The following is a 138107-nucleotide window of genomic DNA, read 5'->3' on the forward strand; positions in this document are numbered from 1 at the left end:
GTTGAATAGTGATGTGCAAATTGGCAAATACAAGTGCCAGCTTGGGTATTTACTGAAGGGATTAAGTGTTCTTTTACCTCCTCTTTTGGTTCCTCCTGTCCCATTGCCTGGTATGACTCTAAGCTCCTTCTGCCTGCTTAATGGGTGCTGTCCTGCCCCTCCTGCAGGAGCTGGGCTTTGAACCTGAAAGCTGTGGGAGGTGGGAGGAAGCTCCTGCCTGATTCCAGCAGGATTTGTTCAGTTACCATCAGTGTCTTCGAGTATCTCTGAATCCTGCTGCCTGTAATAGGATCTAGCCAAGGGGAGGATGTCCTGACCCAGAAGCAGAGCACACGTTCCTCCAAAAAGCACCATCCTTTCTCTTGTCTATTTCTGTCCTCCAGTGCCCTTTAATCTCACTTCCAGAGAGGATGCTGCTTTTTCTCTTTCCCTTTCTTCTTGCTGTTAAGTAAGTATTTACTTTAAGTGAGAAGAGGGGGTGAGCAGCAAGGTTAAATTAGTGACTCTTACCTAGTGAGAGAACCATTCCCTGCCCACATCAGGAAGCATATTGTTTTGGCAGTTGATTTCAGGTTGCTTCTCTTCCTCATTCCCTTTGGGGATCTGACAATATTATTAGACGTTGGTTTGTAGATTATTCTGCACGGCTTCCCCCGGTGCCTGTCTCAAAAGGTCCTTTGTAGCTCCCAGCTGCAGGGTGACAGGAGAGGCTGTGCACCGTGCTGTGACAGGGACCGGTGGGCACTGAGTCACCACTCCAGGCCCTTGCTGCTGCTTTCTGCCCCTCTGATGTGGGCAAATGCAGGATCTCCCCCCTCAAAGCACCCCTCCTGTGCATGAGCTTCATTTTTTTGGGGGGTGGCTGTGACTGCTGGCAGTGTTTGCGGGAAATAATTGTGGGGAGAGGGACAAGTGACAGAATACAAGAGAGTTTGGAGTGCTAATCTTAGGGTCAGTTTTGGTGTATCTCAGGGTCCTGCTCATTCAAGCCCTGGCACCAGTGCTGCCCCACAAGAAGCTCAGGAGGAGAAGATGGCATCTCTGCAATGATCTGAAGGCCTCTCCTTGGAGCTGACCCTACAGCTGCTTGTGGGGTACCTGAGGCTTGTTCCAGCTCCTGGCTGGGCTGTGGGGTGACAGGGTTCCTTGCTGGGGACAGAATCCCTTGGGAGCTGGCTGATAGCCTTGCCCTGTCCTGTCTTATGAAGGTAAGGAAAGGCCACCTCCATGCTGTGACTGTGCTCAGTCTTCATCCTTCCAGGGATTGAGACACTTAGCTCTGAAGCTCCTGTGATGTGGCCTGTGGATTCAGGAAGCTATCCCTGGGCTGGAGCTTTCCTACCTTAGTGGTTCATGTCCCAAAGACCACTTGGGAGAGCACACTCCTGTGCTGACTTGTTCCTGCCCTACCGCTTCACTCAGGAGGCTATGGGAGGACCTGCATTTCTTAAGGCAAACTCCCCACACATTTGTAGGCAGTTTATTGCTGACAGGCTGTCTGGTCTGAGACTCCTCTGTGATTTTCTTCCCTGCGAACCCCTGCTGGGTGCTTTCCAGTACCTCCCCAGCTGACTCTATAATCAGATCAGCTCCCCGCAGGGATCCGCAGAGGGACACTCATTCTTGGTGTCTAACTGATTGGGTTTGTTTCAACACAGGCTGATTGTGAAGAGGTTTTCTCAGGACTGTGTGGTAGCTCTGCCTTTGGAAATGGAAATGCCCTGCTATTTCAGCAGTTAATCACTGCCTTTCGCTGATGAGCCCTGGCTGTGCTTTGTACAGAGGTTTCTCTTTGGAAGTGTTTTTCCAGGTGTATTTCTCCTGTTGGAGGCTGGCTGCAGGACAGAGTGAGAAGATGCAAGCATCTACCTGCAGCCAAATATCTAGGAGATATTTTCCTGTGCATCTGGTCAGAGTCCCCCCTTAGGCCAGTGTGCCCCTGGGGCTGACTTACTGCTGTCTTGGTTTGCATTTTGAAATGGCTCTGGCCTGGATCAGGACTGAGCAGCTCTTTTATGATCCTGGCACATGTTTCTTCAAGACTATATCCTCAATCGTCTGTAACCAGTTTCATTTACCTAGCTGCATCCTGATTCTGTTTCTCTGCACTTTCTATGACCAGTCACACCTCTGCCTGCTCAGCCAAAGGCATGAGATGGTGACAGCAGGGCTGAGCTGTGAGCCCAGGCTCTAGCTGGAAGCTTCCTGATGGGTGGTTGGGCTCAGGACCCTGTGGGTGGACATATCTTTGTTCACGGTTTAGTGGACCTCATCCTCCAGAAGGCCAAAAGCTTTCCAGTGCTGCAGACACTCAGCCTTCTCCTAAAAAGCAGGATGAGTTCATTAAAACACTGCGCTCCACGCTCAGTCCCCAGCCAGATGTATTCCCCCGATGGGCTTTCCTATTGTTTAAGCCAATAGAGCCCAGGCCTTCTCCCAGTGAGCTCAATCTCTTATCTGCTGTTTCTATAGCAACCTCTTATCCTAAAAGGAGCCTGAAATCCCTTTGTAAACACGGCTTGAGGGTATGCCCACAAACACACGTGGCAGGGAAGACAGCAGGTGCCCGGAGGGGTGCCTAATGGGAAGTCAGGAGTCATCTTGTACCTCTCTGGCTTTGCAGGATGGCTTGAGAGGCTTGTTTTTGCCAGCCCAGCTGGTGCTTTAATAACAATTCTGCTGTTCTGCACTTGGAGTGAAGGGGCCAGAAGACCCGCTGAGCCTGTAAGCAGCTCTGGCTTCATGGCCTGGGCCTGGTTTCCTCCCTGGCCCCCTGCTCTCGGCCTCCTGGCAGCTTTGCATCCAAGGAGGCCTTGATCCAGCATCCCTGGGTGACAATGGAGGGATTCATGTCAGCTTAAAAGGGATGTGTCATATATCAGCAGGGCCAAACTGCTTTTTCAGCAAGATAAGCTAAGCATGATGCACTATTAGGGTAGAAGCACTGAACGCAGATATAGTCTTGTATTTGTGATGGCCTGTAAATGTGGCTCTTGTGGTTAAATCCAGCATAGGCCACAATTCCTCTGAACACAGCTTAACAACAACACAGCTGTCCCCCAGGGACCCTGAAGTCCTTTCTCTGGCTGTGACACTGCACCGCTAGTGCATGCTGAGTGCATTTACCAATGTTTATTGTTCTTTATTTTGCTGATGGTAGTGCACACAGGCACCAAGGTTGGTGATCATATGAACAACTGGTCAGAGATGGGTCTGCCTTCAGGAATACAGAAACTTGAAACCTTTGGCAGTGTGTACCTGGTACCATCTGATGCATCTAAGCTCCTCAGAGGCTCTGTGGGACTCCGCTACACAAGAATATTTTTTTTTATGCTTGTCTGTGGATTCTGACGGGAAATTTCCCAGGGGAAATTTCACTGCAGAAAGAATACTTTCCTTCCTTATTCTTAGGGTGGATAAAGGGATGGAGGAAAGCCCACAAGAAAGCTCTGAAGAAATCTTTCTGGACCCTCATTATCACTATGACTAAGGAATGGATGGACACCCACAATATATTTCAGGCACTACTTTAGCAAGGTGGTGATCCCCCTCAGCACACAGGCACTCCAAATCAGCTGGAAGCTGAATTAAATGTTTGATGACAAGGTTTCCAGCACAGACCATAACAGCTCTTCGTAGCTGAATTGAGGACAGCTGAAAATATCAGGAAAGCACCTATACAGGTGTCAAACTGCTCTCTGCAAGCAGGCACAGCTGACCATGCATGAGGGAAGACTGATGGACTCATTGCAGAGCCACTATTTCACCTCAAACTTTTCCTGCAAGTCCTCAGCTGCTGATTGTGTTTGGCTTTAATGTGCTGATGGACTTGTGAGGGTGTGGTTCTGCCCATGCCTGTTGTGGAAGAGCTGTGTGGGTGATTTGGAGGACTCAGAAGATGTTTAAGCAGTTAATTGATTCTCTCAATGGGGCTGGAGGGCTTGTGGGAGGGTAGCCTCTGGTGTAGGAGCATTAAACAATTGGCAAAATATTATGCTGATTATTCATGTATTAATTGGCAGAAGAAAAAGCTCCGGGGGAGGCTCAGACTGCTAATTTCCATCCTGACACAGCACTGAAAGGTCTCCCCAAGCAAAATCTACTCCCTTGAGAGCTTTCCTTCAGCTTAGCTGTGACTCTAATAACACCCAGGAGACTCCTCCTGGGGTTAGCATCCCTGGTTAGACAGGGTGAAGTGGCAGTGTCCTTGTGTGCCTATTCCTTCTCTGCTGGGGTCCTTATGGGGCCCAGCGCTGCATTTATGACACTTGGGTGTCAGCCCAGACAAGGCCACCAGCTGCCCTGCCCTACAAAAGTGCCTCCTCTTCCTTGCAAAATGCAGCTGGGGACTTCCAGCTCTCAAATGCCTGTTGCTTAGTGAGAAGAAAGCCAGGAACCAGCACTGTTGTGGGTGAAGAGATCATCCCCTTGCTAAGCTGCTTGGTGGGAAGGTCTCTGCCAGCTGTGGAGAGGGTGGAAGGCAGAGGAGATGCAGTTGTTGCTTGGAGACAGGGAATGACAACAGATGAAGTGTTTTTTTTTCCCCTCACAAGCTTGTGACTGTCTGTACCTGTGAAAAATGGACTCCAAACGCCAATACACAGGGGAGCGAGGTGTGAAAACCCTGACCTTGGAGGCTCTGGGAGTGTGACTGTCGTGGTGCTTCATTTATTTTGCTGCAGTACTTCGAGGGGATGCTTCTGGCCAGAAGCTGAGCTCAGTTTCAAGCCTTTAGCATAGATTAATCTTGAGATCCCCTATTTTTATTTTAAATAGTTGCTTATTGCCAGTCTAAATAGTCTGGTGCTGGGCCATGCTCCATCCCAGGGGTGATATGGACATGTGGGTTTCTCATTGTAAGAAAGTTGGTCAATCTGTGAATATCATTGTTTTGCCACAACAAACAGTGTTTTGATGTGGGCCAGGGATTAAATTGCTGTATGGCATGAAATCATCCCTTCCTGCTGCCAGTGAGGGGACAAAGGCTAATTCATGGCAGTAATAAGCCTTCACCAGTGGAGGAACAGTTATGAAGTCTTATCTGCCTCACCCAGACCTTTATCAGGGCAACCCTGTTTCCAGCAAGAAACAAGTGAAGTAGGAAGAGCAACACCCCCTGCTTACTTACAGATATTTGCCTTTTTAATGAGAAGAAATGAGTAAGAACAAAGTGCTCCAGGCCTGATGCTTAGCTAAGCCTGTGTGTGCATTGGTAAATGTTCTTCCTGCAGGATCAAGCCTGGTCACAGCTGTGTGGGAATGGTCTGAACTGGAAGACTAAACTGTGTGAGCTCCAAGTGATCAATGGAGAGATTTCCTGGCTCCACAGCACGAGGAGAAATGGCTTGCACTGACTTCATCTTTCCGTGGGAAGCCTTCCTTGTGCTTGTCGGTCTGGCTGCTTGTCTGGGTTACTGCTGGGATGATGGATGATGGTTTGGATGCTATCCTGAAAAATGTAACCTTGGGCATGCAGCATTGCCTTTGGTTGTGTGCAAAGGACCATGCTCCCTTCTGGTCCCCTGGCAAAGGAGATGGATGGCCCTGACCTTCCCAGAGCAAAACTACCCTGCTTCTCTGAGCAACTCATGAGAAAATGAGAATTTATTGGGGGAAACTAACTGAAGAATATGGAGGGTTGAGGTGGAAAGCCTTCCAGAGCCAGTATCCAAGCAGGTCTAACTGGGAGCTGGGGTGTTAGCTGTGTGGCTCAGTTTTGTGTGGTTGGAAGAAAGATGCTGAAAATGTTTGGTATTTCAGCCCAGGACTGGGTCCCTGGGCAGGAAACTTGAGCTAGGGTTACCACTTATCCCTCTTCAGCCAATCTAGCCTGGAGGTCCTGAAAAGGTCCCTAGGAGTCTCTTTGAGAAATGACATCTCAAACGACAAAGCTGAAGCTTTGGGAGGTGCTTGATGCTGATACCTTGACAAGACAAACTGGGGAGAGGGCTCAGCCCCAGCCTGTCCTGTCTTGTAACTCCATGCTGGCTCCATCCTGGATGAGGAGCATTGGTGCTTTAAAAACAAAACAAAAACAAACAAAAAAATGGAATCCAACAACAAAATACTAGCTTTCTGTTTCTTTGGGGTCTAAAAATGTATAAAGTGGGGCTCTCCCAGAGTGATGTCAGGTCTCATCACAGCAGGGCTGTCACTGGGATTGTCCCATCCCTCTCTTCCAGTGGCACACGTGCAAACTGGCAGCTTCCAAGCCTCCAACTTTGGAGCTATTTGGGTTGAAATTGGTTGACCAGCTCCCAAGCTGAGCGTGAATTGACATGCAGGCGGTCCCACACGGCATGCTATTGTTTCTTTAGAAAACCTGGTTAATAACAGTAATAAACCCAGCAGCTTTATGGCTCCGGCGATGTATCAGCATGCTGTCACACTGATGGCAAAACACTTCAATTCCAGCAAGCAGAAAGTGATGGGCCTGCAGAGAGACATATGTTCCTGCTCTATTATTTTTATTGTTAATGGCAGGGTTTTTGAAAGCCTCCCATTTCCTGCTCACACCTGGAAGGGAGGAGAGCTGCTCCCACGGGGTGGGAGGGCAGGGGGGCTGGCAGGGACAGCTTCAGGGGGGCTGCTGCTGGCAGGGATTTGCTGCTGAGATTATGGTGCCCTGGGGCTGAATGTGTAGGTCCTGTCCTGACCCCCTGTGTAGGGAGAGCCCCTGGGTCCTGATCCAGCCCCATGGAGCCTGGAGGGTCCCTCCCGGCAGGGTCACACCAGGACCCAGCCCCTGGCCCTTGGGCTGTCGCCTACATGAGACACCAATTTGCTCTGTACTCAGAAATCCTCAGAAGCTGCTAAATCTGAGACCTTTGGAGAGGCACAGAGCAGCGCTCAGAGTTGTGGTGTGACAGCTGCTGTTCCCAAGCATTAGAGGGAAGTGTCACCCTGTAATGGCAGCAGAGAGTGCACCTGGGCCTGGGCTGGTGATGAATTGCAAATTACCGGTGTGTTTTGTAGCAGGGCAGCTTCTCACTCTTCCCTCCACCCCCAGGGAGGAGACATCTCTCCTGGAGATCAAAACAGGCTGGAGTTAGGGACCAGGGGAAGAAGCCTCTCCACCCAGGGAGCCTTGTAAGTGGCTTTGCATCTCCCTGGGGGGGTAGGGGGATGCACGTGGATCTGCTCTCCATTTCCAAAAAAAAACAGGGAGGGTTGGAGGCAGCGAGACAGAGTTCAGGAGGGAGCCGTGTGCGTGGGTGGAAGCGCTGACAAGTAGGAAAAACCTCTCATCTCAGAAAATGCAACCTGATGAATGCAGGCAGCGGAGGAGAGAGCTGGGGTTTCGGTGCCTGGCAGTCAGATTGGGGGGAGCTGATGAGAGCAGGAGGGCTCTGATCCAGCAGCACCTGTACACATCCTGGGGGCTTAAAACTGGGCTGGTGCTGAAGTGGTGGGGTAGGAAGGTCTGACTTGTAGGTGGGGGAGATGGCCCAGCCTCCCCCAGCAGTGATTTCCCCACACCAGGGCAAATTTGGTGCCTTTAATTTGGATGTGCTGGTGCAGGGGTCCCTGCAGCCAGGAGTCCAACTCCAGCATCACCTATGTGACCTCCCTGGCCTTAAGTGAGGGTAAAAGGGAGGAAACGACAGGAATCATCCCTGCAAATCCATGTGCTGGGATGGGCTCAGTGATCAAAGGTGACATCGGAGCAGCGCTGGGCGCGGAGCTGCTTCCAATAAATGGGTTTCATCTTAATTGCATCTCTCTAAAGCCAGGGTGGCTGCTGTGTGAGGAAACCTTTGAGCCAGAGCCTGATGGGCTGGAGGGACTCTGGGATGCTGAGGGAGGCAGAGGAGGAGCACAGTGGTGCCCACGGTTGGTGTAGGATCAGCCTGAGCTGAGTAACACTAATGAGCAGCTGATTAGTGTAATCACGGCTTCACCTGTGCGTCAGGGGAAGGGGGCATTTCCTAATCACCTGCTGGAGGGTCCCCAAGGTCAAGGAATAACTCAGAGGACGGAGCTGGCATCCTGCACCCCCTGGCCATGGGTACCGCGGTCCCATGGGTGCTGGCAGAGCTGCCGGGGGCAGGAGGTGGCTGTGCCCTGCCGGAGGAGGATGGGGACGGTTGCATAAGCCACGCACCCTCCTCCTGCATCGGCATTCATGCTGCGCAGCCCCTATTATTGGGCTTGCAAATGACACTAATTTCCCTTCCCGAGCCCTCCCTATAATTTAGCAGCAATGTCCTGTACTCAGATATTATTAGCTGCGTCTTACGTGAACAGTTGCCCTCTTTCTGTTGGTTGGGGGGAGATAATGAGTTTAATAGGGCCAGCAGACCCGGACCAAGCACCTCTGCCTTTGTTTTTTAATTGACCGGGCTGGCCGGGGTGGGAATGGCATCGCACAGGCTCTCACCCCTCCTTAGCTGTCACCAGCAGCTCAGAGGCGATCCCAAGATCTCTGCACTGCAGGAGCGGGGTGTCTTAGGAAGCCACCTGCAAAGATAGCAGTTGTAGGGCTCTCTGACCTCTGGTAGCTGTGATATTTCCAGGCCCGTTGCTCCTTCGGGCTCAAAGCCACCCAGCTCTTTTGCTGCGCCCCATTCCCTTAAGGTTTTATTGTGCTCGGCTGAACACAAGGTGACCTCGAACCCGAGGAACACACGTAGACCTGTGTGTGGTTTGTCAAGAACAGCAAGAAAAACAAACGGGTAGGAAACAATTCCCAGATACACTGCCCTGCCCCAGCCCCTTGTACCGTGACCAGCTCAGCCCGTGCCGCTCTGCCTTCCTGCCCCTACACATGCCAGTACAGCAACCTGTGCACCACTTCCAGCACAGGACAACGTGCAGGGGATGGAAACCCTTGGCCAGGAGTTGGATAACGGTGCTGGAAACACAGCTTTGTCTCCCAGGGCATTGGAGAGAGAATGTTTTCCTCCTCCTGTGTAGTCCTCAGGAGACTCTTACTGGTGATGGACAAAGAATTGATGCTCCCACTTTGTTAATTTTCTGTGCCTTCTTTTACTCAGCAGTGCCATGGGTTTGTGGAAGGGATTTCCTTCTGGCTAAGCAAACACATCAGCGATGCAGTCTGTACAGGAGGGCTGAGAAGATCATCTTCTGCTGACCCCTCTCTTCCTATTACCAGCCTTCCCCTGAGCAGGTGCTCAGCTCCACAGCAGGGACCACAGATGCTGGCTTTTTTCTGTCAGCTCGGTTTCTGCAAGAATGTAAAACTCCCGCTGGTAATTAAAGATAAAACGCAGGGCTTTGCTGCAGGCCATCTCCACTGGCAACCCAGGAACATAATCTGAACTTTAGCAAAGGTTTCACTAATTTCAAAGCGGGAAGGGCCACGGGGCTGGGCTCGGTAACAAAGGGAGGGAGGAACCCCTGGTGGATTGAGTCAGATCAGCTCGTGCTGCTGTCTCCTCTGGCTTTGATTCGGTTCTCCTGGGAAGGCACCCAGCCGGCCCTGCTCCTTCTCCCCGTCTCTGGAGGTTGCTCCACCAGCTGCCTTCAAAGCGCCCGAGTTTGGCAGAGATCTCTCTGAAATATCCCACGCTCACCTGAGAGTGCAGAAAAATAAAAGGGAGAGGAGGAAGAAAGCAAGGAGAAAAACTCCGTGGGCTTTTGGAAAGGCCTGATGGACGTGTCCCCAGCCAGCTCTGTGACGGATCAGCCCGCAGTACCTAGGACATCTCCTGCTGGAGAGCTCCCAGCATGGCCCAGTAAAGGGGCAGAGTTCACTGCAACGCTCACTGGTTTATGCTGGTGGTGCAGCAGATCTCCGTGCACACATCCCCACAGCAGCTCAGGCCAGGGATATCCCATCCTGCTGGGGTGCTGGCCTCCTGCTCAGAGCAGGTGCCAAGCCCGTGAGGCTGGGGAGGTTATCCAAGCTGGAGGTTTTGTTTCTCCCACCTACCCTGTGCTGTGCCCAGCCAAAACATCCCTTCCAGAAAAAAACAGATAAACAAAAAAAAAAATGCCTGAAAAAAAACCTGATCTGAAGCCACCAGAACCTGGAGACCTCACTGCTCTGCTGGGCGTCTCGTTCCAGTGGCTGAGCTGCAGCGGGGGAAATAAATAAACATCTGCTCACGTTATTTGCATTTCTCTGACTCCAAAAACAGCCCTGTCCCTGCTGGACCACAGAGCCTGGGGCAGGTGTCTGTGCAGGCCCCCTCCTTTTGCTCTTGGAGGGTAGGGGTTTGGTTGCAGGAGCTGAGCTCAGAGCAGGCCGAGTGACAGCAGGCAGGGTGCGATGCCAGGAGATGCAGCTGGGAGTTTCCCTGTATGCTATCGGAGCCGTCGATCTCCACAACGTCTGTCTGGAAGGATGTGGTGGTGGTGACAGCTTCTATTTCCTGGCCAAGATCCTCCTGTGGGCTGGATGAGTACCAGCTCCCCTGGCTCGGGGTGCGTTACAACCCCTCCAAAATAAACAAGTGAGCTAGTGGAGGAGGTGAGCTCAGAGCCGCTCGGTAATTGCAGAGTTTTTTGTTGGAGATGATGGGCTGCTCTTTGTCGCTGCTGGGATAAGGCATCGGGGTGTTTTGTCACAGGGGTGATGAAAAGAAGCAGGTTGGGGCTGGCAGGGAGGCAGCTGGAGCATGAGGGGTGAGGGTGGACTCCCTTCTCCCGTCTTCCTACCATAAAACAAACAAACACCCCCCAAAAAATGATAAATTGATATTTTTGATAGCTCTAAACTGGTTTTAATGCAGCTCCAGCCATTTGCACCAGAGGAGAGTCTGGCCTTCTGTGCCAAAAATGACCAAGCTTGCAAAGATGACTTTTTCTGTTTCCTTTGGGTGAAGAACACCTCCTCCTGAAGCAGTCAGCTCCTTTCTGCTGCCCAAAGCCGTGTTCGGGTCTTGCAGGCTGTCTTCTGATCTGCTGCTCCTAATCTCTCAGCAAATATTTGGAGAGTGAAAGCTAAGGAGAGGCCAACAGCATCAAACTGCAGGGGTGGGGTAGGTGAAAAGGGGCCGGGTGTGTGGTTGTGCTGATTCCCAAGCCTTGCTATCCCATCACCCTGCCAGGATTTCCTGCAGCTCGAAGCAGATTGCAGCCAGGAATGCTGCTAACGAGACAGCTGTGAGAGGTGTGAAGGATGGGAGCTGCTGCACGGTCCCCAGAGGGGGTCTGGGCTTCTGGAGATTGCACGGGTTGTGGGGAGACAGTCCTGGGGTGGAACGGGACTGGATCTCAGCCCCGCTCCTGTTAGCAAGAAGTTATCAGGAAAGGGTGAAAGAGCAGAGCAGGCGTTGTCTCTGGGTTGTCTCTGTGCCACTGTAGAAATCCATGAATCTTGAAGATGATGTGTTCTCATCCCCAGCCCCAAAGTCCTCATCTCCAAAGGCATGGCAGAACTGGGAGAGGCAGCAAGGACAGTCACTGGTGTGCAACATATTCATGCAAGGAACATGTGGGATGGGGCTGCTTTATCTGGGAGCGTTTGCTGCATGCGGTGGCTGCATCTTGGCTGCCCTTCGACCACCGTTCTCGATAGCCGTGCAGAGTCTGTGGTGTTATAATTGGAGGTGAGTAGAAGATTTTCACTGCAGGAGGTGGAAATGGCCACGAGTCAGACCAAACTGGCAGGTGAGACCTTATCACGGACCCTGTTTGAGGGAACAAAACTTGCAGCTTGGGGCAGCCGTTGTGGCACGTGGTGTGCTGTGAGCAGGAACACGCTTTAATGCATGCCTGTGATTTTTCCCTTTTTCTGGCAAGGGAACAAATATCTATCTGACATCCTCCTTAATCTCAACTCAAATGTGTCTTGATTGAGCATATCAAGGAGAAAATGGAAAGTGCGTAGCCCAGGGCGGATAGGAAATCTCTGTCTTGCTGTGGCTCCTCTGCAGCGGTGGGAGACGGTGCCTGTACCTGCCTCGATGCCAGGCACGTGGAAACAGCCCCCGTCATCTCAACAGAGGTGCTGGCTGCTCCCCCAGCCTGCAACCAGAGCGTTTCAGGTGGTGGAGGACAATTACCTGACACGTTGAGCAATTCTGGAGTGATTTCACGCTCCCTGGGCACACCAAAGCCGTGCCTGGAGAACCCATCCTTTTAGAGCACGGATGCTAAACATCAAACAGGACTTGAAGATCCCGGCATTTAATTCCCATTTAGCTGAGGCAATTAAAAGCATCACCATGTAACACGGCTGATTTTCTCCTGCATTTTTATTTGCCCGTGTCCTTAACGAGAGTGGCTCAGAAGCCCTCGCTTCCATCCTGCAGCGTGTCCGCCTGCAGCACGAACAAGCCCGTCTGCTTGCCCCGCCAAGGACATCCCAATGTCTCCTCCATCACTGCACAGCCCTGAGATCTTGGGCTCTGAGGGGATGCTCTCACCACCTGGAGGAGTGCAGTTTGTGCAATTTGTGACCCTGTGAACAAGTCATGCCTGGGTATGGCACCAGCAAGGCTAAGGGATACAGGCCTGGCATCAACGGCCAGGGTTGTGCACAACCACAGGACACCCAGGGGTGTTTGTCCCAGCATCTTGCTGGTGGATGCGTCCTACCAGAGAGAGGATTGGAGCTTTCCTGTGTCTCCCTGGAGTATCTCCTCCCTGCTCCTTGCACTTCCAAGCTTCAGATGGCGGGGCTGTGATTGAATTTGCTTGGCTGAGGCTGTGAGGTGCTTGTGGTGTCCCTAGCCTGTACCAGAGATGTGATGAGTGCTGGGTGGCCTCCTCTGATCTGCTGCTTGGGCGTTAGGAAATGCTGCCTGGATGGAGAGCGGCGTGCACAGGGTTACAGAGACAGATGCCTGAAGAAGGTGCCAGACACAACAGGAGCATCTCCAGACATCAACTCCTCTCTAAAACACAGGGAATAGCAATGATGACAATGCAAGAGGTGAGAAGTATCCGAAGGGGATGCTGAGGAAGGCCAGAGTAGGTCCTCCTGAAAGCAGAATAGAAATAATCCAGCTCCCCACCAGTGTGTGAAGCTCACTCCCCAGGGCTGGCAGTCCCTCTGTCCACATCCTTTTCTTAGTCCCTGGCCATTTCTTGGGGCACAGCCTGGTATCTACTGCCCGTGCTGATGTGCTGGCCTTTGTGGGACTTTGTGATATGTTTCCTTCCATTCAGTTATCGCTGTGAGCAGCGAAACGCTGCAGCAAACGCAGCTCTGTCACTCCATTTGTTCCCTGGCAGCCAATGGATCTTTAACCAAGTAATTAAGGGTTAGTTTTGCTCGTACCTGAGATCCAACCAGCGAGGCAGAGATAAGGTAATAGCAACACAGCAGGTGCTCTGCTATTTTTTCTGGCTATGAATTAATCGCAGACATGATGTCTCTGCGAATAAGTGCATTGATCATTTGCTACGACAATAAGAATTTCAGCCAGTTATGCTCTTTTTCTCTCTGTAAAAGCTTTGGAGACTGCAGACTTAATGAGTATAAGCCCAGGCTCTTCCCAGAACACTAATAGCATCCTTAAAAAAAAAAAAAAAATCAACAGCCCTTTATGTTGTGCTCACTGAAAAGCCCCAAAAAGCCTCTCGCTGTTAACTGCCCAGGGCTGGGGGCTGCACCCAGCTCCCCGGTTGGCAGGGGAATCCCAGCTGTTCCCTAAAACTCTGGAAAGGACTAAAAGCAGCTGGAAGCCAACTGGGCTGGCCCCTGAAAGTCAGAGGAATAATAATAATTATTATTATTTTTATCTTTTGAAGCTGGACACAGGTTTTTTTGAACCCTCTCTGGGTTGAGGAAAGGGAGGAAATTCAAGATAGGCTATTCCTTTACCCAGAGCCTGTGTTTTGGGGCCGTCAGTGCCATATGTTGTTTATTTAATCATCCTGTCTCTGCCCGCAGACTGCAATCTTTCTCAGAGTTCAGCAGGGAGCAAGTCCTCTCCTCACCCACCAAAAGCATCACCTCACCGTGCCCGGGATAAAACCCTCCTGGGGTGCTGAACGCCAGAGCTTCCACCGCAGGTGCTTTGCCCACCGTCTGCCACCCCCAGCATGTTGCTGAGATGAAGTCCCTGCAGGTTTCCAGGTTTCAACAAGGACAGTAAGCACAGGAAGGCCCAAACCGATGTGTCCATCCCTTCTCTGCTCCAAGGTGCACGCAGATTTAGAAAATTGATTTTAATTTCTGTTCACGCTCTCTAGCCCTTTCTGAAATTATTAATTCCCGCTTTTTAAGGTTCTGGGCTTTATTATCCACTCAGTAAAACAGGACTAACAGTCTTTGGTCTGTGTGTTCAACCTGCAAACTCTTCCATCTCGAGACTGTCTCCTAGTTGGTCTGGCTGGGAATTGGTGGTCTAATTTTCAGATGGGAACTACACACACGCAGTGCTACAAGGAGCAGTAAGGAAAGTTCCCACACATCCCTCCTGACTTGGATAGGCAGGACTGTTCACGCCACCCAGACAAATGCAGGAAGCAGCTGCCACAGCCAACATACCTTTCAAGAGCTGACAAATCTTTCCTAGCATGAAGGGGATTGGAAATCTAAACATTGACTTTTGTCGCACGCCCAAACTATTTAGCTCCCAGCATGGGTCAAGCAATATGTTTCCTGTAGATACTGTGATGTTTTATTTTCTTTTTCACTCGTTAAACTTTATTTGAACTCGCATTATATAAATTAAATAAATTAAATTAAAAAGATTAAACATTTAATTTAAGAAAAAGCATTGATGTACAAGGCTGGGTTATTTTATTCTTAGAACCATATTAAAAAAAAAAAAAAAAAAGAATGTGGGCTGAATCAAAATTGTTTTCTCCATGTGTTTTTGCTGTTGTTACTGTTGTTTTAGTCAAGATATCTGCCTTCAGCAGGCTTTGGCAAACATTTGGCAGGGTGAGCCACGTTCAGCCTACTTCTCCCACCTGTGGACCCTCATTTTGACAGCCCACGCAGCGCAGGAGGATGAAGATGGGTTCATTTGTGCTACAATTTACCCAATTGCTAGCAACCATCCATTGCTGATATGAAATTGTTTCCAAGGCTTAATGATGACTTTAACTCAGTGCTGAATAAGCTGCCTTATTTGCCAGACAGTGCAACCCAGGGTATTCCTTCACATTCAAGTGATAAATATTTAAATACTGGTTTCACCAGCAAATAACCCCTGAGGCAAAAAGGGCCTGCTTGGATTATGCATTAGAAGTTTTCCTTTATTCAACATAGCTTTACAGAGAAAAAGGAGAAAACGTGGCAACAATAATAAAGAGTAGGTGTCTGGACATTGCTGGAGGATCCAGGCTTAGAACCCCCCCCTTTTTTTTTTCCTTTTATTTCATCATTGAATGGGAGGAATTCAGATGGGAAACACAGAAAATAGTTCTGGGAAGTTCTTTTGCTTGGGCTTAGTGTCATTTCTGCTACAGATGTCCAGAGATATTGAGGTTAGAAGTAGGAGAAAAAAAAAAAGAAATACAGAATTTTCACAGCCAGCCCAGGGTAAGCCCTATTTTCTGGCATGCTGTTTGTGCATACTCTCCTTGCCCTTTGCAATCCAGCTCTGGAGGATGACTCCAGGATGTGTCTCCTCTGGTCTGCAGCAGTGACCAGCTGGCTGTTCATTTGGCCTGGCTCTAACACACCTCCTGATGGAGCAATGTGCCACTTTGGACTGACACCGTCAGGGTGCTCTGCCCATGAGGGTGGGCGAGAAGCCTGAACAATCTTGACTCCTACAAAAAAAAAAAAAAGGCAATTAGTAAGAATGCTGTGTTCCTGACACCAAAAAAAAAAAAAAAAAAATAAAAAAATAGGAGCCTCAGTGAAAAGATCAGATGATTTGAAATGAGAGGAAAGATGTAGTTTTTCACACGTTGTGTTATTAAATTATGAATGCTGTTGCTCCAGGCAAAAGTGTAAATAGATCCAAAAGCAGCCTGGGAATTTCATGGGAGACACATCCTTCAGGGCCTGTTGATGGCTGTGTGTCAACCTCCAATTTGGGAGTCCAGCAGCCACAAACTGCTGGACATGAGGAAGAAATTTGAGTAAAGGATCACTCCAGAGTTATGTTTTTTTCCCCCCTATATCCCTGCTAGAGTCTCACACGTCTGCCAGACCCAGGTGCATGACGAGATGGACTTCTGGTACATCTCTTTTTAAGCTTTATTAGCCATTCATTAACTCCTACCCATGGTGGAGCTTCTCCTTCCACTCCACTGGACTTTCTCACCAGGATGTGGCTGGTTGGTTGGCAGGAGCAATGTCAAACTCCCAGACCACCAAGCACCCAGTATATGGCTTTGGCTTAGAAACCACGAACATCAAGCATTTTTCTGCCCTTGCAATAACAAGGAACTTGAATATTCAGGGACTGCTATTGAGAAAGAAGGAATATCTATGGGATATCTCCAGAACATCTTTGATGTGTACCGCAGGCTCCTGAACACCTCCTTGGCACCAAACCAGCTTCTCCCTGCCTCAGGCCTGCCATCCAGCCCTGAGCTGAAGGCACCCAGAGATGCTGAGCGCTGTTCTCCTTGAGTTTGCTCTTCTCCTTTATCTCCCCCTCTGCTCAAGATATGTGCTCTGTGTCTCATTTGCATTTGTCTGGCTTCATCTCTCAGTCATTGGCTCTTGTTCTGGCTTTCTCTGATAGATTAAAAAGCTCTTTAGAAACTGGTGTTTTCCTCCGCTGACAGCTCTTATGCACTGTAATCAAACCACCTCTTGACCTCCTTTCTGATAAGCTAAATAGACTCTTTCCCTTGCTCTTAGATTATTTGTGAATTCTTTCCTGCAGTGCTCAGCCTGGGATGTGGGAGAGATGGAGGGGAAAGTGGGTGTTTAAAGAAACAGGGAATCTTGTCTTAGGGCCAAGGCTTTGACTGAGGGTTTGGCCTTGCAGATATGCCCTGTAGAGTTGTCCCCCCTCCCTCTGAGCCCTTCCTTTGCTGCAGCTCTCCCAGGATGACCAAACACCTTCTCTGCAGCATTACAAGACCTGTTGGGATGTGGAAGATCCTTTCCACAGCCAGATCTTATCAGCCTTCAGTTCCTAGCGCTGTTGTTTCGGAGACTCCTGCACCGCTCCCACAGCATCTGCACTTTTTCAGCGCCGAAGAAGCCGTCCCTCAGCCTGTCACACTTGGAACGGCTCCACCAGCTTCTCCCACAGCTCGGAGGCATTCAAAAGGTATTTAATTAAACCCACATCAGAGAGCTGTTAGCGAGCTTTCTCCAATTAGCAAGGTGGAGAGCGCCGCGTGTCACGGGGGGAAATGAGCGAACATGAAATGGTTTTGTTGCCTGTGCCTTCCTCAGCGTCAGATTAATTGGCACTTTTCTTTCAATTTATGGTGGAGCTCTGGGCACACAGAGGTCACAGCGCCACAGTGCAATCCCATCCCATTTTCTGGTTTCCTCAATCTCTTTCTTTCTTTTTTTAAAAAACATGATCAAAAATTTTTTTAGACACCTGAATTGTATTGGGCTCTGTCTGTCAGGGGAAAAAAAAAAAAAAAGAAAGGAAATTAGTGACACTCAGACTGCTCCCAGATTTGGGGATCTTCAAGGATCTCCACTCTCTTCCTTAGCTGCTCTGTGTGTGCATGAGTGTGTTGTCTTTTACTGTTTTGTAACACATTCCCAAAACATGTCTGTCTGGTAATCAGTCCCAAATGGACCTGCAGCTGCTCAGGTCTTCTTTGTATGGAGCAAGCAGAATTAGTCACCGACTGAGATCCACCTTGAGTGAGGACCTGCCTCTGGTACATGCCTGAGTCCTCCACATGCACTGCCACAGCCCGGTGCTGTGCCCAGCTGGGGCTTCGATGTCCCCTTGGTCACTGTGGGACCTTCCTGTTAGTCAGTTTTGCAAGGATCCCAGCCATGGACATGACTTCTTTATTGTCCACAGGTCTCCAGATATTTAATGCCCCACTGAATATTCACCTACATAAACATGGGAAACAATGCTTTGGAAGCACCAAATTTTTCAGGCTTGGCTACTTCTATAACTAAGGCCAGAAACCTTGTGCCTTTTCAGCAGGCTCTGTTCTTACATCATGTTTTATCACGGGGAGTTGGCACGCTGCTGTTTCAGATCTCTAGAAACCCCTGCTGTCTTTGCATTGTGATGCCTTTCAAACCTATGTGGCTCTTCAGGATGGCGAGGAGCAAATTCAGGTATCCACCAAGTTCCAGGGCAGCATTAGGTGACAGCACTCGATGTGAGATGCCATCACAGCACCCAGCCTCAGCTCCCAGCACACGGTGCCAGGATGATGGTGTCCCTGCAGACTCAGCTCCAGGTGTGGGTCTGCGGCTCGGGGCTGGAGGCAGCCAGGTGTCAGAGCTGTCTGGATAACCAAATCCTGCTCCTTGGGCCATGCTGGGTGGGAAATGACACAGCACCACTGAAGAGCATGCTTTGACTCCTTTGGAAGGAGAGGGAACCAGGTTCTCACTCCAGAGGACTTGAAAACAAATTTAACAGATCTTTCCTTTTGCTCCCAGAACTGAAGTCAAATCTGGGCTATGTTTTTATCTTTGGAAACCCTTCCAGGGGCATCCTAGGGGCGCTAACAATCCGCTCCATTTTTCCTCCCACCTTTATATGCAGTTACAATTCCAACAACAAAGCAAACCCTCTCCTAACAAAGCAGGTGACTGGGTTTTGTTTATTATTTGCAAATCACCAACCAGCACATACACAACAGTGCCCTGCCTCCGCGCGAGAGCCCGCGGCGGGGACACGCTGCTATGACAACAACATGAGGCTGAATCATCCAGACAGACAAGACACACATAATTGTGTGATCACCTGTTCCCACTTGTTCAAAGGAAATTTTATTAGCGCTGCTGAAAGTACATTAGAGAACAAATCCTAAAGCATCCACACATCAATCAGGGCCCAGCTAATCAATGCAAGCGCTGCCTGAGCCCGCTGCCTTTCTGCTTGGCCATTCAGCGTTTCACGGGCTGCAGGACAGCAGTTACAGAAACTTGTGCCTGCACGTGGAAGGTCCAGAAAAACTCAATTTCTAACAAAACAAAACATTTATGGCTTTGGGGTCTTGTTGAGAACACCCGACTTTTCACCATAGGTTGTTTGTGGTCAATGGAGGGATGGTCTGGATCAAGGATGAGAGTTAGAGAATGGACTTGACTGATGGCAAACATGATTTTAAAAATATAATTAATAAAAAAAGATAAATTAAGAAGGGAAGATGAGAGAGGACAGCTGGTTTATTGTGTTACAAATAAAAAGGAATTTTTTTTGTAATTTTGAAAATAGGGCCTCACTTCACTCAGCCCAGTATAAATCCATATGTGTTCATGCCGGGCAGGCGCACCAGGCACAGCATATTTCCAGCTGGTGAGGGAGCACTTGCTGCTTGGTTTCCTCGCTGCCTCATTTCTCCTAACATGAGGGAACCAAAAGCATGACCCTCTAATCATAACACAGCTTTGTGTCCATTTTCAGCCATATAACCCCTGCTCTTTCTGAAAGTGCTGGTGGTCTTGTTTACCCATATGATTCCAGAAATTATAAAGGCCTGCTCAAGTAGGAAGACGTCCTTTGCAATTATTAATCACACTCTTTTGTAAAAGCTGATCAAAATATTGATTATCAAAGGATATACTTATTTTTTTCTCAAGCATTTTGTCAGGATTTCAACACCTGGTGACAAAATAAGCCATCTCAATATTTACAACATTTGAAGGTTTTCTACCAGAACCATCAATCGCATTTTTACGTGACTTGGGGAGATTTTTACCTGTGCTGCTGTCTGACACTGCCCAATAAGTACCCGATTACGAGTCCATCCAGCAGCTGACACGCAGCACTGCTGGCAGCAGCAGTGAGATCTGAGATGTTTTCCTCTGTACCAATTGCATATGCATGAATGCCTCACTGAGAACATTTCCATCTGCTCCGTGGGTATTCCACGAGAACCGTGCTGAGACCTCTCAATCAACCACTGTTAAAGCCAGCCCCGGAGCAATCTGAAAACAAGAAGTTCAGATGCACGGACATGAAACAGCGATGAAGAAGCCTGTGCTACAAGGCTGCTGTTTCCTTCGGTGACGGAGCAAATCATGAAAAACAACACCTCTCCCTGCTCCCCTCTGTACGTGGCAACAAGGTCTCACCAGGTGCCAATATGGACTGTTTGAAAGTCAGTTTCAAAAGGCAGCGAGGCAGGAAAAAATAAATAAATAAATAAATAAAAGGACAGTGAAGCACAACAATGGTTTTGCAGACAAAAAGAAGAAATCTCCACTGCTGTATATGAGCAGGGAGTGGGGTGCATTGAAAACCGGGTGAATGGCCATGCCCAGAGGGTGGTGGTCACTGGTGTGAGTCCAGCTGGAGGCTAGCAATTAGCAGTGTATTCCAGGGGGTCAATATTGGCCCAATCATGTTCAACATCTTTATAAATTATGTGGATGATGTACCCTCGGCAAGTTTGCTGATTCTGTAGAACTGGAAGGAGTGGCTGATGCACCAGCAGGTCATGCTGCCATCCAGAGTGACCAGGACAGGTTGTAAAAATGTGCTGCCAGGAACCTTATGAAGTTCAACAAGGAGAAGGAGAAGGTCCTGCACTTGGGGAGGAATAGGACAGCAGGACACACCAGGGGCCACCCAGCTGGAAAGCAGCCTGGCAGAAAAGGGCCTGGGAGTCCTGGTGGACACCACATTGAGTGTGTCGAATGAAGGGCCATGAAAACCATACCAGGTCCATAGCAGTTGGCAGTACCTCAAGCTGCCACTGAACCAGATCTGGAAGCTGTGTTTGGTGATTGACAGTGTGCTGCTAACAGGAATCTTCAAGACCAGATGGTTATAAGGTTTCTGCTTAAGCATGGGGGAAATCTTGATTGCTCTGTTAGTATTTAATCCAAAACAGATCTGGAAGAAAAACAAACAAACAAAAAAGCAGACAAACACAAATAAATCCTTCTGATTTTTGATTCTGTTGACAACTGGAGGATGCACTTTTCTTCTGTTAGGGATTCGTAGGGTCGAGTTCCACCTCAGGCTTCATCTTGAGTTCATAATGTTGCTCCACGCCTGCACAAAAGCAGTCCTGTGAACATGCCTGTCACTTCTTTGCATGTTATCATTACAGGTTCACTTGTTAGAGAGACAAGTTTTGAAGCATGAACCTCAGAGGCTCAAGAATGACACCAAAAAGCAGTCCTACGACCCTGCACTGCTTAGAAACCTGTGGGTGCGTTTTAATGGGGTCCCCTTGCAGCTTTTAAAGCCCCTTGTGCATTAGCCTTTAAACTTGATTTCCTTCCACAATTTGGCAGCTAGATTTTGTGATTTGGAAAGGCCTGACTGAGCTACAGAGAACAGATCTGCCTCAGACCTCCTCCTTGAACTTTTCCCATGGCAAACAAAGCTGGTGAGGGTGATGGTGATGGACACGGCGTGAAGTGTGTGGGTGGCTGTCGTTCTCCTGTCCCGTGTTATCAGTCATCTCCTCTCCCCCAGCAGCCTGACTGCAGAAAAATGGGATCCTTTCTACCTGTCTCGGTGAATAAAGGGAGGGGAACACACGCACAGCAGAGAACAAAAATAAAGTAACCTGGCAGAAGGCAGACACACTGTCACACCTCCAAGGGAAAATTGATACAGGCTCTTGCTTCTGTTTCAAAATCAATTTCAAGCTCGTTCCATGAAAGAAATGGCATAAAGGGCATTAGGTCCTGCAACAGAGCCTGCCATTCCCAGGATGATGGATGGAAGATGAGTACAATTACCTGGACGCTGAGAGCTGGTACACAGCCTTTTCTGTTCAGCAGGCTCTGGCTGTCCTTCCCCATCAGCAGCAAGATCAAAACAAACTCTGCAGAGGCTCAGACAGTGCCGGACTTGTCTCAGCTCCAGCTGTCTTGGAGAACAGAACAAGGAGCAGCAATCGCAGCTGCTCAGAAAGGACCGTCTGTAATGCTGTGCTGAGGACAACCTGCCGCACTGCCATGCAGGGGAACATCTCACGTGGAGGCAGCACGGTGCCACGTCTGCTCTCCTGCTTGCTGGTATCCCATGCCCTGAGCTGTAGTACCTGGTGTGTGGTCCTGTGCATGGAGGCATGGGCAGCCACAGGCCCAAACATGAGCTGCCACCTCCCAAATGCAGCTAAAGGTGCTGTAGCCCATCTTAGCCTTCACCCCGATGGTGTTGGTGCTAATAGGATCAGCCACAAGCTCTTCACTGGGTTATCCACCAAAAAGCCCTTGTGAGCAAAAACACAGGGCTGTGCTTACAGTGATTGCAACAGGGGATGTTCAAGTTGTCCCTGCGTCAGCCAAGTGTTGATTCCTTCATGCCAATGCCCTGGAGCTGTGCTGCTCATCCTTGGTTACACCAGCACCACAAAGGGCCCTGCAGCACGGGCAGTCTGTCGGCAGCAACACCACAGGTCCCTATGGATGCCATCCCATCGCTCCCAAGTTCAAAGAGAAGGAGAAAATGCCAGACCAGTTTCTACACCCACCCTTTTGCAGGTGCCACCTTCTTTCCCTTGGAGCTGGCACAGACTTCATGTGCTTGCAGGGGAAGAGATGCTGAGGCCTCAGCACCACCCATGTACCCGATGCATTTATTTTCTGTGAAATTTGGTGACGTGAGGGGGCACAGCATACACGGGGTGATGCTCACGCTGTTCCTCTCTGGTTGCCTTCTCCTGGCTCTGCTCTGCTTTTCTTCGGAGGCCAAAAGCGATAGGAAACACCAGAAAGTGGGGATTCAGAAGCTGTGCCCAGCTGCTGCCTGTGGTTCCCCTCAGGCCCACAAAAGGGCAGGGATCTACAGCCAGCTGTGGGAGCACTAGGCACCATCGTGTCTCGTGTTATGTGGTGAAACTAATGAAATCTCCTCTTTCTGTCGCAAATTGAAATGCTTTGGGAAAACCGTATCCCCTGTCTTGTGGCTGCAGGCAGTGCTCCTGAATAGGCTTTTGTCAGGCCTCGGAGACGTGAGTCAGAGCATCTTTAATCTCCGGGCGGGAGCGTTCCCCGTGGCTTTCATGCTTTGGAATAAATCTTCAGAGACGTTCCCAAATTAAGCACGATTCCTTTCTAATCTCCTTGCGCTTCTTCCTCTCCCCATTTTATCAGCCCGGCTCAAACACATTCAGCATGGCCTACTTCGGAGCAAACTGATTAATGCAATCACTTCGGGGTTTAGGAGGGATCAGTGCTTACGGCAGGGGACTGAGCTCCTACTGCTGCCGGCAGCCCCAGCCTGGGAGGCTCGTGGAGCTTTGCTGACAGCAGAGAGCGGCACCACACGCTCATGTGGGCATCTTCTGAGCACCTTGGGAGCCTGCTCAGCACCTCCACAATCCTCCTGGCATGGGAAAGGGGTTTGGGTTTTGCACCACCAGCACATGGGGCTGTAGGAGTGGGGATCCGACCAGTTGTGAGGGGTAGGGAGGGATGTGGAAGGGGGATGGTGAAATGCTGCGGGAGAAATGCTAGCTCTGCACCCATATGTGTGTATTGATGTTGCCTGCTGGAGACAAAACTGCTCCTCTTCACTTCTGTGGATCAATTTTCCTGATGAAGGATGCCATCCCTCGCTGCCAGCCTTGTCTGCATTCAGCTTAAGCACGTCAGCCCCTGGTTGTCTGATGGAGGGGCTCCTCCTGTGTGGTGTCCTTGGATAGCCCCTGGAGCTTTCAGTCTGAGAGGACAGAAATTGTGCAATGATTAGTGGTGTGGTACAGCTGGGAGGCTAGAGAGGGAAGAATTGTGTGACCAGTCCAGGGAACCTGCTGCAGTTTTGAAGCAATAGGATCCTGAATGCAGCCCTGGTGTTAGCTTTAACCTGGGCTGGAAGATACAGAGTTATCCTCTGATTTGTCACCAGGCTTCCTAGGCCAAGCTATGGTTTCTGAAGGTGAAATGAAAAATTAATTAATATACTGAACTGAAAAGCCAGCACATTTTGGATGGATAACATGAAAATGGGACGTTTGCTACTGAATGCTGAAGCTCATGGAGCTCATGGAGTTCACAGTGGACACTGATGGTGGCGGGGATGGAGAAGCACAATTAAACTCAAAAAGCCTCTGGTCCCTGCCTCACCTGCAGTGTTTGCCTTTGCCTGCTTGAGCAGGGTGGCGAGGAGCCCCAGCTCCTGCCTTTGCAATCCCACAGGTCTACAGGCTTGTTTTTTCTTGACTGACAGGAGAAGAGGATGCTCTTAGGTTAGTGAGTATATAATGGCTGACTTGATGTCATTTATTTTGAAGTTTTGGAATAGCAGTGCTTTCTAATTACTTCTTCCCAACTTCCTGAAGAGCTTCCTTTTGCTTTCAGATTATCTTCTTGCTGTCTCTTTGAACTCGTGCCTTTGTACTCAAGCACCCAGGGTTTTGTGAGATCAAGGCAGATTTAGTTAAGGTAAAATGCAAGTAGTGATCAAGGTTTTTTTTTTCTCTTTTCTGCACACAAACGTGCCAGGTTTGCTGATGTGACTGTGTGGCACAATCACCTGACTTCAGGGTCCTTGTGCCTTCAAAGCAGACTCTCCAAGGAGAACAAGGATGCCTTTGAAGAGGAAAAGCCTTCTTCTTGATGTTCAGAGGAGCATTGGTAGATGTCCAGCATGTACATCAATTTTGGCATTCATGTAGGCATGAATTACCACCTGGAATTTGCAGCACCCTTATTGTCTGGAGCAACGGGACAGGGCTTGTCCTTGGGCTTTGTGCAGCACCATGCACACCCTAAAATCTGTCACATTGTCACCCTCTCTTTTCAGGTCTGTTTGTTGCCCATCTACTTCAGGCAGTGCATAAACCTACTGGTGGTCTTCTCAAGGACAGTGGCTTCCTTACAGAAAAGTAGAAATTAGGTTGGACATTAGAAATTACGTCAGGAGAGGTGTAGGGGTTACCTGCACCCAAAGCATAGCCCTAAAAGAAGGGTGTATTACTTTTTCTTAACAAAGGTGGAACGCCCTCCCTGCCAGACAGGATTATTTTTCCTCCTGGCAAGGTCTTCCTTAATTTCTAACCTCTATCTCCTTGGGCTGCAACTCTTCAGCAGGTGCACGTGGGGTGGCTGAAGCAGCTCCTTACCGAAGAAGCTCTGGGCACGACCTCCTTCCATGCTACAAATCAGCTCTTTCTGCCTGCTTCTTTAAGCTGCAAAGCCCTTCCATGAAGCAGAACAACTTGCCTGGGACTCAGCCGGCTGAGCCAGAGCAGCCCATTGCCCACGGAGTTATCCTGGAGGCCTGGCTCTGCTCAGAGGATGAGATGTTTCATGTGACTGTCAACGAGAGGCACTTTGCACTAGCAGAGCTTCTCCCTCCTCTCCCCGGCTGCCTGTTTATTCCAGCCCCCCTGTGAAAAACCTGGTGCGAGCAGCCAAAGGATTTAAAAGTTATTAGGAAGAAAAAAGGAGAAAAGCAGCAGCATTCTGCTTCCTTCAGAAACGGAGCTTAAAAAAGATGAAAGGTATTTGCCTCAACTCTCTGCAGGCTCCACCTCGGCAGACAGCTTGAGAGGCTTTGGGAAAGCAATCACAGGAACCTGGAGAGCTGCTGCTGAGCCCTCTCGCTGCCATCCACTCTCTTCCTGGGCAGTTTCAGTCTTTTAGCAGGTTTTAGAGCTGAAGGTCCCCTGGTAGCTTGATCTGCTCCCTGTGTGAGATAGACCAAATGGCACGTGGCAAGGGATTGCCCACAAATGTGGAAGATTCCCTGCTTGGCAGGCCAGTCTGTGGCTTTGCAGCTCTGCCTCTTTGTTTTAGTGCTGCAGGGACTGGTAAGTGACCGCTGTGCCCTCAGAAACACAGCTGCTAGCAGACTGAAAGGGGAGAAAACAAAGCTGGAAGAGAAACCAGGTATGGCAGTTTTGGAGAATGGCTTGGAGGCCGGCTTGTGGTGGGGCTGAGTGTCCACAGCACGGCTGGTTGGAAGGGGCTGGTTTGGAGAGCACCTGCTCTCCACTTCTCATGTCCTACTGAAGGCCATGGACCAGAGCCTTCAAAAAGCTCTTGAGGCTCTTTCCCTTGTGACTGGAGATGCCTCTAAGTGTGCAGCCCCTGCTTTTGTTCTGCCGTGGCCATCTCAGGGCAGCGAGGGGCGTCTGTCAGGGCACTGATGCTGGAGGCAAAAAAGTTGGGTGCAATTCCTCTGCCTGAGATCAGGGGTGGTGGGAGGTGCTGCAGCACCCAACCTTGGAGTCTTCAGAGCCCAAAGCAAACAAGTTTTGATGCTGGCCCTGCTTTGAGCATGAGTTTGGAACAGAGACCTCCAGAGGTCTCCCCTCACCCACCTGAGACGGTGATAACAGGCACGATTTTGGGTGAGGCTCATCTTTCTGCTCCCGAGGTCTCCAGGAAGAAGGAAAAGTCACCTTCCTAATTCTGCATTATCCTGGCAGCCAAAAGCATAAAGCAAAGAGTCAAAAATAAAATACCCAATTCCCTTTTTTTCAAGGTTGGGGAGATTGTCATGCTTGTCAGATGTTTCATTTTTTATGACATTTTCACTGTTTTTTTTTTTTTTTCTTGAAAATGTTACTGCTTTTTAGCTTGACTGAAAAGCAGCTTTCAGAGAGAAGAAATTCTCAATAGCCATCTTGATCAAGCTTTTTATTTTTTTTTTTTAATGATTAAAAGCACTCATTACAAATGCTCAGAATCCCTCATGGTCTGCCTGTTTTGAACTCTGCCAAATGAGAACAACAGATATATATATATATATATATATTTCTTTTCACAGAATAGTTTTTTCCTCTTTATTTTTTTAAGTCCTTCCATTCAGGCTTTAAGCTTTTCAGGGCAAAATTGCTTCTTTAACAATGTCATTTTCCAGCTTCCACTTCACTAAGGTTTTCAATTTGGATGGGAGCTCTAAGTCAGATAATCATTCAAGACCACAATGTCTCTGCTTCAAAGCAATGCTGATCATTTTAGGTCACAACTCCAAATGAAGACTTTCAGTTTATTAAAGGACTAAGTTTGTGAAGGTAGTTTTTTTTTTTTTTTTTTTTTTTTTTTTTTTTTTTTTCCCAGTAGCTGAGTTGTTTGTTTGTATTTTTTTCCCCAGTAGCTGTGTTTGTTTGTGCCCTCCTTGCTTTGTAAACTATTATAGAAAATAATTACTTTTTTTTTTTTTTTTTTTTTTTTTTTTTTCAGGGAGATGCTGTAAATTCCCTGCTTTTTGTGAATAGCAGCTATCAGAAATGATTATCTTAGCGTCTAAGAGATCCATCGTGTCTGCCCCTTTCCTTAACATTTACAAACACGCATCATGGTGATGAATTTAGATGGTCATTTAAAGGCAAATTGCTTGTCCTACTTTTTGGTTCTTATTGATTGTCGTGTAATTAACTGATTCATTTTGTTAATATAATCCAGAGTGTCTGCAACCAACTTAATCAGCAGAGCCTGATCAGAAGACTAGGGTTTAATTAGCCTGTGCTAATTGCCCCAATGAAATGATGTTTCCTCTGTCCTGCGCCATTGCTTATAGAAGCCAGATTTTATTTTTATTTTTATTTGTAATTCTGTTGAGATTTAATAACGGGGCAGGGAGGATAATGTTTTGCCTCCTGCCAGAGGACGGGCTCTTCCAAGGCAAGGCACAGCAGCTGGGGAAAGCAGTGACGAGTAGCTGGGGGTGGCACTTCCCTTTTCAGCCCCAGAGCACCTGGCTGAGCAAAACGATGCTCTGTCTGTCCTGTAAAACCTAGCAGATTACCTACCTAGAAAGTAAGCATGTACATATATATATATACTATGCATTCATGAGTATTCTGTCTTTCAGCTTTCACACTTGTGATATTTTGGAGGTAGAAGCTGTTAAGATGGTTGCAGGACTCATTTCAGTCCTGGTCCTGCACTGGGACTCACGTAGAGGTGCATTCGTACCCACGGGCAGCATCCTGAACACAGCCCCAAAGATCTCTGGTGGTGGTGATGTGGGGTCGCAGGGGACCCAGTGGGACCAGGGTCTGGTTCGTAAGGCTGAGATTTGCCCATGGGTTTGTTCTGCAGCTCTCTGAGTGCTCTGTAAGTGTCTGAGCTTGGCAAGGAAAATTGCAACTGATTGTAAATTTCTTGAAAAAAGGGGCCTTCAGCAGGGCTAAGCCAATTTGCAAAATCAAGCTGAATTTGGGAAGTCATTTCAGCCTCCCCTCTTCCTTTTGAGAATTGAGGGATGTGTTTTTGGAAGTGCCAACACAGCTTGCGTATGATGTTTCCTAAATCCAGCCTTTTTAACGTTTGCAGGTTGTGCTGTTGGCTTGCCTGTGCTTGTAAAGGTGAGGGAGATAAGACTGGCTAATTAGCTTGTAAACAAAATACAACATTTTGCTTTGCATCAAACGAAATGTTTTGAGCTGATTCAAAACCTGAGTCAGATTTGTGCGCACATAAAAATATTTCTTGGGGAAAAAAACAACCTTGAAGCAAAAGTGAATGTGGGGGGAAGTCCCTGGTAGGGACAGCCTTCCTTGTGAATGGAGGACTGGTTCCTGAAAGTGGTCCCACGGAGTGGAGCAGTGTCCTGGGGGCTCTGAGGGGGTCTCTTGCTTTGTGAGCCAGCATCATGAACCTGCAAAGGAATCAGCTGCTTTGTGCCAAATTAGGGCCAGAGCCGCAAGCAGTGCTGGATGCAGCAACAAAGTGCAAGAAGAAAGCCCAGGGCTTTGCCCCGGGCTCTCCTCCCTGGAGGAGGTTGTTGCTTTTCCTGGAGGCCACCCAGCCCCCTCTCCACCTCATGGCTCCCCTGCCATGGCATGTGGCTCAGCACGGTGGAGGGGTGGTCGGCTTGCTTTCCACCACAGAGACAACGAGGGATTTGGAGAGGGAAGCCCCAAACCCATGGGAGTGGGGAGTGCAGCATTTCTGGGGCTCAGAGCTTGCTGGAGAAATGCCTGTGGACATTTCTCAGCCCCAGATCTCCCTGTTCCATCTGCCTTTTCTGCTTTAAGAAAATAGTTTTTTTTTTTTTTTTTTTTTTTTTTTTTTAAATAAAGGAGATTAGCAGAGATTTATTTTTTTTCTCCTCTAGCAGTAATAAGGATTAGGTACCACTTGGGCCAAAAGGACAGCAGTCATAAATGAATCGAAAGGCACCATGAAATCTCATACGTGGTGGCAAAGGGATTCGAGATCAAAGCAGGCAGCAGCTGCACAACTGTGCCCCCAAACTGGGGGGCACCAGGGCTGTGCCTTGGCTGTTCCCACCTGTACAATGGGTGCTGCACTGCAGGTGTAGCCCCAGCCCACTGCTCATCGCTGGGGCAGCTCAGCAGGCAGACAGCCGAGGCGTGAACCATGCCAGCCACCCAGCCTGAACCAATCTGGGCTCGATATTCAATTTTCTTTTGGGTGATATTCATGCAAATGTGCCAAAAGCGGCTGCAGCGCTGGGTCCTTGCTGCTGAACCGCTGCCTCCATCCGGCACTCAGCGTGCAGCCCGGCTGCATGGTGAGCGGCATCCGACCTCAGGAAAGGAACAGGATTTTTCTCTCCCTGAAGTGAATATTTTTAAAGCACTTAATGTTTCCTCTCTCTCAGTAAGTGGCTTTGGTGGAAGGGCATTTGAGCTGCCTCTGACAGTGATGAAATGGGATTACAACTCCAGCTGACAGCAACTTGGTATGACCGTACTCAGTTTCCCTCTTGTGGTTTGTTCAGGAATTAACTGGGGATATTTAATTACTTTCTAATTACTTTCCCAGCTGAGTATGTCCAAACTATACCGGTGGGCTGGGGTCCTGATCCTGCAGCCCTGATCCCTTCAGAGCTTCACCTAAGAAGATCCACATGGCACTGTTTAATTTTGCTAAAGCTACAGCTTTGCTCTCCTTAGCATGATGACAGGTTTTTGCCTGTTTTTTGTTGCAGAATGGCTGAAGCTGTTAGATGAGGTCTGAGGCTTGCTTCCATCAGGAGACATTTTGTCACATTACCTCTCCCTCATGTTGTTCTTGGCCAGTCCCTGGGTTCACAAGCTCTCCTGAGGGGAGAGGAGGCTGTCAGCTCTCTTGGGGAGGACCTGTCATTGCCTGGTGCCTGCAAAGAGCTGAGAAAAAAATATGAGACCCTGATTCCTGCTAGGTATTTCTTAACTCCAGAGCAAAATGAAAGAGCCTTAGGGAAAGAAAAAAAAAAAAGTGTTTACGCAGAATTTAAAAAGGAAGATCCCACAAGCTGGGGGAGTCATTGGAGAGTCACTGCATCCACCTGGGACTGGGTGGGATAGGGACCAGGAGGGAGAAGAGGGATGCCAGGCTAACCCTGCAGAGTCCCTGAGGAAGGAGTTTGGCACCCCCCCCCCCTCACTGGAGGGACTTCTGCAGAGGCAGCAGGGGAAATCACAGGGTTATTCCCCCTGGTGATTATCCTGTGATCTCTCAGGGCTGTATAAATGGGAGCTGATTACAACCAGAGAAGGAGTAAATTGTGTAATTAGGCAGGGAAAAGAGAGGATGACTTAAGCTCTGCCTGAAGGTGATAGTTTGGAGAGAAGAGTGGAAAAGAGTGTTTGTACCCAGCATAAGGGCTTGTCCCACACACCTGCCCGCCTTGCTCCAGGCTTGTGGTGTGGCTCCCTTATGAGTGAGCCTACCACTGTGCTCAGATGTTAGCATCTCCCCAGATTTCCCTCTGGGCCTTTCCATGAATGGTTAGCAAAGAAAAGCCATCATAGGACTCAGCTGTTCAGTGCTGGATGTAGGATGGCTGAGACCTTTCTTGCTGCTGTAGCAGTTCTCTACACAGAGCAGGCAAGAGCGTTTTGCCTCCCCTTTCTCTTATTATTGATCCATACTGCCTAGGCCAGAAAATGTGTCTGTTCCCATAGCAGGCAAAAAGCACAAGGCAGAATTGCTCCCTAAGCCACAGTGAGGAAGGCGATTAATGTGAATATTATTCATGCCAGGAAAAATAGCCATTACCTTCCTATAGAACCACTCTCTGCCCAGCGAAACAATAATTGCAACATCTAACATTTGTCACTGAGCTCTGAAAGCACTTCTGGAATAAATACTGACAAATGGTTTTGAACTTTTTTTTTTTTTTCTTTTAAATCAAGGTACCAGATCTTCAGCTGGTGTAAATGGCTGCAGGCAGTCCTTGCCCTCCTCCACCTCAGATGTCCTGGAGCTGCAAGAATTTAGCTTTGTTTTATATCTGCTTTGCTTTATGGTCCATGCCTTAAGGGTGAATAAATGTATTCACATAGATATTTACTATTTTTCTATTCAGTTTATTAGGTAATGTGAAGTGGGGATACTACCAAAGGGACTTCTTGTGTTTCTTGATATTTAAGGTCAGCTGTGCAACCGTGACCAAAGTTTTTGTATTTATTTCTCAAGTTTACCAGTGAAACAATCAATAAATGGGAAATCATCCTTCTCCCCTCTTTTCCTTTTCATCTTAGGAGGAGGAAGGAAAGACAAATTTCTTCTAAGAGCTATGCTGAGGGTGTGTTACCTGTTTAAATGTTTGTTAGACTGCCCTGAAGGCCATGTTTTGCTCCAGGTGGGATTTCCTGCACAGGGTGGTGGTGGCCCTGCCTACAGCTGACTAACTGAATTACAGAGCAAATTTGGCTTTTTGCTCTTATGCTTCAAAACAACAACAAAATTCGGCTCATTTCACAGAGCCTGGTCTCTCCTGCATGGCCAGAAGGACAACTAAGAGACGAAACGGCGCGGAATCGGCACTTTATTTCTCAACAGGGTTATAAAGGGAGGGCAGCCGCCCCTCCCCAGCCCTCCTTGGCCAGTCTGTCTGTCAGTCAGTCTGTCTGTCTGTCTGTCAGCAGCCCCCCCCCCATAGCACACCGAGCTGCTCGATGCCGCTCGGCGCTCGCTCGGCCGCGCCTAGCGCCCTGCCGGGGGCGGGGGCGGTGCCACAGCGCGCCCGCGCTTTTCCCGCCTCGGGGACGGCGCGCGCCCAACGCTCCGCGCCCCCCCCCCTTCCCCCCCTCTCCGTGAGGCGATGGTGAGTGGGGGGGGGGGGGGGGGGGGGATGGAGGAGGGGGAGCGCGGCCACCACAGCCCCGGCGCCCCCCTCACGATTCACCCCCTGCCCCTCTCTTGCAGCGCAGGAGCCTGGCCCCCAGCCAGCTGGCCAAGAGGAAGGCGGGCGGCGAGGATGATGAGGAGGAGGAAGGCTGGCAGCCGGCCCCGCCGGCGGTGAGTGAGGGGCGACCCCCCCCCCCCCCCCAACCCTTCCCCTCAGGGGTCGCCTTCCCCCCGCTGTGTGAGGGAAAGGTGGCGGAGCCGGGCGGATTTGGGGCGGGTTTCAGTCAGGGGGGGCGCCTGCTGGTCGTGGGGGAGCCTCGGGGGGCTGTGGGGTGGGGCTTGGTATGGGCAAAGTTGCCTTTTGTGGGGTTTGGGGGGGGCTTTTGTGGGGTCTGGGGGCTGTCTTGTGATGAGGAGGGGGTCACAGCCTTGTCTGTAGGGTCTGGTGACCCTGGTGCTGTCCGTTGGCAGCTGAGGTGAGCGGTGGCGATGGGGTCAGCTCAGCCAGCTGTGGGGTTTCTGTGTGGTTGGGCGCTCACCGAGCGTGACAGTGGCACATCTGTCTTGCCAGACGCCCCTCAAGTTTTGTCTTGTTTTTGTTTTTTTCAGGCTCAGAAGAGAAGGAAGGCTGGCAGTGAGACGGAGAGCAGGGAATGCTACAGGTCGCCCTTCCGTAAGCCCCTGGCTCAGTTGACCAACGGGCCCCGCTGCATGGATAGCAGTCAGCATGTGAGTGGGTGTGCTGCTGGCCTGGGTTGTGTATGGGGAGCACAGGGACTTCCATGGACCCATATAATCCCAATTATATGTAACATTCAGAGGTGTTACAGAAGCTCTGCATGGCTTTTAGGAGGGACCTTTTGCTTGTTCCATTCATGACGTGCTAAAGGAGATGTGGTGGGGGTACTTACTACACTGGAAAACTTGAATAAGAGTTCTGTAGGGCCTTGGTGAAGGACTGTGCTGAGATACGTGGCTGGCTTTCCACGCGCACGTCTCAGGTGCTGTCTGCTTGCTCTGTGCTCTCTGGGCTTTCACTGATGGAACGCAGCCCCTTTGCAGGTGTGAATTGCCTGACTGCATTACTGAGGTTAGGGAGGATTTAAAGAAGTGAGTAATGCCAGTGGATTTAAGAAGACGGAGTCAAGAAAGTCAGTTTCATGTGTTGGATAACCAAAAGGAAAACAGCTTTGAGAAGCGGAGGTGCTGGTGGAGAAGTTGTGCTGTTCTGTTACTTTCTTCCTTTTGGATATTTTTGAAAATAGTTGGGGTTGGAGCTTGAGAAGATTGAGTAGAGGGACTCTCAACACTTGGCAAAACTGAGTTCTCAAAAAACATTTTGGGCTTGCTGTCTTGACCAATCTCTGATTTCAAACTTCTGAAGCATGTTTTCTTTTTGAATTCTTAGGAGGCTTTTATCCGCAGCATTTTATCCAAACCCTTCAGAATCCCCATTCCAAATTATAAAGGTAAGATGAGGAGGTATAAGGATTGTCTGTGTTCTCTCACTCCAGTAAAATAGGTAATGCTCTGGCCTGTCAAATATGTCTGTGGGGATTACTGTGTGGGTGTTTCTTTTTCGTTTGGAATGATGCATGTGTTCCAAAAACTCTGAGTTAACTCCAAAAGAAAAATACACCAGTATTAACAAAGTCTTCGTATTTCTTACTTGTGTTTAGTTTGGATAATCCTGCATTTCAGAACTGGATTTTGTATTCTTATGGTTATGTATTTGATGTAGTGCCAAGAGGTTGTATGCCACACTGCAAATACAAAAGCAAGATGAATTCTAATCCATGGAAATTTATCACCTAAATAATACCCTGATGGTACAAACAGACAGAAGGCTAGGGTGAAAAAGAAAGTTCTTTCAACTTTGCTTGGTGTGCTGAGTCTCAAGGTGATCTTCAAAGCAAGGGTAGTTTTGAACTTGAAAGCCTCAGCTGGTTTTGAATCAGGGATTGGAAGATCTCAGAAACAAAAGGAGCTTTTCTTGACCCCTTCTTTCCCTTCGCTATCCAGCTGAAATTTTGAAAGATGGGTCAGTCAGTTTCACTCACACGTTAGTTATAAAATATGTCTGGAGGCATGTTCAGCCAGGCTGCATATTAAATGAGCGGCCCTGGAAGAGTTTGTTTGACATAGTTCTTAGCTTGTAGGAAAAGCAGAATTATCAGGAGACTGTAGTGGACCTATAACTGTAAAAGCTGATTTCTGTGACTGTTGGCTTCCTCTCTTAACTGGGAGTGGAGATTGCTTCCTTTACTCTTTCTTGATGTGGAGGCATCGTTGTCTCAACTTGTGATACGCTCCCATTTTGCAAGCAGTAGGGGAATTGATTCCGCTTGATTCTTTCCCAAGCAAAATCAATCCTGGGAGCATAATTGTCTCAGATGTCTTTGAGCTGAATTTCGACAGGAGAAGTGATTTGTCTGTGTTCTTTCTATGTTAATCTCAATTCCAAAACTACAATCAAAATATAACACTAGGAAAATGGACTCCTCCTATTTTATTTTATTTTTTTTTAACTTTTCTGAGAGATTGGCTACAATGCCAAACATCTGCTATTGCTCAGCGGAGAGTAAAATAATATCCTTGCTTACGTAACAGCAGTATGGTTCTAACTGTAACACTGTAGAACTTCTTAATGTCTAAGTTTCTTCTTGACATTGTGCAAAAGATAAAGCTCTTGCTGAGCTTGGATTAGAGGATACAAAAAGAGGCTCTGTCCCAGTACATACAAAGTACATGGAAACGTATTTTTTGAGCTGCTGAAGCTTGAATCCTGCTAGTCTTTCAAAAAAGAGAAACAGCCACCTTTAAGTACTAGGAGCATCTGTGGTGCCCAGAGGGAAGCATTGTGCCTATTTGTGGCTCTGATCTGGTGTGACAGTGTCAGTCACCTTGCAAGTTACTTTGTCCTATTGTATGCCAGCATAGCTGGCATCTGCTGCACCCAGTGTGGGCAGTGCCACTGCTGATCTTCGCCTCTGCATCTTTGCAGAGCTACCTGCTATGTGCAGGCAGAGTACTGTCAAAAAGTGCCCTCGTGGATTTGCTGTCTGCAGCAGTTGTCTTCTCCACTTTAGCACTGCACCCAGTTAATCCACCGTTTCCAAGCTTAATCAGACACTTCTTTGAGGCTCTGCTTTCTTCTGGAAGAAGTTGTTCTTTGAGTTGTGCCTTTGTTTGCTTTCAGGGCCAACGGGCTTGCGGGCACTGGGCATCAAACGGGCAGGGCTGAGGAGTCCTCTCCATGACCCTTTTGAGGAAGGAGCTCTGGTTCTGTATGAGCCCCCACCGCTGAGTGCCCACGAACAGCTGAAAATAGACAAGTGAGTCATCACCTGTGCAAACGCTTTAGCTCTGACCTCTTTGCACATGTAGGTTTGCGTGCTTTCTTCCTGTTTTTGTCTGAGCTGGGATCTGGACATCGAGGCAAGCTGGGTTCCAAGTATTCTCCCTCTGAGTTGCTTCAGGTATGGCAACAGTCAAAGGAAGGCATACACCCATGCCAGATTGTTTCCCTTCTTCCACAGCCTGTTTGATCTCCCACTCATCAAAAATTAAAACCTGTTGCAGGGAATGCAGGTGCACACATGTAGAAGCTGTTTAGAAAATCTTGTGGCTCAGGAAACATCAGTGTATGGAGACAGCAAAAAGGAGATGGCTGACAGTCAGATGTTAGGCTGCCTAATGGTTTTTATTCTGCCATAGTTCCTTCTGTGCCATTGTAACTTTTAAAAGGCTGTCAGCTGGGATATTTGTAGACAGAAGGGGGTGTTCCCTGATTTGGTCTCTCCAGTAATGCAATTACAGTATTCTTATTGAGACAAGGAAAAAAATAATGACTTTTAAATGCCTTTCTGAATAATGTTCTGCCCTTGTTCTAGGGTACGGACACTTTAGATAGTAGATGAGGCCTGTGCAACTCTGTTCTCAAAACTGAATTCATCCTTTTTTCACTTTCTTTGGTAGTTGTTTCCTTTATGCCACTGAGGAGTCCTCAGAATAGCAGTGAGACTTAAAGAAAAAACAAAACCTAAACACATGCTGTGCCGAGTGAAGTAATCATACTGTCATCTTTCTTGACTCTCTCCTGCAGGGACAAAGTACCTGTCCATGTTGTGGTGGATCCTGTCCTCAGCCGTGTTTTACGGCCTCATCAGAGAGAAGTAAGTTTTCTACCAGGACATGAGAGTATGGCTGGAGGACTTGGTGCATTTCTGAAAGCTGTAGTCCCTCTGCTGTAATTGTTGCTCACCAACTGTGAGGTCTGCACAGCCCTCACAAACTAGCAGCGTGGGACAACAGACTTTAGTCTGTTACAAAAACAAAGTGAAATGCTTGTTTTAACCATCATCTTAGAGGCCTGTATGGTGTAAATATTGTGTCCTGCATTATGCAAGAGGCTGTGCTGGGAGTGTTACAACAGTCCTGTGTGTCCTTTGTGCTTGTGAGCCATCAGTGACCTAGGGAGACTTGGAATTTACAGGTGGAGAGCGCTTAAAAACATCTTATGCCATAAAATGTGGAACATCACAATATTGAAGCTAAAGCTAATCCCCAAATATCTAGTGTAGATATCTGCAGAGTTTGAGATTCATCACAGATGCAGTATAATATCCTTTAAGCCTAGAGGCAGCACTGGTGGAAGCTGTTATTGCTGATCTTCAGGCTAAGCAGGTCAAGCCTGTTGTCTCCCTGCATGGGAGATCTTCAGATGGCTCTGAGAGCGCTGTAGGCTGCTCCTGGGTTGTTCTTTTGTCTCAGAGTTGGTGCTGAACCCATGACCCATCATAATGCTGGCCTTTGGCTATATAGCTGGAGGCACTCTGTTTGGGTAAGATCCTGCCTGCTGGCTTTTTTGTCAGGTACTGATAGTTACGTTGGTGTCCTAAGCGCATTGTCTGTTTTTTGACAGCTGCTCAAAAAGCAGACTCTGTTCTAGTCCGACTGATCAGTCGTTGCCTGCTGAGATTCCTGTGCTGCTTTTTCAGCTGATGTTCCCAGCCTGTGGTACAGCTTTGCTCCTTGTCAAGTAATTTGCCTTGTTGCTGGGAGGTTACTGAACTGGTTCCCCAGCCAATTTTTTCCATTTTTTTGGTCAGCAGTATATTTGAACCAGTTGAACAATTACTTAATAAGCTTCAATGTTCTTAAGAGCCTGAGAAAGGAAGAAAGTGACTTGCAAGTGGTCTGTCTTCTGGTCCCGAACAGTCGAAAGTACAGGCGTGAATTTGTCGGTGTGTTGAAGTTGTCTGTCACTCCCTGCTCAGTTGACAGCGCAGGGAGCTTGCTCATTGCCAGGACAATGCCCCAGGTTTTCTTTAATTCTCTATCATCACATGATAGAACACTTTGCAGAGTCTTTTTTTTTTTTTTTTTTTCCCCTTTTATCTGTCCTGGTTATGTGTCAAAGCCTAGCAAACGGGCTGAGCTCTTCTACCACGTGACATGAGCTATAACCTCAGCTCTGTTCCTTCTCTGAAGCTAAATCTGCTTTGGACTTTGAGTCCCAAGGTGAGTCATAGTGGTTCCGTGCTTCTAGGCAGAAGGCTTGAGGGTTGCTGAGGGTATTCTGAGAGTTAATCAGGGAGTAGAAACAAGACTGGGCGCTCCATTGGGTGCTGTTAAGATGCTTAACATATATTTGCGTTCATTGATGCAGGTTAGCTGATGGCCTGGGCCTAGCTAGCCTGGCCAAGGGTAGAAATGTTGGGGAATTCAAGTTAGGGAGCTAGTTATAACTACACAGTAAAAACGTACTGAAATTGTGTGCATGTTACGAATTGTCAGCAGCAGTAACGTTTCCTCAGACCAGGTGGGGCTGAATTTTAGCTGTGTCTTGGGTGATTTCCCTCTGTCTCATTAGAGTGCTGTACATCCCCTGGGACGTGCTACACGGATACGTTGTTTGCTGTAATATCAGTCCTGTGCAATGCAGTAATAAAGCTGTAATGAAGTTGTCATTCTGTGGCTGTCCCCGTCCTGCTCTAACAGAACAATTTCATGGCAGGGAGTGAAATTCCTCTGGGAGTGCGTGACGAGCCGGCGGATCCCTGGGAGTCATGGCTGTATCATGGCAGACGAGATGGGGCTGGGCAAAACCCTGCAGTGCATCACTCTCATGTGGACGCTTCTCCGGCAGAGTCCAGACTGCAAGCCTGAAATTGAGAAAGCCATGGTGGTGTCTCCCTCCAGCCTGGTCAGAAACTGGTACAATGAAGTAGAGAAATGGCTGGGGGGAAGGATCCAGCCACTGGCCATTGACGGAGGCTCCAAAGAAGAAATTGACCACAAACTAGGTACAGAAATGTTTACAAATGGTGTGGTTGGCTGGCTTAGGTCAAAATCTTCTGTTGGAAGAAGCCTACAGCAGCTGTGAGCTGTCAGTAGAGCTCTGGAGACTGATGAAAATTTCCTTGTACCATGTTTAGATAGGGTCACTGCCTGTTTGATAATGCTTGCTCTTTTGCAATAACCCAAGTCCAGCCGTGTGATTAAGACAGGGCAGTTCCTGTGTGTTGTCTTTGCTCCAGACAGAATCTAGGACAGGACTGGGCAGAGGTGGGAAGGGGTTGGAAATGGGAGCAGTTATGGGGGAAGTGTCATTGCTATATGTGGGTGGAAAGGATGCCTACAGAGGAACCAGCTCTTTGTCAGGGTCCAGCAGCATTGAAACAAATGGAAAGGTTTTCCTAGTTTTTTAGTGCAAAAGGATTGATTTTGACTGCAGAGTTTGGACCCTTTTTCTGTTTTAATCCTTTCTCCTTTTCTCCCTTTCCACTCACAGTTGGCTTTATGAACCAGCGTGGTGTGCGAGTGCCTTCACCCATCCTGATCATCTCCTATGAGACCTTTCGACTTCATGCTGAGGCCCTACAGAAGGGCAGTGTTGGGCTGGTCATATGTGATGAGGTATGGGGGAGTTTCTAAGGAGAACACATTCCTGATGTTTTCTTGAGATTAGGACAAATCTTGCTTCTGAAAAGGTGGGATGTGATTGAGCTTTATGTTCTACCCACTAATTTTTAACTTGGCTATGTTTTGAGCAAGAAGTTGGGCTGGAGACTCCTGAGGTAAATGGTTTCAGCATGCTTTTGTGTGTCATATTGGCTGCCCTCAGCCCCTTGTCTGGCAGTCTCAAGTTGTGATGTGGAGGAAGGTATCTGTCACGGTCACTTTTGCTCAGATTGAGGGCCGTGCATCAAGTCAGTTGTTGAACCCAGGTTTTATTCACCCTTTTCCCTACTCCCTGACTGCTAGGCCGCTTTGCTGCTCTAGCTGTAACATCCCAAATCTCTATATTCTAAGGCTCTTTGTCCAGGCTTGAATCCTGCTGAGGACGGGGTAATAAGGTGCTGTTGTGCTTCTCCAGGGGACAACAGACAGCTCATGGAATTAGGGTCAGGACCTGAGGAGAGCCAGTTAACCAGCAGTCCTGTTTCCCAAGGTTCCCTTGGCATAGGGGGAGTAGGAGTGCCCTGCTCTTTGGAGTCACAAGCTCAGAAGGCTTGTTTCTGTGCTTGTGGGGGAGTTTGAAGGGTTCCCCCATGGCAGGACTCTTTTCCCCTCTGTGGAGCCTACTGCTTGCAGCAGAGGGAGGAGATCTGGGAGGTACCTCAGGTGCTGCTTGTTCAAGAACAAGCAGACCTTGCCTGACTCCCTGCTTGCTGGCTGCTGGCTCCAGCTATGCCAAGCCTGAGTCCTCAAGCTGTGTTTTCATATGGCTGAAATGGAGTTGTTTTTTCCTCTGTCATTACGTATTTATGCTTACAGTTAGTGAGGGGCAACGAGATTCTGAAGAAAAGCAAATGCCCTCTGCCTCCCTGAGACGATAAAGCTGGGGCCCTCAGCCAACTCTCTTCTCTCTGTGGCCTGTTAGAGATTTGTTACAAAGTGGTGCCACCCGGTGGTTTGGTTCTGTATGTGCTGGAACTGCTGTGAGGAATGTACAGTGTCCTCAGGACTAAGACAGCTTGCATCTGCCTTTTAGGCACTGACTCTGTGACTGCCTCCGCCTCACTGTGCCCCTGGGGCAGGCCAGCAGCTGGGTTGCTGGGAATGCAGGTCCTTGGCTCTGCATCTTCCCTGTGTTCCCAATAAATACTTGTCTCTGAAGTAACCTGGCTCCTGTAACAAGCATCTCTCCACGTAGGCTTTGTTCTACATCAAAACACTCAGATGCTAATAGAACTGCTTTTCCTAGCTGTCTCGTAGGGTTTTGCAGGGGCTTTGTTTGTCATTCCTTTGGGAATCAGAGGCCTCAGCAGTTCCAAGTGTGTACATACAGAGTGTATGTACAGTAACAGTTTGTGGAAAATGAAGCAGACTTCAAATCAAAGCAAGAGAAAAAGATTTGTTCCACTCCTGCGTGTTTGTTTGTTTTAATTTGCTCATGTATTTGTAGATGTTTTCTTTCTTAATCCTTTTTTTTTTTCTTTTTCCTGAAAGTAATTTTTCATTTTACCTCCCAGTTCTTCCAGGCCGTGGAACACAGGCTGTGAAACACTGGTGTAGAGCAATTTGTTTTCTGCCTCATCCCCTTTTTAGATTGGGAAATGGGGCCCACATTTGGATTACTGGCTGTTGATGCAGAACCCCTTTTATTAGGGTGCAAAGGCCTGGGAGTTCTGAGTATAGATGGTGTGAACGACTTGATGATCTTGACCTTGGATGATGCAAGGCCAAGAGTTCAGTGCCTGATGCTGGTAACTGGAAGTGTCCTTGGCTTTGATTGGGAAACAATTCTCGGAGCTCACAACTGTCAGCATTGTCATGGAAGGTGCTTTCACCTGGGGGTGACTCAGATGTCCCTAGTCTGGGAATATTGTAATGGAAATGCCGTGTTTCATCACAGTGACTTCAGGTTTCCCACCAGGCTCTTGCCTTTAAAAGATGTGTGTCACAACGGCTGAATACATGTAAAACACTTACTCTGTTACAGGAATGGGACAAGCTATGAGGCAGATTGTAACAATCATGACATGTCAGTCCTGATAAGGGTCTTTAAGCTGCTTCCCATCACGACCACTAGATTTATCAGTTGCATTTGTGTTGTCTTTTTTCAAAGGGCCACAGACTGAAGAACTCTGAAAACCAAACATACCAGGCTCTCAACAGCTTAAACACACCTCGGCGAGTCCTCATCTCAGGCACCCCCATTCAGAATGACTTGCTTGAATATTTCAGCCTGGTGCACTTCGTTAATTCCGGCATCCTAGGTAAGAAATACAAACGTGTGAGACATGAGGAAGGAGGAGGTTGCTGGCAAGGCCTCCCCTGATTACTGGTGAGAGCAGCAAGCAAGACATTGGTGAGAGGAAAGGTCACCTGCAGATTGGAGTCTTAATTCTCCTTCAGTTTGAGTCTAGAAAAGTCTAGGTCAAGATCCTCTTGTCAAGAGGCTGTATGTGATTAGAGCTCTGTTTCAGTTTAAAGTATTTGAATCAAACAGTTTGAGAGGGATTATTAATGATTAAGGTAAGATGATACGTGACCCTGAGTACTACATGGCTGATCTTAAGTAGCTATACTGGTCAGCCAATGTGTCCACTTAGGCTAGGAGTTTCTGATAAGTGTTTGGAGATACTGCAGGAGTTGCTGAGCTGGAAGAGCCAGCTTGTAACAATACTCCCCACAACGCTCAAAGGCGATAGCAAAGTAGCAATCTAGGCCAGGAATGATGCCTTTGTGGGGGAGGCTCTGTCCAGAACAGGGTTTGATGTGACATGTTCTTTGCATTGAGTACAGAGGTGGCCTGGAAGACAGCTTCCTCCTGCTGTCCCTGTACCCATCTGGCATAGGAGTTTGAATTGACTAGAGCATGGTGATACAGTATATGTTGTGGCATGTGTTATTTCCATGTGCTTCATTTTTTATTTTTTAATAAAATATTTTGCCCCTTGACTTGTGCTTTGGGCAAAACTAGTCTCCCTGTACTTGCACTTCTTTCTGTCTGAGATGGGGCTAATACTCTAAGTAGTGCTGTCAGAGCTGTATGCATGCAGTGGTCACTTTCCCACTTTCAGCCTGTGAGCAGTAACAAGGAACTGATGACAAATAATTTTGAAACAGACACGTAATGTCTGCACTGTTATTTGCAAGGATAAACTCTGGGAGTAAAACTGTAGCTGGAATGTGAGCAAATCAGTATGTGCCTGATGGGACTTGGGTTTAACTAAACTTTTATTAGCTTTGGCAGTGCAGTGTTGTTACAACAGAAAATAATCTGCTGTTGTACAGATTCGCCTGCCTTGTTTGAATCTTCCCTGGATAGAACAAAAACCAAATCGCACTGATGGGGCAAGAGTTTGTTTTATCTGCTGGGCCACATGCTTTATGGTATGATAACTGGCGCTGTGGGCGTACTGATCAAAGGTTATTTGGTAGGAGTTGTCACCTTTTCATCTCTGTTTGTGCAGGGACTGCACAGGAATTTAAAAGACATTTTGAATTACCCATCTTGAAAGGCAGAGATGCAGATGCGAGTGATGCTGAGCGACAAAAAGGAGAAGAGAGGCTTAAAGAGCTGATCAGCATCGTGAACAGGTGAACTTCATCCCTCTTCTCTTTGCAGAGCTTTTGCATAAACCCTTGGTGCATGGATACGTTCCCAAATTAAAGTTGTTGCTGTAACAAATTCCCTTGCCAGTTAAGTCTATTCAGTAAGTGATTGTGCAAGTGTTTATTGCCTAAGAATCTACGTGACATGTATCTTTAGTCTGAAAAGCAGCACACTGAAATGGCACAGTTAGCTGCAGTCACCCCTGAGCAAATGTACTCAGATACTGACTCATGATTTGGCTCTTATGTTTCGGTTTTCTCTTGGTGCCTGAACAGTCAGGTAGCAGACTTTTGTTTGCATTAACATAACCACAGTGTAGATGGGGTCAGCCTGCAGATCCATCTGACCCAGCTGTGAGTAGCAGACAGTGTGTGCAGTGTTGCTTAGCTTGCTGGTGATGCCCAAGTCACAGAAGAGTCCAGCTTGTACTTTCACAGCTGTTTGCTCTGTAGGGCTAATGGGATTAGGATACTAGCATCAGAGACGTACCTTTTGATCCCTAGATAGCACCTTTGTCAAGCAAAATGCAATCTTACTTGTCTGATTTTTAGTATGTACTTAAATCTGGTTTGTTTTATGTTGATGAATACAACCAGTGTGTCCACATCTGCTGGCAGTTCTCTTACTAGATACTCTTCTGAATTCTTAGCGGTACTATCATCATCATTTTTTTCTTTTTTTTAATCTTAGCTTTTGCACCCATCACAAATACAGTCTAGCTGCTCACAGTCATGGTAAATTGAATTTCACACAGTATAGCCTCTCTATAGAGACAGCCATGGCCTTGACTCGGGTCAGCCTGCAGAAGACTTGAGAGAAAGAAAAGGCTAGGAGAAGAGCTTATTCTTTCTTGAGGTGCATTTTTTCTTTAGCTGATCCAAATGGGATGTCAAAGTGTGTTCAGGAATGCTTGTGCCTAGCTGTGTTGAGGTCTGTGTCCTTTCCTTTATTGTGTAACAATCATAATATACAAACAAGGAAAACGAAATGCGTGAATTGCAAGGTGAATTGGTTGGATTTACAGACGAGGTAGTGATCCAAAGATATGTGGAATCATAGGCTGGAATGCCCTGCAGAAGGCTTCTAATCCATCTTGTTGTACCAAGGCAGAGGGTGGTAGACCTAAAGCATCCCATAACTTAATTTCCACTCAGCACCAGAGACCTCACAAATTGCTCACGACACTTTTTCCAGGGCATCACTGTCTTTGCGGTTAGAAAATGCTCTTAATGTGTAACCTAAATCTTCCTAACTGCAGTTTAAGCCTGTGACTTTTCATCCTACTGATTATGGGTTTGGAGACCAGATTATTCCTTTCTTTAACAACCTTTGACAGATTTCAGAGCTGTGATATATCCCTGCTGTCTTTTCTTCTGTGGATTTTGTAACATCATATTTTTAATATTTCCTGGCAGAACTGGGTTTCTGCCCTTTTTAAATTCTGGTTGTTCAGTTCAGCACTTTTTCTAGTCCATGCCATCTTTTCTGAAGTATGGTAGAACTATTCCATGGGGCATTTCCAGAGCCCTAGAGGATATGCTGTGAGCTCGTGTTGTGGGCCAGACAACGAATCCACCTTGGCAGGGGATGGCTACTGAGTTACCGGAGGAGCTGACTGCTTTGGGCTCTGTCTGTTGTGCGATGGTTAAATCCTTTCCCTGTTTGCTGTCCATGCCACTGGTCTGGTGTCATGCAAGTTGATAATGCTGTTGGTAGTCTGAGGAAGAGCTGAACTTCTCTGCTAAGGGACTGAACTTTGTTAGGTGTGATTATGCTTGATTCCTCCAAATCTGATGAGGCTGGGAGCCTGGCAGAGGTAGTGGGCTGTCCTGGCTTCTGTAGTATGGGCTGATGAAGCTGCTTAGTGGGTGGTGGGTGTCCAGCTTCTGCCATGCGTTGGATTGTCACAGACTTCTAGAGATAAGATGTCAAAGCTTTGTGTTGAGCTCACGAGGATTAATACTGATAAAACAGGATTTTGTTGTCACTTAAGCATCTGATCTTTGTTTTCTTCTTTGCAGGTGTTTAATCCGAAGGACTTCGGACATTCTCTCCAAATACCTGCCGGTGAAGATAGAGCAGGTGGTCTGCTGCAGGTACCAGAAAGCTTATGCCCTGAGTGAGGGAGCAACAAGAAGGATTAAAAAGCTGCAAAAAGCAGTGATTTCTGTGCTTGTGCTGACTGCTTCCCTCGGGAATAAGATTGATACCATTTGCAATTCCTGAAGCAGGGATGGACAACCCACGGCTGGGGGTTTTGCCAGGTGACCGGCCTGCTTTGGGCAGCTGTGTGGAGCAGAGCCCTGGGCTACGCTGAGTATCTGTGAGCTGCTTTCTCAGCTCTGGGCAGAGATAGCAGCAATCCACCACCAGTATCGGAGGCAGTTCTAGGCTGTCTGGGCTGTAGCTAAAAAGGGGTGCTAGAGCTAAAATGAAGCCACTGTGTAGATGGAGGAGGAGAGGTGTTGGTTTGGGGACAGGGTGACTGCAGGGCTCTTACTCTGTTTCAGGCTGACACCTCTGCAGGCTGAGCTTTACAAGAACTTCCTGAAGCAAGCCAAGCCAGTGGAGGAGCTGAAGGAGGGCAAGATCAGTGTGTCATCTCTCTCTTCCATCACTTCCCTGAAGAAGCTCTGCAATCGTGAGTTCTTCCACTGGTGTAATGGGCTTGTTGTCTTTTTTACACTGGTGTTTTTTTGTGTCTCTGTGCATTCCACAGACTCTGAGCTCTGTTTGTCTTCTAGACCCTGCCCTTATTTATGATAAGTGTGTGGAAGAAGAAGAAGGATTTATGGGAGCCTTGGATTTGTTCCCTGCTGGCTACAGCACCAAATCTGTGGAGCCCCAGCTTTCAGGTACTGTGGAGCTCAGCAGTGCAAATGTGCTGCCTAACACGCAACCATGAAGAGTGTAGTGTCCTCTCAAGTGACCCTCCAAGGTCAGGAATTTTAGAACTTCTTTTCTAGCTTGCTTTCTTCTTTCTTTTTATCCAGGAAAGATGCTGGTTTTGGACTACATCCTTGCAGTTACAAAAAGCACCAGTAATGACAAGGTGGTTTTAGTGTCTAACTACACTCAGACATTGGACCTATTTGAAAAGCTCTGCAGGAGCAGAAGGTTTGTCTCTGGGTTTCATTTGTCTAATCCTGCAAAATTGTACATGAAGCTTACACTGTAAAAGAAACTGCCTATTTTTAAAGCTTCTGTCAGCAGGAACTTTTGACCTGTCACGTACCTCAGATGTTCTGGAATTGGAACTAATGTGGCTTGTGCTCTTGCTACTGGGGTCACTCAGCAGAAAAGCTCTAGCCTGATGCAAAAGCTTCTAAAGCCTAGGCCCTTGTTAGAAGGCAGTTTGGGGAAGATTTTTGTCTAAGTGGGATGCTCTAAAGGTCACAGCTGTCAGATGGTAGCAAACATTGTATATTCTAGGTATTTATACGTCCGGCTGGATGGCACCATGTCCATTAAAAAGAGAGCGAAGATTGTGGAGCGATTCAACAGCCCCTCAGTAAGTAGAACCTGCCAGATGTGGGCAGCTCTCCTGCCAGTTCTTAGAGCTGTGAGTACGGTGAAGCTGCCTCTGTTGTTTAATCCAAGCCTCCCTTTCTCCCCAGAGCCCTGAGTTTATCTTCATGCTAAGCAGCAAAGCAGGCGGCTGCGGTTTGAATTTGATCGGGGCGAACAGGCTGGTTATGTTTGACCCAGACTGGAATCCTGCTAACGATGAACAGGCCATGGCTCGTGTGTGGCGGGACGGCCAGAAGAAGATGTGCTACATCTATCGGCTGCTTTCAGTGAGTTCATCTTCTCACCTCCTCCCTGTGGGGTCCTTGGTGCCAGCCCAGACTAACATTTAATGCCACTGCTGGAACAACTTGTATGGGAGTGTCAGTAGTGATTACTCTTCAGAAAAGTCTTCTCTATGCCCTCGTTCACCTTTACCTCTCCATTCACCTTCACTTCATCTTGTTCAGGATGACCTCTTCTGTGAACTTGTGTTCCTTGATGAATAGTTATTTTATTTTGACAAAATAGATGTTCTTTGCCCTTTTCTTCCTTATGGTGTTCTACTTTTTCTCTGACCTAGTTGCACCTGGAAGCAGGCAGCTCCTTTGCTTTTAGGACTACCAAATGTGTCTGCAAATCTGACCTAACCCCTCCCTACCTCTGTATTACATTTGCTTGCAAAACAAATGTTTTTCCTCTTATTTTTTGCTTTAAAAATGTAACATACTGACTTCCATGTACATCTGCTTTAGAAGTAGTCATCTCCCTCCAGACACAGCGTGGGATTGATCTGTGTGTGGGTGAATCAGCAAACACTGCTGATGCTCTTCTGACCCAGGGCCAGCTCTTGCTGCTTTTTGGTTTTTGTCATCTGGCCCCTGGAGCATCTGACTGTGAGAGTGCTCCAGTCCAAGCAGGCGATGCTAAGCAATGCTAGTCATTTCATGGCTCTCCCATGTCTTGTCCTGTAGCTTACCAACTGATCCTACCAAACAGTGCTGCTGCTAGCTCCCATACTACTGAGCCTCCTCTGGCAAGGATGTTCGTGATGAACTGGGCAAGTGCTAGAAAGGAAAGCTGCTCGCAGGAATTTTAGGCTGGGCAGGAACTGGGGAGCAAACTTTTGCCTTGACCTCAGTGGCCTGGGCTGTCACCAGGGTTGTTGTTTCATGACTTGAAGGCTTGTGCTGTGCAAGTTCTGTATGTTGGCAGCTCTGTTAGGAGGCGCTTTCCCTTTCTTCCCATCAACATCACCTGGTGCAGTGTGTGAGCTCCAGACACAAGGGGCAGTTCCACCTCTTCCTCATCTGTATCCCAGTGGGATCCACTTCTGTAGCCACAGAGAAAGACAAGAGAAGCAGAGTTGGGTTAGATCAGTAACCACATGGGACACGGTCAGAGTACAGCTGATAACACGTGCCTCACATCCGTACTGGTCTGGCAAGGCACTCAGTGGTCCCAGCAGCTTATGTCTGATTGCCTTTTGCTCTGTGACACTTCCCAATGTCGTCTCCTCCCCTAGCATCCCAACTGTGCTTCAACTCTGACCTTCTTTTCTGTAGACAGGGACCATAGAAGAGAAGATATTCCAGCGCCAGACCCACAAGAAGGCACTCAGCAGCTGTGTGGTGGATGAAGAGCAGGATGTAGAGAGGCACTTCTCGCTCGGGGAGCTCAAGGAGCTGTTCACGTTGAATGAGACCACCACCAGTGACACCCATGACAAGTGAGTATACTGGTGGTATAAGAGGTAACACAGGGGGTCAGCAAAGAACTCCTCACTTTATTCTACTGAATCAGTGCTGCTAGAGGCAGCAGGAAGAAGCTCAGAGAGGGAGAGCCTCAAGTGTCTGTTTCTGAAGCTGTTAACCACCTGGAGATTAGCAGTTCCGTGCTGTCTTCCTACTTTTATGTTAGAAGAGCTGCGTTTGCTTGATGAGTGAGCAAGTTATCTTGTTAGCTGCCTTTGTTTGGAGGCTGTGAAATACTGAGAAAGAGGGATTGATCAGAACTGTTCCAAGTTGGTGGAGCCCAGCTCGGTCCTTCCTTGCCATTCCTTCTCTTTATGGTTTGCCCAATTCTGCTGCCAGTGCTTTCTGTCTGCTAAGAGCTCAGGAGGCCAACCCAAGTGCTGCTCTGAGCAGGCAAAAATCCTATGCTCCATTGTCTGCCCTTCCTTCTGTATCCCCAGCCCCCAAGACCTGTGGTGGTGTAGCTACCAGAAAGATGACAGTGCAGGAAAATGCTTCACTGGGAAGGTTAATAAGACTTAATTCAAGCAGGAAGTGAAGAGGATTAGTTTTAAGCTGACTCGAAGCTTAGCTCTGTGTAAGTGTCTTGTCTGTGTGGCACCAAGCCTTGCTGGCAGGACTGCTGCTGTTCCTTTCCCTTGTGCAGTTGCTCAACCCGGCGTCTCCTGGACAGCCTGAGCACAACCCAGTGGCTGTGGCAGGAGCCAGGATGGAGCAGTCTGGAGCAGGGCGTGCTCTCCTGAGCTCAGGAGGTTTGACATGGTGCTTGACACGATGCTAAAGATGTGTTAGTAGCAGGGATGTTCGTTTGGGATTGGCTCTAAACATTCCTTGCGTTTCAAGGGAAACACATCTCAAACTTACTCTGGGCCCTGCTGGCTCACTTCTACACAGCTAAACGCAGGGAGCAGCACCATTAGAAACCAAACCAGAGGTTTTCCAAAATGTTTCCATCTCGTTCACCCATGCCAGAGTTTGGTTGTGAGTCTAAATGAAGCACAGCAGTAATTGATGCTGTCTGATAGTCCAGTCAGAGGGTTGCAGATGAGAGGCAATCCAGACGTAACTGGGCTGCATTTTTAAACAACCCATAAGCCAAACAAGCTGAGGAACCTTGCACTGACCTTGCACTGCCTCTGTTCCAGGATCAAGTGTCGTCGCTGCGTGAACGGCCACCAGGTCCGGCCCCCTCCAGAGGGCTCTGACTGCACCTCTGACCTCTCACAGTGGAAGCACTGCGCTGACAAGCGGGGGCTGCAGGACTCCGTGCTGAAGGCTGCGTGGGATGCTGCCGTCACCTTCACCTTTCACCACCACTCCCATGAGGAGCAGCGAGGAATTCCCTAACAGGTTACTGTCCCCCTGTGGGGGCACGTTAATCCCTTTCAAGGAAAGGGGCAGTGGATAGCAGTACATGCTGGTTTGTTACACAAACATTTGTTACACAGCTGTGGGATAGCAGAACAGCGTGGTTTCTGAGAGGCTGGAAGGCCCTTAGCACTGGTCAGTGTCTGCTGCAACAGCAATGAGTTCAGGGCTTTTTCTCTGCTGCTGTATTTTATGCCTGAGAAGCAGCGCACTGGGAATAACTGGACCTTGTGCGCTTGATCACGGATTCAGTGCTGGTTCTCATGCTGACGGTATACGCCTTCTGCTCAAAGTCCTGCCTTCAGCTTTGTGGTAAGCCTGCAGGTTTAGAGCACTCCAGGTGCAGTCACATTTTTTCCACTGATAGCTGTTACTCAAAGCTGCAGGGGGAAAAACATGCGGGATCCATTTCTGCCATGAAATGTGAACCGTGGTGATTACTCAGGAACAAAAGGGTCTGTAAAAACCCTCTGCTTTTATGTTGAGCATCTTGCCTGAGAGAACACGCAGGCAGTAGAAAATCAGGCTCAATTAAGGTCAATCCATTTCTAAAACCACTTGCTTTATTATGGGTGGGATCCCCAGATCTAGCAGAGTGTTTTAATTTATTACTATCCAGTAATAAAATTCACACACATGATACATGATGGGTCTTAATTCTATTTTTATTATAAAAATGTTACAAAACAAACTATTCAAAACTCCTGAAAAATGAGTGCAGATATGGAGTAGAGGCAAGAAGAATTCTTTTCCCAGACACCTTGATAAACGATTGCAAATAATTATATACAAAGCAGCTTGCTGTTTAATTTTCTTAGGAAGTAAAATTTTCCAAACAAAAGCTCAAATGTGAGAGCTTTATTTAGCTTTTTTTAATTACTCATTTGAAGTGGAGGGAGGAGTTCCTATTTCAGGAATCACACTGGCTGAGGCTGTCATTCTGTCCAACCCCCCTGCTCAAAAGCAGGGTAACCTAGATCAAGTTGTCAGGGTCCATGTCCAGAAAGCTTCTGCTGTTTTGAAGGACTGAGATACTTATTAATGAGATATTGGCTGAACCAACATGGAATTTGTACAAAACTCTAGTGAAATAAATAACTGCTTGTCCGGAGATCTGCAGGATGTCACAGAAGCTTATTTGATGCATCTATCCTGTTTAAAGTCTAAAACTGGAACTGACAGACAAACTGGAAATACAGCTGTTGACACAAATGGCCACCTCTATCGCTTTGCTGTGGCACCTCTTCTTCAAAGGAACAGAAAAGCGACAAGACAGCTTCACCTTGGTTGAACCATGCAAAGAAAACCCTACCTGTGTTAAGTCTTACTGGCCATGGACAGAACTGATCAAGTTCAAGCTGATCTGTCTTCTCCTCTTGTGTCCATCACATGACACTGATGTAGTCAGCAAAGGCCTGGGAAGAGTCCCACGAGTCATTGACCACGCTGCACACTGCTTTGAGACGCCGAAGTGCTTCTTGAGCTGTCTCAGCATCCTGATCCAGCCAATTTTGAAAGAGGCGGAGGTGGGTGAATTGAATCTGTCCCCCTCTCTGCTGGATGTGGCCTTCTAGCTTCTTGGTGAATTCCAGGAGTCCATCAGGTTTAATGCAGTTTGAGCTTTCCAGGAAAAGGAGGACAAAAAACTCATTAAGAGTCTAGGCTGCAATTTGAGCAGTTTAAATCACTTGCCCCCTCTAGTAATTACTCATGCAAGGATGAGAGGATGTTTCAGTGTAAAATACAGCTTCCTTCTACAGTATAAAGTAGGAATGATCCCTTAATGTCAGTTTAAAAAATAAACACAGTAGTGCAGGTTACTGCCTCTGTTTAGGGCCATTCAGGCTCAAAAAAAAAGAGCAGTTCAGGTTGAGAACAAAGATGATGAAAGGAATGCAGAGGCATTCATAGGATCTGAGAGGGGCAATGACAGCGCTCACTCCCTGTGCTGGGGTGGTGGGAACAGAGCTGTTCATGCTGATGCCTGTGAATAGATGTATGTAGATCCATCAGTTCTAACCTTCAGAGCAAGGAGGGGATGCAGCAGTCTCCCAGGGGAGCAAAAAAATGAAAGCTGCTTTGAAGATGGAGCCTGACTCATTTATAAATGTGCAGGGCAACCCCTCAGGGAGTATGGCCTGGCCTCAGAGACACTGGAGATCTCTGAGGTTCTAAGTGCCCATTCTCTAGCCACAGTGCAGCATTCTTTAAGCTTTTCTTGTGCACACATTCCCTTAAGGAAGGAACAAAACCCTGCTTGGGCTTTTCCTGGACTTCCTGAAACAATAAGTACAGTGTGTTAAGAGCAGCAGAATACCTGACGTCCAGCTGGCAAAGAGAAGAGGAGGAATCTTCAGAGAAAATGTCTGCCAGGGCAACCAGCCTGTGATTCCCTAAGAAGGGAGAAACGCAACTGTTAGATGCAAACTGGGAATGATCCTCAATATTTAAAGCGTTTTGGGGGTGGGAGCAGTGCAGAAAGGTGGCTTTGAAGATGCATTGACAACACAAAGGACTTATCTTCAGTTTGTCCCCAAGTGAGTTCAGACCCCAAACAGTATTCGAGGTGCTAGAAATGTTTGCTGATGGGACAGGTTGTTTTACTAGAAAAAAATCCTGGTTTTTGTTTTGCAAGTTAAAATTCAGCTTTGTTTTGAAACAGACAAAAGCAGAGGCTTAAACACAAACCTTGACAATTAAGTGCATTTCAGGTGCTCCCAAGCTTTCCTGTTTTATTTCATTAAAAGATCAGAAAACAATATTCTGGGTGGACTTGAAATTCATTTCTCAAACATTTCTACGTGGTCTGTAATCCATAAAGGCAATTCCTGCTGTAGGTTTGGTTCTACTTCTTTAAAATAACCTTTACTAGTTCCTACCCCTCCAGTGCCTAATGAGTTCTTAAAGCTTTTAAGGCCCAAAGTTGGGTAAAATCTGTGGTTCTGGATGAGAAGTAGTGTATCTGCTGCTGTATCCATTCCTGTCAGAGGCTGAAGCAGATCAGCATTCAGCAGATCTGAACTCCTGCTGATACTTGCTTTAGCTACAGAGAAAAATAACTGTAATGTCCCTGTAGCACCAAGACTCCTGGTGCATTGCTGAGTGCTACTGAAAAAAAAAAAAGTTCTCAGCCCCCTCATTTTATGAGCTAATGGTGACTAAGCTGACTCCGCTCACACATCTGTTAAGTTTGGCACCAGCTAGGAATGGTTCTAACTCCAACACTGAAGCTACCTCCAGGAGAGCTGGTCCAAGGTCATGACCAACATCCACAATACTCACCAAGGCGATTCCCAGGCAGTCTGAGGCTCTTCAGAGATGAATTTCTCTTCACTGTATTGATGATTTCCGTCAGAAACTCAGCAGTGCAGCTTTCAAACAGCCGGCAGAAAGAGAATGAGATTTCTACAGAAGACATGGATTGACAGCACACGTTAGTAACTCCCTGTGTGCTTCATTATTCCTTAATTACATCCTGCATATAGCTCCATGTGCAAGAACAAAGTTTCCCTAGCAGGAGACCACACGACATCACTGCTGTTCTGTCACGTGAAGACAGCAGTCACTGCACCAGGGAGGTGGCTTTGCCAGCTGACCCAGTTAAAGGCTGATGCCTTCTGCAGGTTAAAAACCTTTTTTTTTTACAGCTAAGACCTCTTTGCAGCACAGGCTAACTTTGCAGCTGATCCTCTCTGCCCTGCTGGCACATAGAACCCAACACATTCCCCTTCTGCCAGCATCTACAGCTCTGCCCCTGGGACACTGACGTTTGGCCAAACCTTTTGAAGATCATTTCTTAAACATCAGCCAGCCAGCCAAAACAGCCAGCTGTGGCACCAAGACCCAGGAGCTTGCTGTACCTTGCAAGACGGGATCCTGAAGCAAAAGCAGAACTTCTTTTTGGTGGTCAGCCAGGTTCACATCGTGAAAGCTCAGCTTCTTCAAGCTTGGATTGCACTCTGAAAGCAAAATGAGTTCTCAGGTCAAGTACTGCACGGCCTTAGGATAAAAAGAATCTGACCCAAAAACCAGCTAACACCCACAAACTACTCGGCAGTGGATAAACTGTGCTGGATTGTGGATAATTAAAAAGAAACCATCCTGTTGTGCAGAGCATTCATGAGCTCAGCACAGAAAATGGGCTGGCTGACACCCACTTCCTTTTCTCATGACTCCAAGGATGTTCACACTGAAGCCACGGACCCACCTGAACTGGTTCCATGCTAAAAAGACTGGCAAGACACGGACACGGCAAAAGCCCAGAGTTTAGATACAGGAGGTTCAGGCACCTGAGCACCTCAGGACTGCTGCTGGGTGTTCCCTAGCAGTTTGTGAGCAAAGTCCCACAAACACAGCAGAACTGCTTCCAGACTGAGGCTTCACCCAGCAGAACTTCCAGCCAGAGGTAGCTTCATCAGGCTCTGGCAGAGTCTGAGCCAACTAAAAAGCAAGCAGCCATTCCTAGGATAGAAGAGCACCAGCAAGGAACTGCTCTGTGTCACAGTTCAGCTACCTGCGGGATAGCAGAGTACCTTTAAGTGCCTGCAAAAGGAGCCCGAGCTCCTGGGAAGAGGGCAGTGTGGCGCTGTCAAGGGACAACTGCTGGAGAGACTTTGAAGCCTTAAGCACTGGCAGCAGGAACATGGTGTGCAGAGGTTCCCTGGGGAATCGGATCTCCAGCTGCTCCAGGCAGCTCTCTAAGGCAAGAAAAACAAACAACGATGAAAGAGCTTGGTCTGGAGTACCTGTCTTCAACGCAGCTAGGTCCCGGGGCAACCAAGGATCCGTGTGCCTGACGTGTCTCATTTAGGTTGATGGCAAGTGCTGGCCCCATATCACCATATGGGAACTCAGGCCTGTGGTAATATAAACCCCTCATTTCAGGAATCCTGCAAGACCACCAATTCCTGCTGTGTTCTGGCAGTGAAACAGTCCTTGAGAAAAGGCCACCCTTTATGCACAAACCTGTAGTTTCTTCCCAGACCACAACGTTCACTGACCCCACTCCGTACTGACTCAGGGGTTAGTTACTAGTTTTTACCCTGTTTGTTCAGGAGCTAATAAGGGTGACGAGAGACCTGTGAGCTGAGAACACCCTGCTGCAGCTCCCTGACTTACTCAGAAGCTTGCACAGCACTGCCATCTCCTCTGGTGCTGTGACCATCAAGAGAAGCTTGCCCTCTTCTTAAAAGTCATAAGACTTGAAGCCTCACAGTCAGTGGCATGGGCACAGAAGCTCCTGAACAATTTAAAGATCTGGTGGGATATGCTCCCTGTGGGCTGCTGGGCAGGTTGGGTCTGGTCTTGTACAAAGCCAATGCTGTGGCAGGCTGGTGTGGCATTAAGGTGCTTTGTCCAAAACAACACAGAGAGCATCACAGACTGGAAATGACAGGGAGCACACCACCACCACCACCTGAATCAGAAAGGTGAGGCTGTAATCACTTAATTACACGCCACTGTGACAATGCAGAGCTCAATTCTTGTATGTCAAGACAACTCTTATCTGCCTGCCACATCCTGTGCATCGCTCAGGATCTGTTTCCTACCTGGGATTTCTGCATCACTGCAGCTTGGATTCCCCTCTGGCCCGTTCCCCTCCAGCTGGTTCTTGAGGTCGAAGCTGACGGAGAGTGTGTGGAGCTGGGGAAGGGTGCTGAGGATGCAGCGAACGAGCTCCATGCAGGGCATGTGGGAGAAGACGTCGCTCATGCGCAGCACGTGGAGGCGGCAGTCCGGGTGTCGGGAAAGGGCCCGGAGCCCCGAGAGGATGCAGAAGATGTTCGCACCCAGGCCTGGAACAGCGTTTGTACAGAGAGGAGTTAGATGTGCCTGCGCAGAGGCACCATGCACGCTCAGCTGGAGCTCCACCAACAGCAGAGCTTTCAGCTCAGCTTGTCCAGCCAAGCTACTGCAGTCAAAGGCTAAACTCACAAACTGCCAGGGGGTTCCTCCTAGGCACGCCCTATCCACAGGTTAAGTTACAGCACTGACTGCATACAGGGGAATCCACCAGCCTGGAAAAACTGGCAGGCTCAGGGCCCACCTCACTTCCCCACCAGGAAAGTGTAGCTGGTATCTGACCAGGCTTTGGTTCATCTTCTGTTTTGTTTCCTGGCCACCCCATCTGCCCTTGTGATCCTACTGGGCTTAGGTTGCACCTCTCTTTTCTCCACCCCGATGTGCTATGTTTTTGCAGTTCCATGCTTTCATCTCAGCACCATTTCCTCTGACAAATAAAGGTTCCTCTCTTATTCTTCTTGCCCTCAAGCAAGTCCTCCCTCTCATTAAACTTCTCTACCAATGCCATTCTCGAGATCAGGAACCAATACTGCCCCTTCCAGTACAAATAAGATCAGGGTAAGCCTGAGCAGTAAGTCAGACCCTTAGACAGCAGCTGGAAGGAAGCGTCCTGTCCGCACCACTAACCGTTGTAAGACAGAACCAGGTTTTCTAAAGACACCCAGGAGCTTAGCAGGTTACTCAGAGTCCGACACGTGTCCCCAGTCAAAGGGATGGAGCACAATTCAAGTGTGGACACACTTCGGAAGCGGGGAGCAGTTTTCAGAGGAAAGATCCCAGCAGATCCTCCTCTTTTCTTACAGCCAGCATTGCCAGAGCATGGATATCCACTGGAGGAACTAGTCCAGTTCCCAGCGTTTTCTCCCTCTGCGATGCTGTTTTTGTCAAGTAGTCCTGAACTGTCTTCTCTAGCAACAGTAAAAACAAAATCATACAGGTCATCCGGGTCAGCACACAGTCCCCTGCTGCGTCTGAGGCAGCGGCGTTTCTTCCCTACTGCAGATTTCAGCCGTCTGCGAGACTTTCGAAGGACCGGGTGACAGGACAGCTGTTTGGAGCAGCAAGAAGACCCTCCTTGCATGCTGGCGTGGTCACAGGACACCTTGCTGCTTGCCTCCTCACACGCTCGGTTTTGCAGAGGACAGCTCAGTCCGGAGAGGCCGGAGTTCTGGCCAGGGCCAGCTCCCTGTCCATCCCCCTCCACCTGCACATCAGCCTCCTTCAGAGCCCCGCAGGATCCCTTCAGGTTCTCCCCATCGCTCCACTCCCTCTCTGGTTGCTCTCGTGTTGACCCCTGGCTTTGGGCATTGCCCTCCTCTCTGCAAAGGCCACAAGGGCTGCTGCGATAGGCAAGAGCATTTCCTGACCGCCAAAAGCCAGCGCTCATGCTCAAAATGAGAACGAGAAGAACTGTGTCAGGAACAGGCCAGGAATATATGGACAACTGGCTGACTGAGCCGTGGTGAATCAGCCGGTGAAGAAGTAAAACCAGTGAATGCCTGACGGACTGGTCTGAGGAGAGGAGGTGCTGGAACTTCAGGATCCGCAGGGAGTGGGCCAGGTTCTCGAGCACTTTTTGGTTGTGCTCAGCAGTGAGCTCCACGGCGCCCTGCAGCATGTTGCACAGGGTGAGCTGTGTGACGTGTGGTGAACTGTGGAGCAGCGGTGAGAAATGATGGTCGTTGAGGCGCCAGTCAGAGGAAACATCCAAGACACCGTGAAGGACATTTGAGAAGAACGTTTCAAGAAACTTCTTCCTCCAGCAGGTTATACTCTGCAATGAAATTACCTCAGAGTCAACCAGGATAAAAACTCCTGAACAGCGCCACGCTAACAAAAACTCAGCCATAATTTCTTTTATTCTGTTTAAATCAAATTATTGCTGTCTGCTACACTGGTAAACAGCGTCCAACAAAACTACTGCTAGCACAACTCAGATTGTATTGCTAGCTTTCAGCATCCTTTTCTTTCCATCCATTTTTTTTCCCCCCGTGTTAATTGTTCAAAAACTGAATTGCTCTTGTCACTATCTTTTCATTCTGCTTCTGGCTTAATTTAAATATATTTCAGTGTTTTGAAACCAAAACTTGGGAATTTTCTTCCCAAATGTCTATTTACAGGCTACACAAGTTGGTTGTTGACCATCCTTTTGTGATCCTGAATTGATGGAGCTTTAGTTTTCATACACAAAACAATTCTTTCAAACTCACTCTCTTCTGTCAGGGTTTTCCAGCACCTTCTAATACATCAGCACATTTTTGCAAGCGTAGGTGTGAGTGTGACAGGAGATACTGGCTTTTATCTTCTGTTTCCCTAAGAATTGCATCTGAAAAGACAGAGTTTATTTCTTCAGCACACTCACTGGTGTGAAATCAAGGCTGCATATGCTGCACGTCCCATTATAAACTGTTTCCCCAAATGATTTCTGTACCAGGGCCATGTCTCTAAGCTCTACAAACACCTATACGTAAATGCCAGCAGTGACCAGGAGCAGCAGCACACTCCAGAGCGAAACCCTTCAGCAGACAGCAGAATCGGGACATCAGTGCCCTGCCGCTTCCCTCACCTCCGAGTTGGGGGGCCTGGTTTTCATCACGTCATCCCACAGCTTGCGCCAGACGGGCTGCGTGGAGAGCCCTGAAAAAAACCCACAAACACAAACATATCACCCCTTCTTACCAGCTACAAGTCCTGCTGCAGAGCTCAGCCCCTCGGTGCTTGTCTGAGGGGGAAGCTGAGGGAAAAGGGGTTCGGGCAAGGACAAGGAAGGTGTTTTGTGGTCCTTAGGTTGAATGTGAGGAGGTAAAGACAGTGGGATTTAAAAGTTATGGGGTACTCCAGCTTGGGATCATGCCTCCTGACAGGGGTATGTATCCCTGTCTGGTTGGGCAGCGTGAAGCTGTCCCTACAGTTTGGGGTTCCATGAGGGAGAGCTCCCTACAAATTGGGGTCCGTGAGAGGAGTCCCTACAGCTTTGGGGTCAGTGTGTGTGTGTGTGTGGGGTGCCTACAGTTTTGGGGTCCCATGAGGGGAGTCCCTACAGTTTGGGGTCACTATAGCTTTGGGGTCCATGAGGGGAGTCCCTAGAGTTTGGGGTCCTTTGAGGGGAATCTCTACAGTTTGGGGTCAGTCGGGGGGGGGGGATCCCTACACTTTGGGGTCCGTGAGGGGGATCCCTGCCATTTGGGATCCCCCCCTCCGAGCCGGGGCGAGGAACCCTCTCCCCACCGGCTTAATTTTGGGGGTCCCCCGATCCCCCCCCCATCCCCACCGGCCGCACCTGCTCTCCGCGCGGCGGCCTCGGCTCTCTCCAGACGGAAGACGGAGAGCAGCGGCAGGAGCCCCCTCAGGAGGTGCCCGGGCAGCGCTGCGGAGAGCGAGAAGGAGACGGCGGCAGCTGAAGGACCGGCCCCCGGCCCTCCGCCCCGCTCCCGTGCCTGATGCCGCTACCTCCCCTCGCCTCCTTACCCCACACATCGGGCTCCAGGGCCGCCATGCTGCGGCTCACGGCCGCGGCGCTGAGCGCCAGGAGGCTGCTCGGCCCCTCCGCCGCCATAGCCCCGCGCCGCGCCGCCATCTTGGGGCGGGGGCGGGCCGCGCCGCCGCCATTTTGAGAGGGGAGGCGGCGGGCGGCCATCTTGGGGAGGTCAAGGCGGGAAAGGGGGAGCAGGGGAACGGCGGCCATGGTGGCCCCGGCCTCGGGTCTCTGAGGGCAGCCCCGCTGTCAAACCGCTCCCGACGGCTGCGAGGAGCAGCGAGGGGAAAAGCGAGGGGCATGTTGTGAAGAGGGGATATGGCGGCTGCCATTTTGGGAGGGGAAGCGCTGAAGAGGGGCGGGGAGGGCGCAGGGCGCTGCGGGGACGTTTCCGCTGCCGGGGCGGGCGGCGGTGACCGTGGGAAGTCCTTCGGGGCCGCCATGGGGCTGCACGGAGCTGCCGGGCGCGGAGGGGAGCCTGAGGTGAGCGGGGACGGGATGGGGATGGGGCAAAAAACGTCTTGGTGCCCGTTCGTGTCGCTAACGGCTGTGCTGTGCTCTGCCCGCAGGAGGAGGAGGAGGAGGAGCTGGTGGTAAGTCGGGGCTGAGGGCCCCTCGCCTCGCCTCACAGCTGGGTCCGAGCCGTGAGGGGCTCGGTGCGGGGCTCCCCGTGCTCAGCACAGCCCCTGTGTGTCCCCCCCAGGACCCCCTGACCACCCTGCGGGAGCACTGCGAGCAGACGGAGGAGTGTGCCAAGGCGAGGGAGCGGCTGGAGCTGTGCGATGCCAGGGTGTCCTCCAGGTCCCAGACGGAGGAGCAGTGCACCGAGGAGCTCTTCGATTTCCTGCACGCCAGGGACCACTGCGTAAGTGCACAGCAGGCCGGCCCTCAGACAGGCTCCTGAGCGTGAAAGCGTGATGCTCGGTAGCTCTCGAGTCATGCCAAAATCTCCAAAAAGCTGTGAATGTCGGTGCTTTTTCTTATTAAACGTTTCTCCTACTTGCTACAGCAGATCCAGCTTAAATTCTGTAGATTACTAAACAATAATGTCAAACAATGTTTCTGCCATGCAGGTGGCACTTTGCTATCTCAGTGTTGTATTTGCTTTTCCCAATTTAACCCCTTTTCATCTGAGGTGCAGCTTTGTAAGAAATCTCACTAGTTCTCTGGAATGACTTCTTGCAAGAGGGCCCAGAAAACCAAGAGACAGGCGGTAAAACCCTGTTGACTTCCAGCCCTTTTGAAGAGGAACTATCAGTCACTGTGTGCTTTGTCTTCTCTTTCAGGTTGCTCACAAGCTCTTTACCAAGCTGAAATGAACACTGGAGCGATTGTCCATCTGCTTCCATAATCTGACAGAAAGCTCTCGTCGGTTCATGGATTCACAGTTCTGCTTCCTGCCTGTTTATTGTCAATGTGAAGTAAAAGCGGAGCAGCTTTCTGGCAGTGACCGATTGCCAGCATGTCACTGCATCTGTTCTCATGCATGATGTGCAGCTACAGAAAACCCATGCTGATGTTCTGTAATTTTCCATAATAAACATTCAAAGTTCCTGTGGAAATGCTCTTGGTTTATTTCTTAGTCTCTGGTTCTCACTTGTACTGGTACTGGGTTAAGATGAAATGAGTGGGGGTCAGAGCCCACCTGTGTGTCCATGGGGAGACTTTTCCTCACTTGTGGGAATTTCCTTGTGCAGGCTCAGTGACCAGTGGCTGCTGTGATAGATAAGAATTTGTTGAAGCCACAAAGACATTTCTGAGCCCCACAAGACCAGTGTTGTTTACTTGGTAAGTTGTGACTAAACCATTTTTTGCAAAAATGCTGCCTTCCGGAGGAAAAGCATGAAAGGTTGACTTTTTATAGGAAAGAAACATGATTTTTGTAACATTCTTGAACAGCTAAATAGAATTACTTAAAAATTTGAAGTATTTTTTTTTTCAGACAGTTTTTTTTTTTTTTTCATTAGTGCTAATTATTCCCAAACTTGATACCTGACTCTCATCCTCAGAAAGCTGTGAGGTGAAGCCATTTCTGTTTCATGAGCCTTTGGGGATAACTGGCAGCTGCTCCTCAGGGGTTGCTAGCAGAGGTTGGAGAAGCTTCTGCCGTGGTCAGCTCTGTGTCCTGTCCCACTGTCCCAGTATGACTGACCATGGGGCTGCAGACAGGCAGGGTGGTGGTTCCCCCTAATACCGAGTGCAGGAACAGGGAACGATGCCTGAGTGGTGCACTGGGGACTTGGGCACTGCTGCACAGTGAGGTGGCATCATCGGTAAGCACCAGCCCGGGGCAGTGGGGTCGCGGGATAAATTGCGGGATGAGCTGAGCTGGAAGGGACCTGCAAGGATCACTGAGCCCAACTCATAAAATCACGCTGTTTCCCTTCGGGGTAGGATATTTAGGAGCAGGGAACGAACAGCGATGTTTAGGTGTGTAGCAAATGCTTCCTCAGCTCTCACAACATCACCTCCAAAATGCATCACCCTTTCTCTGACGGATCCCGAGCTCAGCCCCTAACGCACCCAAACAGAGCTTAACCCCAGCACCTCTCTAACCCTAGCACAACTTTATTCCCTCTCCATTTCCCCGGAGGTGCAGGATTTGCAAACATGTGGCCGTCACCCTGCTGCGGGGGGGCTCCCCCATCCCCATCCCCATCCCGCTGCCGCCCCCGTGCGGCTGCGGCCGCCTCCCGGGGCTCCGCCCGCCCGCTGCCGGTACCGGGCCCGCCCCGGAAGGTGCCCGTGGGTTGTGGGGGGGTCTCGGGGCCATGGTTTTGGGGGGGCGGCCGCTGCTGCCGCTGCTGCGATGGGGTTTGGGGGCCCCGGGGCTGGGCGCGGCGCCGCGGCGGCACCGCCACAAGGAGAAGTGGGTGAGGGCGCCGCCGCTCCCCGGGCACCGTGTAGTTTGGCTTTTCCCCCCCTCAGCCCTCCAGCACCCCCTTTTATCCCTGCTGCACCCCTTTATCTTCCTTCCTCCCCACCCTTCTGCATGCTCGCTGCTCCCCTCTTCCCTGCAGCCCATCCCCTCCTTGCATGGCAGCAGAGAGATCACCGAGTGTAGCGCAGTGGCTGGAGGTCACCGCGATGTTGGGGATTTTGCCTCTTGGAGATTTCATCTGTTCACACACACCCCAAAATCTTCTTCCCCAGGCTGCCACGGCGCCCCGCATCCCCGCCACGCGGCTGGCGCTGCACCACTTCGACGCCAGCTACAGCCCGCAGCTGGGGGAGCGCTGGCCGGCCGTGCGCGCCGCGCTGCTGTGCGAGCAGAAGTACGGCGCCCTGCTCAACAGCTTCGCCTCCGCCGACCACGTCGCCCAGGAGCTGGAGCTGCACAACGCCGCCGATTTCATTTCTGAAGCTGCCAGAAAGGCGCAGAGTTTGCTGCAGGGCTCAGAAGTGGGAGTGGAGAAGGGGGAGAGCGTGCCCCAGGAGGGGCATGGTGGAGGCAGGACGGTGACACCGGCAGGGACATCGCCACCACCACCGCCTGCCCCCATCGGCTCCAACATCAAGTGCTACACCTTCCCCAGGGGGGACATCACGCGCTTTCGTCCTGCTTGGTGAGGTGGTTTTCCTGTTTTCTTTGCACTGATATCAACCAGATGTAGCACACGAGATACAACTAGCTAAAGAAGTTGCATTTTTGAAAAAAAAACAAACAATTTTAGTTGGCTTTGAGAGGTACCAGACTATCCCCAGCTAGGCCTTTAATAATATTTTATTGACCATTCCTAGGACAAACCAGAGTTGCCATTGCCACTGTCGGGGTGTTAGCACCAGCTTCTTTTGTATGTGTCCCTCCTACCCTCCAGTTGTTTTGTTCCCTCACTTTCTTGCTTTTCTGTAATGGTGGTTTCCAGGCCAGACTCTCTGGGGCTCCTCAGCTACTATCTGATGGATGCAGCATCCCTCCTGCCCGTTTTGGCCCTCAACGTGCAGCTGGATGACTTCGTCCTTGATCTCTGTGCAGCTCCAGGTGGCAAGACTCTGGCTCTGCTGCAGACTGGGGCTTGTGGTAAGCGAAGGGGCTGTCGAGTAAAACTGGGATGGGAAAGAGTGCTGTGGTACGTGGCGCTGCCTGTCTGCCTGTTAATCTTTTGTGGTTATAAGAGTTGGGAATAATGTGTGTTTTTTTCCAGAGTGAATTTCTCAGCATGCTGTTTTCTCCTCTCGCCCCAGGGCATCTGGCAGCCAACGACGTCTCCGTTTCCCGCACAAAGAGATTGTACCAGATTCTCAGTAGCTACGTTCCCAAAAATGTCAGGGAAGCCGTGAGTGTCACGTCGTACGACGGAAGGGACTGGGCAGAGCTGGAAGGTGGAACTTTCCATAAGGTAAGTGATTGAAAACCGGTGAAGATTAGCCCAGCTATTTTAGTTTCCTCGTGTTTCAGAGGAAGACAGCAGCTCATCCAACAGTATAATTGTATAGTCTTGCACAGCCTGAAAAGCTGAGACTAAGCCACATACAGAGCAGTATTTCCTCTAGTTATACCCTTCTGCAGCATCTGGTGAGTATGGGCATCCTGAGCTGTACCTTTATCTGTCTGTATGATCCGTAAATATCCCATCCTAATTCTTCACTTGCAAGGGGTTAGATATGAAACTTAGATGGTTGCTTCTTGTTTCTCAACCCGTACCCATTCCCCTGACAGGCAGGAGCCTGGTAGGCTGTGCTGGCCCCTTAGTGGTTTGTCCTGCTTGGGGGAGGAGGATTTGTTAAACCAGGAGGTGCCCCCTCAGGAGTTTTGCTTTATTACCTGGAGCATGGCAGGGTTGGAGGTGTTGGGTGAGGTGCTGGGTGACCGAGCTCAATCTGAGGCCAAAAATGATGCAGGATCTCTGCTGCTGCAGGTCCTCGTGGACGTGCCCTGCACGACAGACAGGCACTCTGTGATGGAGACAGACAACAACATCTTCCACAGAAGGAGAACCAAGGAGCGTCAGATGTTGCCAATGCTGCAGCTGCAGCTGCTGATGTGAGTGAGCTTGACACTGTTTTGTTGTTAGCTGTGTTACAACAGCGGCTCTCGTTCCTGTCAGCACTGAAACCTCTTCTTACTTTGTGTGTACCTGTACAAAGCTCTCCCCACCTCATATGTGCTGTGTGTTGGCTTCCTGATTTCAGTGCCAGTGTCCTGCACTGTCCTGTTCCTCCTGTGATGGTGTGTTTGTTCTTCATCCCCTAGTTCTGGGATCCTTGCTACCAAGCCAGGAGGAGACGTGGTGTATTCTACGTGCTCCCTCTCCCCGCTGCAGAACGAATACGTGATCGAGAGAGCGATAGAAATTGCAGAAACCCAGTTCAACATCACGACCCACGCTGAGGACTTGAGCCACTTCCGCACACTCTTCCAGGACACATTTTCTTTCTCCTCAGATTGCCGGCTGGGGGAGCTCGTTCTTCCTCACCTCACAGCCAACTTTGGACCTATCTATTTCTGCAAGTTACACCGAGCATAGAAGGGGTGGCAGATTTTGGCTCTTGGGCAGCTCCAGCTTCCTCATTGTACATCTTTGGGCCATCTCAATTGGAACTTGCTTCCCCGTTGCTGGCTGTAATGAAATACCCTAGATTTCCAGGGAAAGAAAAACTACTTGATATTTATTTTTTGTATTAAAATATCTCTAAGGAAGTCTTTTTACTGCAGACAGAGAATAAATGAGAAAGACCTGCTGTGGAGTCTACTGCCTGTTTGTCTGTTTGAGGAGTTTAATCTAGGAAAGAGAGGTCTCAATCAGATGGAGCAGTTCATCTGTCTCAGAACAGGATAAATGGTGCTATGCAGATGTTGTTTTCTCCCTTGCATCTGACTGCTTCTGTCCTACATGAGCAGGTTCAGGATAATAAACACCATCTGGGGATCTCAGGCTTTCTGCCCCAGATCTCACCATCTGCATAATCTGTCTCTGCTTATCAGCTCTCTGCTGTTAGAAAAAGCAGCCTGAGGTCCTTAAAGAAGAGGTTCTTAAGAATGCTGCTTCACTGGGCTTGAAAATACACCTGTGGTGCTTGATAGCTGCTGGTGGAAACAGCTTAGTGCTGTGGAGAGGCAAGTGACTTGCCATCTCCCACAGACAGAGAGGTGTGAGCACTGCCATGGGTGCTAGATGCCACTTAATGTCCAGTGGGGAGCTGCATGATTTTGAGGAATAACTGTGCACTCATATGATCTCATCTGTCAGCGGAGGGTTACTCAAGTTTACAATAACATTTGCTTAATACCTGTATTTTATTATTTTTTTCAAGTGAAATAGTGATGGAGGGGGTAGAGAGACACAGCTGTATTCCCAGCAGGGCTGTTAGCCTCAGCAGAATAGCCCATGCTTGCATCCAGTGCCAGCAAGAAAATACTGCTGAGGGTAGCTCCCACCCATACCCATTGTTTCAGGGAGGTGCACTTCATAGATTTTCGATCATTTGAACCCAACATTAGACATTCTAACCCTCTGCATCACATCACGAGTGCCAGTGTGGCTGCAGAGTGTGCTGGTGGGGAACACTGCACAGTCACTAATGCAGCAAAAGGAACTGGTTGTTTTCAGCCCTATCAGCTTACTGGGGCAAACGGGGAGAAAGGAGAATGAGCAGCAGGAGAGGTGGGGGACAGACGGCAGGATAATTTGTGAAGCTGCATTGTCCATCTGGAGTCTTCAGATATTCTCATTTTTCTTCCAAGGAAGAATGTGATGCAGGCAAGGCAGGGTTTCCTTTCAACAAAGGAGTTTGGTGTTGTGAAGGGTTTGTATGATGAAGTGCTGGAGGATTTATGCTGATGTTTTGGTCTCTGCCTCAGCTGCTGAGCTGTTTATAGAGGTGAATCCAGCAGCGTCTCAGCCAAGACAGAGGACAGCGAGGCAGATTTGCAGTCCTTTTAATGGCAACTGAGGAAACTGCTGTGTCCTTTACAGGATCTGTGCTTGTCAGCAGGAAGAAGGGCAGGAAATGTGTTCTCTTTCCTCCTTCCCTCCTTGCTGGAATCTATGCCCTTCGGATTGCAAAAGGGGAAACTGATGCAGAGCCGCCCTGTTTGCATCTCGGCTGCCTCTGGCCCTGCAGAGCTGGGACTGGAGAGGCTACGCTGCTCCCATCCTGCGGCTGAGCGTCTCCACCTCCTTCATGAAGCGCAGGCACAGCTCCTCCTGCCACGGCAAGGCCACGCACTGCACGGCCACGGGCAGCCCCACGGCTCCTGCCACAGCCTGCAGAGGGGACACAGCGAGGGGTTACCTGGTGGAACTCAAGAAGTGCTTTTTTTTGCACTGTGCCCATATTGACAGACATTTAGGAACCACGGATTTCAGCAACACTTACCCTGAATATCCACCAGAAGTCTGCTCCACCACTTTCCACGTCACGTACCTGTTTCAGTGTCCTGTCCCAGGAGTCATCGTAGCATCCTTGGTAATGCTTCAGTTCTTCCTCGTCAGCTTCTGTCACCACGCTGACGGGCACGACCCCAGCGGGGAAGTTCAAGACGTTGTACAGCATCGTGGAGGAGACAGCAGCTGAGAGAAGCAAAACAGACAACACAGGCAGCTACAGAGTCAATTTCAGACATGTTCCTTGAAGCCCCTGAGAACCAGCTGCTTTTGTGAGGCAAAACTGCCCAGGGCTGGTCATCCCTGAGTCCCAGTCCTACTGCAAGAAACAACTGCCACCAGATCCACCTCAGCCAGGTGTCTGCCAAGCTTTATGGTTGTTGCTTTTCCTTCCTAATGCCCATAAAATGCTTTGGTGGTGAAGCTCCACGGTGCTCCTCTCCCCTCCCAGGAAGGTCCCAGGCTCACTTACGGAGGAGTTTCCCTGGGAATCCCACGGTGAAGGCAGGCCCTAGGACAGGGCACAGCACGACGTCCAGCTGGAGTTCCCTCCACTGGGTGATGAACTGCGAGCGGTATGCCTGTGGGAGGAGAGGGGAGATGACATCGAGGCCATGTCCACACCTGGAACACCTCGGATTCTCTGGGGCATGCACCAGGCTGTGGAATGGCTGTGCACCAGAGCAGAGGCAAGGCAGAGGAAGGGCTGGTTACAGCGTGTCTGCCCCATGGAGGAACCCCAGCTGGGTTGCAGTGCTATCTGGACAGATTGGTGTCATGGACTCTTCTCTTGCAGCCTGTAGTGCAGATACCCCCAAAGGGAGACCCACACTATGTGCAGGTGTCTGCCTCCACAGCACATGGCCAAATTATGGAACTGGCAAGGTTCCTCTTGAGCCAGACTTGCTTTCAGGACAGCCTTTATTGCTCTGGGACCAATGAATGTGGGCATTTGGGCGTGAGCATTGTAACCCATGAAGTCCTGAACCAAAAAGCCCAACTAGTCCATTCTTACCTCTCTTTTGTGCCTCTCCCCTTGTCTTTTCCCCAGCACCCCACTGCATAACCCCTTTGTTAAGTACCGACCCTCCTCCTCTCTGCCAAACTGACACCATAATGCCTCAACTCATAGCATGATGCCTGAGAGAAAAGCCCTCAAAACATACCTCTATTTGATGCTGTTGATTCCACAATTCATTCACTGACCTGCAAGCGGAAATCATAGTAACATTTTTTTAAGCTTAAGAAGAGGGGAAACTGCTTAAATAAGCCTTCAGGTTGATAAGCCTCAGTGATTTTAGCAATTATTTGAAACAATACATCTTCCTCAATTTCTCTGAAGTTTCCTTAGGCATTTAGCCAAGCTGTTAAGCAACAAATGTCTGGAAATGGAAGAGAGAAGGTTTCTCTTGTGAGCCTGGATTGAGTGCTTATCTCTGCCACAAGCTTCCTGTACGACCTTGTCCAAGTCCCTTAATCCTTTTAGAGTAACACTAGGGGCAGTGTAACACTAGGGAAGTGGGGAGACCTGTTCCTAAGGCTGAAGCTTTGTCCAGGACAGAGAAACCTCCTGCAGAAAGCCTGTTGTGAACCTGGTGCCCCCCACTCCATTATGGACACTTAGAGGAGAAAACATAGTTCATTTCCATGAGCATCCCTTGGGACAGTGCTGTCTTACCTCATTCCACACAAGGCATTCAGATAGTCAGCCAGGCGGGGAAACTGGAAAGGCAAATGATTCTCGTTAGGGGCATGGTGTGAGGGTGCAGTAATTTGTGCCATCCCAGGAAACCTCTGCTCGTGCCCTGACTCTATGGGGCTGCTGCGCTAAGGGTCAATAACATTGCTTAAGAATGCTCCACATGGTTCTCATTTTGCTTGGCTTCCAACTTCTTGTTGTTGGTTCTCCTTTTTTTTTTTTTTTTTTTTTTCCTTTTCCTTACAGCTCACTATTTCCTACTCACAGAGGAATGCACTGACCTGAACCAAGACACTTATTTCTGATAAATCAAACTTTTTTTTTTTTTTTTTTTTCCCTCGGTGTCTCATAGAAACAAGATTTCTGCAAGCATTTTGGTTGCCTCCCACACACTGCTACATTTTTGATCCTGTTAGCTGAGAACAACCCAACTGGAGAGAAGGGCAGTGAAAACCGGAGGATGCAGGACGAGAGGATGTTTATTGTACAAATGGGGCCGCAGTGCAGATCAGCTCTTATTAATCACCAGGAATCACTGTGAAGGTGTGCTCTTTGGAAGGCCTCAAAGCAGGGATAGAGCTTCAAACTTGAGTTCCCCTGCTGTACTAATCCCAACGCATAAATCTGTAGGAAACTGGGCACCACTAGATACAGCATCTGAAGAACCACTTGCTGTGGGTTCTGCATTATTCTTTACAGCTCTTTGCTGGTCCTCTTCTCATTTCCCTTTGCACTGGATAAACCCCATCAGGGCTCTACAAAAGACCTTCCAAAGTGACAGCATGTGCCTTGGCCTAAAATCCCCGTGTTTGCAGTTAGAGGTGGCTCCCAGCACCATCACACTTCTAAGCATCTCAGGGCCTTGCTGACACCTCTCTGCTTTGAGCTGGAGGCCAGGAACTCACCAGAGGTTTAAGAATCAGAGCCAGCAGCTTCTTCACCAGCCTTGGGATCTTGTAGCAAGTCACCTGTGGTTTTAAGCTTGGATCTACAATATTTCCTGTGCTGAGAGATGACAAGAGGAGGGGATCATGCCAGAGGAGCTGTTTGCCCTTTCTCAGAAACCCAAATATCTCCTGTTTGGGGTGTGAGAGGAGCTGTGCCTGTGTGTTGTGCTCAGGGGCATGGGGATAGGGGTGTTTTAGAGCACTCCTGCCAGAGGGCTCCTACTTACAACTCATCCAACCAAGCACGGCCTCCATCAGCAAAAAATGTCTTCAGAAACAGTTCATTCATGACATACTGGATCCGAAGTGGAGAAAAGGGCACCAGCTGCACCAAAACACAAAATCATTTGGCAGCCTGAGGATGTGAATAATTTCCAAGGCCTGACTGGGGATATATTCACAGGCAGAGCAGAAGCCTCCCTGGGCTCCACACACTGGTGGAGGGGCCCATTTCAGCCCTTTAGCCATCTCTCCATATGATTATTTGTCCCTGGCAGCTGTTTGGCTCAGATCTGAGACCTCCTCATTCCTCCTCCCCCCTGTTCCAGGCAATCACTCTCCCCTCAGTGCCATGGTAATTTAAGATAGCGCCTCTGTTATTTATCCCACAGCTGGGCCTGGTGGCTCTGTTCAGCTTCTGAAGGTTGATTACAGCAGGAAGGGGCAAAGCTGGGGTCGCCCTGTGGGGACAAGTGTGGGGTGGTGGTGCTCACCGTGTGCCCTGCTGCCTGCAGAGCCTCCCTGGTCTCACGCACCGCCCTGCGCATGCAAGGAGGCAGCAGGAAGAAGCCGTCGGTGTCGTAGTACCCGACCCGCAGAGGAGCAGAGCTTGAGTACACCTGGAGCAAAGGAGACACCAGTCTGACATTGCCTTCCTCCCCACCCTTTGCTGGGGTCTTTCAGTCAGATAAACCACACTCCAGTTGAGAGAATGGAAATAATTACTGCTTATTTTTGCTCGCCATTTTATTTCCCCTGATAATTATGAATCGTGCCCTCAAAGAGATCTAGCCAGTTACTAGAAACCAGTACTATAAAGCTAACTGGATCCTTGAGGCATGTAGGACTGTTAAGGACCAGGCTCACCTCCTCGTTGAAGGGGATGGGGGGCACGGTGGGGTCCAGCCGGAACATCTCCTCGCAGAGCAGTGCCTTCATGCAGAGGGCCAGGCTGTCCACATCTCTCGCCATCGGCCCCAGCGCAGAGGGAACTGGTATGGGACAAGAGGAAATGTCCATAATAAGCAAAGGAGTGTGCCAAGCACTGGTTTGTCCCTCCACATGGTCACAGTGACTGCAAGGAACCATCAAGCAATGAGGTGGGGTGTTTTAGGTGGCTTCCACACAGGTCTTGGCTGCCTCAGGCCTTTCTCAGGTCTAGAGGATGACTTAAAACCTTAGAGGTGATATAACTTCTCTGAGGTGACCCCCAGGAGCCATGGCAGTCTGCACCGGGGCTTGTTGAACCCAGGCCAGAGTCTCATCCTGCCCTACAAAGCCACCACATTCCACTCTTCCTGCTTGTCACAGCATACAGAAAAAAAATAAATAAAAAAATTGAAATTCACATACCTGACAGGATCCCACTGACTGGGCCATTCACTCCAGACAGGCTGCGTAAAAAGAAAAAAAAAAAAAAAGTATGTTGTAATTCCAGTAAGAGGGAGATATTCTCAATACATCTGAATAGAGCATTGTGATCTTCCATTCAGGACCTGAACCAGAAATAAATTATTAAAAGTATTTGATCTGAGCTGAGTAAAACAGAAATTTTTTGTCAAATTAAAAATAAATAAAAAATCTAAACCACGACAGCTCTTAGTTGTAGTTTAACCAAAAATGTTCCATCTTGGAGTTATTGAACCACCTTAGCCCCTCTTTTTTTTTAAATTCCAGGTCAGTTTTACGGTGAAAGCACTGCTGTTTCCAGGCAGAACCTAGCAATATTGCCTCTTGGGAAAGGTTTTGAGCAAAGCAAGCCAGCATTTATGAAACTGTCTTGTTTTTCCCTCAAATACTTGCTGTGTACATCATCCTTCTGCTGAATTTGGCAATTAGCATCCGTCCCTCCAAAACTGCAGCTTGAGGGCAACTTGACTGTATGGTCCAAAGAATTTTCTCTCTGTCTCTAATTTATAAGTTAGGTTTTCCCTTTATTTACTTTCAGAGATTTAGGGACTGACTCTCAGGCAGGTCTGAATTCCCATTTCCTCACCAAGGACACGCTGTCCTGTGTGACCAGACAGCAGACCCATCCGTGTGTTGAGCCCTCCCTGAACACGGTGGGTAGGGCACAAGGTAGGTGTGAGCTCAGAGGGACATGTTGTGCCTTGGGAAGGAGCAGAGTGGGTTTGCAGGCTCCTTGCAGAGTGGGAAGGGCAGATCTCTGCACCTACCTGAGCCTTTTGGCCGTGGGTTTGAGCCCGCACAGCCCGCAGAAGCTGGACGGCAGGCGGATGCTGCCACCAACGTCCGAGCCGATGCCCAGGATGGAGCCTCCCCCTGCGATCAGAGCTCCTTCCCCTCCTGAAGAGCCTCCGGGGGTCTTCTGGTGGTTGAGGGGGTTCAGGGTCTGGCCAAAGATGGTATTGCTGCAGTCATAGCTGAGGAGAAAGCCAGCAAACAAACTGTCTGGAAGAGTCTAGCACCTTTACTTTGTCATCTCTCTCTTGCACTGGGCTTATGCAGCATAGCCAACCCCTCCTTCCACCCCATATACCCTTTGGGACAAGGCTCATTCCTATGAGCCCCCACTTCCCATGCACAAGTGCACTTAGTTTTTCTTATGTCACGGTGTTTTTTTCCCCTTCATCTTACAGAAAAGCCATTTTCAGTTCAACTGAGATGGGTGACAGCTAATGGAAGAGGGACTCATCTGCGAAACATCTTAGGAGACAGGAAGGGGCCTGTCCATGACCTAAAGGATGGGTTTTGGTTTCAGGAGCACAGCCAGAGGAGAGATTTCTAATGATTTATGTTACTTGAAGAGGGATTGCGGCACGTTGGTCTTAGCGAATGGGATGGCCCCCTGTCTCTTCAAAACCTTGACTAGGACGCTGTCCTCCTGCTCTGGAGTGCCCAGGTATTGCACAAGCCCACAAGTTGACAGTTGCCCCTGCAGAGAGGAGAAGGGACAGTGGACAGGGTCAGCACGGTTCCCCTGCAGTTTTGGAAGGAAGATCTGCTGTCCCCCTTGGGGAGTACTAATCTATTCCTCTTCATGAAGGGCCAAGCACTCCCTCTCCTTCCATCCTTAGCAGAGGGCTGCTATGCACTTACAGGGTTAAGGCTGCTTTGGAACCTGTGGTCCTTTTTCAGTTAGCTCTGGTACCTGGGTCTTGTTTTGCTAAAGGGCTCAACGGACAAGCTACAGGTCTGCAGGAATTCAAGGTTAATGGTTCCTGCTGCCAGTGAGTTTTTGGAAGCTGAGCCCTGTTCCTATCAATCATACAGCAAACCCTGAAGCCTAAGTCCAACTTATGGCTCAAAATACCACATAGCCCAGCTTGTGCTCACCCATGTATCAGAGGAGAAATCATTTGGTTTTTCATTGATGGAGGCCCTGCAACAGATGTGCAGCTGGGGCCCTTTGCTCAGGATTTATCTTCTGGCAAGAGGACTGCTTGTGAGATCAATGCCGAGTCTGCTCCCACCAGCACGAGTGGAGTCACTGAAATCTGCCCTTTCAGTGACTCTGTCTGGCCTAACTCAGTTCAAAGAAAGCACCCACCAGATCCAAGCACCTCATGTGAGGGGATCAGCAGCTCCTAACTGCCAGGGCTGCAGCTGCAATGAGATGTGGGGCCACAGCCCCAGGCCCAGCCAGGCTTCCTGCGGTATAAGCAAAGGAGGGATCGGGCCCCTTCCCCACCCTCTGTGTCCCCCCACATCGCCACCCAGCCTGGCTCATGATGGGATGCTTCAGGGGAGCAAAGGGAAGCACCTTGTGGCCAATGTGGTCCTTGATGCTGACAGGGATGCCGTAGAGAAGCCCCTTCTCCTTCTGCCCTTGTATTTCCTGGAGCTGCTCCTCAGACTCTGGGATAAAATGTCGCACACAGTTTGTCTGCTGGGTCACTTCCAGGGCCTTTGCCAGACACACAGAGGAAGAGGTGTTAGTTAAGAACATCTTAATGATATAACTGCATTCAATAACTATCTGGATCTTCGAAGCAAGTAGTAGTGGTAACCCCTCCCAGAGCATCCTAGCTCAGACCATCTCAGATGGCTATCTCATTATGAGCACGACCCAGGAGTAAGAGGTATTCCTGTCCTTTCATATCTTTCCTCCGATATCTGCTGGATTAAAGACTTGCTATAATCAGCAGCTCCAACAAGTCTTCTCAGTCACCAGCCCATACTCCAAAGCAAGCAGAACAGCCCTTCATGCTGCACACAGCACTCACCTTCTCTATGTAGGTGTAGAGGACGGTCTTGGGGGACAAGGACCCTTCCTGTAGTCTCCCAGCAAGTTCCAGCAGGGGTAGGGACAGGATGGTATCTGTCTGCGCACTGGGGACCTGAAAGATGATGATGAGGAAGAATGGCAGGACAGCATCTCCAGGTACCCATGGCAGGGGTCTCTGCCATGTCTCACAGGAGATAAGTCCCTTGTATTTTGCCAGCATTAACAACAGAACTTGCCAGAAAGGCAGATCATGAATGTGGGGGCTCAGACTCTGAACTGATGATTGCTTCACCTGAGTGTAGAAGACCTTCATGCATCCATTACAGTGAGGGACACTCACAATCGCATCTGAGCCTCCCTTCCCACACTGTGGGACTTATCCATTGACTCAGAGTTAATCTCATCTGAGCAAACCAACCTGGTTAGATGAATGCCCTGAGTTGGAAAGGACCCACAAGGATCACTGAGTCCAACTTGTGCCTTAAAGGTACCAAAGTCCTTGCACACAAGTCTCAGGCTGGCCCTTCATCCCTTGGTATGGGTACAGGCACTATGCTGACAGCCCTGGCATCAACCTGGGGTGGCAATAAACACCTAATAGCTCAGGCCAAGCAAACTAAAGAAATCAATAAAGACTCACAGGTGGGTGAACTCTGCTTAGGTGAAGACAACTGGCAGTTCTCAGAGACACCATTTTTCTAATGTATATATATATATAAATATGTATTTTTAAAGTTTTAAGAAAAAAGACTGTAAAGATATATATCACTGTGGTTGCTTTGATTTGTCTCCAAGTGCATTACCTGTGTAGACATGATCTGGCTGAACCAGCACAAACGCAGAAGCAAACGGAGCAGGGGGGAAAGGAGGGTTAGAAATGAGTGCTGCTGAACTGCAGGAATTGCACCCACATCCATGCTGGTTGGGTGCCTGCCTCATTCATCCCCGTGTTGTGTTCTGGTTGCTCACAGGAGAAGTTAAGTGCCCTGTGCCTCATTAGTGTTAAGTTAGGCCAAGTCTCTTCTGGGCAGATTGGTGGGCCGGGAGGCCTCACTTGCTGGGAATCCTGGTGAAAATTCTTCCTTTGAAGACTCTCCAAGAGCTATCTAGAAGGCAGGTTTTAGAGCCAAAGACAGAGGGGTGTGGACGGATGTATAAACTTAAGAGGTAGGAAGAGAAAAAGCTTTTTTGCTTCTACACATAGAGGCGAGAGATATTTATAGATCCCTAAAGATCGAGAAGATCTGAATTGATTAAAATCCAGTGCTTCATCACCTTTGTTGCCCATAACCTCTTCCAGTGTGTAATTCACATCTCCCTGGCTGTAGGCTCCCACCACATCTTACAGCTTGAGAAAAGCAGTGATCTCCCTTCCTCCCAAGGCAGCCTTTCCCCTTGGTGAAGGCTGCTGGAACATCTCCCCTGGGCTCTCTGTGACAAAAGCTAGCAGCAGGAGCTGAAGAACAACGTCAGAAGACACACCGGTGGGACTCAGCCTACCCCAGGGATGGGTTACCTGCTCCCTGAACTGCCGGACAGCCTCTGCCATTTTCTTCACACCTTCCTCCCGGGTCCTCTGAGCCTCTTCCATTTTCTGCTGGATCTGCCTTTCACCCAGCCACTTCCAGACTACCACGGCCACCGCTGAGCCACAGAGAAGGCCGAGGGCAGCAGCAGGAGCCACTTCTGGCTCTGGCAGGAGCTGTCTCAGCTGTTGCTGGATCATTTTGCTCGACCCTCTGATCTCTGAGGATGGAGGGAGAAAGAGAAGCAAGGCAGAGAGCTTCCCTGCCTCCCCAGGTCTGCTCCTTCCAGCACCAGCGTCTCAGCTCAGCAAGTAGTTTATAAATCCAAAGCTGACCCCTGCAAGAGATGCCTTCACGGGGGCATGAAGTGGGGAATGATTGATGGAGAAAGGCAAAAGGTTAAGTTTGCACAGCCAGTGAACCCTGGGCTGTATTGGGTTTATACAGGCTCTCCGGACTGTGGGAAGTTCTCTGGTGGGGAGGAAGGGCTGGGGGATCAGCTGGTCAAAAGAAGCAAGGAAATAGCTTCACTCCTGTTTCCTGTGTAGCCTAGGAGGACAATGGAAGAAGGGGAAAAAACAGCTTGAACTCTCAAGGTTTCCTTGCACAGGAATGAGGACAGTATGACGAGAGGATGCGTGGCTGTGGGGTACCCACTCATCCACCACAGCAGCCACAGGCAGTTTCAGGAGGCCCGTGAGATAGGGCTCAGCTCTGCCACAATGCCTGCACGAACCAGAAGGAGAGGTGGGTCCAGCCCATGACAGAGCATGTGGTTATTGCTTTAGGAGTAGAAAATCCCACAACATTGCAGTCCAGAAGCAAAATATTCCCATCAGATATTGAGACGGCCACTGCTGAGGTCCTTCCAGCACAGACGCCTCTCACTACAAGCACACAAGAACCGTGCTCTGAGCTGAAGGCAAGAGCCCGGCCAACATCAGCCCCAAAACCAATGCCATGGTCTGGCATGGTCATCCAGTTTTGGCTGGCGGGTCCTCCTATGGGTCTCATCTTGGAAAAGGTTGTTAGGTGGCTGCTGGGGATTGTGCATTACAAAATTTCACAAGGTTGCACTCGATTGCCAGAAGCTCAGAATCTGATCTTGCTCCAACAAGGTGTGGAACTGGGTATGGAAAGGAAGGTGGAGCCTTCTCCCACGAGGGCTGGACAGTCCTCTAATGCTTTAGTTGCCATCCACTGTCATGTCCATCATTAGCTCTAAGACAAGTTCACTGTTTCCTCTTCAAATTGGTGTCAGCAGGGAGAGTTCTCTTTGTTTTTAATTGGGGAAATGTATGAGGGGCTGTGGAGAAAATTGGCTTTGACATCCTCTAAGAAATAGTCTGGAGTTGATGGCAATTAGCTAGGCGGTAACAAATTAAGCACGCCACTTTCTGTGCTTTCTTTTAGTGGAATCCTTGCTCAGAGGATGCCTCCTCAGTGAATTGTTCATTTTCTGAGAGCAGCAGCACAGGGACATGTCTGCAGTGCCCCCAGCTCCTGCTGCACGGTGCTTGCTAGGGCAGGTGCCTCAGGAAGGTGCATGCGAACAGGGTCAGCCCACATCAATACCCAAATCCTCTCCCAGCCTCTTGGGACCCATGCAAAGGCTTCCTGAGTCAGAGGTGAGCTCTTTGTGTATGCGACAGCAACACGACCCTGCGATGGGCTGAGCGGATGTGGGAGTTTTTTCCCTGTGCTGGCAGGCATCGGGGCATGGACTTCCCACATCCGCCTGCGCACCGGGTCCCGTGCTCTGCTCCTGCCCTTTAGACATTCTGCAAATGTTTAACAGAGACAAAGCCAGCTGTGTCCAAACCAGCTCAGGATTTCAGAAGGTGGTTTTATTAGCAAGCACAGCTGTGCTTCCGGGTGTCCGGATGCTGCTGAGGAAGCCCCTTTCCTTATCGATGGACTGGTGTTTTTGCCTCTGTCATGAGCCAGAGGCACAGCTCCTCTGGTCACGGCAAGGCCATGCACTGCCTGGCCATGGGCAGCCCCACAGTGCTGACACAGCCTGCAGTGGGGACACAGGCAGTGAAGAGCCACTGGAGGGGGGTGAGGGCTGAATCCACCCAGAGGGATGGGGTGGTTTCAAAATCGAAGCCTGGTTTGCACCTTCTGAGTAGAGTTTGGGCTGTAGAGGCACTCCAAAAGCCATGTGAAATTAGAGTCCTGTTGTAGTTTAACCTGGCAGGCAGCTCTGATCACTTCCAAGATTCCTGGGTGACCGGGGTTTCCTATCTGAACCCCTGTGGGATCAATGTGACCCACGTACACCACGCAGCATCAGCTGTGTGATGTGCGGAGGGGACCTTCCCTTTGAACACCCATCCCAGCATTGGGGTGCCAGGAGGAGCTGTGCTTCAGCACCAACCACTTCTGAAGCAGCTCGAACCCCTTCATCTGCTGCCAGTCTCTGCGTGTAGCGGGCCTCAGATCCGTTCTTTCCCCTATTCCAAAACCCTAGGGGCTGAGCTCGAGTCTCTCCTGGTGCTTTCTGCCAGAGGCTCCAGGTGGGACCTTTCTCCCCAGTTATGGCGTAAAGAGCAGTTTTATTTCTTGTCCTGCTTGGACTGGGCCAAGGGCTTCTGTATGAACTATTTCCTGTTTAATTTATTCAAAGGCTTCTCAATAGAGAGGGCTTGCAAACAGACTGTAGTTTGGAATGTGCATTCTCCAAAAACCTGTAGGAAAAACACCTAGGAAAGTTTGGGTTTCCTGTTTGTTATCTGCTGGAGACGTAGCTGTTATTTTGTTGATCACGTCCATTAGGATTTGATGACGTCCCTCTTGCCATTTTATTTATAAAAACTGGATCTCTTGTGAAGGTCCTTAGACTTTATTTTGGTTTATGGCAAAACCAGCATTCAGGAGGATTTGGACTATTTTCTTCCCTTTCTCAAAAACTTCCTCAGCTCATGGATGGGAATCAGGGAGTTGCTTGGTGCGGTGCTGCTGCTGGCACATCGTTGTGGGAGCGATCAGCACCTGCTGCTCCTCAGCCTCAGCAACCCCACATCAGAACATGGCAAGGAAGCTGAGTTTGACTACTTGCCAGTCACTTTATCTTATAAATACAGCAGCTGGAGAAAAGCCTATCTGAGCTTTTCAGCGGTTGCTAGGGGGGGCGTAACCTTTGATCTCTGCAGTGGATTAGCTTTTTCCTTGGCTCAGCTATGGTTTAAGATTAACTAACGTTAAATCAATCCTCTGTTGGCAGTGGGCAGCAGGCATAACGGGTGAGTATGAGCAGGCCCTGCCCGATCAGATCTCAGACCCTGAAGGCTGGAGAGCAGCCCGTCTGGGGTGTAGCAGAACTGTACATCGTGGAAGGTACCCGAATGGCAGGGTTGGTGGAAAACACCCCCAGCTGTATTGTTCTGCATGGTGTTATATGGTGCAGCACATCCCTCTGGCCAGTCTGGGCCGGCTGCCCCAGCTGTGTCCCCGATTAGTTTTAGCACATTGGTATGTGTTTAGCATCGTTCTCATCCTAAATCCAAAACACAGCACCATACCAGCTACTAGGAAGAAAAATAACCCTTGCCCAGCCAAAACAATGAAGGGAGCAGCTACTTGAAGGCAAATGGGCTGGGTTGGGGTGAGGGAGGCTTTGTGTGGACCTATGACTAGGCAAAGGGGAGCAAGGGGTGCTTCAGAGAAAAGTCTGCTGAGAGAGACCACTCTTCTCATGGGGAAACGGAGGCAGGTAATGTCCTGCAGAATGTCGCAATTCAAACCTCAGGTCCCTAGCAGGGGAGCCTGCCTGCCTGACTCACAGTGCTGTGTTCATTCCTCCACACTGCACTGATGATAAACAACCAAGGCCAAGTTCAATGTTTCCGCAATATTTTTATGACCTGACTCAATCTAGGTCCAAGGTCACAATATCAAAGTGGTTGTGGCTGTGCTCAGATGGGACACAGGTAGTCCCACAGTATCGTGCCTCATTTATTGCCAAGCACTTTCCTTACACTTTAACTCAGAACCACAGATTCTCATTGTACCTCTGTTAGGTTCTCAAAATTGGATGAAGAAACTACACCCAAATCCCAGGACTCTCCTCAGCACTACTGAGATAACACCCTGATGCCAAATGGGGGAACATCCTAGATCCTGGCTTTCCAATGGCATCTACCTCTCTCAGTTTTGAACGCTGTTCTAGATATTGTCCCAGCTGCATCAGCGTAAAGGAGGCAAAGTTGATCCAGTCCCATCACGCAGTCTCCAGATACATTTATATTTTTTTACTGCATCACTGACCTGCTGCCTCACGCTCTGTGTTGGTGACACAGAAGAGATAGGTTTTCAGATAATCACCTAACTGATTTCCCTTCCTGTCCTTTCCACAGTTTCCTCCTTTTGCTGTTATACTGGTATAGAAAGATAAAAACACTTACCTGACTCCACCTGGGGCTTTTAGATCTTGGGCAATGCAGGGAAACTAATAGAAATTATAGTTAAATGGGTCATGGACTGGAGGCAAAACAGAAAGGAAAGAATCCCCATCCCTTCAGTACTCATCTGACCCCTAGGGCAGATGGCACCATTATTACTTCTCCTATTTCTGTGGACCCAGATGGAGTTTGGCTGATTTGCACCAATGAGATACTTTGTCAAAAGAGGTTTATCTTTAAAATGCATGTGGGTATGGTGTTCCTGGGTGTGACAACTTCAGAAGAGGATTGATACCCATATGAATGAGAGTGGCTGTTCTGCTCCAGATCTGCACTCCCCTCAAATCCAGATTAACTTCCTATGTAGATAAATCCATTTTGGAGGTTAAGATGGGATGCAAACTAACTTCCCAGTTTAATTAAGTTCACCAGTGGAGTTAAAATGAAAGCCAAGACCCTTTAACAAGAAGAGGCAGCTGATCTGGGATTTCACTGTGACATCCACATTTCCTTCACTTTGGACCACCACAGAAGTAGGCAGTTGGACCAACCCAGTCTGTCCACGCCTGTCCCCAGCAAAGCTCAACTTGCAGAGGCAAAACCACACTGTCTCACTTTTATCACACTCCACACAACACCTTCAGTTCTCAAGCAGGCTGGTTTCCATTAGAATCTTTCTATAATTAAATTGTCTTCCCTCAAAATTGATAATATTTATTATTATTATTATTATTATTAAAGTCAGGTCAGCTTTGACTCCATTTGGATGTAAATGACAAAGAATGAACCTCAAGAATTATATCCCATATACGTGTTTTTATGGATCCAAATGCTCTGATGTGCTTTTTCAAACAATTTACAAAATGAAGTGTGTTAACTATGTTGTTCGGAAACAACTTTAAAGGTACTTCAGAAGTTGCTGAAGTCACAGGAAAATGGGCTGGTCCCCTCTGCAGAAGTTGTTCCGACTGACTCAGGGCTGAATAAGTACTTTCTGGGCACTCTCCAGTTTCTGACTCATTTCACCCAGAAATATTTATTGAAATCATAAGACTTTCATAAAAAGAGACAACTTAATTCCAGACAAAACAGCCTATCAGAAACTTCCCATTATTCAATCTGCACTTTTCCAACAACCGAGAAGATCATCTGAGAGGTGTCTCTATCGTCCCTGTGTCATGTTACTCAGCCAGGACCCTGTTGGCTCTCCCTGAATAAGCTTCAATAGGATGGGGAGAGAAATGTCCCATACCAACCCTCACTCCTCTGATAGCAGGGTTTGCCTGCTTTCTCTCCAGACCATCCCTACAGGTTTCTCAGTTCTATGGGTGAAACCACTGTTCTCCTTGGGCCTTTTCATAGGAAAGTGGGTTTTATGGATCCTACTTACTTCTCCAGTTACAGAGATGCCAGAGAAGTCTGGCTTTCCATTGGTCTGTCTCATCCTGTGCAAGCAGGTGGAAAAAAAGAAAAAAAAAAAAAAAAAAGAGGGAGAAAAAAAAAAGAGCAGATTGAAATCATGCTTGGAAAGATGAAACAGCTGTTTCAGAGTGAAGGATGGCCCAGTCATAATTCTCACATTTTCCATTTGTGTTTCAAGGATGAACCTCCTTACGATAAAGTGCTTTCATGCCACCTATTTCCAAACATTTGCTTTTGGTTACTTCAACTACCTCCTCCCATGAACCCTGTTTGTTAAGTAATCCTAGGATCCGGGGGGCCTCAATGTCTCTAATATCCCCTGCCACTTTCTGTTATGTTACACCACAGATGGTTCTGCCTGCTTTGGGTATTATAAGAGACCAGTGACGTGTCTAAACAATGTATATTCGGCTCCTATCAGTTCTTCTGGAGAGTTTATTTGCTCATGATGTTGCAACTAGATAAAGTCTACCCTCCAAACTGAAGAGAAAATTTAGCAGGCTTAAGTCCTTATTAAAATCAGGAGGAGGAAAAATGATCAAAGCAAAGACTACAGCCAAGATACAGTGCTGGAGATAAGCAGAACTGGCAACTAGTGGGAACAAAGTCCTGGCTTAAGCAGCATTTCCACCTAATTCTTTGAGACAGACCAGAGTCTGGACTTTAGTTGGTGCCAGGAGGCTGGGCAAACACAGTGCAAACAGGCAGTGCAGCTCTCTGAGGGCAGCACAGCCTGAGCTGCCTGCAAAAAGGTTTGAAGCACAGTGACTGTGCCCATGGGAGCAGGAGGGAGCTGACATCCTCTCTCCAGCCCTGGAAGAAGTCTCCTGCAGACATAAGGTTATGCCCTACAAAAGGCCTTTCCCTCCTTGAGTTTCAGTGCCTAAACTCGCCAGCCTTCTCTCAGCATCTCTGCTTTTCCTTATGCTCCTTAAATTCCTGAGTAGCCATCTGCATCTGATCCAAACCCAGATTTTCTCTCCCCCAAGCCTCTTCCATCTTCTTCTGGACCTTGTCTTCACCTCATCTGCTTCAGCACCAGAAGGGCTCCAACTGAGCCGCAGACCATGTCTGAGAGCACCCTTGGGGCTGTCTCAGCTTCAGGCAGGGCTGCTGCATGGTGGTGACCCTGCCCTTTGGGTGATGGGTCCTGGGAACGGCTGCTAACACTGCTGGATCCTGGGGTCTAGTGTCTGGCTGGAAGCTGGAGAGGGGAGAGTGGGAGGAACAGTAAGGCCTTTTCAGAGCCACCCACAGAGAGTAGCTGGAAAGCAAAAAGCAAATATTGGCGGAAAGTTCTTTTAGGAACAGCACCCCTTTGCTTCGTTCAGCCTTGCACTGACAGGGAGGGATACAGGAGCACAGGACAACATCCCTTCCTTGCAAAACAAGGTCTGCGCTTGTCCAGATCGCTCGGTGCCCTTCCTAGCCAGGTTATTTCAGCAGTGAGCTCCCATCTTCCCACTTGTGAGGATGTGAGGCTGCTGGACAACCACAGCATCCCTGTGCAGTCCCGAGGAGGCTCTAGGGCTGATGGCAGATAAATAACAGGAGTTGTATTGCCCCTTGGCCTTGTGCCTCTCTTCCTGTTAGCAAGTACCATCTCCAGCCCCTGTAACCTGGAGAGACATGCAGGCTTGGAGCAGGCACGGATCATCACTCAGGTTGATGTCATGTTTCCAGACACACTTGCTTATTCAAAGCTTTTTGCTTCCCTTCATTGCTTGCACCTTCCCTCCCAGCCTCTTCATCCACCTGGAGTGCAACGAACAAGAAACAGCACACAATTTTCACAGTAAAGCTGGAAGTACCAAAAGTGCAAATGGCCTAAAAATAGCCACAGAAATTATTGAATTGTTTCCTTATGTGCTTACAAGCAATTAAAACCAAAACAAATAAATTAAAAAAACAAATAAGCATCAACAAAAAACAACCTCATTTTCCCATTGCTTAACTGGAAGAAACAATGAGGAACAAGGGGCACAGGAAGATTAGTAACCACTTCAGATTGCATATGCTTTAACAAGGAAAATGAAACTTTCCACTACACACTGACCAATTAAACTGTAAAGCCCACTGCCGTTCGATGGTGTGGAGACCAACAGAAGTAACAACTTTAAAAAGGGAGCCAACAGGTTCATGAGGGACAGCTTTCTTGGCAGCTATTAACACTGATGGGCTGACTACAAGTTTATGCCAAAAAGTATCTAAGCCAAGATAGCTGTGATAGCTTTTCGCTGTGGCACAGCTAAAGAAAGAATCCTACACTTAGTAGGTTACACTCTTCCACAAACATCTGCTACTCCCACTATTGGAAGCAAAATAATGACGTAAACACCTTTTCAGCCTCATGTCATACAACAAATATAGCTTCACTACAGTTATTGGACTCCTTTGGTCCAACGTGAACTCTCATTTCTTTCTTTTACTTTTGTCCCAATTTAACAAACAGCTTGGACAGAGATGAGATTTTGCTGACTTTTTTTAAAGAGCATTTATTGTCATTTTATTGAAATGGTGGTTCAGAGTCTGCAGCTCGCTATCTACTTTGCTTTGTGCATTAGGTAGAAGGTGACTGGAGAGGAGGACAGGGAATTAAAAGTTATCATGGAGGCAGATCCTGATAAATCACACATTTCTCCTTGTGCCACGGGACAGTGTCTCCACCTCCTTCATGAACCGCAGGCACAGCTCCTCCTGCCACGGCAAAGCCACACATTGGACAGCCACAGGCAGCCCCACAGCTCCTTCCACAGCCTGTAAAAAAAATAAGTGTGGTGTTGAGTCAGAGCACCCAAGGTGTTGCACAAGAAGAAAATGCTGTCTTTTGGCAGTAAAGAAAGAAAGTCGAAGAAAGATATGCAAGGGGACAGTTGGCAGGCTGGTGTACACCAGCTTATCTGTACCACATTCAGGGTGGTAACACGTTATATGCAACCACATCACTAAAGAAGTTTCCACTCTCATTATGAGATAGAGAGAAGATATGGGACAATGTGCCACTGTGCCAGTCATAGCCTTCTGCTAAGACTTAAGCTCTTTCCTTGCTCACCTCTTTCAGCCTCTTATCCCAAGGGTCCCCGTAGTGCCCTCGGTAATGCTTCAGTTCTTCTTCATCAGCTTTTGTGACTGTGCTGACAGGCACCACTCCAGCAGGGAAGTTTAAGACATTGTATAAGTTGGTATAGGAGGTTGCAGCTGGAAAAGATCACACAGAGCATGCACAATGGCAAAATTTAAGGGTGCTGGGACAGCAAGGACTTTCAGGTGACTATTTGGTTTAAAGGGATTTTGAACTGGAGTTGCTGGACCTAAAGAGACAATGAAAACGTGCTGTTTTAAAAGGGAACGTGCTGTTTTTAAAGGGACTTTTGGTGGGGAAGTTTGAGGGCTGCACGGCTGTTGAAATCAGAGTGAGCCCCATGACTTCACCTGTCAGTCACGGTGGAGATTAGGTCTGTGACAAAGTCTGAATCTATGTCAACCATAGCCCAGAGAAAAACCCTGGCTATCTTTTCAAGATAATCCAGATGTCCAGGTCTGGGAGTACACCACCATCTTGGGCATTTTGGATCTCAGAGGGCTGGAGGACCCTGACAGCAGGAAGCTATTAGATTGCCTCTTTCTGCAAGTCAGAGGCAACTTAGTCTTTCTGCTATTTTTAAAGTCTTGGAGAACATAGATAACCACAGTCAGAAGAGCCTGCTCTGGTGCTAAGGTCAGCCAGAACTCTAACAACTATCCTCACAAGCACTTTGCAGGACAGATGATACAAGGGAAAGTCACCCAGTAATGGCTGGGACAGATGAGTCACTTAATGCTGTTCCATAGTAATCCAAACATCTGCAGCTCAGATGGGGTGGGGGCATGGGGAGGCCCACCCAGAGGAGACGTCCCTTTGCTATCTTCCCTGGAAGGAAGAGCAGGCACTGCACGTGGCTTGGGGAATGTTAATGAGACCAAAATATCTTGCTCCTGCTGTGCCCGTAAACACCACTGTGGATGCATCTAGAGACATCTCAGTGAAGATTACCAAACAGCTTCCCAGCATAGCCATGGTTAAAGGCTGGACCCAGTGCAGGACAGAGAATCACATCCAGTCTTTGCTTTCTCCATTTAGCAATGAACTCGGTACGGTAAACCTAGAGGGAAAGACAGAGCGGATGATGAACAATGTTTGTTGGACAGCAGTGGCAGATCAACGCCTACAGCATGGAAAAAGGACAAAAAAAACCCTGCTTGGATAAAAGTGAAAAATCAAATCAAATCTGAGCTGTGCTTTGAAAGAGCCAATGGGTTTTGTTCTTCCAACTCTAGGTTTTCTGGCAGAATACCATGTCCTGCTCAGACCTAGACATGGTGCTATGTGGGCATTTCAGAGTTGATTCCTTTGAGTATTAACCAAATCCTTCTTATGTACAGTTTTATCTTCAGATTTGATTGAATGGAAATCAACAGTAATACAAAGAATCATGTTCAGCTCACTAAAAAATCCATTTCCTAAAAGCTTTGTTATTTTGGTAGAAGAAACTTGGATAGAAGACATGAATTCCAAATATTTTCACAAAACCTGCTTTCATTCTGTATCGGGTTATAGGTAAGAAAAAGAAGCAGCAAGAGACGGTTAGGTAAGCCTGTAGTCTTCTCCTCTAGGATGTAGGAGTCACAGCTTTGGGTTTGTACTGTACATCCAAGAGAGAACTAGATTTGCATTTTGGATTTCTACACCTTTGCTGAACATCAGGCAATGAATGAATCTACCCTCAAAAGAGCTGTTCCACTTTCTCTTAGTAAATAGATACAGACAGACCAGTGTGGCTACTTCCGCAGCCTACCCTGGTTATAGGACACATTTGTCCCATGTTCCAGACCCTGTTCTGTGCAATCTTACCCCAACCTTTCTGTACAAGGGTCTCTCACATCATTTATGAAAGCCCTGACCACCAGGCTATTTTTTATCTGACCTCAAATTCCACCAGCAGTCTGAGATCCTTCCTGCTGAAAGTTTGACAAAAGAAAGGGTTTCCAGGAAATACAGTCAATGCAGCTAATCTCATTTTTTTTCTGAAAGGAAAGCTGGTAGCTAGCCAAAATTTTTGGATCGGCATTTGCTTGCAGTAGAAACTGTGAATAATGGTTTTGCTAAAGCAAAACAATCTGAAATATCATTGCGGTTGACAAAGCTTTTTGAGATTTTTTTTAAATTTAAATTTTTATTTTTTTGGGGGGGGAAGCAGTAAAGGGATAGGAGTGCTGGAAGGATGATCTGTTTTCACCTTAAAAAATAAAAAGAAAAATCCAACACTGAGCAATCAGACCTTTTCCTTCCAAATACTCCCATCAGCCCAGGCTGGTTTACAGAAGTTTTTCTTATGATCTATGGTCTGTCAGACCTGCTGCAAGTGAGCATGCACTTCCATCTCGTGACCGACATTGATGGAAGCTGCATGGTGCACTCTGGGGCTGTGTTTGTTCTCTAGGAAGGGTTGTGAGGAACAGGGAACATGGATCCTGGCTTGTGGGGAGACACTAAAACAGCTCGGCTTCTTCAGCCTTGCAAAACACCAGCTGAACGGGGATACAACTGCTCTCTATAAATAGATCAAGGACAAGGGAGGCAGTGGAAAATACCAGAGAGGAGAGGTGTTATTTAATCTCAAGGACGGGAATAAAATGAGAATAAACTGCAAGTGAATAAACAAGGGAAATACAAAGCTTTACAATTATCAGAGCGGGAAGAGAGGAGATGGCCAAATAAAATAAATACAGGTGCAAAATCCAACTAGCTTTGAAGAGGAATATGATTGGTTTGTGAGCAGTGCTGGACTCAGTTGTCCAGGACAACGCTTCCTGTCCTTTATTCCTGAACTAGAACGAGTTCATACAAAATACACCTGAGCCAAATTGTTCACAAATGCATTTTTTTACTCTGTCCTGGTTTTGGCTGGGCCAGAGTTAATTTTCTTCATAGCAGCTGGTATTGTGCCATGTTTTAGATTTAGAACGAAAATAATGTTGACAGCACACTGATGTTTCAGTCGTTGCAGAGCAGTGCTTGCACAGAGCCAAGGCCTTCCCAGCTTCTCACACTGCCCTGCCAGCGAGGGGCTGGGGGTGCCCAAGGAGCTGGGAGGGGACACAGCTGGGACAGCTGGCCCAAGCTGGCCAGGGGGGTGTCCCATAGCGTGTGTGCCATATGGAACAACAAATACAGGGGGGAGTTGGCAGGGGGGCTGCTGTTGTTGCTCAACAACTGGGCACCAGTTGGCTGGTGGCAAGCAATAATGTTTTGCATCGCTTTTACTTTTATTTTTTTTCCTTATTAAAATAACTTTATTTCAATCCGTGAGTTGTTTCACTTGTAGCTTTTTCAGTTCTTTCCCACATTCTGCAGCAGGGAGTGAGTGAGCAGCTGTGTGGTGCTTAGTGGCCCGACCTGTTAAACCATAACACACTCCCAGCATCTCTGCTTGAGCATCTCTGCTCAAGCATGTTTTTAACTGATGATAATAGCACCTAATGTCTAAAATGAAGGATTTACACCAAGAGATGGAAAGCATTAAAAATGAAGCCTCATCTTCAGTGGTTGTTTTTATGCTCTTTCTGCTTAGAAAATGCAGGGCACTGGATAATTTTTCTTCCCTATATTCCAGGAAGCAGAGACATCCACATGACTATCTATTGTCTTGAGCTCTTACCGCTTTTTGTAAAGACTGAATTTCAAAGAAAAGCCCAGCCATTTTATTTCCTCATGATCAATTTCTAACACCAAATCAATCACAGAGCTGAAAGCAACTGCTCAGAAATTTTAGGGATCTCACTATACTTAGTAAGGTAAAAGAAATCATCTTACCGCTACTGCTGCATGCTGATCCCAGAGGTTTTTGGCAGACCTGGAAAGGTGGCAGAATTAATCAGCAATGGGACTGTAGCAACAGAAAACATTTTTAAAAATACGCTTCTAGCCCACTTTTATGGAAACTGTTTGACTGTTCTTGGAAGAAGCTATAGTATCACCTAGATGATTGCACAGATTCACAAGTATTTACAGGTACACCACAAGAGCTTACCACCATGCTTCCACTTGTTCTGGCACCTCGACAAAAATCATGGTGGTCTTTTACATTCAGCTGCTCTCAGCAGTTGTTTTTTTTTTGTTTGTTTGTTTTTTTTTTTTTTCTCTTGCCTCTCTCAGAGATGTCTGTATTTCACACCATACTGCATCCACATGCAGATACCTCTCCATCATGTTGGTACATGCTGCTCTGGGTACCAGAATTCCCCTGACACTGAGGAAAACAGCCTGTATCTGCCTGTGCTGAGACTTCCTAGCCCTGCCAAGATGAGCTCTTAAAATAATCTCTGGCTGCATAGCCCTGGATAACACCATGCTGAGCCCAGGTGGTGCTGAGGCAGCATGCATTCATGCAGGCTTAGCCTGTGCTGCACAGCCTCATGACGGGGATTTGTCCAGCAAGTTAACATCTAGATAGATGCCACAAACCCAGTGAACATATTCATGTACATCCTTTCCTTTAGAGCTATTTTAATGCCACTTACCCCACTCCACAGAGAGCGTTGAGATCCCGAGCAATTCGTGGGTACTTTCAGAGGGAAGAGGAAAAATCTGGGATTAGTCAACAACAGTGCATCTAAAATATGCTGCTGGCATGCCAGCATGACATAGGCTACCATGACACTGTATTTTGAGCACACTTCTTGTCCTAGCAGAAGTGGCTCTGAAGAACAGGTAGTTTCCAATGAGGTGGTTTTATTCCAACATTAATTTATACATTCAATCACAACAACCCATGGAAATAAGGCTCTAGACAACACTGCTAGCCCTGGAGAGCATCTCCTGGATGTGGAGATGCTGTTTAGATCCTTGCTTAGGGACTAAGTTTACTTCAGTATATTTTTCTTTGAAAACCATCAGACTTTTGCCACGAAGCAGCAAAGCTCTGAGTGGAGCAGCCCACCACCCTTCATGTGGAAGCTTTCCCACCTTGCACAACTCCTATAACACAGACAAAATGTCCTCATACTTACAATGGGTTTCAGAATGATAGCCAAGATCCTTTTCACCAGAGCAGGAAGCCTGTACGTATTGAACTGGGATTTGAGGTTGGGATCCACAATGTCTCCTTTGCTGGAAGGGCAGAGAGTGAAGGGGTGGTGAAGAACAGCAACCTGTGCCAGAGGGTACCTGATACGGGAAGGCCAATGCTACCCCTGAGCCAAGTGGTAGATGTTTGTGGTAGATGTCCTTGAAACAGAGCAGAGGGATGGCCTCAGCACCCACTGTGGTGTGTGGAGGGAGAGCTGCCTGGTGCTCTGTGAGGAGAGACCGGGGCTGCCCCATGCTGGTATTGGCCAGCTCCACCAGCCCACTTCAGGGCATGGCTGGGCCCCTCAACAACACTGGTGGTGCTTTTCTGAACGTGTACGTGAGAAAGGGCAAAAACACAGTACATGATGGTGATCAGTAAGCAATCTCCCTGTCTTTATCCTCACCCACGATCTGTCTCATCTGATTTTATTCCTGCTTAGGAGGAGTGAGCTGCCCTCCAGGTCTAACCCACCTCCAGGGGAAGTCCTACAGTGTGTGGTGTTTCCCCTGCACCAAAAGCTAACTGCATAAAAACGCAGTGCCAGAGCACTGTGGACACACGGCATGTTATTACTGCACAGGGTTACTGACGCATACATGTATGACCTACCCTCTTGAACTAGCTGCTGCCCATGTTAATTTTACCCTTCCAAAAATAGCTCCTGTGCTGCCCACTCTTTAGTACACACCCACAGGAATAAAAACACTCTGAATGCATCCACCGGCCATATAGTGTCAAGTCCCAGGGCCAGCACTGAAAGCAAGCGGGTTTTACTCACAAGCAGTCTACCAGGTGAGCAGCACCATCCGAGAAAATCCCTCTGGTGAACAGCTCATCTACCACGTAGTCAATCTTGGGCGGTGCAAAGGGAATAAGCTGCAGGAAAACCATCCGCGTTCAGGATGCAAGAAAGACAAATGATTCACAGAGCCCTCTTTAAACATTCCTGACTCAACAATGAGATGAGTGGGAAGTGGTGGGAAGGTGTAACACAGCAGGAATGTGTGGCCAGCAGTTTTGCACCCCTGCCTGGGTCATGCTGGGTTGCAGCCTACCACTGTGATGCCTTCTCAAGCACAAGGGACATGGTAGGTCACCTCTGGGCAGCTCACACCACTGTCTTTTGCCTCAGGTTCCCCTGGGGCTCACACAATTGTGGAGCAACGTGCCAGAAACAGCTGGGCACCGTGACTATGGGCCACCCACCAGCTGCTCCCAGTGCCTAGGGCTGCAGAGCAGGATGGAGGTGGGGATCTTGCAGTAGGGGCTGTGCCACTCTGCATTTTCAGAGGGACCTGGGCTGCTGCCATCTGCCAGCTGTCCTCTCCTGTCTCCAAGGCATTAGCACTTATTTATGATGTGACTTGGCATGGGCTCCTCTTCTCCACTCCTTAGAGAAGAATATCTAGAGGCTTCAAAACACCAAATACTTTTAATTTATACTAATTACTGGAGCAGCACCCATATACAAATTGCCATCAGTGGAATCACAGTATAATTTAGGCTAGAAAGGGTCTATTTGCAGGTCAACTGCTCCAAAACCCTTACCAACCAAGAAATCTGTAAACTGTATTCAGCAGCTGAGGGGTTATGGAGGCTGCTGTGAGTTTGATATTTATGGGGACACCAAACATGATGGGAAAAAAACATGCCCCACACTGCTTTAAAGAAGACAGACTTGGAGGTGAACTCTGAATCTGAAGGTGATTTTCCTGTCTGCTAGGCCAGAAACATAAGCGAGATCACTTTGGTTTGGGAAACAGACAATTGCATTTTGACAGGGAGGAATGGCTTTATTTGATGGGCAGTGAAAAAGGAGATGGGAAATGACTTGTCCGAATTCTGTAAGAAGCAGAAGGACAGCAGCTCCTGGTAACCACAGGCATAAAAACTCACCGTATGCCCCGCTTCCTGGAGGAGCTTTCTGGTCTCCTGAATGGCCCGTTTCATGCTGGGTGAGGGCTGGAAGTAGCCATCTCCTTCATAATACCCAATCCGGAGTGGCTTTGAACTGGTGTAAACCTGTGAGGAGAGGAGCCATTGCTTGACATGTGAGATGTACCAGATTAGACCATTCTAGGGCTCAGGAAGGCAGCATCTGAGGTGTCCTGAGTTGGAGGAATGACAGGAGTAATAGGGCTGGTGGAAAGCACTGTTGACCAGAAGACAGAGCTTCAGCAGTGGTCTTGGTGTGGTCAGAAAGACACTACGTCCTGCCATGTGAACTTGTCCCAACTTTGAGATAGGAGATGTGATAGCATCTGAACAATTCACTTGGCTACAGCCTGTTCCTTGAGGGTAATTGACTGGTCTGTATTGTCCATATATCAGGGACAACTGAAGGACACTATGATCCTAGGACCTGAGCCAGAAAGCAGCAATCAGATGGTAGAAATAGAGAGCTAACAGAAAAGGGCAATGATTTCTTAAGTCAGTGACTGTTAAACCAGACTCTCATTAAAAGAGTGAGAGGTGTTTCTCTGATCAGAACAAAAACAGCTCCTTTAGAAACTGGACCAGGATGGAGCCAGCAAACTTGTCCTGGCTATTGCTGGGTAAGGGGTCAGTATCAAGCAGGTCTCATCAGGGCAAGCCAGCTGTGTGGCTTCTTGTAGTTGCTCATGTGGGGCCCCTCAGTTCCAAAGCAGACTTGCCTCTCTAGGTCCTTCACTATCTTGAGACATTAAACCAGTTGTGAATCTCCCAAAATCTCACTTTTGTGATGGGCAAATGGAGGCATCACAGTGGCTCTGAGCTTTACCTCGTCATCAAAGGGGATGGGGGGCAAGGTGGGATCCAGCCGGAACATCTCATCACAGAGCAGTGCCTTCATGCAGAGGGCCAGGCTGTCCACATCTCTTGCCATCGGCCCCAGCGTCCCTGTCACTGCAAGCACAAAGATCCCATCACTGCAGGCAGATGGGCCTGGAGCTCTCTTCTAGTAACTGGTGGTGACTCAGCAGAGAGCAGTTTAATTCAGGTCAGGGAAGAGGAATGTGGAATGAAGGCAATGTCTGTGCAAGAAGTGAGCAAGAAAGCCCAGCAGCAACAGTCCCTAAGTCTCAGAGCAGAGGCCTAGTGCCACCTACTGAGGTTGACCTTCTGGGCCAGGCTTCTGCAGGCACAAGTCCCACTCAAGAGGAGCACGAACTGCAGCCATACTGCCAACAGCAATACCGCCTGGCAGCAACTGAGGCCAGCAGAGTCTTCAAACCATCCAGTGAAATATTGCAGGCCTTTGAGATGCACATCTCCCATTTCTCACTGTTACGCACTGCACTGCCTGAACTGAACATCTGTTGCTTCAGTTCTGCTGTGATGAGGTTAACCCTGATCACAATCCAGAACAGAATAAATGGTGCAAAAATGTAATAGCATGAGGCAGGCTCTGGACTAATAGATTACCTGTCTAAATTGGTTGCGAAACACATAACTGAGCAAGCACACTGAGCTGGCATCACAGCAACGGAAGGAGATGCAAGAAGTGAAGGTTTGACAGTAGCAATGTATCATCTGGATGGACTTACCTGAGTACATTCCTGTGATAGGAGAAACCACACCCAGTTTGCTAGGAACGTAATGGGAGAAACAGATTAGGAGCAGCTCTTGCTTTGAGGCAAGTCACCATGCTGGGCTGCAGACTTCCTAATTCTCCCCAGGCAACATACAAGAGAACGAAAGGTCCCACAAAGACTTGACACTTTCTAGACAATGAAGACTTTCAGGGGCTGTGAGCTGCTAGGGGTTAGAGATAGTTGCTATCATCTTCTTTCCCTGGTGCATGAAATTCCTCACGTGGGAGTAAACCAGCTCTGATACAGAGAGAACTCTTACAAACAATGCTAGGGCTGGAAAGTATCTAAAAAGTAGATGTTCCTGCAGCATTTCCCTTCAGTTTCCCGACTGTGACTCATAAATTAAGTCTTTATTGCGTTAACAGTTGGAGGTCATCATGTGTCATGGAGATCATCAACAGAGTCCTTAGTCCTAGCTGATGAAAAGGAGCAGGCAGATTAATTTGGTAACTTAAACCTGGAGGAAAACACGGACATCTGTTGTGTAGGATTATGCATGGTGGGGGACACTTCAGCTTCCACAGTGGGTGGAGAAAGGGACAGAAGTTAGGCTGTACCTGATCCTGTTGCCTGTGGGTTTGAGCCCGCACAGCCCGCAGAAGCTGGATGGCAGGCGGATGCTGCCAGCCACGTCTGAGCCGATGCCCAGGATGGAGCCTCCCCCTGCGATCAGAGCTCCCTCCCCTCCTGAGGAGCCTCCGGGGGTTTTCTGGTGGTTGAGGGGGTTCAGGGTCTGGCCGAAAATCAGATTGCTGCAGTCATAGCTGGGGAGAGGGAAAACCAGCAGGTGAGTGAGGTACTTCTGCCTCTGCAAACCATAAATGTAAGGCACAGAGCATCTGCACAGGGATGAGTGTGGAATTAATCCTGGAGGGTAGGATCAATGTGAAGCAGATTTGTTGGGACAGTTAGTTTATGAAGAAAGAGGCATCAAATATAAGAGATATAATGTCCCTGTAGTATTTTGCAGGAAGACCGAGGATAGAATGACTCATTAAAGTAAGGAGGCAATTAATTCACAGTGCATGATTAGTTTGTACAAGAGTGGGAGCATATGCATGTGGGCCCCACCCACCCTTAGATCACAGAGCTGCATGACACAGTGTTTTCGGAAAGGCAAACACAAGATTACTTTATCATTGTCTGAGGGATGTTGGTTTTCACGAAGGGGATTGCCCCCTGGCTCTTTAGAACCTGGACGATGACACTGTCTTCTTCCTTCACTTGGCCCAGAAGTTTCACCAGCCCACCAGAGGAGACGTGGCCCTTGGGGACGGGAAGCACAGTTCTTTAGCTACCAGTACAGATGCTGTTCAGAGCTGTAACAGCTACAGACATAAGCCCTGACACCTCCTGTGACAAAGCTCCCACCTAACTTTTCTCACAGCCAGAATGGAACTTTCCTACCTGAGGGAAACCAGATCACCGCAAGTTAGGAATTTTCCAAGAAAACTGTTTTTTTGTCAGAAGACAGGTTTGCTGACCCCACAAATAAATAGTCCAGAACATCCTTGCCTGAGGGAACTTTTGGCTAGTAGCGATGAGATTAAAATGATCAGGCTGGATTCCTTGTATGAGGGCAGAGGACTGGACATCCTGCTCTGTTCCCAGCTCCAGACCAAGGATAAGGGTATTAGGGATGTACCTTGCAGTTAATGTGGTCCTTGATGCTGACGGGAATGCCATAGAGCAGCCCCTTCTCCTTCTGCTTCTTCACTTTCTGGAGCTGATCCTCACAGCCATGAATGAAGTCTATCACACAGTTCACCTCCTGAGTCACCTCCAAAGCCTCTCCAGAGAAGCAAGTGAGTAGGTGGAAGGAAGGAAACAGCATTTAAATTGAGTTTTCAAGATGAGTATTCAATGTCCTCAAACCTCCAGCATTCAGACCTTACACATAAACTTTAGATATTTATTTCTGGGATCATTTTCTGCCCTGGATCCCTGTTCTACTCATTCACCCACAAGCCACTCTTCATCCATCTCAGCATTGACAAATTGTGATCTCCGGCCTTGCTGCTTCTCCCAGAAAATGGGCTGGTTTTCAGTTTGAAAGCCCCTTCTGCTGCCTCAGCAGAAGAGCCCTGAATGCTGTACATTTCACTCACTTTGCCCATGTAGGAGTAAAGGACGCTCTCCGGGGACAGGGACCCCTCCTTCAGCTTCTCCGCCAGCTCCACCATGGGCAGCGAGAGGATGTGTGCGGTCTGGGTGCCTGGGTTCTGCAAAGGGTAAGAAATTCGGCACAGAGGGATGGACATGACTGAAAAGGCTGGTGTTGAGGTTGTGAATCCCCGGTTCTAACATCTGCACAGCAGTGACCTTGAACAGAGATTTTTTAAAAGACACTCCCCGTAGAAATGCAGACCTGCTGCATAGCACTCTGTCTACTGGAGCGGGGAATTTGCTGATGGGGAATTTGCAGAGTCTCGCTTCGTAAAAATAGATCCAAAACAGGCAGAAAGCTGCCTCTTGACCAGAGAGTTGCATGAATCTGTAAGAGGTTTGAGAGGTCTGACCTGTCTCTGTTTACTCTCCTGCAGGGCCCCACCCTAATTAATAGACAATGCTTTGGATGGCGGCTAAGCCAGCTAAAGTTTTACAAAATTTATCATTAACTTGGGGGAAAAAAAAAAAGTGTGTGGCCTCTTTGCAACCTCCCCCTGCCCCTTCCCAAGAAAAGAATAGCAACTAGTGTTTATATGGGGTTTAAGGCAAATCCTGAACCCAAGGACTGAACCTCCTAAAATCTAGGTGGGCAGAGTGAAGTGGCTTTTGGTCACTGATGTGCAGAAGCTGGAGGGACCTGTACTTTGAGGGTGATGGGGTGAACAGGTTCCTATCGAGTGGCAGAGTGAGGAGAATAGGAGCAGAAAGGCTTGGCAGGAGCAACGGGAGAGGAGAAAAGGGCATAGGGAGGTCTGGGAACACTTTCTTAGCTGGTGACATGATTCAGAGTGTCCCCAGCTTGGATACCGCATTCACCCTTAGGATTCCCACAACAGGCCAGTATTAAGAAATACCTCCTTTATGCTGCCTTTACCATTTGGGGCTTTTCGGTGACAATACAGGGCGGTGACTATCAGAAAAGGTTGGTGATGATCCAAAACATGCACATCCCTGCTCTTGCCCTCACCATTATTCAAAGAGGGATTGATTAGGACTCCCCATTTTCTTCAGTTACCCAAGATACATTCCCTTCCCTCCACACACACTCTCCCCCAAATTACCTCTTGTTTAAACCTGCGAGCTGCCTTCTCCATTTGTTCCAGGGCCAGATCCCGTGCTCTCCGTGCCTCTTCCATTTTCTGCTGGATCCTCCTGTGCCCCAGCCGTTTCAGCAGCACAATGGCTGCAGCTGAACCGCAGAGCAAGGCTGAGAGGATGCGAGGATCTGCCCATGATGGGTCTAGGACCTGCCACAGTCGCTCCTGGGTCATAATTTCTCCCCCAGTCCTTCCTATTCTGGGTCAGCTACAGGCGCCTGGCTCTCCCCCCTTCTCCTAAGGAGAGCTGATGTATGCAGATCTCTCGGTTGCCTCCTGTGCAAGATCAGCTCTGAGATAGCATTGCATTAACAAAGTCCAGCAATGGACTTTTTAGACCATGGACTTTGAAAGGGTCTGCCTGCCCACTGTGGGTCGGGCTGCAAGCAGTGTGCTCGGATCACTCTGGGTTTGGAGGGATGTCCCCAAGGCTGTAGCTCCCCAGGCCACTGGCTGCTCCTACACGGAGCAGACAGAGCTGATTAATGGGGCTGAACGTCTGCAAAAGCCAGGTCTGGGCTTTCCCCACAACTAATAATTCATTAGCAGTTAAGCACATTAACTAGAAGCGCCCAGCTGTCATCACTCTTCCCCTGGCAGCAGCATGTGCAGCCCTCTGAGCCTGGGACAACAGAGCCCTGCTTGCCCTAGGGGACCTGGTGCAGGGAGTGAAATCACATCGATCAGAGGGCAGGGAGTGAAATCACATCTTTCAGAGAGCAGGGAGCTCGGGAGGACGAAGGGGCTGGAGTGAAGGTTAGGCACAAGCAGGACATGGTGCCTCTGGAAAGGCTGTCTGGATGGAGCTATCTGGAGATGTCTTTAAGGAGTATGACTGCTCTGCGTCATTTCCAAGTCAAGCCTCTTCGACAAACCTTTTGGCAACCCATATCATAGAAATCCCCTCTGATGGGCCCAGCATCCCATGTACTCCCCAGTTTCTAAGCCATCCTTCAGGCAGCACGAGGCAAAGGAGCTGGACCATGCAATCACGTCAGCCCCAGGAGCTGCCCCTCACAACAGGTACTCCATAGCTATAGGAACACTCCCAAGGAGTGCATGAGGATAGAGGGGGTTGGAAAATCAAGCATCTCTCAAAACACAAGGGTCTGCAAGCCCCTGGGAAAGGGATGGGGGATGGCTCTGAAAGTTCATTGCCAAGATTCAAGGCGGCATTGCCAGGTGTGTAGGATCGTGCCTCTGCTGCAGGCAGTAGGACAGCAGAGCTTGTAAGGAGGCTGTGTCCTGGGTAATTAGTTCTCTCTGATGAAGGGGTCTTGTTTGGGGGCTGAAAGCCACTCTGGTGGCCACAACCTCCCTTTTTGGCCACCTCAAGTCCTAAAACACCCCTAAAACCATGCAGCAGCCTCAGCCCCGTACTGCGCACTGTTCCTTGGCACTGATCCTTGGCAGTGGGCACAGCTCGCTGGAGGTCTTTGCTCGGGGCTTCCAGAGGAGTGTTTACTGGTTCAGGTCCACTGGCATCTCCATCGCTTGGACTCCTGTACCCTGCCCACCTCTACGCCAAGGAGAGACTGATTAAACTAATGAGGCAATGCAGCTCCTGGCTGTTTGGGGCTGTGGGCTGCATCCAGCCAGCTCAGGCCGGCACCTGGCATTGCCTCTCCTGGGACAATCTCCCCCAGGCTTGGATTTTAAAATGCAAACAGAAAATCCCTGTCCAGCTTTTTCTGTGTGGGCAGTGATTGCCTACAACTGGTGAAAAACTCAGTCCAATGTCCTCTGGAGCTACCAGTTACATAGCACTCAGTCCTGGGATGCCTGGAGTTCCCCCACACACACCCCTTTCCTCTCTTACTCCTTTTTTAAAGCCTTCGGATAGAGAATCAGGGTCCTGGACAGGCCAGGGTAAACTCTTTGCCCAGCCCTTGAAAAAAACAAACTGTTTTTTGCATTATTCCGGTTTAAACAATAACACATTTAAAAACAAAACAAAAACACCCATACCTTTTCCTGTCAAAGCTTTGGCTATGATCTCTTTGGGAACTGCTGCTCTGGGAAGACGCTTTTGCATTGTGGAGCCCCTTTCTCAGGCACCCTTGGAAACCTGCGGGGAGCAGCAGCAGATCCTGGTGGGGTGCCTGCCAGCGGCTGGGGAACCTCGCTGGAAACCTGCCCTGGCTCCCTCTGTGCAGCAGAGCCTGGCATGCTGCTTGGTAAGTGCAATGCACTGGGATGAAGCAATTTATACCTCTGCTCTGTGGAAAGCAACATAGGTGTCTATGGGACTGGGGAGTTGCTACACACTCCAGATTTCCCCTTGGTGCTCACCCGTGCTGGCAGGGTGTCAGCAGTCCCCCGTGTGGGAAGCAATCCAGCTCCCTCCCTGCTTTCCAGAGGCTGCAGGCTCAGTTTTGACCTCCAATTGCTGGTGTGTGGCAGGGAAAACACTTAATTTCTTCCTCAGGGAGCTTCTGTGGAGCTGAGAACTATGGGGACAAACCTTTTCCCTATGGCACTGTCAGTAGGAGTCTGGGCATGTTGGACAAAACCAGTCCCCGTGCCTCAGTGTCCCCGTTTTGTAACAGGAAAATGTTCTTGCACTTCCCTGGGTGGTGTTCAGAGGATTGCTCAATTCCACCCCAAACGTCCACACAAACACACACCTGAAATAACAGACTTTCCACTGACAAAAAAAAAAAATACTGTATTAGGACAATTGTTGGAAGTGCTCCACCGAAGCAGAGCTCGTCTCGCTTTCCCCGTGCGTCCCACGGCTGGCAGCCACTCCAGCCATCAGTGCCACCTCGCAGGCAGGAACGCTTGTCCTGCGGGTGGGCTGGACGAGAGGACAGCCTGCACCTCTGCTAGCCCAGATCCTGCTCTCAGCAAGCATGGGGACTCAGACGAGCTGGTTTTTCTTCAGGGTGAGCGTCTCCACCTCCTTCATGAAGCGCAGGCACAGCTCCTCCTGCCACGGCAAGGCCACGCACTGCACGGCCACGGGCATCCCCACGCTGCCATGAAAAGCCTGTGGCAAAAACACAGTGGGGAGAGGGCAGGGAGGCATCCTGGGGTGGGGTGGGGATGCTCGTGCCCTCAAAGGGATGTGACATGACTTACTTTTGCCAGGGTCCGGTCCCACCAGTCTCGGAAGTACCCCTGGTAGCCCTTCAGCTCCTTCTCGTCCTCGTCTGTCACCATCGTGACGGGGACGACCCCGGCCGGGAAGTCCAGGGAGTTGTAGAGCATGGTGTAGCTGACTGCCACTGCAGGAGAGAAGGAGTTCAGTTCAGGGCAAACACCCAACGCCACCTCCAGCTAACGGCTGTGTGCACTGGGAAGGCAGTGGCTGCAGGATGGAAAGCGGCCCCTTGGCTCCTGCAGACACCAGGCTGGTTTTCCTGGGTGCACCCCACGGGCTGGAGCTCTTCCCACCACTGGCCACTGCCTGAGAGCTTCCTTCTCCTACCTGAGAGCTTCCCGGGGTAGCCAATACCGAGAGCTGGGCCCAGCATGGGACAAAGCATGACATCCAGGTTCAGCTTCTTCCACTGGGCGATGAACTGGTGGCAAGACTCCTGAGGAGCAAACACACCGCTGGTCAGTGGGGTGGATGTGCTGCCCCGGTGCTGAGGCTCTTCTTGGGCTCCCCGCTGGGCTCCTGGCCCTTCCCCAGGAGTTGTGGGGTGAGCTGTATCAGGCCTGACCCTGCTAAAACCCACCAACCCTTCGCTGCTCAGCCAGCAGTCCTCCCAGTGGACAAAGCAGCCTATCCCCTGCTAAAACTGGAGGCGGGGAGTGCAGGGGCAAGCTGGGATAAGGGCTTTTTTCTGAGAAAAACAGAATAGAAATGGTGCTGCAGCTGCTGGCCTACATTTCCAGGTGTACAAGAAAAAAATTCAGGCCTGATTAAGGACTGTGAATGCATGAATTGCTGTTGTTCTAATCTTTAAGTGTGCTGAAAACCTGCACATCCAAGAGAGATCTGCTCAGGAGTATGACGTGTTCCTACTTCACATCAGTGACTTGGTCATCTCCTAATGCTGGTGAGCACTGAAACTTGTTTCTAGAAATAAAACAAAAGAACTATCTAAGCCCAAATTGCAGTACTTTACCTCAATTTCGTGGTGAAGACCCCAGAGTTCATCCACTGTGCTGAAAAAGGAAGCAAAGCCAATGAAAGACAGCCTGATCCTTGACCATGAAGACAGACGTACTGTGTCATAGCGGCACAGCACAAAACACACCCTCTCTACTACAGGATTTAAGTACTTTCTCACCCCTAACTGCCCAACATCAGCATTGCAGCAAGGAAGAGCAAGCCTCGTTCCCTGTTCATTTACCTCTCATTTACCCTCTGGGGCCCCTACGTCATTGCATGAAAGATGCATTAACCAAAGCTGCCAGCATATTTCCTTCCCACAGGCTTCATCCAGTTCATAAGCAACAGGCTGTGAGTCCCCACCCTTATTCCCATCCTCAGTACCAGAACAGTTGGCCAAACCCTTCAGGGTTATGAGGCTGACATAAACAGCTCTCAGTTTGCTCCCACCCTTGTATTTTCTGCCTTGCATTTCCACAGATGCATGCAGCTAGGGAAGTATCCCTAATGTAGCACACACTGCCACGCTCCAGAGGAGAAACCCAAATCTTCACATTTGGTTAGGCTAAGGTTTACTCACTTTGTTCTCATACTTCTTATGATATTTGACAATCGAGGCACCTGAGGAAGTGATAAAGAAAATACCTTACATTAATCCCAGCTCTGCTCTCTCAGACAGCTCTATCACAAATGCAAGCTGTTGGCTCGGTGCTGAGGCAGGACGTGTGGATTTTCCCCAAAAAGGGAAGAGGGGGAACAGAAACAGCATCTCTTGGGTTTGGAGATGTGTCAAAACACAGCCAGGAAGCAAAGCTTAAAGAATTCCCTCTTGTAAAATCTTACTGCAACAGGAGACACCTATTGCTTGACTACAATTATGGTAGGAAGTAGTGGGCCTTACAAAGGGTTTGGTAATCCAGGACACGAGAGTTTTCAGGCAGTTTGGTAACTTCGCCAACCAGAAGAATGTCCCCATGCTGCCTCTCTCGAGCTCCCCTTCACTGAAAGAGAAGAGGATATTTAGCCGAGCAGTGTTGGGAAGCAATTACAGTGGATCTCTTGCAGAGGACCAACCCCTCGAACAGCATACCTAAGTGACAAAAAGGTTTTCTCCATTCCTCTCAGCTCCCCAGATTTCCGTGGTATTTATAGGCTATCAGCACCCAGTTTCCTTTGATCTGTCGGGGCTGATAACAGTCCCAAATGGCCCCAAGGTTCAACTGAATGTAAGCTCCCCAGTAAATCCCTCTGCATATCAGCCACTGTCTGTATCCAGCGGATCTGCTACCCGTACCCAGACGCCGGCCAGCCTCCCTGGTGAGGGCTTTCCCAGAGAGGCACCAATCACACAAACAATCCTGGGCTGCACTTACAACTTCTTGAGGAAGGAGGTGCACCCGTCTGCAAACATTCCTCTGACGCAGAAGTTGTAAGTCACGTAGTCCACGTTCGTGATTTCAAAGGGAACCAGCTGGAAGGACGACAGAAAAGGTGTCGGTGCAAGCACAACCAAGCTGCATGGGAGAAGCCATCATGGGCTTCTGGGCTCCTTCCTGCAAGGGCTGAGGAGTCCTGCCATGAGCCCTCTCCATTCATCCTTCCCTGAAAATTCAGTTTTCCCTCTGAGCAGTCACTGATTTGTCAAAAGATACAGGTGGGCTCTGCCACCATCATCACCTGAACAGCCCCAGGGCACAAAGGTCTCTCCAAAACCAGCAGGGGAGGACAGAGAGCAGGAGTCTGTGCTCCTTGCTTCCCTCCTCATCCTTTTGTGAAGGCAGGGGAGGGCGTGCAGCCACCACGGTGCCTCATAAACAGCAGCTCACTTGCTGAAATGGGGGAGAGGAGAAAACTGAGGTGCTAGGAAAGGGTCTGACCACTGGGCTACAGGAGAGCTGTCACCTGCAGCTGCCTTTTTTCTCCCTAGGTCCTTGTTTCCACATACACAATCAGGAGGTGGCTTCCTATGCAGTGTGCAGTGCACCTGTGGCACTGCTTGCCAAGGGCCATCATACAGAAGAGGTGAAATGGGCTTGAGAAGAGACTACAGAAATACTTGGACACCAGCTGATCACAGCCACCCAGCAGAGGTGCTCCCTGAGGCTCAGACCAGCACTGTCAGATCACGACTGAAAGCTCCCTGAGGAGACAGCCTCAGGACCTGGTTTGTACAGCAGCCAACACAATGTGCTTCTTGGCCTGGCCGTGAATAAATGCACATGGTGCCAGGGAAGCACAGATTGAGCAAGACAGTTGGATTCGTGCAGCATCCTACCGTGTGGCCAGCATCCTCCAAAAGCTTCTTCGTCTCCCGAACGGCACGTCTCATGGCTGGGCTGGGCATGGTGAAGAAATCGGTTTCGTAGTAGCCTATGCGGAGAGGCTGTGTGCTGGAATACACCTGCGGAGCAAGGAAAAGCTCCAGCTGGAAGGATTTCAGCTGTGTCGGGAGCCAGCCATACACCCATGCTGCAGGCCTGGAAAGCAGCACTTGCCTCACCAACATGCCACGTGGCAGGCTGGCATGTCCCACAGGGCCACCAGCGTTACGAGCTAAAGGAACAGCAGCTTTATTCACAGCCCTTCAGCCCCTCTCAGGTCCTTTACCTCTTCATTGAAGGGAAGGGGGGGCACCGTGCTGTCCAGGCTGAACATGTCCTCACACAGGAGTGCTCGCATGCACAGCGCCAGGCTCTCCACGTCTTTGGCCATCGGCCCCACTGCTGCGACCACTGGAGGAGACCAGGAGAGTGTGATTATGGCTGAGGGTTGATTATGGCTTACACGGAGCATGTCCTGTATGAAAGCAGGACCTCTCAGCATCGCTTTGACTTAGCCTAGTGTTAGCAACAGCTCCCTTCTGAGAATGGGGCTGGGATGCTTACAGGTCCCTTCCCACCAACAGGCCCATGGTTGTTATCCATTGATATGTGCCCTGACGTCTCCATTGCATGCCTTACAAAGTGAGCAAAAAGCCTTATCAATCACAACACCAGAACATCCCCCCCTGACCACTAACCCCACCTCCCACCAGGCTGGGGCAGGCAGCACAGCACCCTGAGGGTTACAGGGTGGATCTGGGTTTATGTCTTACACAAGCTGCTCCTCTCAGCTCTTGCACACATCAGCACGTTTCTCAGGAACTGTGCTATTGGGGTAGCTCTCTGAAAGAGTCCCTGAAAAGGAACCTGCTTCCCTCTCTGCATGTCCTGGAGAAGGAACCCCACAGCCAGCTCGAGGTCCTTCCCAGCCCTGCCTTTCTCCCCTCCCTGGAAGGCAGCCATCAATTCCTACCTGACTTCTGCCCAGGGATACCAGAAATGACTCCTTTTTTGCTGCAAAGAGACAAAAAGACAGCAGCTGAGTTTTCAGAGAAGGACAAGGCTTCAAGCAGCAGGAAGTGCTCATGAAACCACTGCCCTCCTTTTGCAGATGCTGGCAGAAGGAGAGGTCAAGGGGAAGCCCAAGGGAGACCCAAACTAAGCCAGAATGGTTTATGTCTGGTCAGTCAGGAACAACTGCTCCCCCCTGTCCCCAGCGTGCAGGTGGGGAGATTTCCTCTGTTTTTGTTCTGGGGGAACTGGTGCTTCAGTCCTCAGAAGATGTCTGGGCAGGAGGGAGAAGTGAACCCTTCCTGCTACCTCCCAGCTTTCCCATCGCCCACAGCAGCCCGAGCATCCCGACAGAGCAGACCATGGGGTCTCACCCAGAGAGGTTACAGCATTACTCGAAGTACCTGAGTCTGTTCCCAGTGGGTTTGAGCGCACAGATCCCACAGAAGGCAGCGGGGAAACGCAGACTCCCTCCTACATCTGTCCCAAAGCCCAGGATGGACCCACCTCCTCCTACAAGTGCCCCTTCTCCACCCGAGGAGCCTCCGGGGGTCCTGGTGTAGAGCAGGGGGTTGAACGTCTGACCGAAGATTAAGTTTTTGCAGTCAAAGCTAGAGAGACAGAGAGTGTGCAAATGAGGGAAATGCAGACATCTGCTGATGTGGACCCCACACTTCAAAAAAAGAAACTTGAGAAGTTTTTTTTGACTTGCAAAATCTGTGTGAAAAAAAAAGTGTGACAAAAAAAGTGACTTGCAAAATCTGATAATCCCCGGGGCAACCCCTCTGTGTGGCTTTTTAAAAACACGGTCAGTCGTTGCCCTGTCACGGTTAAGAAAGGCAAGGCACTTCGTAGGGCTTGGGCAATAGCTGTCCTTGGAGCTGCTCTACCAAAGGTCGTTTGGCAGGGCAGGGGGACACGAGCAGAGCGGCTGCCCAGGGGAGCACACCTCACCTCATCCCACGCCAGTGGTGTCGCGAGTGGTCTTGGCAGACACAGCAGGAAGTTTTGGGTACATTTATATTGGTACTGTATAGTGACAGAACTGCCACTAAGGGGTTAACTAGATTTTTTTTTTAAAGGTGGCTTCAAAACCAGCCAGCACAAGAAAGAAAGGCAGCAATTATTCTCCTCTTCTCTTTCTTTATTTCAAACCAGAATGAATGATTGTTCTGAGTAGCCTTAAAACTTAAAGACGCTAGGAATGTGGATTGGGTGTTGTTCTTGAAAAAGAAGTGGGAAGTGAGAATTAGACTTGATAGAAGCCCTCGATGGAGAGGAGGGAGGGAGAACTGCCGTTCCTGCAGGAATGGGGAGGGGGCACCTGGGCCTCTCACGTACCTGATGAGGGACTGGGGGACATTGGTTTTCACAAAGGGAATTGCCCCTTGTCTCTTGAGCACCTGCACCAGCACGCTGTCCTCGGCCATGGGCTGGTTGATGTTTTTCACGAACCCTAACGTGGAGTCATGGCCCTGGGAGCAGAGTACAACCAGGTTCACAGATCAAGGACTGCAACTTTCCCTGCCCCCAGTATTTTTATCTAAATCTAGAAACACGTGCATGCACCTCCAGCAACACATCCAGAACGTACACACCACATGGTGTGGTGGTAATAAAACCTAACCAGCCTTCTCCGTTGGCTTGTATGGGAGATGGGCAGAAAATCCTATTACTTGCCATCAGCTATCACAAAGTCCAGCCAGACGCTGAGGTTAAACCTCCCCCCACCACCAGATTTAAACCCCAGGGATCTCAGGATACGCGCGGTATTGTGCTCCTGGTACCTGGCAGTTGATGGAGTCCTTGATGCTGACAGGCACCCCATAAAGCAAACCCGGCTTCCCCGGTGGCCTGGCTTGCTGGAGCTGGGTCTCACTCTCCTGCATGTACTCTGTGATGCAGTTGGTTTCTCTGGTGATCTGGAGGGCCTTGGGGGAAGCAGGCAAAGCCATGGGTGAGACACAGCCTGCAGCGTTGCACAAGCACTTTCTGTTCTGCAAAGCACACCTGCCTCTCCCTGCTTCTCCACCTCCCCATGGGCAGCTGGCATCAGGGCAGGCCTTTTTGGTCTTTTCCAAGAAGAATTTGTGCCAAACCCCAAACCATTGTCTGGACACAGGAAGGCCACAGCACCAGCTGGGGCATGATGGATAGAGGCACTCAGCACAGCAGATTACAAAAGGCTGTTTTCTTGATCATGCTTGTAGGGTGGCATAAAGTGATAACCCCAAGGTGCAAACCCAGGAGGTGATCAGGGCACTTTGGCTAGAGAATGGAAGCACACACTGAATCTTTGAGGTTTGCCAACCCATTTGGAGATGATGGGGGGACAACAGCAGCACTCTACAACCTCCCCAAGTAGTGACAGCTCAGCAGTGTCTGAACCAGGCTCGAACCAGCATTTGAACCTTGTGCTGGGCTTCTCCCAGGAGAAACAGCCCTAACATTGGGCAAGACCCTGCCCTGCTGCCCTCACTCCTCACCTTGCTCAGGTAGGCGTAGAAGACGTGCTCTGGAGGGAGGGAGCCATCCCGGATTTTCCTGGAAAGCTCCGGCAGAGACAGAGAGAGGATGGACACCATGTTCACCGAGGGATGCTAAGGGAAATGATGAGCAGGGAATGACACACTGCTGCCGGCTCTTCCTCCCCCAGTAGTGCCCAGTGTATCCCATCCTAAAAGTGCCTGCTGTTTAGTGGTCAAATGCAATATTTGCCCCAAGACTGGAGTCCTGCTCCTGCCCCAGTGCTAGGGAGCATGGAAGGAAACCTGCGGGGCCAGCAGAAGCCCAAGTGTTTTAGAGCCTTGTCTTCCCGGCCAGACCGGTATTACTCAGCCCCTGCAGAAAGCCTTTCTCCAGCCTTGTTCAGACAGGTCTCGGCGGGGCCCGGAGGAGCTGCTGCAGTGCTGAACTCCAGTGGGAATTGGCTATATTATTCGATATTGCTCCAGTGAGGCAGGAAAACAGGCAGCTCTTCCCCTGGCACCACCAAATGACCAAACTGGGAGGCGCACGCCAGCGAGAGCCTCAGCTGACAGCAGAGAGTTCATTTTGGGCTGGCAGAAATTTCCCTGCCATCTACTAAACAGCACACAAGTGCATCATACGCATCCCTCAAGCTGGGCGCTGAACCCGAGTGAGCCCTCTTGAACCACAAGCCGGGCAGCTCAGTGGGACCGCAGAGGGAACGGCACGCATGAGCTGGATTTATGGCAGCCTGCCTCGGCACGAGCAGCTCCCCGTTCCTCCTGGCTGTGCCGCTGGACTTTGGCCTCTGGTACAAAATGTCACCTCTGCCACTTCCTACAGCCTCCTTAACAATCGGGCTGACTGTCTTGCCATGGCGGAAGAGGTGGAAGCAGAAATAGCACTTTTAAATGACAGGCTGGAATTTTCCTCCTCTCACTGCCTGCGTTTCTTTTTGCTGACTCCTGCACCGCCGCCTGTTATCCCCCACCACACGACCCCATAACGCCTTGCCTCCTCCCGTCCTCGCTATGCTCCCCAGCGGGGCTCCCGCTGCAGGGGATCGCTGCCTTTCCGGGGGGTGTGGGCACACGTGGTCAAAAAGAAAATGATAACTTCAGATGAGAAATCAGGATCCCGCCTCGCTCCCAGGCAAAACACAGCCTCTGCAGCGAGCTGCACACCAGCACCTGCCCATACCCTGCAGAAATACCACCCACCTGCCCCCCTTTACACCCTCCAGGATCCATCCCCACCCCATTTAGCTCGGGGGCGCCGACCCAGCGCCCACCTTCACCCTCCCCGCTGGATCGCCCAGCGCGGCTCCTTGCACCCACCTGCTCCCGAAAGCTTCTCACAGCCTTGTCCATCCTGTCCAAGCCTTCCTCCTGCCTCTGCCGGGCCGCCTCCACTTTCTCCCAGAGCCCTTTCCAGCGCCTCCATCGCAGCAGCAGCAGCAGCAGCCCGGCGGAGCAGCAGCAGAGCAGCGCGGGCAGGGAGCGCGGCGCCGGCCGCATGCTGGGCACGGCCCCGGGGGCACCGCGCTCCCTCCCCGCCGGCTCCCGGGGCTGCCTCCGGCCACCGGGGAGGCGGGGAACGGGGAGGCAGAGCCCCGGGGAGGAGCGGCCGGCAGCCGAGCGTTGGACGGGCTCGGGAGGGAGTTAACCGCTTCGAGGCACCGCACGGGCTGGGAGGAGGAGGTTTGGCAAAAAGGGAAAGGTTGGAGGGTTGGGAGAGAAAGGGATAAGAAGCTGAGAAGGCGTCCCTCGCTCCCTGCTGGTGGGTGGGCTCTTTCTGATAAAGGCTCGCTGGGGTTTGTCTTTCTCCCGGTGTGGCTTCGAGCTTGGGATTTGCGGCTGTCTTAAGTGCTGCGCTGGAATTTGTCGGCTCTCGGGGAATAAACTTGGCTGGGCACATCGGAGGAGCGATGCCTGGCTCCTCCGTGTTCCCCGCAGCCAGGCAGCTGGGCGAGGGAAAAAAGAAAAACAGAGAAGAAACCTCCCGGCCAGCCCGCTTCATCCCGGGCACAGCACGGGTGTGTGGCTGTGCTCTGCTTTGCCGCAGCCTGCAAAGTGGAAAACACCCGCAGACAAGTGCTCGCTGGGGCCCTGCGCTCACTTTTCAGGGAAACTCCCTTAAAATTGCTTTCTCTCCAGCCTTCCGTGGGGTCTGACTTTAAAAATCCTCACCGTCTGCAAAAAAAAGTTCATGCCCGAATATTTCACGCTCTCGTGGAAAACCTGCTGGGAAGGGTTTGGGATCTCCCTGCTGCCTCCCAGCAGGATCCTGCTGTGCCTGAGCCACCCCTGGCAGATGCAGTGCCGAGCTAGGAAACACCACGGAGGGCTGCGTGGCCCCAAACCTAATTTTTCCTCCTGTTGTTGCTCAGGCCACCTGCTACACTTCAGCCTTTGGGCTTCTCGTGGTGAGCAATGCCCTGTGTGTACACAGAGTCCTGGCACCGGCTTTGCTGACGGGTGTAGGAGCCTTGGGAGTACTCAGCTCTCTTAACTCATCGCTGACAGCCTCTTGCTCTCGTTTCGAGGACAAGCAGCTCTCTGTTTATCTGGGTCAAGCAAATTACATGCAAGAATAACCTTTATTTCCCAGAGCCTGTTTGGGTCTCCCCACCCTGCTTTCTTTCATTCTTTCCCTTTCATTTCCCTCCCCCCCCTATTTCAGACCATGGGGCTCGGAGGATAACAGAGCAAAGGGAGCTCCAAGGGCACTGCAGTCCCATGCACAGACTGCTCAGAGGGAAGCAGGCGTGGTGGGGTTGCCCTTGCAGGGAGGATGAAGGCGAACACCCTGACAGCTCTCTGCTCCTCCCTGCTGCTCGTGCTGCAGCCGGCACACCCTCCTCTGCAGCACCAGCCTCACTTCTTGGCAGCCGAAATAAGCGCTGAAATAAGGATGTTTGCAGGCTGCGAAAACAGGTGCACTTGAAATATTTTAATATGGGATTTTAACATGCTCCTGCCCCTGCATCTCCCCCGCTGCCTGGCAGGGCTGGAGCCTTTGGGCAAGGCAGGTGGAGAAGCGCAGCCTGTGTCCCCATTGCCCCCACCACCCAGCATGCAGACGGGCGGTATCACCGTGTCCCAGCGATGTTATCACCCCGTGTTTCCCACAGGAGGGGCAGAAAGGTGTTGTTCTCCCAGCCATCACACCTCACACGAGCTCGGCAGGCCCAGCGCAGGCTGGAGGAGCAGCGAGCCCCGGTCCCTCTGGCAGCAGGCACCAGGGCCATGGTAAACACTCAGGAATGTTTTTCCTACGCCATCTCCTGGCGCCTGGAGGGAGATCTCTGGCTTCTCAAGGCAGAGGTTGGGCTTCAGTGACTAATAAATAGCTCTGTGCGTGTGCAGATACTTCTCGGGTGAAGCAATCCCCTTCTGGCACTCAGTGTCCTGCAGCGGGGAGAGCCACAATTTATCCACGTGCTGGAGGAAGCAACACCTCCTGTTTGCTGTCCTTGGCTGACTTCGTTTGCTGCCCTTCGTGTCAGAATAAGCAACTGTGCTCTCTCCAGCCAAGAATTGATACGCTTCCACTCTCCCATTTCACCCCAGTGCTCCTCAGCTGCTTCCCAGCGGTTAACAACCTGCTCCTGCCACCAGCTGCCAGCTCCCTCCAGGGCCTGCCCCCCTGCAGGCAGGTCCAGCATTTACATTTACAGCACTTAGCTCACTAACCAGGGAGGAAAAAAGTCCTGCTGTGGGCCTTGGATGAGGTTCATCCAAAGCTGAACAAACACCAGCTGTTGGTTGCAGGAATATTGTCCGGACTGAGCACGAGGAAGCCTGTTCCTCACTAAGCTGTGCCCAGGTAACCCCAGGCGTGTTTTGCAAAAGATTTGCCATGGTCACACTTGGTTTAGCTCCGGGAGGTTTTTAAAAACAATAGTGATCAGCTTCAGGCTGATGGATCAGCCATAGCCTTCCAGGGGAAGTGTTCAGCTCCTGATGTTCTTCAAAGGGGCCTGCAGAGGGAACGCCTGAGGTGGAGCACTTTTGGGGTCAAATGGGAAACTGCAGAGAATCTTCCAGAAGATAGTAGTGGCTTTTCTCTTTTTGCTAACATGATCTTAAAAAATAAGCCCAGGAAGGTGGCCTTCACGGCCCAGAGAGGTGACTGCCCTTTGTCTTCTGTTCTCTGCTTCCATGCCAACACCTTGGAAGTCAACCAGAAGGTGAATTGTGCATCAGCTACCTGCAACGTGGCCAGGAAATCAGAAACCAGAAGAAGGGGTTGCTCTGTGGCGTTGGCCAGTGTCCTGGGGACACTGTGAGCAGCTGGGGCTCAGCTCACATTGGACTCCTGCCCACTAGAGGTTTTCCCTGATAGCAAATTTTGCTGCCCTGATCAGAAATTCTGCTGCTCTGCTCCCTCTGCAGCCAGCTGGGTTCAGACCGGCTCTGGGGTTCTTGCCAGGCTCCAGTGAGATTCCTGAAAATGTTTCCTACAGGAAATATTTCCTACAGGAGAGCAGCTGATTCCTGCTGGAAGAAGAAACATCCTTAGTGGTAGGTATTCCCTCTGGCCTTGTGGAGTGCTGCTCTCTCAGGGCTGAATCCCAGCCCAGGTGACTTTCAGGTGGGCAAGCACAATAATAAATGGGCACAGGGGCATCCATTTCGTGTGCCAAATTATTCTAGCTAGAACAGGGCACAGGATTTTGGTAAGTGGTTCTCACTTCATCAGCTGTGCTGTATTGAATGTGGAGCAGCTGTTGCATGGTTGCTTGATGGATAGTAAGGAAAAGTCGAGCAGGTCCTAGCAGTGGGGTCCCCAGGATGGGAAGAACTTTTTCAGAGCCCCCTAGGATTGTTTAAAACACCCTAAGCAAAAAATGCACCTTGCAAGCACTGGGCTCAGGCTCTGAAAACCTCCTCTTTACAAAAATGGGGGGATGGGGATTAATTTCTTGTAGTGTTTATGTTACAGCAACCCAAGTCCAAACAGCTTGTGAACATTAAAAAATAAGGAAGAAAAAAAATTGAGAGAAAATTTTAGTGCCTAAAATTACTCCTGTAGTTGTTTTACACAGCTGAATGAAGATAATTGTATTGGCAATTGTGAGTGATTACAGTATTATCTGCCATCAAAAAAGTTATTTTTTTGAATGCTAAAGGAATTAATGATACATAAAACTGTGCTTAGATTGAGTGCATTCATCAGCAGAAATGCCTCGTGCTGGCACTGCTACACTGTAATTACTCCAGCAGCTTGGAGACAGAAAGAGAGCAGGAGATATGGGGCTGTTGCGGATACTGCCAAAGATTTGCAAACATTTTCACGCTGAGCATCTCTCATCCTTTGGGACTGAGAGCAGAAAAGTTGGCGAAGGGTGGTCAAGTTTGGCCCCTTCGTTAATGTGCATTATAGAGGGAAGACCAGGAGGTCATCTCTGTGCTGAGAACTTTACAGGTTGAAGCCAGCATGGAGAAGATGATCAAATGCTTCTCAGAACAGCCAGGGGGGAGCCCAGGCTTCATGGATGCTGCCTCATGGTGTGCTGGATTGATAAAACCAGAGCTGGGGTCTCAAGCGGTGGTTGCCCAGCTCTGGGAGATGGTGGTGGTGGGGACAGCAGAGGTGGTACCCCCAAAAGGGACATCTCCTCCTGCCCTGCCCTCTGAATGAGTGTGTTGTGCTGCCACATCAGTGGGGCTGGCAGAAAATAAACGTCTCGGTGGGGATGGGGTGAGGAACTTTGCAAGAAGTGCTTGCTCTGCACCTTGTGGCCCTTCAGCAAGGAGACACGGCACTGGGAGGATGCTCGTAGGCAGGCTCAGCCCTGGGAAGGCTGTTGAAGGGGCTGTGAGCAGTCTGTGCAGAGCAGCAGGATGCTTCCCGTGGTGCAAAGGACTTTGGAGGAGGCTTTTAAATGAGTTGGGGTAGGTTGCAGCCCCTCTATGGAGCACATGAGACCCTCCCACTATCATCACTTTTGATGATCTCCACCTTTTTTGAAAAGCTGCCTTCTGAGCTGTATAATGAGCTAAATTAATTAAAAAAAAAAAATAAGAAAAAAATCGGGGCACAGACTGGAAGGGGTGCTCGAAAGATACCGCTGCTGGTTGCGTTTGGCCTTTCGGGTGTGAGCCACCAGAGAGCAGGATTGAGCTGCTGTCCTGGTGGAAACCTGGTGCCCGGGGGCTTTTGCGCCCTAAAAACCTGCAGTGTGCCCTCGATTTGTAAAGGGCACTGAAAGGAGCAGAAGGCTCTTTTCTGGCTCATTTGTTGATGGGACAGCTCAAGCTCTTTGGGGGAGGAACTCTGATTTCACGCAGTTTTAAGTGCTCTTATACAATGAAGGAAGATTTGCTGTTGGTCTGTCTGAACCTGGCTGTTTGTGCCAAGCAGAATATCTCAGCAGGGCTTGATCCTGAAATCTGTCAGTGCTCAGAGACCTACAGCATCACTGCCACGAGGATTTATTCTAGTGCCCAGGATCGTGCCTCAAATCCAGCACACTGCCTGCGCTTTGGGATCAGCAGAGAAGTCTCTGCCACCCACTCTGACTGAGTGTTGCAGACACGGTTGCACTTATTTGTGTGTGAAGCCAGGTTTTGAGTCTAACAGGAGCAGCCCCAAGTTCCATCCTGACAGCCTTCCTCCAAACAAAAATTATTCCACTGTTTGGGATCAAAATTTAAGTGGGGTTTATTTTATTTTATTTTATTTTATTTTATTTTATTTTATTTTATTTTATTTTATTTTATTTTATTTTATTTTATTTTATTTTATTTTATTTTATTTTATTTTATTTATTTTATTTTATTTTATTTCTTACTGAGCTTTGCTTCTGAAGAGGCCAGGAGAGGGAGCCAGCCAGCCAGTTACCGCACCGACCGAATTTCCAGCTCTGTGTGCCATGGGATGAAAGCAAACACACTTAAATACACCCACTGATTTCCTCAGAAGTCCTGGAGGGAAGGTTTGGTCTGTGCAGACCTGGGGGTGTTCTGCAATTCCCATTTACACAGACAGGATGGGCATGGGGCAGGAGGGGAAACTGAGGCACAGAGCAGGCACCTTGCTGGAGCTGGTGGGTGGCATCCCCTCGGGGACCCTCAGAGTCCCAGTTTGGGTTGTGATTGCCCTTTGTCGATTGACATAAACCTCCCTGTGTGCTCTGGGTCTGGGGTGGGTGCAGAGGGCCCGTTTTATCACCATCTCCAATCTCACACCTGTACAGACACACGGCTCGCATGGCACCAATGCTGAGTGGGGATGGCCCTCACTTGTCCCCTTCCTGAAGCAGAAAACCCCAAAGCACTGAGGCCCATGCTCACAGGGAGCAGGTGGATCGATTGATCAGCCCTTCGGACCCCCCTGCCTTGTCCTCCCCTTCTTCTCTCCCCTGGCCTAGCGAGATCACCCCTGCGTTGGGAAGAAATAAATAAATAACCGAATAAAAATGCTGACGTGGAGAAGTCAATCAGCTTTGTGTGGCCTTGTAATATCTCATTTTATCCGCGCCACGCTTTATTAAATTCTCATAAACCTGTCAATGAGGACAGATACCATTTCAGTTTACCCCATTAGTTCTACACAATGACATCGGGGGAGAGGGAGGCGAGGAGGTGGGGGAGGCTCTCGGAGCGGAGAAAAGCGGAATGAATTAAAAAAAAAAAAAAGAGAAACTCAGAGCCGAACTCGGCTTCGTGACAATAATGTAATAACATCGGCGCCCAGGGAAAGTAATTGAATTAAGTGGCTTTTGTTAATGGTTTTAAGATTTAGAAATGTAAATAATAGTTAGGACTCTTTAATGGGACTCTGGTTTTAGGTAACTGCAGCCCTGAGAATAAGAAATGCTTCACTGTTTAATGTGATGTCAGATAGTTTTGTTACTCCTCCGGTTTCATGCCTGCAAAGCATATTTTGCAGTTTTAATGCCTGGTGTGTTTATCATCTTCCCTTTCTCACTTCAGACGGAGCTTAATTCGGGAGTATTTGCATGAACCCTTCTTAGCCAGTCCCTATCAGTTCTTCGCACCGCCAGGAATAAAGTATTATTTCTCCGAGCTGCTTTGGAGAACTTCCTGACCGGAGGGTCGCTGCTCGGAAGCCTCCCATCCCTTTAGGTGTTCATTAAGGCAGGAGGAGCGGGTGCTGTCCCGTGGGCCGGACTCTGCTCCGGGGAGTAACACCACCAGGAGCAGTGCTGTTACACCAGGCTTAGCCCGGCGGGGATGGAGGATCCAGCCGACAGGTAGGGTGAGCCAGGCGGTTTGGAAATGACTTTCATGGGAACTTGTTCTGCTTAAAATATGATTGGATTTTCATTCGGGGACCTATCCAAGCTCACGAATAAAGCCTGAGCTGCCTAACCCACAGAGGTCTGAACAAACAGCCCTCCCTGCTGCTCGGGGATCTGGCGGCTGGCGGATTGGAAAGGGTCCTGAGCCAGGGGCTGAGTCTCAGGGAAACCCACCGTGCCAGGCAGAACAGGGGGCTTTGCATCTATTCACACTGAAAATCTCCCCCTTTGCGGGGTGAAGCCCGCACTGGAGCTCCCTGGGGATGCTGCAGGGATGCTGCCTTCACCGCTTGTCCTCTTCACCAAGCCCGTTGCTGCCTGGGCAGGGGACCTGCAGCTCCACACCTGCTGCTCAGCAAGGCAGGATCTGCATCCAGCAGCAGCAAATGAGCAGCTCAGCACACACATGAGCCACCCTTACACCTCCCTTCCTGTTTACTTTGCTGTAACCTGCACCCATCTCTGCTATTGAACGGCTTCAGCTCTGCTTCTGCAGCTCGGAGTGCCGCCTCTCAGCTGCAGGTTGTGCTTTCCATCCCGCAGGACCTGAGGACCCCACACAGCTTCAAAAGCCTCCCCTGTCACCTTCAAATCCTTGGCTGGAAAGAGCATAAAGGCCCCAAGCCCAAGCCAAACCTGACCCAGCTCACGTGGGCAGAGGAGAGAGTTGTCAGACAGAAAATGCAGAAATAAAGGGTTTGAGTTGCACATTTCCCCCAGGGTCCTTCTTAAGCAGGTTGTTTGCAGGAAAAAAAGACAGGAAGGAAGAAAGGAAGGAAGACAGGAAGGAAGGAAAGAAGAAAGGAAGGAAAAAGGTTTCAGCTGCTGTCCTTTTTCCATATTGCTGTACCTTAACCAAAGCTGGGGTAGAAAGAAGTGAAGGGTTTTTTTCTTTCCTATGGAAAAATAAAACAAAAACGAGAATACCATCACAACTAAACTAATAGATTTTAACTCTGCTCTCTCCATTAGAAAAGAAAACCCAACCACCCCTATTATTGATAAAATTCTTAAAACCAGCTCCTGACATAGCAGCATCCAGGGATGGATGCAGGATGCCCTGCAGCGAGGTGAGGGGCAGCTCTGTCCCTGCTGGAGGGACGGGGCAGCAGTGGCTGTAGTTGGGGTCTTATAGACAGGTAAGGACTATTCAATGCTTGGAGAGCTGTTAAAGAATTTGCTGTGATAAGACCCAGGCGATGCTATTTTCTGCAGATAAAAAGTAGGTTATTTTTCATGAGCTGCAAGAAGGCCCGTGGTGGTGGCGAAACTTGCCACGGGGTCTGTGGCTTGCCACTACACGAGCAGTTATGAACAATATCCTAAAAAAAAAATAATTGAAATTCACCGAGGGCAGCTGGAAGGGAGCTCCCATTGTGCCAAAACTGTGTGAGGATGGGAATCCTGCCCCAGCTGCAGTTCTGCATCCACACAAGGCCGACCCTCAGGTGTGCTGGTGGGACTGTCCTGGGACCAGGACGGCTTTGCTGACAATTTTCCTTCTCATCCAGGAGCCTGTTAGAAGCAGATGAGGGAAAACAGTCCTGTGAGCCAAAGAAATCAGACTCCGGATGATTTACATGGAGCATGAGGGGCACCAGAAGGGCAGCCAGCCCAGAAAATGAGATTATAAACTATCATCCCCTGTTACACGCTGGGACGTGGCTACAGGGTGGCCCTTTGGCATCATTCAGGGAGGTGAAAGCAGAAGGCTTTTGTCTCCTCTGATTGGAAAATCTCCCATCTGAGGAGTCCCTGAGAACTTGTTGGGGTTTTTGCCTCCGTCCTGCAGCCCTTCCTGACCTTCTCAGGAGGAACAGGGATGTCCTGGCCAGTCCCTGCCGTGTCTTGCTGGACCATGGCATCCCCTGAGCCAAGCCCTCCACCAGGCTGCCTGATGTTCCTGCAAATTGCCTAAGGGCTGGCTTGGTTTGACTCTGGCAATGCTTGGTGCAGGTTTTGGCAGCCTCAAATGCTTTGCTGGACCAAGAAGTTGGAAGGGAAGGAGTCTGCATGAAGCTCAGTGCCCAAGGCAAACCTGCTCCTGCGGCAGAGCTTGCAGCTCTGGGTCTGGTGGTGTCTGCAGGGCACTGCTCTGAAGGAGTTTTAACATCACCTGTATTGGGGGAGGGAGAGGAGAGAAGAAGAATCAGGAAGAGGGACACAGGAACCCTAATGTGGACGCCCCATGCTGTTTGAACTGATGCAGAGTTCAAGCAAGGCGAGTGTCGCATCTCAGCCAAGAAAATGCAAACCAGCCCATCTGCTCACATAAGTGCTAGACCTGCTGGCAGTGAGTTGGCTTTTTAATGTTCTTCACCTCTGCAATGTGAACCGATAGGAGGGGGAAAGACACACAAATAGGAGTCCTCAGAAGAGGCAGAGCCTGGTGCTTAGTTTGCTCTGGCAGGGAGGAGGTTAATAAGATAATCTCCAGGCCCTCTAACACAAAGGGAAAGTGAGTTTTCTGATCCATAAAGGATCAGTCTGCAGGAAGCCCCATCAGACTCCTCAGCGTGAAATTACACCGCAGCAGGGGGGTACAGTCCTGCTACTGTACAACATTAAAGAGATGAATTAGGACTTGACATTCATGTGCTTAATATGCCTATTCCTGGCATTATCCCACAAGGACCAGCCACCGCCAAGGACTTACGGTCACCGGGTCTAGGAAGGTATTTAGGGTTGCTCATTTGCTTGCTTCCAAACCCGGGCTATCTGGCTTCCCCATCTAATCTCCCAGCATTAGGAGCAGGGAGGCGCGCAGCCCGGCTCGTCTATCTCGCATCCATCTGGTCTGGTGAACAAACGCCGGGCGCTCCATCGTAGCTTGAATAATTCACAGCGATCCTCTGGGCTGGTGTGTGGCGAGCAAGGGGAAAACACGAGGAGCATTGAATTAAGACGTGGTCGTCTGGAGGCTGGGAAAGGGGGAAAGAGCCAGCCCTGAAAGTATGTCCCTCAGATAGTCGCTGCTAACAAAAAATAAAAGGGAAAAAGAAAATCACTGGAAAACAAAGCCTCAGCAGGTCCGTATTGGAAATTATCAGAATGAGGGTAGCTCCCCTGGTGTTAAGCTGGTTGGAGGTGTGCCTTGGACAAATGTGGGCACTCTGAGCTATGTTGCTGAATGGGCTTTGCCAGAAGGCAGAGCGTTTTCAAGCCCCAGGTCTGGGCTGTGTGAAAATCCTCACGCGTTTGAACTCTGAGCCAGGGCAGAGTGCTTTTGGTTTGCTTTTTCTCCATGAAATATTTTGATGAGAATGAAATTTTAGGGGGAGGGGGAGCATCTACTCCAAATTCTGGAAGAAATAAAAAGGAAAATGTTGGCTACGAGGCCACATAGTTCTGTTTTGAGCTGATCATTTTCCAAGAGAAAATCCAAACTCTTTTTTTTTTCAGAAAGTAGCTGTCCTGCAGGAAATTCCTGCTTACACGGGTGTGCCGTACTTCTGGCAGGAGCACTTTTGATCAAACTGATTGAAAAGCCATTTAATTGAAACTGTTTTAAGAACCGACTTAAATTTGGGGGAAGCATGGATGGGCCCAAGAGAAATAAATGAGAAGCAGTCCTCCCAGAAGCTGATTTTGCAATGGGCTGGTATGGAGAAAGACTGCGAGCCTCCCAGGCACAAGGACATCCTTGCAGCTCTCAGCCCACTGCATGGCATGTAGTCTTGCTCCCCAACCATCCTGTTGGGCTATTTGGAAACCCAGGCTCTGGAAAAAGGGGAGCAGGAATGTTGGGGCACCCTGGGACTCATCCAGACATGGATGTGGTGTAGCCAGAGCCTTAGCTTGCAGAATCAGTCCTGACCCTGGCCATACCAAGGAATCTCTTGTGTTGGACCTGCTGGTTGACCAGATTTGTAACCCATTTCTACAGCACTTTGATACGGGCACAGTCTTGTTTGCCCTGCTTGATAATGGATATAATAGGATGGTCATTAGGGAACTTCATGGAAAAAAGCTACACCACGACTCTTAAAAACGAAACCATGGTGTTGGTACGGGGACTGTACCACCGTGCTGCTTCTCTGGTTCCTCCTGGTCGTTATTAAGCTCACCATGACCCGTGGGGTGGGAGATGTTAGAGGTCATGGCTCTTTGATCTGAATTGCACTAACAACAAATCCTGACTTTGACCATGCAGCTCCTAAACTGGTTTCACTGCTACAGATTCCCTGCTTCTCTCCCATGGGCTGTAGGGTTACTTGTGGGTAGAAGGGTGTCAATGTTCCCTGAGAGTCCCTGTCCCTGCCTGGTCATTGCTCAGATGGAGACCATATGGTGATTTTTATCCTCTTAATACATTCCTGGCTTCCTGATATCACACCTACCTCAATAAATCAGATATAAGTACATGTAACATGGACATATACCTTATCCTTACACACCAGGAACATGGGGCTGAGAAGTTCTAGTGGCTATTTTACCCTCTAGGCTCAGCCCCCATGGGAATGTTTTTCTACTTAAATGTAAATCAGAGCTAACACATGGATATTCTCACTCTTTTCTGTGTGATGGAGGTCGTAGTGCTGAAAAATGACGAATGGGACTAACAGCTGAGGTGGCTGAACACCTCATCCCTGTGGATAAGATGTGCTCCCCACAGTAGGTCTCTGCCTAGAGGCACCATCTCGTGGGTGATGTGTGGTGGCCACCCCACTTGGTGGAGTCCCTAGGAGTGATGCTTGATGAGGAATGTCTCTGGATAAAAGGAGCCTTGGATGTTTGCCACCAGGATGGCCACATTAGGGCTCAGCATCCCTGGACAGAGCCAGGGTGAGCGATCAGGCAGAGCTGCATTGGGTGAGCCGGAAAGATTCATGGTCTGAAAGGCTGCTGTGACCTTGTCACTGGAGACAAATGCACTTCTTGTCCCACATGGCCCTCTAAATCTCCCAGATCTTCACCAAATTAAGCCCCTAGTCCTCATAAACACTTACAGGATGAAATAAGAAAAGTACCTTGGATCCTGAAAACAGCCCAACTTCTCAGTTGTCCCACTGTCCAGACAGGGCAGACACAAAGTGCTCCCAAACCCACTCTGTTGATTTAAAATAAATCCCAAGAATAACAACAAAACCTCAGCCCCAAACAAAGCCATGGGTGGAGGGCGATGAAGCACTTCATACCTGAATGATAATTCCCCATTCTCCAAGCCAGTGACAATTTTTATTTTCTTTTTAGTGTGCTTGGCTTTTGTCTCCTATGAAATTAGAAGTCTCCCACTGAGGGTTGGGTTTCATGTCTGGGTCACAGTTTCTACAGAAAGGAATTTTCATTATGGTCTTGGAAACACTTAAGCCTCCCCGTGCAACTGATCTAGCTGAGCTTTTTATAATCAGCAGGACAATGGATGCCATCAGCAATCAGGGGTGAAATCTCAAGGAACTCGAGAAGGAGGTGTGAGCCTTAGGATGAGACAGGATCTCATAGAGAGATTAACATGGGACGGTAATTAACCACAGTAACAGTTTGCTGAAGGTGAAGTGGGGGAAGCCTGTCCTTCTTGGCAGAATTCAGGCTGGAGAAATGATTCCCAGTTTCAAGGGGGAGTTATTTCAGTGAAGTCCTTTGGCTTGTGATGTGCAGGGTGACAGACTAGATTATGAATCTGGAAACAGAGGTTTGGGAACGGTCTGGCAATATCTGAGTCTCCAGGCCACACAAAGTGTGAGAAGTGAATAGCTATTCCCAACATATCAAATAACGTGGGAGAGAGAGCATATCCCAACAAGATATGAGACCTAAGAACTTCTCACAGGGCATAAAAACAAATGACAAACAAATTTTGATTGCAAAATTCAAACAATAAATTCCTTACACTGGGACTTGCTCTGGTTTCTGAGGAGATGAGAGTGAAGAAAGTAGTTCCTGCTCTTTAGCAGCCTGTTCCTCATGTAGCTTGTCTGAAACTCCATTTGCTTTTTTCTCTCCAGGTGCCACAACATCAATATTCCTAGTTTTCTTTATGGATAATATTTTCTACTTATTCTCATTATTTTTTTCTGCACTCTCTCCACCTAATAGACATCTTCCTTGAAGTGGTGCTCAAAACCAGAGATGCTTTCCAATTTCAGGTCTAGCCAGAGACAAGTAAAGAGAAGATGCATCCCCACATCCTACGTGCTCTGTCAGGGTTGTTCATGGTTGTAAAAGTACCTCATGGTTACCATACAGCTACAGTCAAGCAGTTAACTGAAAATCTGTGGCAGCAGTTGTGTAAGCTGAAAATGGCACAGGCTTTTGTGATTTTTTTTTCCCCTTGCTGGATGTGATGAAATTGAGGAATGCCTCTTCCTCCCCCTCATCTTTCTCTGCAGAGGCGAGATGCCAAAACCACAACATGTGTTAAGAGGAAGCAAAATAACTGTTGTAAGGTGGCCCTTTTCATCAGTGTGCTAGATTCAGAGGTTTTGTACATTGACTAAAACAAGCTTTGACATACAATTGCGTGACAGAAGAGTTGGAAAGCCTCTGCCAAGGCTGATACCCTGATAACAGGTGACGGTATACTGCAATCTGGCTGGACTCCCAAGTCTTGGGGTAAATCTGGTGAGCTGGGAACATTGAGCATCAATGAGCATACCAGGGTTTTCAGCCTCCTTTGACAAACAGGAAAACCAGAACTAAGAATGTGAAGCGTTTTCTTCAAACCATTTTATTTTTTATTAATTAATATATATATATATATATATATATATATTTTTTTTTTTTCTTCAGAATAAAACTGCTTTTTAAACATTTGGCCCATGAGTAACTGAGGGACATCCTTGGGTTGTGCTGGGGCTTCTCTGGACTCTCCAAATGCAGGACCTGTCAGCAGCAAGGCTGTTGCTAACACCAGGCTGGCCATGGCTGTGTCTGGCCAAGTTTTGAAAGCCTCCAAGGATGGAGACACCCACCACCGCCACCACCCCTGGTGTCCTGCCCTTGGGCTGTACCACCATCAACGTCAGAAATTCCTAAAGTTAAGTCCAAATCTCCCAAGCTGCAAGTGGTGGTTCTGTAAGACGGTTCCTCTTGAATCAGAGTATTTAGAGCAATAATTTGTGTGGGAAGGGATCTTTGGAGGACATCTCCAGTTTTCCAGGAAACAAACAAACAAACAAAACTCAAGCAGGATAAAAACAAATCCTAGAAGTATCACGCTGCCAAGCAGGTTTGTGGGGCCGCTCTGCAGAGCGATAGCGAGGCAGCCCTTAGGAATGCAACCAGCAAGGGACGGAGGGCGAGGGGAGAGGCAGCCCTTTCCACCAGCCCCCACCTGCCCCTCTTTCCCCCACTGTGTGAACCTACTGTAGATTTCTTGGATTCCCTTTGATGTTTATCTCCCCCAGTAATTCTATTTGGGGGATTTGCTAAAGCGGCAGGCAGAAGAATACAGCCTGGAATAGGGGGGGCCGAACGGCGAAAGAATGTTGGAAACAGGATTAAGATCATATTCTACAAGCGGCTGTCAGCCGCTGAATGGGACTAAAGTTTCTTATCGGGCCGGGGTGCCAGAGCCCCTTTGGATTCTCCTCCCTCCCCTCCGCACGGGGTTCTCAGCGCGGTGGTGGGAGCACAATCACCGCCCGCAGTGGGGAGGTGGGCGCTGAGCTGGGAGGGGGCTCGGGGGGCTGCTGCCTGCTCTGGGGGCTGCAAGCTTCCCTCCCTGCAGGCAGGGGGAAGGAGAAATAAAAAAAGGTGGTGGTGGTTAATGGTGAGGTGGCAGGCAGGTTTTAAGGTGCAAAATTCTGTGTAAAGAGAGCGTATTCCCTTTGGAAAGTCCTGAGCACAACTTCTTGATTTTTTAATTTATTATTATTATTGTTCTATTATTATTATTATTTTGCATGTGATTTCATGGTTTTCACTAGGCATTTGAGGGTTATTTTATTTTATTTTAATTTTATTTTATTTATTTTATTAATATTTGGGACTTGCTTCTTACTGTTCCAGATGTGAAGAAACAGAAGTTCCAGCAAAGAAGAAGACTGTGGAAATAAGTAGGAAAAACAAAACAAAACAAAATGAAAACAACCACAAAATCAAGAAATGTATTTTGCAAACTGATAGAAGCAAAAATACTTCTGAAAAAGAAGAAATTTTGTCAACTTTTGAAGACACTTTCACATAAAAAAAAATGCAAACACACTGAGCTTGCCTGGGCTGTGGGATCAACTGGGATTAAGTTCCCCTGGGAAACGCTCCTGTCTCATTGCAGAAAGCTAGGGGCACACAGGCTTTTCCTGCTGCCACCTGTAAGTTGCTCATACCCTTTTTAAAGGTTAGGACCTGATAATGGGGAAGATTTTGAAGGTGTCAGGGTGCTCACCTTCCCCAAACCATGACACACTGGGTGTGCCACATCGGTCCTCTCTATCATGTTTGTTCCAGCAGAAGCCTGGTAGAAAAGAAGCGATTCTGGTAAGATATTCAGATTTATTTAGGGAAATCTGGGTTTTGTCTGGTTAATGTATTTAGACAGTGTGGGTGTGGAATGTTTTTTACTTGTTCTGCACAAAGCAAACAGAAGCCTTGCCATCGCTCCTGGTTTGTGTTGGAAGACGTGCAGGTAATGCCATTTCTGGGCTGATCAAAATAGCCGGGAAAAGGAGAAAATTAGCTTTCTGGATCATGACCACATGTAGCTAGCTATTCTATAACAAGGTACTGAGCCTTTTCTGCAGCCTTTGCTTGTTTTAAAGTTTCAGGAAAACTTTGTTAGGAGACATGTTGACTAAAAAGTGCTCAGTGGAAGCATTAAAAATCCAGCAGGAACAATTTCTTCCCCAGAATTCAGTTTCTTGGGAGTGAGAGGGATAAAAATCAAAGGTGCTTAAGCCTAATTCCTGGAGCCCAGTGAATATGGGGCCATCTTGGCTTTTAAATGAGTTTCTCCCTTTTGGTTTCCAGAAATTAGACAGCTGAACACTGAAGTCAAAGAGTTCTTTATATGACAAAATCTCTTTAATTATTTTAGGGATTCAAGAGTAACTATTTTGTTGCTCATGGCTGGCAATACTGTGAAACTGAAGTGAAACAGAGAATGAATGACATTGCCATGTCCAAAAGCAATGAGGTTCAATGAAGTTAAACAGCCCACACAAAATGGTGTGAAATAAATTAGATTTTAAAAATTCCTCCATTTTTCATAGTCCTTAACAAATAGCGCTTTCAAGTCCAACTACAAGGCTACATTCTGTAGTTCTTATTGATTTCAGTTGGAACTTTGCCTAAATAAAATATGCCCGCTCTTATTTTGACTCTTTAAATCCATCATTCTTTGCTCCTGCTCCTCAGCTTCATCACGCCGCTCCCTGCTGTGGTCAGCCCTTGTTGTGTGCACGATCTGCTTGTGTGCTGGAAGAGCTCCTGCCCCAAGAAGCTGACAAACTGTGGTATTTCCACACCTAAAACTCACACTTCCAGTAATGCTCAGTCATTTTAAGTATTAGAATATGAAAGACAACTCCTTGTGGAAGGTGAGGGGTTTATACAGATGAAAACATGATGTACAGATTTTGCAGGTTGAAGGCAGAGTCCTTAGGTTGTTCTCACAGTTGGGGAACTCAGAGCATCTTCAAAACCATGCCAACAAACTGCAGTAGCTCTGTCCAGGTGTGTCAGGGTAGGAGCCACATCAATGCACCTGTACCAGCAAGCTACTCCCTGTGGATGTGCCCACGACCAAGCCTGCTCCTTCTCTCCATTTCACACTTGGCTGTAGTTGTACCATCTTTTCTCGAACACCACTGCCAAAGAGCAATGGGGAGACGGGCAGCTCTCCATGGGGTTTTCCAGGTGACCAGCACAGCTTTTGGAAGCCAACTGAATCCAAAGCAGGAATGGGTTTGGCTCCTTACTCCTTACAATCATCATGTTGCAGAATCACAGAATGGTTTGGGTTGGCAGGGACCCTAAAGGCCATGGGGTGCCACCCACTAGACCAGGTTGCCCAAAGCCCCATCCAACCTGGCCATGAACACTTCCAGGGATGGGGCATCCACAGCTTCTCTAAGCAACTTCTTCCAGTGTTCGTGTCCAGTCCCACCCAGTGACTCCAGCAGATAAAGCATTATCAAGTATTTATTCTATAACACTCGATGTGTGTAATCTCATTGGCCCTTTGCATCTCCTTTCCTTTTTTTAACTAAGGTTGTGACATAATAAAATAAGGGAAAGTGGCTTTGAAAGAGGAGAAACCTTTTCAGCAATCACTGGGATATGGGCTGTTACCCCAGACCCATAAAACAGAGCAAGAGCAGTGGGAAACTTCCTTCCACCTCATAAATGAATGACAAAAGTGCCTGCCACTAGCTTCAGTTTGGTTTGGTACTGCCAAGGTGCTACAAGGCACTGTCCATTGCATCACTCAAAGTCACCTCAGGACTCATCCAAATAGAACAAAACCCAAATGTTGAATTATTTCCATGTGTTGCTGGCCTGTACCATGGCCAGCCTGGCTGGGTTTGCTGAGCTTGGCGGTGGCTACAGGCAGCAGCCAACAGCTGGCACAGGGTGACAGTCAGGGTGACAGCTGGGAGCCTGCAAGTGGGACAGGAGGCTCTAAACACATGCTTAAACACGGCGCTATTTGCCCAATAATCAGTAACACCGAGAGGGTGGCATTAAACAAAATAATAAATTGTGTGCTGAGCTTCAAATTGGATCCCCCTTTTTTTTATTTGATTTTGCTAGGATTTATCCCATTTGACAAACCATGCTGTTTAGAATACAATAGTGGCATAATCACAGCCCGAGGCCCTCATTCTTCAAGATAATGGGATACTTATTCATCTAAGGCAGGTACAAGTCTGTCCTTGGCTTTCATTTTACAAGATTACTTGTATTTCTGTCTCGTTTGCAATAGGTGATATCTGTCAGAAAGCAATTTTCACCCAATTTGGGGTTCTTAATATTTAGTCTTTAAACTCCTTTGTTGTTGATTTTTCTTCCCCCCACTGCTTGACATGCACTTGGCAAGCAACCTGCAGACAAGTTGCTTTTCCTTTCAAGCAAATAAATAAATAACTAGCATCCCTGGCCCTGTTTACATAGTTCAACGATTTATTAGTTAAGCGTGACAGCACAGGAATTTTTCAATGTGCAAGGCGCCCTGGCTGGTGTGTGTTCCACTTCATCCTTAAGAAAAGAGAGCCGTGCTCGCTTTTGTTGGCCCTGGCAGTCTGAAGGTTCACCAGATAGCAGCCCCTTGTCCCCTGCGAGATGTGCCAAAAAGTGGTGCTCTGAGTGCCAACTGGAGCAGCCGAGCAGAGGTCTTCATTCGGCAGCAAGCTCCAAGGGCTTAGCTTCAACATTTTGCTTTGTGAAGGCAAATAGAGGGTGTATTATTATTATTATTATTTGGCAGGAGCACAGCAATTTTTTTCAGATTTTGTTTGAAAAAATGGTCCACCAGCAATGCTCTGCTTAATGCTAAAATGAAACACTTGGATAGAAACACTTTTTCAGTTAAAAATGATCTGAAATGGGGAAAAAAAATATGTGCTAATCTGTTTGGACCTATAAAGTATTTAGATAACACTCTTGCTGTTTGGGATATCAACCCTTCCATATTCCTTACACAAAACCTCCCCTCCATTCCCTGCTTTCCCATTTCCCTTTGCTTACCCCCGCAGCCCCACGTGCTGGTTTGGATCCCCCGGGGGTGCTGAGCACCCTGCCCACAGCCCACAGCATCTTCTTGTAGGCAGCACCAAAAATGTGGCCACTTCCCCTCTTCTTGGTGGGAAGCCAAGGTCGAAATCACCCTGGGAGGTGGAGGGACCTGAAAACACAGGTGGGGGCAAAGCAAACAAACAGACCTGGGGAAGCGTGGCCAAAATCAGAAGCACGTCACTTATCTCCCTTTGTTTAAGCCAGTTAGAGGAGCTCTGTGCAAGGAGGAATTACTTTGAGGCACCTCAGACACCTTTCTTTTCTCTGTGGGTGTCTCCAAAGGCAAAACTAATTCACTTCTTCTGCTCCATCAGGTCTCCCCTCCGTTGTTCCCCGCCAATGTAATTTTTTTTGTCTTACTTCAGAAACATTCCTGCCCGAGCAATCGTCTCCAGCACAGAGAGCGGGGAGAGGAAATTAAGATGTTATTGAGGGCTGAGAGATATCTCATGTTTCAGAGCGGATCAGAAGGATTTCTTTTTTTTTTTTTTCTCCTTCAAGGTGCCTGTTACGGGGAGGTTAGGCAAACATGCTAGGTGGCTTAGCTGGGGGAGAGGGCTGGGGTGGAGCGGGGCGGATGTTGAGGAACCGTAACGCTTCTCCCTTCAATAAATATGTCCTTAATTCCTCAGCGGGTCCGTTGGTGGCAGGTAATCTCTCCAAGGGAAGGATTTCGTCTTTGGTGGTCTCCACAGGGCAATCACAAGGAGTTTAAAAGTTCCCAATTTCATTCGGGGAAGGGAGAAGGCTAGGGTGGGTGTCAAGTGAGATTTTTTTTTTTGGCGACAGGAAGCAAAACTGAAGCTGAAGCATAACTTTTGGGTTGTGTTTTTTTGCCTTTAACAACCACAAGCTGAAGGGAGCCGAGCCACTTCCACCAGGCAAGTGATTTATCTTGTTATAGGAGAAAGTTCATTTTTTAACCAAAGAACAAGTCTGTACACACGGAAATCCATCAGCAATGTTTTTCACAGGGTAACACGGTGGATTTCACTTTTTCCCACATGTTTCCCTGGCAGATATGAACACCCGGGTGGAGGTTTTAAGCTGTTTTCAGACCTGCTTTGTTTTTTTCTGCTCCTTTTTGTGAAGTCCTTGGAGAAATGGTCTCCTGTCCCTGACAGCCACCCAGGCTGTGGGCCCCAAGCCATGGAGATGGGCCACTTGGCTTAACTCACACAGCCTTTGTGGTGCTTGTGACCTATTAACTGACTCCATAAAAAAGAAAGAATGGGTAAATTAGCATAAATATTGCACTTGTGATTTGATTAAATTGTGCTGGCAGCTGCCTTTGTAATAAGGGGTGGCGTAAAGTTAAGTTTGCTGTGCAAAAATCCTGGCTCCAAAGTAATTCTGGGAAGAGCAGGTGCCTCACCAGGGCTTCCTGATGGTGAAATGACCTCATGGGTGCCCAACCCTTTCACAACCTTATTTCAGACCCAATATTTTCTGTATTCTTCAGTTTCCTTCATCTGAGCTGCATCATTGCGCAAACTGATGGAGAAAGCTATAGCTGCTCCTAATTCTGCAACACAAGAGGTTGTCACAGAGAAGCATCCTTTAGTCCTAGAGGTCCTCAGACCTCTAGGCCAAGGTGAGCATAAGGCAGGGTGGAAGTACAGAGAGGTTTTAGTTTCCAAGGAGAGCAGAAACTGGCTCTGTTGGGGGCTGGTTATCCTCTCACCTGACCAGGCCTGGGGCAGCATGACCTCCTGCAGCCTCCCCAAAATATTGTCCCCTGGTTCTGCTGCTTTGCAGGGCTCCCTGGGCTAGAGGAAGCATCTTGTCATAGGGAATAGCTCCAGCCTCATCCCTTCCCCATGCACTTCCCCATCTCCAATATCCCGTGGACTTTTAGCCTCCCAGTGCTCTGTGCAGATGAGTTCCCTGGCTAACAATGCACTTTAGGAAACAAGATTTTTTTACATTTACATTGTTTTATGCTGGCTGTTATAAACATACCCAGATTTCTCGGTCACGTCCTAGAGCAAACCAGTCATCCCATGATGTGTTTTTCCATTACGGTCCCTCTGAAGAACATAAGGAGGAAGTTTGATCTCCAAGGAGATGAAAAATCTTACCAACGTCATCTTTTATTGGACCTTTTGCTGTGTTTATTGAAACAACCTTGCACCCCTGTTTATCAGTTCTCCCATGTGTTTTCTTGTGGATACGGTGCAATCCAACTCTGATATTTCGCTTTACTAATGCAGAGGGAATGTGTTTGAAAGAAGTCCAAAATGAAGGAAATCCGTACCTTGCTGGTGGATGGTGCATGCTTTCTGCCTCTGGCTGTTGGTGAATTAATGCTGCTTTATGTCCCTGAATTCCCTGCTGAGGGCTCGTTGAGATGTTGCAAATTCAGCATCGCTGACCCTGCAGAGTCGATGCTCTGGGAGCAGGGGTTTGAAGGTCTGCAATCACAGCCACTGCCCTGGTGGCTTCCAGAAGTGGAGCTGGGACTTGGCACCCAGCAGAGAACTATTTGGGGTGAAGGTTTGTGAAAGACAAGCAATATTAGGGCTGCAAGGACATCCTGCTCCCAGTCCTGCAATGCTGATGTGAGACTGGGACAGATGGCAGGCCTTGATTGAACCTACCAGACAAGTCCTTGCTGAATCAGGGCTTGGAGAAAGGTGCTTTGAAGGAATCAGACTTTGCTGATTCCTGTGGCAGTCAGACAGCTAAATACCTTTTGGGCTCTGGGCCTACCCTAGCAAGCCTAGCATAGGCAAGATGCAGTCCTACCTTGGATCCTTCACTTGAATGCTATCCTGGCACTAGAGGAATTAAGAATTAAGGAATTAAGGAATTAAGAGGCAAAGGATCATCTGTGTCTGATGGCATGGAAGTTGGGCTCCAGCGCAGTGAGGGTCATGCTGGCCTGGGGACACTGGGCTGGCTGCGCCAATGACCAGAGGAATGGAGCTGGAGGATCTCCCAGGGCTGCACAGAAAGCCAGCCTTCATCAGAAAGGGGCTACAAATCCTGAAGCCACCAAGAAAAATGTATGCAAAAGCCTCGAGTGCTATATGGACAAAAGTTGCAGGTATTTAAGTCGCTTAGGCGTTTTTAATATTTGCGTTGTCAAAGGCGAGATGGGTTTCTCTGACATGTGCCTTGCAGCAGGCTGGAATAAAAGAGCAGCATGGCCCCTTCTGGACTTGCAGCTCCTGAAAACAGAGACAGCCCCAGTGTGTAATAGGATCTGCACTGCTATGCCAGGGCTTGAATAACATTATGGGGACTTTGCATAGATTTTTGCCCTTAATGCAAACAGGAAAATGATTTTCTAATCAGGTAAGATAAGGCTGAAACATGATAGATAGAGGTGGGGTGGTTAATGAAATACAAAGAAGTGGCCTGTAGGTCCATAAACTATTTTTAAAAACAATGCAACATTAAAAAAATGAGTTACTTCGGGTAATGACCTTGTGAGAGACTCTTGATGCAAATCTTTGTAACGAGTGCATTTCGATGAGTGTTTGAAAAATATATATGTATTTATTTGCATTGATATGTTTATATGGCTTTACATATCAACTTAGTCAGGAGAAATTGAATAAAATGTCTCAGGTCTGGGAAATGAGAAGAGATTATGAAAAGCAGATTTAATACAGCACCGTTTTTTGATGTTTGTGGCACATTTCATCATATTGCCAGAGACACCCAATTACACAGCTTGCAGAGTAATCAGCAAATGGGGGATCCGAAGCAGAATATTAACCGTGGTCTTTTTTTCCCCCTTCCTTCTCCTCCTCCTTCTTTAGCAAATATTATGTTATGCTTTATGGAAATGGATCAAAATGCCACATGTGCAGTTAATACTGAGCTCTGGAGCTCTTTCAAATCTTATTTTTCCCCTCACATTGTATTTTTCTGGAACAAACTTTCGGACATGGCTTTTAAGGCCAAAATATCACCTTGAACTTCCTGGAAGTTTGGTTTCCAGTTTTAGTGGGTGTTTGATTTTACCTTGTTGATCTTATGCCATAGGCAAAATCAAGTCTTAATTGCATGTAATGACAGGAGAGGACTTGAGCACAGCTCATCCATTCATTTCCCTCGCAGTGGAGGCAGGAATGGACCATTTTCCCCAAAGCACAGCCTGGTGACAGAGGTGGGCACATTGTGTACAGCACAGTGCATGCTGCCCCTTGGGGATGCATCAGTGGGAGTGCCACTTGGACCCCCCCAGAGCTTTGATCTCCAGCTCAGAGCAGACCTGCTCCTATTTCTGTGGAAGCCTCATGGTAATTTATGCACGCATCCTGAGTTTGACCCTGTGTCCTGGTGCTTGTTACAAACTCCCCTTGGCATTGCACAGGGATGCTGGTCGTGTACCACAGACACCAGTGTTCCAGCCTTGCTGGGTGCCTGTAGGTATTGAGCAAAATATTCAGCAGCCTCAAAGCTCACAGATTCTCTTTACCACAGGGTTTTTAATATTCAAAGCAAGCCAAAAATGGAAACGTAGCGATTAATAAGATTTTACATGGCCCATCCCCTCATTGTGGAAACAAAAAGCAATAGTAGTGGTTTAAGACACTTGTGAATGACTCACATTTTGGGTGCATGTGATCAAATGGTCCTTGAAGGCATTGATGGAAATGGGTCAAAGAAATTAGAACTAAAAATATTGCAGGCAGGGGGCTTCCCAGACTATGTCCATATTCCTGTTGTTCCTGGCTTTCTGCCTGGTCTAAGAGAAAATCACTTTTCTTGAGAATGTCAGAAAAGTTATTAATCATTATTACAAATGCTCTTGCTTTTCTTTTCCAATTACTTTTTTCCCTACTACATTCCCCCCCCCATACAATTTTTCTACAGTTGGGAAGGAATCTAGGAAATCATATTGGTCAGGTTTGTAGGGAAGACATTCTGAAATTGAATAGTTTGATTCTTTTTCAAGAGCTTCATTAACAGAGCACTCCAGGAAAATCTCAATAATTTCAGAACAATTTTTTTTTTTTTCCCATCAGCTTCGTCAGGCACCACATTAGACCTGTGGCCAAGATGGAAAGCCCTTGACACCACCACCAACTTGTTGCTCAAACAGAAGCTCCACCATCCACGCGATGTTCTGATAAACCCTGAGGGAGCAGCACTACAGAGAAATGAGTTTTGAAAAAGCTTTTCTGCTGTCTTTTTAAGCATAGCCCACCCCGGCTTGCTAGACCTAGAAAAGGGGACTGGTCTTCCATCAAATGGAATAGAAAATCCCCCAAATTAGGGAAAGCCCTAATCATTTGAGAACATTTGTCTCCTTTGACTTTGTCTCCTGTCTTGTGCTGGAAGATGACCAGAGGGCAGCCCCTTGTGCTTGCCCTGCCCAAGGTGCTGTAGCCAACACTTCAGTGTCCTTCAGCCAAAGGGGGCTTTTCATTGCCACCTCAGCTGGAGGCTGTGACCCCAACCAAATGAATTTGATTCCTCTGTCCCCATGCAGATGGCCTTTTGGTGCCATCCCATCCTTCCCCAGCTGGTGGTCAATGGCACTTGTCACCATCTGCAGGGACGTGGTGGTGGCATGGGGCAGAGGACTGTGGTCTTGATGTGGGCACCAGTGCCCAAACATTGCCCCAAGCCCAGGTTTTTGGGGCTCGAAAACCTCTCACAGCCCACCAGTGGCACCACTCGGCTGCAAAAGAGGTCTGCCTGCTCGCAGCTGCACCCTGCCAATCCACTTGGGTACTTGTTTGTGAAGGATGTGCAAAAATAAATTTTCCTCATTTTTTTTTTTCCCCTTTTTTATTAGCGGAGTATGAAAACAGGCAATAATTTTACAGAAAGCAGGACTGGCACAATTGGTACATAGCATCATGCTGCAGCTTTTTGGAAATGAATATAAACTCTTCTTTTTTTCTTCTTCTTTTTTTTACCTACCAGAATAAATAAATATGATACACATTTGAGATCCTTGATAGTGAATTCTAAAGCACAAGTTCTTACACTACAGCTCAATTTTACAGCGATCTGTACAGTATATTACTTTGATTTCCTTTTGTTCTCCTTTAGAAGCCTTTGTTCCTTTGCAATATAGGTTTGACACACAAACACAGTTACATATTGGAGCTAACTGGACATCCTGGGTCAGAAGCTGAGAAAAAATAAAAAATGATTGCCTCCAGGCATGAGAAAATAAACCAAAAAGTTATTTTCCATTGTACAGACATGCCTAAATTTCTCCAGCTTGAGATGGCCCTGCTTGATAGCTAGAGTGGTTAAAAAAGGCTTTGGCCATTTGTAGGGTGCCAGCTGCAGCCTATGGGTTTCATTTGTGTATTTCTCAGTTTTTGCAGAGGCTTTTAGTTTGTAACCCAGACTATTCCAAACAGTTGTACGCTTTTGTTAACACATGACAAATTTTATATTCTTTACAAATGAATATTGGGGCTCAGCTCTGTCCTATGGCAATGTGAATCTGGCACTGCGCCACTGGAATTGATGCAACTACTCCCCTGTGGCATCGGAGCAGTGCAGAGCAGTGTCTGGGTCTTACTTTACAAGTCCTGGTAGGTTCTTTTGAAACCAGAAAGTTTTCATGACCTGGGGTGGATCCTGAGCTCACAAGGTCTGGAGACCATACTCAATGTTGGAGCTAATTAGAGCCGTCATCAATAAGAGGCCCCCATTTATAGAAGAGGTTATAGAGGTTATATATAGAGACGTTGGCATCTCTGCCTGTGTGTCTCCTCCTCAAGCAGCCCAAGAAAGCAGGGGACAACACGGCCACTGCTGTCCATGTGGCTGGGAATGAAAGAGAGCACCTTTGAGGGCTGGCAAGCAGAGGATGCTTCATCATCTCCAGGCTGATTTGGGACACAGCAGGAAATCCACACGCACACATTGTTGAAGGGGATTTTGTGGTTGTTTCATCTTGCTTTGCTGGATTTTTTTTTTTTTAATTTGTTTGTTTCTTGCACTGATCTTTTTGTACCCCTCTGCTATGGGTTTGGGTTGAGAGCAGATCTACTTGGAGAAATAGCTTTTTTAACTCAATAGCAAACACAGGAGGTGTATTGTGTTGCTCTAGGACAGATCATAAAAAATCAGCAAGGGGCACATGGAGGGGTAAGAAAGGAGAAATAGAAAAATCAACACAGCTTGTAAAAAACAGCAGGAAATTTCTGTAATTGAATTTTTTTAAGCCTAATTGAGTTATGTTTCATAGCTACTGTAATTAAACTAATAGAATATGGTAGATTTTAATTTACATTTCCTTTCTACAGAGGTTTATTTAATCCTTTTCATATGAACTCTTCAGAAGTGTCCTGAAGTTGCTTTAAATTGTCATGCCAATGGAAGCACACAGGACAAGAAACAGCTCCAGCTCCCTCCTCTGTGCCCACGTATGTCGGTGTTTCCTCAGCAAAGCTGTGTGTCTCCCTTTGGCTGTGCATCAGCAGAACCCTAGAGTTGGTGTAAATTCGTTTCATTATGAAATATCTAAATGAGAAATGGGAAGCAGGGAAGGGTCCATTTGCTGACAGTTGTTTTCATGTTTGGGAACATTTCTTGTATTACCTACACTGCAAATGGTGATTTTTGGTGGGGGATGTACAGGAAAAATTTGTATTGTTCATTATTCCCATATTCAATACCAAGGGTATTTAAACTTGTTAGATGGGAAAAAAAAAAAAAAAAGGCGTGGAAAAAAGGGGATTGGAAAAAAAAAACAACAAAAACCTCACATTATTTCCTGCCTCCCAGCGTCATTAATGGGTCTTTTTTCTCCAGCAGTGAGTATCTGATATTTCTCCTGCATGGTTTAAACACCCCTTTTATTTATTAATATGCATCTCTTGCAAAGAAGAAATTTTGCTGCAAACTCTTACCCTGAATATTGCAACCTGTTTTCTCGTGGGCCCTGATCCTCCAAGGACCATAGCTAAAACCTTTACAAATTCAGTAAGCAGGATCTGGATCCACAGCTGGTTCACCAAGGAGAGGGAATGGCAGCAAAGTCACAGTGAGGGGAGCAGACCGGCAGAGGAAACCCCCAGATACAGAACCTGTCTCAGAACAGGAATTAGGAAGATTCTCTTCAGTCTCTCCATCACTGTTTTTAAAGGACCAGGCGTATCCTTTCTCAGCCTCAAGGCCATGCTGTACATTTATTTGGGGAATGTTCCTTTCATGCATAAAAAATCACTTTGAATGTCTGCGTTACAGAACACAAAATGTTGCTTCTTTTTTTGCATTTATCTGCCTGTGACTGAAGCCATACCAGTGATGCCATGTCCCAGCATTGGGTTGGTGCAGCATCCAAAAGAGATACATAGGATTATTTTTTTTTAGTATTATTTTTATAATAGTTCTTCTATCTGATGGGGTAGGATCTAGGGGTTACACTCCAGGCATTTTATGCCTGTGATCAAAGAAGCTGTGTTACACCAACTTCACTGCTTGTTGAAATGGATCAAATCACAGCTGGGACAGAGGGGAGGGAATCTTCCTTCTGTTGTTTCTGAGGCTCACCAACAGCTTCACTTTTCTAAGTAGCTCGGGCTGGTGGAAAAGCAGGGAACAGGCAGACCTCACCTCCATCACAAGACAGGGGAGATTTGCATAGGTCCTTCCCACTGGTAAAGTTTTTATGTTTTTCAAATTCAAAGAAGAATGACAAAGTAGTGTCACTCCCTTTGGTATTCCCACTATACACACAGGCTCAAATTGGTTGTGGAGTTTCTCCCTATGATTTTTCTGAGTTCTGCTTTCTTTCTTTCCTTTTTTTTTTTTTTTTTTTTTTTTAATCAAAAAAGTCCTAAAGCCCACAGGCATTAAAACAATTCACAGGAAAGAGTCTGTTTTGACAATAACTCTTTATGGAACTTTTACAAGCTGGGAGCCTAAATTCTTAGTTTTTGCATTTCCAAATCAATTTTCTCATTACCTGTAAGCTTACTCTCATTGCGGAAATTTTGGTTAATTTTGACTGTAAGAAGATAACCAAAATTGGCATAAAATATTTCAGTGTGTTTTTTCTCTAGTTTATTTTTAAATATTAGATAATTTCATCCTGATTCAGAATGGGAAAAATAATCTCAACATAAGAAATATTCTGACACAGCTGCACCAGGCTGAGGCAGATGAGGAGGACACTGCACTGAGGTCCCCAGGGAGTGACAGAGTTCCAGATGTCCCCTCCCCCCGTTTGCTTTCTGGGCTGGGCTGGCACCATCCCAATGTCCAGATGCTCCATCTGGGAAGTTCCTGGTGTCTGCTCAGCCTGTAGTAGGGATCACAGGGGATGAAGGGGATCAAATACCAGAGTAGTGTGAGATGTGTGAAGGTGATGAATATTAAAATCATTTTTTGCACCGAGGCAAAGGGAAGAGTCTTCTCGCATGGCTTGGTGGGGAGGTCCTGTCTCCCCAGGGAGGATCACAACAAATCTAATGCTGGGTCAAGGGAGTTTATCTCCTGTGCTCCGTGCCCCTGCCTTGCATGATATAGCTTTATTCTGGTGTCCCCAGTTTGGGTGACAGGCACCCACTGCTACAAAAGTGAAAGCTGGGATGTTCAAAGGATCTTTTTGGAGACAGTAAATGTGCTTTGGAGGTTTTAATTTAGTCGGAGTCCTTTGAAAGTGGCAGCCAAAAATCTACTTCCTACAAATACATTTGGTTTTGGCAAAGCAAAGAATTCTGCTGGTCACGGGACCTGATCTGACAAAGTCAGGAAAACTAAAGCAGGAGAGAAAACCCCAAAACTAGAGTATTTGGCAGAACAGAACTATTTAAGGAAGATGTTCCATTTTCTTTGGAATTTGGTGTAGTCAAGGAACTGCCCCTCCAGAGCTCTGCTCTTGCTACGGCTTTATGAGGGATAAAACCCTCATTTCCCACCAAACTTGGCTATTCTTACGTCTCAATTTACAGGATTTACATGCTTTTTCAAGAGGCATTAGTAGAGCTGAAAAACACTCTTTCCTCCCCGTGTTTAAAGAGGTAATTTGACCCGTGGCTTCTGCATTGGTATGAAGCAAGGCAGGAGCAAGAGGGGCTGTAGGCTATGCACATGCTGCATCTACACTTCTTTAAATCAAGTATGGACCAGATGATCATCTGCAGCAAATTAGCCCAGCTCTGCTGTTCATTAGTGGCAGATCCGGCTGACACCCTTTGGATTCAAACCTAGCACCTGCCACAGAGCCGGTCTGGATTGTTGGTCCTAGGCAATATCAGATTAGATGTGAATTTCTTCCTTCCTTTGCTCAGTGCAGTGGGTTCAAAGGATTTATTTGGCTTGAGAAAAAAATGTAATAATTTGGATTGGCTTGGAAAAAAAAAAAAAAAGTAATTTAGATCGGCAGAAACATTGCTTCTCAACAAGGAAAACCACTCTGGGTTGATTCCTGAAATGAAACCTTATTCCAGTAAAACAAGGCCCATGCTGTTGACTGAAATCACTCTGTAGTCGGTGAATTTTGGTTACTTGCAAACCTTGTTCTGGCAAGTTTACCTATTCCTCCCCAGCACCAGAGAATACAAAGCCCCTGCTTATCACCTGCTTTGCCTCCAGCATTTCAGATATTTTTCACTTGCTACATTTTCACTTGCTAACCAGGTTCTGAAGCTGCAGGGCTTGAGGGTAGAGTTTGGTGATCGGAGCATTTTTCTAGGCACAGCTTGCATTAATCATGGTTTTGTCAAAGAACCATATAATTCATGGTGTATGAACACAGTGGGAGTTCATACAAAGTTTTTATTATTCTCTATTGTCAAAGCTAGACCAAAATGCTCTCCAGAAAGAAAACCCCATAATTTGTAAACAGAGGACTTTACACTTCACCGAAGATCAAAGAGGAGACAATCAAGTAAAAAATAATCCTGTGAATTTGGATTTTGCTTTTCTCCCTAGCCAGCAGCATTTTGTCCTCTGTCTTTGAACAAGTGCCATTAAAAATTAAAGGAAAAACGCTTGCCTTTTCAGAAGTGCTTAAGCAGGAAATTCACCTTTGCATCATTTCCTGGCCGTTACAGAATTGGCTTTAGCAGAGAAGAGAGAAGTGGAGTGGTGAAATGTAAAATCATTTTTCTTTTGCAAATCTTTTCTTTAGGACACTGACCCAAGAAGAGCAACTAGCTGCGACCTGAGGTCGGGAGGATGGCTGATTTATAACTCTGATACTAGCTACTAAAACTGAGAAAAAAAGGGGAATAAAAACAAAAGAGGTCACAGTTCTGTAACACTGACAGTAACACACGGGTGATGGGTGCTTTCAACATCATAAACTATGTACAAGACAAAGCATGACTCTTTGTTTTCCCAAAGAACTCAAGAACAACAACAAAAAAAGGGTGTATATAACACAGTTGGCACATTATCGCAGGGATGAAGAGGGGGGGCTTTTTCTGAACGTGACAGGCTTAACTCACGGCAGTCCAGAGGGACAGTTCATCTGCCTAAACACCTCCTCTCCCCCTTCCTCGTTAAATATTTAGCAAAGACCAGGCCGGTAGCAATGTCTGACGCAAGCACGGTGCTAGTAAGACGTTAGCAAACGCAAAGTTTTCCCTGAAAGGGAGCACCTTACTCCAGGAAGAGATGAAGGTGGGCAGGGGGTCAAGGAGTGACACTTTTAGTGCCAGCCTCTGGTGCGTCATCTCGTGGGCGATGGTGGCTCAGTTGGGGAGGGTGTCAAGCCCAAGGGACGCCGCGTGCTGCTTTGCCCGGAGCCGTAGGTTCTCAATGCTCGTCGTTTTACTGTTCAGGCTTGGGAGGGAGCTGGAGGCCTGCAGGATGGGCGAGGACCAGACCTGCTGAGCGTGGGAGAGTGACTGGTAGTACGACTGACAGTGCAGGGAGCTCAGAGGAGCCATGTTGACGTTCATGCCCAAGTAGGGCATGGCAGACGGTGTCCCCATTTCGAAGGAGGAGTAATGGACCAAGTTGTTGGTGGCTGCCATGTGCTGGCGGAATTGCTCCTGCAGGCGGAAGAGGCTCAGGGGTGAGGAGGAGTAGGAGTGAGTCTGAGCCAGGCCACTGCTGGATGAAGGCGTCACAGTCGCGCTGATGGGAGACTCTGTAGCAGGAGGCAGAGGGGATGGGGGTTATTTCTACAGGCTGGGTGCAGGTGGTGATCTGCACTGCAGCACGGTCTTCTCTCTTACACCAAGAGTGCAAAAGAGAAGGGTTGTGTTAGCTCAGAAAAGCTAAGACATGTCTGATCCACACCGGGCATCTTATTCCCTAGAAAATGTGGTTGACCTCTTTTCTGTGGCTTTGCCACTGCTAATGGGCACTGTTCTCCCAAGCTCTAATCTGAGCAGAAAGCTTTTGCCCTTTCTGCACTCCTGCTTCAATGGACATCATGCCCTCTATGGGCCCCAATTAGTGTCAGGGACAAAAATACAAATCTGAGCAACCTACCTGAAAGCATTCACACAATAGGGAATAAGGGGCTATACCCAACCACCAGCATCTCCCTTGGAAACATCAAGTCCAGACCCCAATCACCATCAAGATTCATTCCCTCACCTGCTTTCGGGCTTGCTCTCTTGCAGTTCAAAGCCTTGCCATCCACACCAGGGCTCTTGTCCACTTTAGCCTCATCCAAAGTGCTCTTAAACTCCTCCTCTCTGTCGGTCTGGTCCTCGGGTGCTGACTCGCTGGCCGACTGCTCTGACAGGGTGAGGTTGAGGTCCGTGCTTACCTCGCTGGGGAGGCTCTGGGTCTTCTCAGTGTCTGGCGTTGTGGCCTGGGTCTCCAGCACGGGTGGCTCTGTCTTCCCCTCGTTGTGGCTCCCTTCACAGTCCTTCTGCTTCTGCAGCTGCTCCTTCTGCAGGCTACGCTGCTTCTTCCGGAATTTGGCCCTCCGGTTCTTGAACCAAACCTTCAATGCCACAAACAGCATGGGAGAAAAATGGTGAAAATCACACATAGTGCCAAAAGTAACATCATTCAGCTGGGGAGCTTCGGGGGACCCCAAAGCACTGAGGTACTGCATGCCCATTGTGCCCAAACATCATTCCACTTCGCTGGATCTTAGAGCTCTACCTTCTATTAGTGCTTCTACAAATAGCACAATATATACATATATATATTAAATCAGCCTTTATATTTATTCTCTAAGCCACATCACTGTTTTGTTTTGTCTAAATTGTTCAGGTTGTTGTGTCCAAACAGAACGTCTTATAGTTGAGTATGACAATACTGCATTGGCTTACAGTACTGTGCTCTAAATGTTAATTTC

The 138107-nt window shown here is 48.6% G+C and overlaps 8 protein-coding genes across 12 annotated transcripts in view; 3 read left to right on the top strand and 5 right to left on the bottom strand.

The window, feature by feature from the left end:
* Positions 1-32016: 32016 nt before the first annotated feature.
* Positions 32017-49120, top strand: RAD54L (RAD54 like). 3 transcript variants are annotated; one of them, XM_082765687.1, is made up of 17 exons: positions 32017-32104; positions 32543-32662; positions 33342-33402; positions 35133-35268; positions 36039-36108; positions 37953-38241; positions 38730-38854; positions 41010-41160; positions 42361-42487; positions 44525-44599; positions 45014-45144; positions 45248-45358; positions 45497-45620; positions 45936-46014; positions 46121-46300; positions 47576-47739; positions 48910-49120. In XM_082765687.1, the coding sequence occupies exons 2-17, from the start codon at positions 32645-32647 to the stop codon at positions 49109-49111; spliced, it is 2043 nt and encodes a 680-aa protein (XP_082621813.1). In that variant the 5' UTR covers positions 32017-32104; positions 32543-32644; the 3' UTR covers positions 49112-49120. The 3 variants fall into 3 exon arrangements, with proteins under 3 accessions (XP_082621813.1, XP_082621815.1, XP_082621814.1); XM_082765689.1 differs by lacking the exon at positions 48910-49120 and having other exon boundaries at positions 47580-47714; XM_082765688.1 differs by lacking the exons at positions 32017-32104; positions 32543-32662; positions 33342-33402; positions 35133-35268 and adding an exon at positions 35348-35412.
* Positions 49121-50502: 1382 nt separating this feature from the next.
* Positions 50503-58522, bottom strand: LRRC41 (leucine rich repeat containing 41). 2 transcript variants are annotated; one of them, XM_082765685.1, is made up of 10 exons: positions 58403-58522; positions 58215-58301; positions 57501-57571; positions 55562-56708; positions 54682-54927; positions 53665-53829; positions 52993-53091; positions 52415-52537; positions 51450-51525; positions 50503-50752 (listed from the first exon to the last, which is right to left on the bottom strand). In XM_082765685.1, exons 1-10 carry the CDS (start codon positions 58509-58511, stop codon positions 50518-50520), a joined length of 2358 nt encoding a protein of 785 aa, XP_082621811.1. In that variant the 5' UTR covers positions 58512-58522; the 3' UTR covers positions 50503-50517. The 2 variants fall into 2 exon arrangements, with proteins under 2 accessions (XP_082621811.1, XP_082621812.1); XM_082765686.1 differs by lacking the exon at positions 53665-53829.
* Positions 58523-58797: 275 nt separating this feature from the next.
* Positions 58798-59971, top strand: UQCRH (ubiquinol-cytochrome c reductase hinge protein). The gene is made up of 4 exons (XM_082765803.1): positions 58798-58892; positions 58979-59002; positions 59113-59274; positions 59696-59971. The coding sequence occupies exons 1-4, from the start codon at positions 58851-58853 to the stop codon at positions 59726-59728; spliced, it is 261 nt and encodes an 86-aa protein (XP_082621929.1). The 5' UTR covers positions 58798-58850; the 3' UTR covers positions 59729-59971.
* A 1208-nt stretch (positions 59972-61179) lies between these two features.
* On the top strand, positions 61180-64086 carry NSUN4 (NOP2/Sun RNA methyltransferase 4). 2 transcript variants are annotated; one of them, XM_082766668.1, is made up of 6 exons: positions 61180-61282; positions 61563-61975; positions 62276-62430; positions 62595-62749; positions 63269-63393; positions 63604-64085. In XM_082766668.1, the coding sequence occupies exons 1-6, from the start codon at positions 61181-61183 to the stop codon at positions 63875-63877; spliced, it is 1224 nt and encodes a 407-aa protein (XP_082622794.1). In that variant the 5' UTR covers position 61180; the 3' UTR covers positions 63878-64085. The 2 variants fall into 2 exon arrangements, with proteins under 2 accessions (XP_082622794.1, XP_082622795.1); XM_082766669.1 differs by having other exon boundaries at positions 61204-61278; positions 63604-64086.
* A 236-nt stretch (positions 64087-64322) lies between these two features.
* Positions 64323-74584, bottom strand: LOC309881080 (vitamin D3 hydroxylase-associated protein-like). Its single transcript, XM_082766667.1, has 15 exons — positions 74308-74584; positions 72790-72903; positions 72327-72470; positions 71365-71498; positions 70780-70986; positions 69956-69996; positions 69470-69594; positions 69097-69222; positions 68611-68708; positions 68342-68441; positions 67416-67459; positions 66904-66943; positions 66210-66318; positions 65778-65923; positions 64323-65617 (listed from the first exon to the last, which is right to left on the bottom strand). The coding sequence occupies exons 1-15, from the start codon at positions 74515-74517 to the stop codon at positions 65492-65494; spliced, it is 1764 nt and encodes a 587-aa protein (XP_082622793.1). The 5' UTR covers positions 74518-74584; the 3' UTR covers positions 64323-65491.
* Positions 74585-82629: 8045 nt separating this feature from the next.
* LOC309881079 (vitamin D3 hydroxylase-associated protein) lies at positions 82630-95432 on the bottom strand. Its single transcript, XM_082766666.1, has 15 exons — positions 95059-95432; positions 93937-94050; positions 93474-93617; positions 92961-93094; positions 92386-92592; positions 91781-91821; positions 91015-91139; positions 90150-90275; positions 89032-89129; positions 88192-88291; positions 87703-87746; positions 86996-87035; positions 84176-84284; positions 83195-83340; positions 82630-82899 (listed from the first exon to the last, which is right to left on the bottom strand). Exons 1-15 carry the CDS (start codon positions 95266-95268, stop codon positions 82771-82773), a joined length of 1767 nt encoding a protein of 588 aa, XP_082622792.1. The 5' UTR covers positions 95269-95432; the 3' UTR covers positions 82630-82770.
* Positions 95433-97742: 2310 nt separating this feature from the next.
* Positions 97743-106659, bottom strand: LOC309881010 (fatty-acid amide hydrolase 1-like). The gene is made up of 15 exons (XM_082766543.1): positions 106299-106659; positions 104979-105092; positions 104280-104423; positions 103834-103967; positions 102897-103103; positions 102455-102495; positions 101768-101892; positions 101436-101561; positions 100534-100631; positions 100062-100161; positions 99741-99781; positions 99174-99213; positions 98528-98636; positions 98179-98324; positions 97743-98086 (listed from the first exon to the last, which is right to left on the bottom strand). Exons 1-15 carry the CDS (start codon positions 106476-106478, stop codon positions 97958-97960), a joined length of 1734 nt encoding a protein of 577 aa, XP_082622669.1. The 5' UTR covers positions 106479-106659; the 3' UTR covers positions 97743-97957.
* Positions 106660-136536: 29877 nt separating this feature from the next.
* Positions 136537-138107, bottom strand: part of DMBX1 (diencephalon/mesencephalon homeobox 1) — a gene marked incomplete at both ends in the record, with an annotated part of 19706 nt that continues 18135 nt past the window's right edge. Inside the window, 2 exon segments of the mRNA XM_082765496.1 lie at positions 136537-136937; positions 137393-137747. Of these exon segments, the coding sequence (XP_082621622.1) occupies positions 136537-136937; positions 137393-137747 (756 nt within the window).

The sequence above is a fragment of the Aythya marila genome, assembly GCF_965140915.1.
Source record: "Aythya marila genome assembly, chromosome: 8".
NCBI lineage: Eukaryota > Metazoa > Chordata > Aves > Anseriformes > Anatidae > Aythya > Aythya marila.

What these genes read in the sequence shown, in the direction of transcription:
- RAD54L (XM_082765687.1), top strand. An exon ending in GAACAGCTGAAAATAGACAA is followed by an intron (nt 35,269 to 36,038) that starts GTGAGTCATCAC and finishes TCTCTCCTGCAG; the next exon opens with GGACAAAGTACCTGTCCATG. An exon ending in ACATCTATCGGCTGCTTTCA is followed by an intron (nt 46,301 to 47,575) that starts GTGAGTTCATCT and finishes TCTTTTCTGTAG; the next exon opens with ACAGGGACCATAGAAGAGAA.
- LRRC41 (XM_082765685.1), bottom strand. Translation starts at nt 58,511, where the DNA reads ATGGCGGCGCGGCGCGGGGCTATGGCGGCGGAGGGGCCGAGCAGCCTC. An exon ending in CCTGGTTCTGTCTTACAACG is followed by an intron (nt 54,928 to 55,561) that starts GTTAGTGGTGCG and finishes ACGCTGTTCCAG; the next exon opens with GCCTGGGTGCGAACATCTTC. An exon ending in CCTTTTGCAGGCACTTAAAG is followed by an intron (nt 53,092 to 53,664) that starts GTACTCTGCTAT and finishes TTTTGCTTTCAG; the next exon opens with AGTGCAATCCAAGCTTGAAG.
- UQCRH (XM_082765803.1), top strand. Translation starts at nt 58,851, where the DNA reads ATGGGGCTGCACGGAGCTGCCGGGCGCGGAGGGGAGCCTGAG. An exon ending in GGCGCGGAGGGGAGCCTGAG is followed by an intron (nt 58,893 to 58,978) that starts GTGAGCGGGGAC and finishes CTCTGCCCGCAG; the next exon opens with GAGGAGGAGGAGGAGGAGCT. An exon ending in TGCACGCCAGGGACCACTGC is followed by an intron (nt 59,275 to 59,695) that starts GTAAGTGCACAG and finishes CTTCTCTTTCAG; the next exon opens with GTTGCTCACAAGCTCTTTAC.
- NSUN4 (XM_082766668.1), top strand. Translation starts at nt 61,181, where the DNA reads ATGGTTTTGGGGGGGCGGCCGCTGCTGCCGCTGCTGCGATGGGGTTTG. An exon ending in ACCGCCACAAGGAGAAGTGG is followed by an intron (nt 61,283 to 61,562) that starts GTGAGGGCGCCG and finishes CTTCTTCCCCAG; the next exon opens with GCTGCCACGGCGCCCCGCAT. An exon ending in GCTGCAGACTGGGGCTTGTG is followed by an intron (nt 62,431 to 62,594) that starts GTAAGCGAAGGG and finishes CTCTCGCCCCAG; the next exon opens with GGCATCTGGCAGCCAACGAC.
- LOC309881080 (XM_082766667.1), bottom strand. Translation starts at nt 74,517, where the DNA reads ATGATCCAGCAACAGCTGAGACAGCTCCTGCCAGAGCCAGAAGTGGCT. An exon ending in AGGACCACATTGGCCACAAG is followed by an intron (nt 71,499 to 72,326) that starts GTGCTTCCCTTT and finishes TCCTCTCTGCAG; the next exon opens with GGGCAACTGTCAACTTGTGG. An exon ending in CCCACGGCCAAAAGGCTCAG is followed by an intron (nt 69,997 to 70,779) that starts GTAGGTGCAGAG and finishes CTTTTTACGCAG; the next exon opens with CCTGTCTGGAGTGAATGGCC.
- LOC309881079 (XM_082766666.1), bottom strand. Translation starts at nt 95,268, where the DNA reads ATGACCCAGGAGCGACTGTGGCAGGTCCTAGACCCATCATGGGCAGAT. An exon ending in CCCACAGGCAACAGGATCAG is followed by an intron (nt 91,822 to 92,385) that starts GTACAGCCTAAC and finishes TTACGTTCCTAG; the next exon opens with CAAACTGGGTGTGGTTTCTC. An exon ending in CCATCCCCTTTGATGACGAG is followed by an intron (nt 90,276 to 91,014) that starts GTAAAGCTCAGA and finishes CTCTCCTCACAG; the next exon opens with GTTTACACCAGTTCAAAGCC.
- LOC309881010 (XM_082766543.1), bottom strand. Translation starts at nt 106,478, where the DNA reads ATGCGGCCGGCGCCGCGCTCCCTGCCCGCGCTGCTCTGCTGCTGCTCC. An exon ending in CCCTTCCCTTCAATGAAGAG is followed by an intron (nt 101,562 to 101,767) that starts GTAAAGGACCTG and finishes CTTGCTCCGCAG; the next exon opens with GTGTATTCCAGCACACAGCC. An exon ending in CTACCCCGGGAAGCTCTCAG is followed by an intron (nt 98,325 to 98,527) that starts GTAGGAGAAGGA and finishes TCTCTCCTGCAG; the next exon opens with TGGCAGTCAGCTACACCATG.